At 41.1% G+C, this 120,029-nt stretch overlaps 1 protein-coding gene across 1 annotated transcript; it reads right to left on the bottom strand.

Annotated features, from left to right (window-relative positions):
* Positions 1 to 8,192: 8,192 nt before the first annotated feature.
* Positions 8,193 to 93,526, bottom strand: LOC121871013 (bromodomain-containing protein 4B-like). Its single transcript, XM_042373068.1, has 10 exons — positions 93,216 to 93,526; positions 66,709 to 66,899; positions 65,216 to 65,326; positions 38,076 to 38,208; positions 36,044 to 36,251; positions 26,167 to 26,358; positions 17,438 to 17,634; positions 11,657 to 11,791; positions 10,623 to 10,755; positions 8,193 to 10,093 (listed from the first exon to the last, which is right to left on the bottom strand). Exons 2-10 carry the CDS (start codon positions 66,875 to 66,877, stop codon positions 8,336 to 8,338), a joined length of 3,036 nt encoding a protein of 1,011 aa, XP_042229002.1. The 5' UTR covers positions 66,878 to 66,899; positions 93,216 to 93,526; the 3' UTR covers positions 8,193 to 8,335.
* Between the last annotated feature and the right edge of the window lie 26,503 nt (positions 93,527 to 120,029).

A 120,029-nucleotide genomic window follows, 5' to 3' on the forward strand; every position in this document is an offset into this window, starting at 1 on the left:
AATTTAATTTGATTTTTAAATATGTTGATGACCGATAATCTTATGCTGGTGTTATGGCAATCAAGGAGAAGGAATGAGGTAGTGAGGAGACTAGAACTAAACTGGGGAGTCAGAGAATAATAGTTACAGTTTGCTTGGGTTGGTGTAACTTAGGAGTTTTGTAGAAAGGCATCAGATCGATGAGGGAGTATTGTGGACACCATGGGTAAGGTGTAAATACACGATCTAATTTATCTAAATATGTACCCCTCTTCCTCCTCCTTCCTCTTCCTCCTTCTTGCCCTCATCCTCCTCCTCTTTCTGTACCCCATTTTCTCCATTCCTCCTCCTCTCATCGTTTTCCTCCTCCTCCCCATCTCCTATTCATCATCACCCTGATTCCTACCGATGAGAAAACAAAGCGAAACAAAGACTCAATTATTCTCTCTGCTATATACACCATGTATATTCTCCTTCTAATTCTCCTGTTCACTTGTTCTATCTGTATTCATCATGAGAGAGACAGGACGTGAATTAAGGAACAGTCTACCTATGTTTCTATTAATCGGCCTGTCTCTTATCTCTTATCTCTTATTTCTCTCTCTTTCCAAACTTCTACTTTTCTTTTGTCTCTTAATTTCTCTTTTATTTGTTTCTCCCAATCTCTTTATATTTCTATTTTTTCTTTGCCTTCTATCTCTTGATTTCTCTAAATATATGTTTTTTTCTTTTTTATCTCTAACTTTTTTTTATTTCTGCCTTTCTTATGTCTATCATATTTCCATTTTTTTCTTTTCCTTCTAACTGTATTTTTATTTCTATCATCTCCCCTCTTTCTTCTCTCTCATTTTCTTGACATTTTCTCTTTATTTCTGTCAGGTCTGTTTATCGTTATCCTCTCTCCTCTTGCATCCTTCCTGGTCCTCCACCATTCTCTTATCCTCTACAAGAAATAAATAATTGGGAACCTCTGCCTTTATTCTATTATCCTATTTATTACTGATTTATTCTGTCTCCATTCTTCTTCTTCTTCTTTCTTCTTTTTTCTCTGTGCACAATTTTTCTTTTAATAACTGTTTCCTTCTGGAGTTGACTAGTTAATGGGTTGTTGGGTTAGCTCACATTATTTTTTTTTTAGATATAAGAGGTGAGAGAAGATTAGAGGTTAGGGTTGTGTCATTAGTTACTGTTTATTTGGTTACGCAATTAGACAACCTACCCTGTCCCATATATGGGTGTTTTAAAGGCCTATTTATATTCCGCCGACCCTAGTGGCGGATGCTGGTCTAGGAGGTTTTCTATTGCCTGGCCGTATAGATCGGGGGGTGTAAAATCTTTTTTAGATTTGTTAACTTATTGGGAACCATGTATGGTGGTTGTCTTTGTTTGGTAGTCTTTATGAGTTTCTTGCTCTGATCGTTCTATCTTTTGCCAGACCTGCTAGCCAGTGTGCAGCTGCTGGTTGATGGGTTTTATTCTCAGGTCTTTGTATCTCGGCTGTGGTTCTGGTAAGGGGTATCTTTCACTTGTGACGAATCTCAGGGTTTCATTTTTGGACCACCTGTAATTTTAATACTTGAGTGGTGCCTCATAGTATGAAGAGGTATTGCTGGGTGTTATTATCAGTATGATAAATGATGTAACCAGGTAGGAGTTTATTTCCTCAGGAAGTGTTAAAGCGGTATATGTTTTTTCAGTTTTCTTCTTGCTTTTCCTTCCTGGTGTGGACATGATGGGGAGTAACCTGTCGTGATATATATGCATGCCCAGGAGGTGCCTCTGCTTTTTGTATTCTATCTGGGCATTATTGTTACTAATGGATGGGTTTTCTTCTGCATAAAGGTATTACTGTGAATTTCGGGAGACTGGTCCTCTGAACCTCCCACACCACGACCTCCCACACCACGACCTCCCACACCACGACCTCCCACACTACCTCCTCTCCCCCACCCCATCTCCCCACTTTAGGACAATTCCCAGACCAGCACCATGACGTCAGCCAAGACTAATATAAAACACAAATAACACTTTACACGGATAACGCTATCACGGAGGGGGGGGTAAAGCCATCACGGAGGAGGGGGGGTACCATCACGGGAGGGGGAACTACACGCCCCTCTCCTTCTGTATTGTTGATGTGTTATATGACCATGTTGATGGTTGGCGAATGTCTACACCAAGTTTTATGAGTTAATATTTCGAACATATACGAGGCAGTAATTATTGTTAAGGTGTTATGTAGGGGTGGAGGCGGGCTGAGAGAGAGAGAGAGAGAGGAGAGAGAGAGAATTAGCTCATATCTTAAAATTGTTTATCATTTTTCTTATTCAATCACAACACCGTAATTTCCTATTTTACTCAAACTAAAAATCACTGGAGTGTGGGAAAAAATAACAAAATCACAGCTACTTTCCGCCTGTAGATCGCTCGGGACGTGTTTAATATCCCAGTTTCACCCGACGACCTTGTAAACACAGAAGATAGACCCGGGGACGTATGATGTTTCTGCCACTTGAGTAAGTTTATATATTAAATGTCGAAGCACTTTGGGTATATATTAATTAAAAGATGTGGGTTATAAGTTCTGAAATACCAACATGGTCAGGATATTGCAGCTTTTAACGGGTTTTGTGTCGGAAAAGTAACGCAATAAGTGGAAAATGTGGTTAAGTAGAATTAAGTAAAATAAACTTATAAATGTTTTTCATGTAAAGTGATAGATTATGATTATCAAGTTCTCAAATACTTTAGGTACTTAATAATAAGGATGAGTTGACATAATAAAAAAATTTTTTGCCTAGAATATTTTCCTGGGAAAGTGTCACCTGATGGGTAAGGAAGGACCTAACCATCTAACCTAACCTCTTGGGAGTATAAAACATCCTTGCGGAACATAAAGATTTAAGGCTATTCAACATCATTCAACATCCAGTAAAGGTTTATAATACGTTTGAATTATAATAGTAGACCTTTTGCTATTTAATTTTATCAGGATATACCATTGTGTCAGTGTATAGATTACTCCTCGTATGATAATTACATAGAAAGTGTATTTAATCCTCCGATATAATTAGATAGTGGCAGGGTAATTATTTAGATCAGTTGTAGAGTTGGTCTCGTCTTTCCTAACCTCACGTGTCTGTATATGATGGCTAAGTCGTTTTGCAATAGTTATTCAGGCGTAAATCACTACTTTTTTCTGCTGATATTTGGTGCTGTATGTCGTTATTGCTTTGAAGATCTTTGGCGTTATGTTATTAGTGTTCTTCAATAACTAGGGTCTTGACGCGCGTAACGATTAAATAATTACACTGGTTCATCATTCAGTACCGTTGAGAAATAGATCGCCCTGTACTTACGAATTTATCAGGATATATTAATTGCCTTGTTCATGCTAGTGGTGATTGTAATGGTGATGATAGTGGTGATGGCGGTGATGATGATAAGAGAGAGAGAGTAATGAGGGTTTAGTTAGATCGTTGCCAGATAAACACAACCACCATCCATTTAACTGCCTTAGAGGAATAACATTAATAAGTGATAATTATGACACTATTTATGTAAGCTTTGATGTTAACAGTGTCATGTGTCATTAAATATTGATCTAAATCATCTTCTGTTGAGATGAGACCAATAATGAACTGCAATTAATAGAAATACTTTATAAGGCAATCAAATTCTAAGTGCTGAGTGTATAAGTAAAGCAGTCTCCCTTTAAATGCCTCGCCGCCCTCGTTGTGTGGTAATCAACGTAAAAGGAATTATATAAAGATTCCAGGGAGAAATAGAGGATGAGGGGAGGGAGCGCCCCCTCTCAACTGGCTAATGTAAGCAAACAACAGCTGTTAGGACCCTTCTCCTCCGACACATTCTATCTGGCAGTGTTATATTAATATACAGGGTGACCTTAAAACATGAGGTCAGGTCATAATGATGTCATCCACTAATCCCCACACCAACACACACGTAGAGGAGCTAAAGAGAAGGGGGGTGACGTGACTAGTCAGGTCAGGTCAAAAATAAGGGACCCACTCAAATACTTCCATACATCTAGATCAAAGGTTTTCAAAGCATTTTTAACCTTGGGCCACTGACAAATAAATTTATGTAGCATATTATCAGTTTTGAACTGACCATCACTAAGGTTTATTGATTTTAATTCCTTAATCAAACTAGCATCAACCAGAAGTCTTTCTGTGACACAAGATGATTTAAATACTTCTAAGCTTTTTTCCCAAGCAATAGGATGATTATTATTCCTAACATGAACGAACAAGGCACTGCTTTCAGATGCTCTTCTGATAGAAAAGGATTCTGAGCTGAGTGTATTCCGTAGCAATGTAATTACATTATGTAGGACAGACAGGAAAACACTGCAGCTCAGAATCAAACAACATATATATATATATATATATATATATATATATATATATATATATATAATCAACGACCTCACCAGCGGGGAATCGAACCCTCGACCTGCTGGGTAGGACTAGGGAACGCTTACCAGCTGAGGCCACAAGGACACTAAAAAGCAGTTCTGAACTCTGTTATATTTCACAAAGCCTGTTCATCGAGCTGATGGCGCCGTGAACCTCATTGGGGAAACTGCCCGTGCCTCTTATGTGGTGTCGGTAACTTTACCGAATCCAGCTGGTATGACGCGAGTAGCTATTGCCTCGCGTGTATTATTAACGACTTGAAACCTGAAAACAATGTTAGTGAATCAATTTGTTGTGACAGCCTACGAGGCTCTTTATTGTGTTAATATTTACTTTAATTAAATTCTTAAAGGTTTACTTTATTTATTTTTATTCCCTTTTGATATACTTCACTTTTTTTTGTTTGGTTACTCCTAGAACCTGGATATTAAAGTAAATTAAGAGATGGCGTTCCATGGTTGGTTGTGGATTCGCAAGGTGAACGTCTTTTGTTTGTGACGTCATTTCTGCTCGCTTTGTTTACCTCTCAAGCCGCATGACGGCAGTATTGGGCTGGCAGTGATAAGTTAAGTATCTCCTTCCTTATTGTACAGTATATTTCTAGTGGTATAACGTGTGAACCTTGCTCGACTTTTAGAACACCAAGTATTATTTGTGAAAGATTATTGTTAATCATATTTTAGAGTTCCACGGAAAATAACTTACCTATTTATGAGGTTTCGTGTGGTGGATATACCACGTTGTTCATGGTAGATGTTAAACTAAATAAGTGTTTTGTCTTTACCTTTATGTTCATTATTTTGTCACTCGGTTGAGTTATTTATTTGATCAGATTTAATTTGTATTTGTTTTTTTTGTACATAACTGATATATTTGTTTTATTGTTTGTTTGTTAATATATTTTGTAATTAAAGTTACTGCATGTATTTCAATATACCCCATAGTAATGAGGTGATGATTTTGGTGGGATCTCTTTCTTGGACCTACAATACAAAGAGAAGTTGAATTTGTAATTTTGTTACAACCTAAGAGGCCTAGGGTCATAACAATATACATACATATACACATACACACACATGCACATTCATATGCATACACATACACATACCTACACATATATACATAGATCAGATTCATGTGGGTAATATCACTGTTCACTGCCATGCAGGACAGAGGTTCGTACACTAAGAAATGCATCATATTCATTAGCAGCATATATAGGTCAGAGTCGTGTGGGTGATGTCTCTGTTCGCTGCCATGCAAGACAGTGTTTCATATACATTGGACGTTATATTCTAATTGAAGACTAATCAGTGTGGGCTAGCAAATTTGGGATAAACAGCAAGAATGTTCCCAAGCACCCTCGATTCAATATAGTAATTACAAAGTTTATGATACAATAAGCCAGGTGGCCTGAAGTCTTTGACAGTGTCACATTCAATAATATAGTGTTCAAGTGTATGCTTTAAAGGTTTATCACAAGGTTTACATGCTGAGTGTTCCGGTATGGGTACAGCGTTACTAACTTGCCAGATGTGTCTGTATCCTAGCCTAATTCTGGCCACGACTACATCACATTGTCTGGTCCTGTCCTTATGCGGGCCATACCGGTACTTCTCGTCACAAAATTTGTGATATTTTCTAATGCTACAACTGCCAGGTCTCTGCATTTCTCACTTCTTCTAGATTAGAGTTCATGAATCTGACTTGAATGTTTTTAAGCAGCATTGGACAGGCCAAGGTCACGGTCAACATTTTCTTTCTTACATGCCTCATTGGCCAGTCTATCAGTACGGTCATGATACCTAATTCAACATGGGACGTAATCCACACAATTTCAATACAAGAGTTGTTCTCATTGGCAGTTATCACATTTCTTTTAATATCACATACAACTTTAGACATAGAACCTGACGGACTGTTCATTGATTTCAAAGCGCTTTGAGTCACAGAATATCACCCCACCTCTATTTTCTTTAAGGTAGTCTGTGACTAAGTAGATTCCAGTTAGTTCAGTTTGTTTTGTGCTGGCCCAGTTGTTCAGCCTTTGCTTGTTTGACACTATCATCTCTTTTTCTTTATATATTACAATTGCACAGCCTGTTCTACCTGTGTTTGTCTGCGCAGAACCATTAGTAAAAGCATAACATTCACTTGATTTAATGCTCTCTATGTGTCTGTTCATAGTTTCTAGTGTGACACATCTCATCACATCGGTGTGGTCTGTCAAATTGACATCCACTCTGGTGTTGATCTACTGACTACACCCTTGATATTTGGCGAGCTGGTTTGTTTGTAACAAAGCGAAGCGATCGAACCAATATTTCAGCATAATTATGGGGTTGGTTGGCTGTGATGGGTGCAGTACTCCAACGAAATAGATATCTGTTTTTGAAAGAACAACTAAAGAAAGGGTTACAGTGGAAGTCTGGGTGTAGATTGTAAAAGGCTTATTTGATGAAAATTCCTTATCATGGCAGATTGATAACTTTAGCTATAGTAAAAAAGTAACAGACAGAAATAATAAGAAAATCAAAGAGACTCTGCGTTAACTAGATACTATCATTTAAGTTGGGAGACAAAATTAGGGTTGAGAATCTTCTAGAATCTGAATAATTTAGACAGAAAGTTCAGACGTCTTGTTTTTTCTTTAGTTTAAGCCGCCCAGTAATGTGCATTCACACATCTTCAGTTACGAAGACTTTTATCACTGGAATCCCGTGTTGCAGGGAGAGACTTGGAACGTAATAACGTATGTAATGGGGGTATTTGTCTGGTAAGAGTCTAAAATAATTTGTGTTGTTTTCAAAATAAGAACCGTTTATTCAAGAGTACGGAGATTCGCTTTAAGAATTGAAATGGTGGGTGGAGGGAGTGGGTAGGTGGGCAGTAATGGTAAATTTTGTTTGAGAATAAGCTCAACTGACCGTCGAAGGTCGGCGCCGCAGAGCAATTTCTTAATGTTGAAGTAATACTCAAGGATAACTCATCAACATGTATTGTATTCATTATGCAACTTTTATTAACACACACACACACACACACACACACACACACATATATATATATATATATATATATATATATATATATATATATATATATATATATATATATATATATATATATATATATATATATATATATATACATCTTTCATTTTGTAATTACACGAAAGCGCTTGGGAACCTGATATATACACATATATATATATATATATCATAGCAATAATCGAACCCTCGACCTACTGGGTAGGACTAGGGAACGCTTACCGGCTAGCCCACAAGGACATATAATCAACGACCTCACCAGCAAGGAATCGAACCCTCGACCTACTGACTAGGGAACGCTTACCGGCTAGGCCACAAGGACACTAAAAGCAGTTCTAGACTCTGTTATATTTCACACAAAGCCTGTTCATCGAGCTGATGGCGCCGTGAACCTCATTGGGAAACTGCCCGTGCCTCGTATGTGGTGTCAGTAGCATTTTACCGAATCCAGCTGGTATGAAACGCGAGGTACATATATATACTTCATTTTTAGTCCATATAACACGCGGACTTTGAACATATTTGATTATATGTTCAAAGTGTTGAAGTATATATATATATATATATATATATATATATATATATATATATATATATATATATATATATATATATATATATATATAAATATATATAAACATAAATAAATAAATATATATATATATATATATATATATATATATATATATATATATATATATATATATATATATTTCATGTAAATCCACAATATATCAGTTGTTTAGTTTATATAAGCATTTGATAAGATGAAACCTCTCCTTTAACAAACATATATGTTTGTTCACATCATATATTTGCCAAACAAGAAGGATAAATGCATCGAAATTTGAGTTATTTGGTGCATTAGGTGGATGTGGAAGCATTATGAAGGAGATCAGGATGATACTGGTAGACCATGGTGGTGCTGTTGGTGACGGGGAAAGCTGCTGACGAAGGCATATCGGTGGTGCTCTGTCGCAAAGTCGGTGGCACCACCCGATGTTGAATTTTGCAGAAGGAGGACGAGTCTGCTGTGCCGTATTGTGTGTCAGGAGAATTGGTGGAGGTGTTGATTCCGCTTCCTGTCACTGCTTCGGTGTATTCTCTGTCTGTGAAGTACTGGTAGGACGCTGTCGGCGAGTAAACATGAGCCTGTGACGGGAATTGTTGGCACTGTGGCGGTGATGATAGTAGAGGTTGTGGTGGTGATGGTGGTAGAGGCTGTGGTGACGGCGGTGATAGAGGCTGTGGCGGTGATGGAAGTGGTTGGTGCTGTGAATGCACTAAAGATTCTGATCCAACAAGTTTTTGCTGTAAAGATGAGACAAGATCGGAACCCAGTAACTGCTTGACTTGTCGAAAGTGGTCTGGATTATTCAGTGTTGCGAACTCTTCTAACAAGTCCCTAAAATGAGTAAGACCATTGACGTCAGACAGTGAATTTCTCTTTGGATGCGAACCATCATCTTTTGAGTCGATTTGTTGTTGTTGCTGTCGTGATAATGTTGGGGATGGGGAAGACTGGTGTGGAGGAGAGTGTTGTTGGGACAGGCGACACTGTGGCTCGTCGAACAGCAAAGGATGCTCCGGTCCCTGATGTGCAGTGTATGTAGGTGGTGTCGTTGGCTCCTGTTTAGGAATAATAAAACCCGGTCTTGACATACCCTGTTGCTGATTCATGTGTTGTTGCTCCTGTTGTGATTGCTGTTGAATTTGATGCTGGTGTTGAAAGAATAGCGCTTGCTGGTGAAGATATTGCTGTTGTTGCAGGTAGCATTGATACTGTTGTTGTAGTTGTTGCTGTTGATGTTGCTCTCCAAAGTTGCCACAGCCGCTGATGTTATTCATAAGTTGATTTTCTAATTGCTGGAATGCCTGCTGAGACTGGTGGACGTTCTGAAGGTTGCATGGTTGACTGGAATTAATGTAGTCGAGTTGCGTCATGAGGTCTGAGGCGGGATCTTGAGGAGGTGCTGGCATCTGCTCTGATAGAGCTTGTGGCTGCGGTGAGAGCTTCTGCTGCTGCTGCTGCTGCTGCTGTTGTTGTTGTTGTTGTTGTTGTTGTTGTTGTTGTTGTTGCTGCAGGAAAATTTGTGGTGGTGGTGTCTGAAGATGCGATGTCTGCTGCGTTATCGATGGTGAATTTTGCTGCAAATTATTTGCCATGGGTTGCTGATGTTTCATGGTGCGACCGTCAGGGAAAAGATTACCCAGACCAAAATTAGGAGAGCTGAGAACACTCACGATGGACTTCTGCAACTGTTGCATAATCATCCGCTGGAAGCTCGGATTATTTGCTAACTGCTCGAAATCAAGAGACGCCAAGAGGTCGCCCATTCCCGAGGAGTCGGGAGCGCGTGAGTTCCCCTCGGGTGCCACACCTGATGACGTCCCTATAAGCCCAGCCTGGCGCTCACCACTGGAGGGTGTTTTTGGGGTGACCATCACTTGCATAGGCGCTACCGGTGGTGGAACAATATCTACGGGACGTGAGGAAGGACCTGGGTCTTCCTGAGGCGCCACAGATGGCATGGTGGACAAACTCTGTTGCTGCACGATGCTAGGCCACTCAGTGTAAGGGTTCAGGTTTAGTCGACCTAACTGAGTCTGGATCTCTGCGATCTGTGAAAGTGAGATGAAGCATCCTTAGGTATAGGATGAAAATGTGCCTAACTGGTTGAGTTAAGCGAATGCACTGATCAAAATGGTATTAAATTTTACTGAAACTTAACGTTAAGTACACCCAATACACAACAGCTACAAGGAAAATGAACCGATGAAATCTCTGTGAATCCCAACTTTGTAGTTAAAATTTACTTATGCAATTAGAGGAGACAATGTGAGTATTATATGCAGTATACTGTTATGGTTCATGTTAAATTTGTTCATTTTTAGATGTGTATACTCTTCGATCTGTCCATCTGTACATCTGTCTGTGTATCTGCGAGTGTCTCTGCCATCGTGTGTGTGTAATAATGATAATAATGAACGGTTTATTGAAAGAGCATGAAAACCAAAAAAGGCGGAAAATCCACAGTGTGTGTGTGTGTGTGTGTGTGTGTGTGTGTGTGTGTGTGTGTGTGTGTGTGTGTGTGTGTGTGTGTGTGTGTGTGTGTGTGTGTGTGTGTGTGTGATGATTTTGTTGACTAACCTCTTGCTTGGCCAACTTGAGATTGTACTCAGTGTGCTGGTCATTCAGCTCCCGGAGGTCTGTCAGTTTCATCAAAAGGCGAGGGTAGAGGATAGGGGCGTTGTGAGGGCCATAGCGCCAACCCAGGTACTTTCTGTACCCACCCAGCAACAACGGTTATCAATGGAAAAAAGAAGAGCATTGCCAGAATTATTAATATGTCTGAAAGTATGAACTATTTATTGCACTGAAACCTTACAGATTTTTTATTTTATTTATTTATTATTATTTTTTTACTGGGATTAGCCCACCCGAGCACAGTTCATTGACCACATCAGGGCCTGGGGGGCGAAAATATAATAATAAATAATGATAATAATAATTGTGTTGTGAATGGTAAGAAAAACAATTGAGACCCTGTAATTGTGTGTAAATGAAACAGAAAGTCAGATAAGCGGCCTGGGACTTGGTCACAATTTTTGTGGTGCTGTATGGCAGCAGGGTGTACTATTAGACAACACATTATGCTTCCAATATCATTCCAGGCGGTAGTACCTCCCTGTTTGATAGCTGCCTAGATTATACGTTAATAATATACTGATTACATTGTAACGATTGAAAATATATTAAGGAAAAAGGCCTCACTTTTTTATTATTTAAGGGTGTATATGAAATAGGACTATTTTTTTAGGACCAGCGAGCGAAGTTTTGAAGAACAACTAGTGTTACCTCTCTGCCTCTCTCCCTCCCTGCTCTTCCTCCAACTCACAGGGGTCCAGGGAGAGGGCAGGGAGGGAGGGAGGGAGGGACATTTTTCTGGGACACCCTATATTTATACTGTACATGTTATAACAACAAGTGGGAGGAAGGAAGCGACCTAACATGGAAAAAAGATGCCCAGGGCACACGAGACGCTGACATAGAACAAGATGACCAAGGCCTGACCTGATGAGGAACAGCAAAAGAAGAAGACTCAGGGCACACCACAAAATGAGAATGAGAAGATGAGGGCGTAATGGAGGATCTACTATAAAATAAGAGGAGCCAAGACTTACCTGAGAAGATGGATGTAATGGTCCTGGCGCATCTGGACGGTAGGACCAGCTAGCAGGTGAGGTCGGTCGCTGGTGAAGAGAACGATAAGCAGCAACAACATCATGACAGGCTCGTCCACGTTCAGCTCCTTCAGGCTGCGGAGATCAGATAATTAGTGAAGAACAGGTGAGTGGTGGAGAACAGGTGAATGTTGGAGACCAGGTGAGTAGTAGAGACCAGGTGCGTGGTGGAGAACAGGTGTGTCGTGGAGAACAGGTGAATGGTGGAGAACAGGTGAGTGGTGGAGAACAGGTGAATGTTGGAGACCAGGTGAGTAGTAGAGACCAGGTGAGCGGTGGAGAACAGGTGAGTGATGGAGAACAGGTGAATTTTGGAGACCAGGTGAGTAGTAGAGAAATGGTGAGTGGAGGACACCAGTGATTAGTGGAGAACAGGTGAGTCGTGGAGAAGAGGTGAGTGGTGGAGAAGAGGTGAGTGGTGGAGAAGAGGTGAGTGATGGAGAACAGGTGAATATTGGAGAACAGGTGAGTAGTGGAAAACAGGTGAGTGGTGGAGAGCAGATAAAGGGTGGAGAATGCGTGAGCGGTGGAGCCCAGGTGAGTGGTGGAGAACAGGTGAATAGTGGAGACCAAGTGAGCAGTGGAGACCAGAAGAGTAGTGGAGACCAGGAGAGTAGTGGAGAGCAAGTGAGTAGTGGAGAGCAGGTGAGCGGTGGAGAGCAGGTGAGTGGTGGACACGAGGTGATTAGTGGAGAACAGTGAGTAGTTGAGACCAGGAGAGTAGTAGAGAGTAGGTGGGTGGTGGAGAGTAGGTGAGTGGTGGAGAGTAGGTGAGTGGTGGAGAACAGGTGAGTGGTGGAGAAAAGATGAGTGGTGGAGACCAAGTGAATGGTGGAGACCAAATGAGTGGAGGAGACCGGGTGAGTGGTGGAGAACAGGAGTGGTGGAAAACAGATGAGTGGTGGAGAGGAGGTAAGTGGTGGAGAATCAGGTGAATGGTGGAGATAAGTTAGAGGAGGATAGCAGGCGAGTGATGGAGATCAAGTGAGTGGAGGAGACCAAGTGAGTGGAGGACACCAAGTGAGTGGTGGAGACCAAGTGAGTGGTGGAAATCAGGTGAGTGGTGGAGACCAAGTGAGTGGAGGACACCAGATGAGTGGTGGAGACCAGGTGAGTGGTGGGGAGGAGGTAAGTGGTGGAGAATCAGGTGAATGGTGGAGAAAGTTAGAGGAGGATAGCAGGCGGTGATGTCATGATGGAGGAGACCAAGTGAGTGGAGGACACCAGAGTGAGTGATGGAGACCAAGTGAGTGAGGAGACCAGGTGGTGGTGGAGACCAAGTGAGTGGTGGAAACCAGGTGAGTGGTGGAAACCAGGTGAGTGGTGGAGACCAAGTGAGTGGAGGTCACCAGATGGTGGTGGAGACCCAGGTGAGTGGTGGGAGACCAGGTGAGTGGTGGAGAACAGGTATATGGTGGAGACCAGGTGAGTGGTGGAAGGTGAGTGGTGGAGACCAGGTGTGGTGGAGAACAGGTATGTGGTGGAGACCAGGTGAGTGGTGGGAGACAAGGTGAGTGGTGGAGACCAGGAGACTATTAGATAGCAGGTGAGTGGTGGAAACCAGGTGAGTGGTGGAAACCAGGTGAGTGGTGGAGACCAAGTGAGTGGAGGACACCAGGTGAGTGGTTGAGAACAGGTGAGTGATGGAGACCAGGTGAGTGGTGGAGAACAGGTGAGTGATGGAGACCAGGTGAGTGGTGGAGAATAGGTGTGTGGTGGAGAAAAGATGAGTGGTGGAGATCAAGTAAGAGGAGGACACCCGGTGAATGGTGGAGACCAAGTGAGTGGATGACACTAGGTGAGTGGGGGAGAACAGGTGAGTGGAGGACACCAGGTGAGTGGGGGAGACCAAGTGAGTGGAGGACACCAGGTGAATGGTTGAGAACAGGTGAGTGATGGAGACCAGGTGAGTGGTGGAGAACAAGTGCGTGGTGGAGAAAAGATGAGTGGTGGAGATCAAGTGAGTGGAGGACACCAGGTGAGTGGTTGAGAACAGGTGAGTGATGGAGACCAGGTGAGTAGTGGAGACCAGGTGAGTGGTGGAGACCAGGTGAGTGGTGGAGAACAGGTGAGTGGTGGAGACCAGGTGAGTGGTGGAGACCAGGTGAGTGGTGGAGACCAGGTGAGTGGTGGAGACAAGGTGAGTGGTGGAGACCAGGTGAGTGGTGGAGAACAGGTGAGTGGTGGAGAGCAGGTGAATGGTGGAGACCGGGTGGGTGGTGGAGACCAGGTGAGTGGTGGAGACCAGGAGAGTAGTGGAGAAATGGTGAGTGGAAGGCACCAGGTGAGTGGGAAAGACCAAGTGAGTGGAGGACACCAGGTGAGTGGTTGAGAACAGGTGAGTGATGGAGACCAGGTGAGTGGTGGAGACCAGGTGAGTGGTGGAGAACAAGTGCGTGGTGGAGAAAAGACGAGTGGTGGAGAGCAGGTGAATGGTGGAGACCGGGTGGGTGGTGGAGACAAGGTGAGTGGTGGAGACCAGGTGAGTGGTGGAGAACAGGTGAGTGGTGGAGAGCAGGTGAATGGTGGAGACCGGGTGGGTGGTGGAGACCAGGTGAGTGTTGGAGACCAGGGGAGTAGTGGAGAAATGGTAAGTGGAGGGCACCAGTGATTAGTGGAGAACAGGTGAGTGGTGGAGAACAGGTGAGTCGTGGAGAACAGGTGAGTGGTGGAGAAGAGGCGAGTGATGGAGAACAAGTGAATATTGGAGAACAGGTGAATAGTGGAGACCAGGTGAGTGGAGGAAAATAGGTGAATAGTGGAGACCAAGTAAGTGGTGGAGAGCAGGTGATTGGTGGAGAGCAGGTGAGTAGGGAAGACCAAGTGAGTGGTGGAGAACAGGTGAGTAGGGGAGAACAGGTGAGTGGTGGAAACGAGGTGATTAGTGGAGAACAGGTGAGTAGTGGGGACCAGGTGAGTGGAGGAGAGCAGGTGAGAAATTGTGACCAAGTGAGTGGAGGACACCAGCTGAGTGGTGGAAACCAAGTGAGAGGACACAAGGTTAGTGGTGGAGAACAGGTGAGTGGTGGAGCCCAGGTGGGTGGTGGAGACCAGGTGAGTGGTGGAGAACAGATAAAGGGTGGAGAATGAGTGAGCGGTGGAGACCAGGTGAGTGGTGGAGATCAGGTGAGTGGTAGAAACCAGGTGAGTGGTCGAGAAAAGTGAGAGGAGGACATCAGGTGTTTGGTGGAGACCAAGTGAGAGGAGGACACCAGGTGAGTGGTGGAGACCAGGTATATGATGGAGAATAGGTGAGTAGTGGAGACCAAGTGAGTGGAGGACACGAGATGATTAGTGGAGAACAGGTGAGTAGTGGAGACCAAGTGAGTGGAGGACACGAGATGATTAGTGGAGAACAGGTGAGTAGTGGAGACCAAGTGAGTGGAGGAGACCAGTTGAGGAGTCGAGACCAAGTGAGTGGAGGACACCACGTGAGCAGTGGAGAACAGGTGAGTGGTGAGACCAGGTGAGTGGTGGAGACCAGGTGCGTGATGGAGAACAGGTGAATGTTGGTGACTAGGTGAGTAGTAGAGACCAGGTGAGTAGGGAGAATGGTGAGTGGAGGACACCAGTGATTAGTGGAGAACAGGTGAGTAGTGGAGGTCAGGTGAGTGGTTGAGACTGGGTGAGTGGAGGAGGAGAGTGGTGGAGAACAGGTGAGTGGTGGAGACCAGATGAGTGGCGGAGACCAGGTGAGTTGTAGGAACAGGTGAGTGGTGGAGAGAGGAGAGGCCAAGTGAATGGTGACGAAGGGGGGGGGCAAGAGAGTGCTGGAGAGAGGGGGGAGGGCAAGTGAGTGGTGGAGAGAGGGGGGGGGGACGACAAGTAATTGGTTGAGAGTGCGAGATACCGAGTGAGTGATGGCGAGTGAGTGAGGCCAAGTGAGTGGTAGAGAGAGAAGGAGACCAAGTGAGTGGTGGAGAGGGAAAGGCCAAATGAGCGGTAGTGAGAGGGGGAGGCCAGTGACGGTAGAGAGAGGGAAAGACCAAGTGAGTGTTAGAGAGAGGAGGCGGAATAAGTGGTGAGGAGAGGGAAAGGCCAAGTGAATGGTGGCAAGAGGGGGGAGGGCACTGTGTGGTAGAGAGAGAGAGAGAGAGAGACCAAGTGAGTGATAGAGAGAGAAGGAATCCAAGTGAGTGGTGGAGAGAGGTGAGCCTCCGGGCTAGCTCTCTCTCTCCCAAGCTACTTAGGTTACAGTCACAGTTACTGTAGATCGACTGCGGTTAGTTTTGTCTGGCCAAAGAGTCAGTCCTGCAGCCACACGTCCTGTGCTAGGTTAACAGAGTGCAATAGACTTAGACAGTTATTGTACATCCGGACATAGCGTTTCTTACAATGAACAGTTTGTGAAACTACATGTGTATGTGTGTGTGGGAACATGCATCCCCACAGGACCATATCGAAATCATAAGGGTCCACTCAAAACAAGTTCAAAACAAAATGGGTAATTCATTTTAATATTATCAAATTTTTAAAGTTAAATGGAAAAAGTAAATAACTCAAAATAATAGAGCTTGTGTAGCAACGGCATGAGTGAGTATTTATCGCCAAACGTGAGCCAATTGCAGGGACCTGTGAGGATGAATGCCTTCGGCCTGAACCAATGAGAGAACCTGTGAGATGTGGGGTCATGAAAGAGGTGGCACCCTTTGTGGGCGACACAGTTTGAAAAAGACAGTCTGGTTTTGGAGAGAGTTAAGTGTGGGTGCGTGTAGGTGTCATCTTCTCATACAGTGGGATATAATGTGAGTACCTTTTAAGTTTTATCCGTTTCACGAAATGTATTGTGATTCATGTGATCCATGGTTAGCTAGCTAGGAAGATAGGTTATTATTTTGAAAGTGTGACTGTTCATTTTGATTAACGTCGTCAATAAACGAAGAACTGTTATGATTAGTTCTCAATTCCCTTGTGTATGGAGTACAGTATTGTCCTTTATAAGTGTCTTTAGTGTTATGCAGTAATACAGTGAATCCTAAGCAATACCTATTTCATATTTCCCCTCTATTAATTGTTGTATCTTAGTCCCCAGCTATCCACCTCCTCAGTCTCCCCTTGGTGTGAGGACCTACATTCCTTAACATCCCACAGCCAGTCTCAAACATAAACAAATACCTCCCTCACTATCTCCATTCCTCAATTCTTCCTCCACTTCCACCATCTTACGAGTATAACGAACAGACAAAGAACAGAAAAATATAATAAAGAAGTAAAGGAGTGAAAATAGGGAACAGTAAAGAAATAAGAAATACAATTCAATAAAAATAATAAGAACAGGTAAATATAAAACCTTTTATTATTGATTGTTATACTTGATTGCAAAGAAAATTTGTGTGGGAGTTAGTGTTATGCTAGTTTTATAATAGTGTATATAGTCTGTAAAATTCTTCCAAATCTATTGATAAATTTTATATCTCTTGAGAGAGAGAGAACACATAACTCGAATATGGTCCCGGTCCAAAAATTGCCCTGGAGCCACACTTTTCTCACCACTGCTGGAGACTATAGAAGACACGATAACACACATCGCCGACGTATGTTTGTGTGTGCACACAAACAGACGGTCGGCGACACCTGCTTTAATATTTCTGGTGAACTCCATTAAGAATAGACTGACCCGTTACTTGGATCGAGTTAATTTTTTGTAAGTTTTCAACTACAGTTAAATTTCATTTAGGCAAGACTTAAATTGAAGATGAACTTCACTAAGACAAAAATAACCTGTGAATGAACTTCATGTGCATCTCGTACAGCTCACAAGACACCAACTTCTTCATATCCTCGACCCTGAGGGTGGGGGCATCCTTGTACAACTGGTGGTTGGTGTTGGGCCAGCGGTTGTTCTCTGTGTCAAAGGTCTGCACTCCGCGGATCAGCGACATCTCCAGGATTCCATTGCGAAGGAGGTTCCCCTGGTCCTGTGATGAGTAAGACGATGTGACTCACAGGAGGACATGACTCATGCCAGAACAACAGAGCAATGACACATGCAAGCATATGCGTATATGCAAGTAAATAAAAGAAACACACACACACACACACACACACACTACTACTACTACTACTACTACTACTACTACTTTTTTTATAATATGGCCTCCAGCCTCCCCCAATACTCAAACCTTCGCCACCATTTTATAACCATAAAATTAAATATCCTAATACATAAGTAGCTACCCTAGCTGTGTTGAGTTAGTTGAGCCGCAGATCTATGCGGCATTCAGTGACTGTTGCCTGACAGTCAATATCTTGGACTGTTGTCGGCTTTGGGGCCGATGCTCTCGTTCCCCTGAGGCAGAGCAAAGCCGACCTAAGGAGAAAGAAGGACAGTCGACATCTCATCCAGGCTGTAACATAACTTCTGGGTTGCTGCTTCCGTTCAGATAACATCTCCGCGAGTCTGGCGTAGAAACATCTTGCACTTGGTCCCATCCCACCAGAGGTGAACACCAGAGGAGTGAAGCTGCCCTGTTCAACGTTTTAAATTCTACTACTACTACTACTACTACTAAAACTTTTTTTCAGAAACGTGGTCTCCATCCTCCCCCTATAGCCACACCTTCGACGCCATTTTATTACCGTAAAATTAAATATCCTAATACATAAGTAGCTATCCTAGCTGTGTTGAGTTAGTTGAGCCGCAGATCTATGCGGCATTCAGTGACTGTTGCCTCATAGTCAATATCTGCAACTGTTGTTGGCTTTGGGGCCGATGCTCTCGTTCCCCTGAGGCAAAGCAAAGCAGACCTAAGGAAAGAGAAGGACAGTCGACATCTCATCCAGGCTGTAACATAACTTCTGGGCTGCTGCTTCTGTTCGGATAGCACCTCCGCGAGTCTGGTGTAGAAGCATCTTGCACTTGGTCCCATCCCACCAGAGGTTGTGAACACAGGAGGAGTGAAGCTGCCTTGATCAACGTTTTGAATTCTCTCCCCATATGCCCTTATCTTGTCGTTTTTGTTCCTCCTGTGTGCAGCATTGAGAGCTAAGTTCCGGTGACATGCGGCCATGGGATAAAAAATCCTGATGTTGAAGAAGGCTCGCTGTCCCTGCGTCGAGAATCCTCGAGCACTGACGTCAACACAGGCTTTGTTGGATATGTTTGAAGTCCTGTGTTGGAAATTCTCACCGTCCAATGGAAGGAGGGTCGGTTCTACCCTAACATCACGACAGATTTCCTTCAACATATTTGCTGTAAGATCCCTTACTCCGTCATGCCTCATGCATATGAAGCCCCCTTTCTTGCACACCATGGCATGATCGACGTCATAGGAAGAGCCACACACGCATTGGGAGGGTAAACCTTCTACTGGCCTACCGTACCTTAGAGCAATGGCATCTGTAAATTCTTGTTTATTGAGACTGAAACCATTTGTCTTTATCGGTAACGTAGTTAACCAGTTTGAGGCGCCCACCTCCTGCGCCATAGCTACTTTTTTTTTCAAATTCTCTGGTACTTGCAGCATCAGTTGCTGCAACTTATCACTTTGGCCGTGCTGTCGTTATGTTGTAATGAACCTTCGAATCTTGTTTACTTCACTGGTATTCACCTCACCTGTTGCGTTCTGAGCTATTATGTGATCAATGAGGGCTGCTATGAGCTTAACTGAGTTTTGATGTTCGGTGGCAGCAATCTCCTCTGGATTGGTCAATCCCATTCATCCCAGTCTCGGTGGTAGTGCAAGGAGTGATCTTTCTGCTGGGGTTAAGTGAAGGTGTTTCACTAATTTGGGAAAGAAATTGACGCTGATAGCTTCTTCCAGGAGGAGGGGTCCGATATCAGGGATAGTGCACATCAGGTAGTTCCAGCGATGCTTGACTCCATGGGTGACTGCCGCAAAAGCCGCATGTGGCTCTGTGTTCGCAATATCAGAGTGCTTGGATTTCCCTAACCCACTCATTCACCTTTTCCGTTACGTACTCGGTCTTGAAGTCCGTCGTACCGATTACTGCACCTAGGTGTCTTTGGCCATCCTTTGTTATTTTGATCTCACTTCCACCGAACACCTCCATTGCCCGTTCATAATGTTCTGGCTTCACAATGAGGAAGGGCTTGCTGGCGTTTGGGTGGTACCCTATTTGTGGACCTCGTGATGTTTCCAGGTCCCATCACTTTTTGATGTCCTCCACTTTTCCTGCTCCTGTAAGGTCTGCTTAACCTCGGTTGATTCAAATTTTATTGTGTGTTGGAGCACGGATAGGCCTATTGCGTACATTACCATTGCAACAGGGTCCTCCTACGATGTTGCCTATGATACAATGATATGAGTTAATAAGGATGTCACCTTCGTTGGTGAGCTCTGAGGTGACTCGAGAGGCCGATAAGGGACCGGAAGGGTCAGCCACAGATGTTGCACGTATGGTGGGCTACATCAAGTGCGCGAGGGGTGGCGGCAGCAGCTTTCCGGCGTTAGCGCTTCTCTACTTCGGTGTGCAGTCGAGCTAACTCGAAAGTATTGCCACCTTCTCGTGTGGTGCTCCTCCAAGCGTTTCGGTGTGGAGTGAGTGTCTTCCAGGTGAGGGGGGTCGATTTGGCACTTTTTCAGGTTTGTCTTAAGACTATCCTTATAGCTTTTCAGTTGCCTGCCAGCATTACGTTTACTATTCGTTAGGTGACTGTAAAGTAGCTGCTTTGGCAGTTTATTGTCGTCCATGCGGATAACATGGCCAGTCCAACGTTGTTGTTCATGGGTAATGGTAGCCTCGATGCTCCTACAGATGATGTCAGCAAGAATACTGGTATTTGTTATCGTGTCTTCCCAGCGAACTCGGAGGATAGAACGTAGACTATGTTGGTGAACGTTTTCAAGTGCCTTGAGGTGCCTCCTGTATGTGACTCATGCCTCGCTGCCATATAGCAGGGTGAGGAGGACCACTGCTTGATATATGTTCAACTTTTTTGCTCCCTACAGCTGAAGACACGGTACAGAGTCTGCCAAAGACTTGAGATGCACATGTGATCCGATGTTGATTCTCTTCACCGATGTCCGCGGTGGTGGGCAGGTGGGACCCGAGATACTGAAAATGGGTAACATTAGAGAGTGTAGTACCATTAAGCTGGGTGATTGGTGGAGATGTGGCTGAGCCAGGGGCAGGCTGAAAGAGAATGTGAGTGTTACGTACATTCACCTCAAGGCCAAAGTGTGCACACGCATCTGCGTAGGTGTTCAAGATCTCTTATAGGTCGCCTTCAGTGTGAGTGACGAGGGAGAAGCGTCTACATACTGAAGGAAGGCAGCCAAGAAAATGGAAAAGGGAGTTGGTGCTATTACACATCCTTGTTTTACCCCCGTTTGGATGAGGAAGAACACAGACTGGGTGCCATTGTACAGGACACTGCCGTTAATGCCATCGTGGAGTTGCCTCACAATGGCGATGAATTTTGGTAGGCAGCCAAAACGGTTGAGCGTCTGCCAGAGGGCTTCCATGTTGACTGAGTCGAAGGCCTTGGTTAGGTCGATGAAGGTGATGTACAGGTCACGACGCTGTTCTCTGCACTTTTCCTGTATCTGGCAGGCAGCAAAGATTCATGTCAGTGTTGCCACGTGATGGCCTAAAGACTCATTGAGATTCTGTGAGGAAGTTTTCCGCCTCAGGAAGAAGCCTGTTTAGGAGGACTCGGGCGATAATCTTGCCAGCTACGGACAGAGGAGAGAACCTGCGGTAGTTATCATAGTTTGACCTGTCTCCCTTGTTCTTATAAGTATTGACGATGGAGGAGTCTTTAAGACTCGGGGATATCCTCCTTTTCCCATATATTCTCCAGGAGAGAGTGGAGACTGCTGTTAAGCAGAGGTCCTCCTGCTTTATGCACCTCGGCTGGGATTCCATTAGGTGCCGAGGCTCTGTATGTTTGATGGCAGTAGCTACCTCATCCAGGGATGGAGGAAAACTGAGGTGGGTCAGCTCTGGATACTGAGAGACCTCTGGGTAGTCAGGACATCCACATCGGTGTTTCGGTTGAACAGCGAATGGTAGTGCTCTTTCCAGCGCTGCAGGATACCTTTTTCGTCTTTAATTAGGGAATTACCGTCGGGTGAGCGGATGAGAGCTGCGGCATGGGCGATTGGCCCATAAAATGTTTTAGTGGAATTTAAAAATTCGCGCATTGTGTGTTGATCTGCAAGTTTTTGTATTTCACATGCTTTATTTTTCAACCATTCGTTCTTTTGATTGCACACACATTAGGGTGTGACCGTTGCCCTCCAAAAAAAAAAAAAAAAAAGGTCCTACAATGCTGTTCAAAGTTTTAGTGTTGTGTATTTATCTAGGAAACACCCCTGTAAATTCTCTTGGAGATCGGTGCATGTTTGAGCTAGCACCGTCGGCTTTACAAAATAACAAGGAATATTATTATCTAATGAACAAATTTAGTGGTATTTCTTTTATTAGACTTATAAGATATACTAACACCAAGCAAATGATCGATCATATCAATCTTAATACCCCTAAAACAATATTATAGATTAGTACGAAATACAATAATCCCAATAATTGCATTTCTAGGTTGAAAACCCATTTCTCTCAACTGGCGTACAATGAAAAAAAAAAAAAAATACTACCACCCCGCAATGCCTGGAGTGCTTGAGGAGCGCCAGCAGGAGATGGCTGACTTCTTCCGTGAATCTCTAGCCCAACCATTTACACGTGGCGACTACAAGGAGCTGGTAGAGCTTTGTCTGCTGCTTGTAACTAAAGGATCCGAGCCAGTGAACTTCACGATGGTCTACCCCGGCGCACTTCACAAAGCAAGGTGGATGGCTAAACTGCTCTATACCCTCAAGATTGTTCTTTTGTTAGGCCAGATCAAAGAGCAGTTTCCCAAAGCCGAGGTTGTGACTAAAAAGTCAAATCAGCAAGTTAGAACGGTTTGCTGTGTTCACAGTCGCTGTTTATGTCCCATGGTGGATTGTTTGCCGCGTTCCAGCAAGTGCGCCACTGAATGACTTGAATTTGGTCGAAACCTTGGCTGAATTTGCCCCATATGATGCCACAATAGTTGACAAAGCACGTGTGGCACTCGGTAGACTCACTTGGTACCTAACTGAGGAGTTGGCCCCACTGGCTTTGTTCTCGTCCCAAGTACAAGAAAGGACAAAAGAGGAGATGAGGAAGGCCCTTCTTTGCCATGAAGGCACTGAAGTTACTAAGAGAGTGGGGCTCAATCATGGGGGCTATGGAAAGCCATATCTTCCCCCTGTCCCAGAAAGTGGCACTGCCCTGGTGGACCTAATTGGGCCTGACTCAAGCCGGTCCTTCACTATTTTAGGCATGCCCTATCAGTTTCTCCACAGTCCAGCCAGTGAATGGGCGGATCATGACGACTACCTGAACATGAAACGGGTTGTGGACAAGCTTCAGGTCGTCAATGAGGCTGCAGAGCGTGGTGTAAGACTTTGCCATGACTTTCTTAATGTTGCCAGGGATGAGGAGCGCTTTCAAGAAGTCCTTCAAGTAGTTGAAAATGACAGACTCCGCGTTCCTAATCAGCGCAAACGATCATCTGTTTCCGAACAGAAATCATGGTTTCTTGCTCTAGAGAAATAATACCTTGTGAATATATGATAAAACCCCTTAATGTACCATGAGAGAATAAGAATTATTAACTTTTTTGTGTTAGTGATAACAGCGTTTAATTAAGACAGGCCAATGATTTGTGTTAATATCCCTTATGACGGTTGTGTAATCTCATATATAGTCCCGTATGCGGTATAAGCAAAATCGCTATTTTTCAAATTGCTGGTGCTCATTCAAATATGCATGAATCTTCAAAAAATTGCACGTGGGTATTTTTTATGTCAATATGCAACACCAAAATTTTGAACAGCATTGTAGGACAAAGTTGGGGCAACTGTCACACCCTAACACACATACACAAATGACACAAACTAACTTGGCCATCTACCAGCACAAGGATTGTTGATCAACTCACCGTAATTGATATACCAGTATAGTGACAATTTCAATTTGCAAAGAATGGAAACAAGTGTTGAAAGTGGAACACAAGTGAGGTACCAAATCATAAGAGGGACAAAGGAAGACGTTATCATCCTGACCTGATCAACGCCCAAGTGCGAAACCCTGGACCTTTGTGAGCAGACACTCGTCAAAACCATGTGGAACCAACTATTCCATTGGGCTGAGGCTAGGTTTACCGTGTGGACTGTGGCCGGCTGTACCATGTGGACTGTTGCCATCTGTACCTTGTGGACTATGGCCGGCTGTACCATGTTAAATTGTATGTTCACTTTCATACCCTAGCTAACTCACAGTATATATTCTTCACACATTCCTCCACATTTCTTATTGAAAGTTTATGTTAAGTGACCAACTCCTCAATATTCCTTTGGAATTTAAATGATTATTGTGTTCATTGTGTATTTTCAGCTCTTGGCTGCAATTTTATCTCAATAAACCGAATATTATTATTATTATTATTATTATTACTATTATTATTATTATTATTATTACTATTATTATTATTATTATTATTATTATTATTATTATTATTATTATTATTATTATTATTATTATTATTATTATTATTATTATTATTATTATTATTATTATTATTATTATTATTATTATTATTATTATTATTATTATTATTATTATTATTATTATTATTATTATTATTATTATTATTATTATTATTATTATTATTATTATTATTATTATTATTATTATTATTATGCAAGCAAATATGTATATACTGTATGCGTATGTTTGTGTATGTGAATATGCGTGAATTGGTACATATGGAGACGTTTATATGTTTCTGTCCATGGACCTAAATACTGTATCAGTGTCATAATAATTTTGCACCTGTAAATTTAAACTTGCCGGTCTGAGATTTGACAATGCATAGCTTGCCCTGAAAATTTTATGTCGGGGGATTTGGGACCTGTAAATGTCCCCAGTAAATAACCAGTACATTCTACCTTCCTCCCCTTAAATTTACGCGAATCTCGGTAATTGAACCTGAAAGGCCTAAAAGCCCGAAATATTGACTATCTCGAAAAGGACTCAGCGGTGATAAGTACTGGAGACCAGGTGTGGGTAGAGAAGAGAAAATGATTGAGTGGTAAGATCACCCGGGGAGGGAGGTGGTTTTAGAGATCACCACCTCTGTGGGAGGGAGGGAGGGCGGTTTAGAGGTTGAGGGGTCAACACACCTAGGGGGAGGTCTTTTGGAGGTTGAGATGAACACACCTGGGGAGGGAGGTCGTTTTAGAGGCTCAGAGGTCAACATAAATAGGGGGAGGTCGCTTGGAGGTTGAGGTCAACACACCTGGGGAGGGAGGTCGTTTTAGAGGCTGAGGGGTCAACACATCTTCGGGAGGGTCGTTTTAGAGGTTGAGAGGTCAGCGCACCTGGGGAAAGAGGTCGTTTTAGAGACTCAGAGGTCAACACACCTAGGGGGAGGTCGTTTTGGAGGTTGAGGTGAACACACTTGGGGAGGGAGGTCGTTTTAGAGGCTCAGAGGTCAACACACCTAGGGAGAGGTCGTTTTGGAGGTTGAGGTCGACACACCTAGGGGGAGGTCGTTCTAGATTGAGAGGTCACTACACCTAAGGAGAGGTCGTTTTGCGGTTGAGACGTCAACACACCTAGGGAGTGATGTACTAGCATCTATTTGCATATAGACAGTAGTACTTATAATTGATGTGGGCTATTAACATGTAACATTTGTATAAATTAACTACCCAAATTAACTAGATAAACAGCAACTAGACATTGCTTATCTCATCCTTACGTGCTGTATGACATTCCCACGTCATCCACGCACCTATGATTTACACAAGTCATCACCAAGTGCCCAACCTTTAGTGGCCTTAACTCTGTATTTCACACTCTCACACGTGTTAAAGGAGCTCTGAAAATTACCTCCTATATTCTCTTGTAAAAGGACAGTTGCTTAATATCGGTTGGTTCGTCATTGATAACGATAGAGTGTGCTATAATTTAGTAATAAAATATACAAGCCAATTAGTGTTTGTGTGAACATTAAGTACTGTGAAATAACTACAAACAGATATTACAAAGATAATCCAACTGAAACTACAAAGTAACTAGAAAGAGTTACAAGATACCAGCTGGAGGGAACGCCGACTAGTACACGAGTACTGGGTGACTAGTAGATGGGATTATCTGACATTCCACGACTAGAGATGTTACCAGGTGGAATCCCAAGCATCCATGCCAGGAACTTAAAGGTGTCAACGATAACGATACTTATATAATATAATTTCCTGGAACACAAACTGGAAGCGGTAACTGCCTGGAACAGATAGGTCGTTTTAGAGATCGAGAGATCAATACAACTGGGGAGGGTGGTCCTTTTAAAGCTTGAGAGGTCAACACACTTGGAAAGGGTGGTCGTTTTAGAGGTTGAGGGATCAATACAACTGAGAAGGGAGGTCGTTTTCAGGGTTGAGATGTCAACACACCTGGGGCGGGAGGTCGCAGAACTCCGGGAAGAGCCTTGCGAAATAAGCGAAGCGCCTGACAATGGTGGTGAACATGTTGATAATCTGGACACTGGGCCGCCCCACGGTACACTGCTTAAGGTTGTGTCTGTAAGGTACCTCGTTATAGGCTCGCCTGTAGTTCAGCACCGCCCTCTCTACCTCGTCCCGCTCCTGAAACATAGCATAAGTGGTACAGTGATACTATTGAAAAGTTGTACAATGATACAGTGAAAGAGTGTTATTTCAGTGGAACAATGGTACATAGATACAGTGATATAGTGGATCAGTGGTATAGTGATACGGTGAAACAATGGCATAGTTATATCGTGGGACGAAGGTATAGCGGTACATTGGAACAATGGTACATTCTTATCCCACAAAGTGTACGGTATTTCAATTGAGATGACAAATTAGAAAAGTACGATCATTATGAATTATGAGGTTATGGAAAATGTACTAATGAGTCGCAGTTGCAGTGATTCTTGCAAAAAAGGACTTCTCATCACTACATGGCTCAGTACGGTATCATGATCTTAAGCGCCACCTGCCGCAAGAAAGACAAATACTACATACCGTAGGAGGTCTATGTCCAGTTCCAGAAATGAACCTACACCTGAATACCCATAATAAAACTGTCTTCACTATATTTGCTAAAAAGCTAATTATGGGAGTGAGGAAGTTAAGTTAGTGGTATCCTGTTCGATAGAATCGACTGCACGAGTGAAATTTCATGCTTTGATCAAAACTTAAAAAAAATTACAATTATGATTATTTTCATCTGATTTGTCAAGTTATGCAGCACGAGGGTGAAATTGATGACACTAAACATCTTATAACATACCTAATAAAATCAATGGTGAAGTTGATTTTTACAGTTATAAAGTAATATTGATATCAATATAGCAACAAGACAATGGAATAAGGTATACTGAAGCTGATGTTAAAGTTATCCTATGAATTATCACTAGATTTGATGTTTATTTTAATATCTATGTGCCAATGCTCAGTTACTTGCTACAACGAACTGACAACAGATAACGATCATTTATTCCCTTAGCATTGGTATGTAGTTACATTGTTTACCTTAGATTCTAGCATAAGCAAAGTACAGTACTGGTAACAGAAACATATTTCAGTGCTCCCTGCTACCGAGGGCACTAGTGACAGCTTAGAGCCTATGATGTGACCTGAAAAAAATCATGCGTGAGTCAAAATTGTAATGGCCCCTGTCTCATCAACAGAACATATAATATAAATGGGTAAATACATCTGATATTATATTCAGATTCACCACCCTGTAACTTTCCACTGTCTATGAGTAAGACATGAGTTGAACACATGAACGGTAGCTTTCCCAAGAGGGAGAAGCCTGTAGTGGACGTCTCCCCTACAACTGCGTAGCTGCATCCCACCTGCTACGTCTTCCCTAGCAACCAAACTAGCGGCCCAGGGGGGCGTCACCAGATGCCACCGTATCCTAGCAACAGAGCCAAAAGACCGGCGACTTTCTGGGGTTTCCCACCATGACTCACAGATGACTCACGGCTGCTGGGTATATAAGCTCTGTCTCTCCATTGAGATTCATTCTGGCCTCACTTCTTGAACACGCAACACCTCCTCCTCCTCCGCTGCCTGGCGGCCCTCGCTTCTCCTCCGCCTGCCTGGCAGTCCTCGCTCCCGTCAGCGAGCATGGCGACCCACCAGCTGTCCTTCTCTGAGCTTCCTCACCAACCAGCTCTCATTCTGCTCTCGGTTCCTGAACACGCAACACCTCCTCCCAGCAAGCTCCTGGCTGTCCCGTTCTCATTCAACCTGGAGGCCAGCAACAGGCAACAACTTCTCTAACGAAGCTCCTGCACATCTACCTCCTTCAACACGCTACTCACCGAACGTGCCTACTGAGCAGCTCCTCACCACACGGCACCTCCAGCACCAGACTGTCTATCATATAACTTATATTATACAAGAAAACCACCTTAGAGTTTCCATCCATCCTGAGTGCTAGACAACATTATATCACGAAACCCTACAAGCCCATATGTCAGCATCTATGTAAGAGCGCACCAGAGGTGACGCTCTTACCTCAGTCACTCACATCAACTAATATGGAATGGACGTGATCAACATTTATATTCATAAACACAGTCCTCTTTCTCGTTCACTCATAAATAGTGGAACTTACTGTTGATCTGCACTCAGGAATTATAGACATAATCCTTTTATAATAAAACAAGGAACTCCAATTGGGTTTCGTTACTAAAACCCCAATATCTAATATATGTGAACAACCCGGTTAACTGGGGGATTAACCGATGGATTCATATAGGTGGCAGCCTGGTGGTTAACGGATACGTTAAACTAGTAGACATGCCAAGACGTCTGTGTTTTGTGAAAACAAAGAAACAGAAAACAGTGACGCGTTACATAATCCGAGTGTTTAAAACTATATCCCGTATTGAGACGATACTTAGTGAGTGCTCCTCATCTCTGTCACATACCAAACGTGCAGAATTATTAATATATCATACAGCCAGTTTGGTGAAAATCCTGTTATTACCAGTGAAGAAACCCAGAAGTCAGCATTCTCCAGTACAGTGTTGCAGATGGTTTCATAATCTATACTAACAGTTGACATTGCACAAGTAGCTGTACGGTTGTGTGGTGTCGCGAGCGCGTCGATTACAGAAGATCTGGTGTCATCAGACAGTTCTCCATATATACGAGACTGCAAAGGTTTGGCGCACGGCAGTCACGACAGCGGCTTAGCAGCAAGAAGACAAAAATCCATCATCATCAATATTTGTTCAACCGTGGAGGTACTCCCCTATCCTGTAGTGGACTCGCCCATCATCGAGGTAGCTGTGCGTCATCTTTCGTTGCCAAGGGAACCAGCTGGAGGCGTGCGCACTCATTCAAGGACGAAGCTCCGCCTACTCTACCCCACTCCACCTCAGATATCACCTGGAAGGATCGCGTTTTCTTTACAGACGCCTGTACCCTGTAATAGGTATTTAAAGTTACATAATTATACACACATGAACACGTTCGAGAGATATCTTCACAACGATAGGAACGTCGGATAGGAGTATTTCATTGATAAAGTGTCTTATGTATATAAAGTGTACTAAAGTTCTATAATTTACAGTGGTTATTTCGTGTCTGTTTAATTATTGATAGTTTAATTATTTTAACTACAATTTTTTTTTAATCATTTCTTGTAAATGAGAGGCAAGTAATTTGCTTTTACCGTTAATTATTCTTTGGCTCACACGGAACTTCTTAGATAATTTTCAAAGTTTCCAATGTCTAAAGGTGACGACCTTGTACGCCTAACGCATCTATTTGCTGATACTGTACTCAGAGATGATCCAGCAGAGGCTGATTTTGAACTTGAGTCAGAACACAGTCAGTCGATTCGGTAGGAAGTAGTGAGAAAGTTATTGAGGAATCATATGACGAATTAAACCGTCGTATCTTAAGGTCTGGAAATAAATATAGTACCTCACCTCAGTATACACAGGCAGTTAACCCTGTTTCAGGTGACAGTGTGTCTGCTTCTCAGTCAGTAACACTCCTATTAACCCAGCCTTCGGTTAGGAGTAAGAATACTAACTTGCTAAATACTAAAACTACAATGACTTCCTCTAACCCTCACACCAGTACTACTACCACAGCAACTAAACCTGATAATGTTATTAATATCATGCAGCGTGGCGACTACGTTCGCAATTTTACGGGCCAAGATGATTTTCGGGTTGCGCATTTCATTCGTGCATGTGAAGATACCATGCGCACCGGTAAAATAACAAGTGACGAAGAGAAGAAAGCATTTGTACGCTCCCATATTACGCAGGGATCTTACGCTGGTAATCATTTAAATGCGTACGGGTTACAAGACCCTAGTTATGAAAAATTTAAACGCACACTTATGGGAATTTTTGGGGGTAGGTCACAGTTGGGCAAACTACAATGGATCTTCAGATGGTTGGACCGTTGTACGCCAATGGTTCACGCCCAGACACCAGTCGTCGCAGTGGACATCGCAGGTGAAGTTCGCCAAGATATGAAGGCGACATTCAGAGGTTCAGGTTGGTACGACTAAGATGGTAAAATGTCAGCGACCAAGGTGGAGACGTTAATAGAATTGATTAGATTCCTGCTAGTTATTCGTCGTCCCCTGTACAGCCGGGCACAAGAGGTACAGTTCGAACCGCCTATAGATATGGTTGAGTACGCAAACAGACTCTGCCCCATGGCTACAGGTCCTCTAATGGCGCAGCCTTCCATGATTACGGCGCAGCCTTCCACGTCTACGGCGCAACCCCAGATACTTCAGATGGCACACATGTCTCCACCCCAAACTCCTTATACGACACCAATAGCTCCGATTGCACCTCAACACCGGACATATAAACAAGGTACTCCTTTACGATGTGCTCATTGTAATAAACGTGGCCATGTAATAGAAGACTGTTTTCAGCTCCAGGGTAATAATGCAAAGTTCAAGGACACATCCGGTGCCAAGCAGTTCCCAAGGTCATACACGGAGGCAGCTAAGGTGGCACCTCCACCTACCCAGAAAGCGCGCAAGTGGTGCGCACTACACAAGTCGACATCTCATAATACACAAGAGTGCGGCTTGGTAATGAAGGCTAGGAATTTGGACCTTAGTGAAACACAGGTGTAAGCAGAAGCGTCCCCAAGACAAGTCGTCGGGGGAAGACCAGCGCTCATCATAACATCGAGAGGGATAGGTACAATATATCCTGCCTCTCCTCACAGCACTTCTATAGCGGCCTCGTTAGTAGCGGCGCCAAGCAAAGTGGGAGTGTTGTCAGTGCCGGTGAGGGTTGATAGTACAAGATTGGCTCTTGATATTGACACGGGTGCTTGAGCGAATGTATTGGCCTTGACATCCTATCAAGAGTTACAACGTAAATTCCCTCACCGCGACTTCAAATGGAGGCCCAGTAACGCTGAGCTCGAAGGAGTATCAGGTACTCAGTTGAGCATTAATGGAATGGTGACGTTACCACTCAGATTTTCAAGACGTGGTTCTCCCTTCTACGCGGACTTTTATGTAGTTCAGCAGTTCAATTTGCCAGCTGACGGGTTACTTGATCTCCCATCCCTTAGAACGAACATGATGGATGTTCATCCACGTAATCATACTATTACGTTTAAAGGTGTTTCCTACAACGCTATGATTCATTCTGAACCTATGCTCACCGCTAGATCGAAAGTGTTGTCCACCAATCCTATTAAGAGGAAGGCGGATCATGCGTCAGAGCTACCTCATGACCTCAAACCCACACTTTCCCAGCGTGATTATAGCAGCAATAGTTGGAAGATCGTACCTGCAGTTTTGAAGAGTACTCTCCATTACCAGAATGAGAAAATCACCAAAGCAACTGTCGAATTACCCGACGTGTACACGGGCACAGATGTTGTGTGTCTCCCGGAAACGTGCAAGGTAAAAGGGCTATCGTGTGAGTCTACGTTGAGCACCATACGCCCAGGCGGTTTGACAGGCGTCCTGATACTGAATAGAACAGGCGTTCAACGGATATTAAAGAAAGGCTGTTATTTGTGTGATTTTCTTGTATATCACAACAATGTCGAAGTACAGCCTACAAAATTTCCAATTGGTAGTATTGTTACGCAATACCAACAGAATCGGCAGGACAGGATAGATCAAATAGCGCCACATGTTAAGGCAGATTAGCACGTTGTTATCTGACAATTCAAGAGTTTGACCCCGAGTTTAGATATTTACCTGGGAGGGCGAATGTTGTCGCCGACGCTCTGTCAAGAAATATAGCACCAGTAATGCCTGTACCAACCTTCACTCTTTCGCAACTGGAAGATGAGCAACGACGCGACCCATTATGGTCAGCAGTCATTTTTGCTCTCGAATCGGGAGAGGATGTTAAACTCCCCAAATTAATTCTTCCCTTAAGTCATTTTGAATTACGACATAACATACTCCATAGGTCGAAAAAGACGCCAGAGGGTAATGTGTCTCAGTCGTACCTGACACTTTGTGTAAAGCGGTTATAACATTGTTCCATGATGTCCCACAGGCAGGTCACCAGGGTCGTGACAAATGCCTAGCGGAATTACGAAAGAAGTATTTCTGGAACACTATGAAGAAAGATATAGAATTACACATTGCTAATTGTTTGGCATGTGCTCAACATAAAGGTTTTACAGGATCACCAGCCCCGATTCTACAATATCCTACACCAAACCGTCCGTTTGACACAGTCGCTATTGACTTGTTACAACTCCCGAAGAGTCATCAGGGATCAACGTACGTCTTGGTGCGTGTGGATCATTTTTCCAGGTTCGTGGTCTTGGTCCCACTAAAATATAAAACGGCCGATGCTGTGGCCTATGCATTAGTGATGTATCTTATATGTCCATATACTACGCCTAAAGTTCTGCTCTCTGATAATGGGGCAGAGTTCAAGAATCAGCTAGTAGCGCAAATATGTGCGCAATATGGAATTAAACAAAGTTTTGTGACAGCTTATCATCCACAGGCTAATGGCCTTGTTGAGAGAACTAATCGCAAAATCCTGGAGATACTGCGTCCGATTGTCAGTGATTTGCAATACGCATGGGAAGATTGGTTACCGCAGGTTGCAGCGTCTATAAATAGGTCAATTAATAGCTCTACGGGCAAATCACCCTACTACATTATCTATGGTACAGATAAACGTCTACCTTACGACATCCTTACAGATGCGCCATACTCGGTTTATAATATGGATGATTTCGCGGCCAAACAAATTCGTGTCTTTACGGATATTCATACCCAAGTCCGATCACATTTAGCGGCGTCGCGCGCCGAAATGATCATCAAGCAACATAAACATGCTAAACCTGTCGTATTAAACGTTGGAGACGCTGTTATGGTAAGAGAACCGGAAAGGAACTCCAAGTTTTCGGCTAAATTTTCAAGTCCATTCCGCATTATTGCTAAAGAAACAGGCAACAAATTTAAAATTTGGAAGCCTAATGCACAGATTGCAGATGTTGTGCATGCGGATCGCCTTAAAAAGACCCATGAGAATTTATTAACTCCAGTTGATGATGATGTGATAGACACCTCTTTACAGACTGTACAGAAGCAGAGTGTTCCTAATGACTATTGTATGAAACTTCGTTCTGCAAGTAGATGTTAAGCCGTGTGTAATCTCTTACAGAATGGCTTGGAACATCACTGTGTTGCTTCTACTGTGTTGTTGCACCGTTGTGTTGACAGACATGTCCACATCCGTCCTCAAACCTGGTGCGCTAGTTGCACCTCTCGGACGCATTCTCATAGTTGAGGACGTGGTGAACATCAAGTATGAACTCCATCCACTGCTCCATCTTCCGCGTCAGATGGACAACGTCGACGCCCAACTACAATCAGCATTGGACATCCTTCATGGTCTCAGCGCAGCTTCTAATGAATCGACGATAGTTTCACACACTATTGACGTTCTACACTTTCGTCTCCAGAACCTTCGCAAGCTTCTCGTCGATGTTGGGAAGAATTTACCAGCGTCTCAAGTGGATCTTGTTAAGGAAGTGCATTCTCAGACACGATGAAAAAGGGGTCTCTTTAATTTTGTGGGTCTTATCCAAAGCACTTTGTTTGGCACGGCAACGGCCGATGATGTAGCTAAATTGGGGGACCGAAAGAACATTGTCGTTCAGGCTGCATCTCAGCAGAATCGTGTTGTTTCTCAAACCTTTCATGCGATTACTGCTTTAGAATCAAAGGTTAATGCAATATATCGGAGTCTAACCAAGTTTCGAGGATTGTTAGTAGGTTACAGAACACAGTCCCGACGTTAGAATGGCTCCTTTATTTCACAGAATATTTGCATGCTGCGGAAATTTCAGTTCAAAAGATTGTAACCTCTAAAAATGAACTAATTGACAGCATTGTAGATGCAGGGATAGGACGTGTGGATGCAAAGCTTGTGCCTGTGCAGACGCTTCTTGACGCTTTACAGATGGCCAAGTTGCAGTATCAATTAACTCCTATTTTTAATGACAATGAGGTTGAACATTATTACCCACTGTTGGAGTCGACTCTCACGCACGATGCTATCCTGATCCACATTCCTATGCGAGGGCAACATCAGTTTACTGCATGGCATTTAGAACCCTTCCCCTGGTTTGTTAACGACACACTCTATACTCTGGATAGGCCTAAAGAACTTTTCCTAATAGATGAAGATTATTCCTTATTGTTAATAGAGGATCCTAAGGTACTGTCACGGTGTAAGTCGTCTTATCTACACCTACACGTATGTCCAGCCTACATGTTCGCGTTTATTCCTTGCGCAATGCAGTTATAGGCCAGTTAGTCTCAAAACAATGTTTCACGCTCATCTTCACAATGTGCAATATTTGTTCTTTCCAAATCTTACTACTGTTATTTAAAATGCCATGATGGTGTTAAGCAGCAAGTTGTGAAAGGGCATTACAAGGCTCCGGATTACTGTGAAATCACTTGTGGTACATTACGGACCTTGCCTACTCATCAGCACTTTGCTTTAAATATACAACTCAAGTCTGCTTTAATTCAACTTCCTGTCATGAATTTCACTATAATGTATATTCAAATTGTTTCAGAGAAATAAAAAAATCTAGCATTCTTGAAAGAGACACATTTTGCTGATTTGGGTAATAATTTGCCATTTTTTCTATCACGGGAATTTGCCATACCAAGCCTTACAATTCCCCCAATTATGTTAATTTTGACAATTATGTTTCTGTTCTGTTATTATAAGGCAGTGTCATCGAAAATGAACGCTGTTCATAACATATTAACCCGTAAGACAATAAAGTTTAGGTCCCCTGTAGTAGCTAATACCCCTACAGTAGTAGAATCCCCAGATTAGTGTCTACACATCTGTTTATAACATGGTTAGGTTGTCTAGGATGTACTGTACTCTGTGAGCTTATTTAGGCCTCACGGAGCTCGGCTGGTAGGTGACCGAGCAATGTAATGGCCCCTGTCTCATCAACAGAACATATTATATAAATGGGTCAATACATCTGATATTATATTCAAATTCACCACCCTGTAACTTTCCACTGTCTATGAGTAAGACATGAGTTGAACACGTGAACGGTAGCTTTCCCAAGAGGGAGAAGCCCATATGTCAGCATCTATGTAAGCGCGCACCAGAGGCGACGCTCTTAGCTCAGTCACTCACATCAACTAATATGGAACGGACGTGATCAACGCTTATGTTCATAAACACCGTCCTCTTTCTCGTTCACTCATAAATAGTGGAACTTACAGTTGATCTACACTCAGGAATTATAGACATAATCCTTTTATAATAAAACAAGGAACTCCAATTGGGTTTCGTTACTAAAACCCCAATATCTAATATATGTGAACAACCCAGTTAACTGGGGGATTAAGTTATTTAATTAACTGAGCTGATATCTATTGTTATTAATTTTATTACTGTGACAATTTGTTTTGCAACATCACTCTCAGGCAAGCAAGACCACACATCATTTTGAAACAATGCTGCAAGTTCCTTGTCATCCTCTGAAGCAAAACTATGAGTTCCAAGAGGCGATAACTTCACCAATGATAAAGTATGAGCATAGATGCTTTACCCTTTGGGATAATGCAATCTCCCTTAAGACAATACAATCTTGACTGGAAACAATAGTTACTTTCACCTTTCCTTAAATATTACTATCCCTCTACTTGAGGCATCATTAGATACCCAAGACAGTTTTGCCGCTTCCACATGAGACTTTGCTGCTACTTCCCCACAGAAGGTATCACCATTTCTTCCCCCCAGAGTGAGACAAAGGCGTAACTGACCAGTGTTGTCATGTGTTCTAGCATGGTGCTTGGGCTTGGCTCGAAGGCCACAAGCTCCCTTTTGCCGTCCTTCAGAACTCTCCTGCCAGCGGCGTCCTCTGGCTCCGTCTTGGCCCTCTTCTCTGCTCTGTGCTTCATCATCTGGGCACGGTCCTCCTCCGACATTACCCAGGACCTCTCCATCCCAATAGACGTACACTTCCTGTACCTGTAAGGTTGCCAAATGTGTTAGGCATACACTTCCCGTATCTTGTCTCGTGACAAATGTGATAAACGTTCACCAAATGAGACATGGAAGACTTTTTCTTTATGTACTTCAGGGCGAGGGAGGGTGAAGATAGATGTATTTCCTGTAATTGAGAGAGAGGGAAGGATAAGACAGACGAGCTTTCTGTACTTGAGGAGGAGGGAGACACACGAAAGAAGAAAACCACTTCTTTGACACCCAAGGGTTTAAAGGCTGACATGATTCCCCCCCTCCCCTCAAAAACAGTCAAGCGCGCAATCACACCTTAAAAAATTAGGCGTAAGATATTGTAATTTTTGGCATCACCGCCTTACATCCCCAGATGGAGCGATGTCGGCGATGTGATCTGAGGATATTAATGGCTAACAGATAAGGCCTTGAAAAGTTAACTTGATATATAATTTCATCCACCAGACACTATATAATATACAGTAGATTGTTGTGCTAACATTACCCAAAATAAAAAACAACGATTTACGAAATGGGGACAAATAACAGTAATTACTTATATGTCATTTATATATCAAATTTGTAAAATAAGTCGTAAGGCAACACCACATGCGTGTGGGAAGAACACAGTAGGTGAGCCCGGTTGTTAGTGGTGTTTCGGGTGTGACAGTTCATTACCCCTTTTTGGGCTATTATCTTTGTACTGTATTCTAATTTTTAATTCCCTCACAAAAATATCTTATAAAGTCTTCTAAACAAAATATGAACCAATAACTACAATGACATAATACTGACATGGATCTCACTGGAGAGTGGAGGTGTGGGCTCCCTCCGAAGAGGCGGATATGAAGGATGTTTTAACGTATTTTCTTACCCTGGGGTTATGCTAAAACAATGGTACAAAAACAACACTGAAATAAATCAGCTCTGTAGTTGACCTTTAAGTCACTTCATACAAAGGGAGAAGGTATCGCTGGTCAAAGGTCAGGTTGAGTTAAGTCATCAATTAAATTATGAGAGGTAAGGTTAAGATTAAGTTTATTTTCAGTTAGTTTATGTCAAGTTAAATGGGTTAGGGTAAGTAGTAGGCAGCTATCAAACAGAGAGGTACTAACAGCTAGGAAGAAGTTATTGGAAGCATAATGTGTTGTCTAATAGTAGACCCTCCTGCTATATGGCATCATAAAAATTGGGATCAAGTCCCAGGTTGGTGATCTTACTTTCTGCCTCATTTGCACACAATTGCAGGGTCTCAATTGTTCCTCTTACTTGACGATACAACCCATATATTGTTTATCACTCTAGATCTGTTTTATTTTCCCATTTCTGTATTTATATCGTGATGCAATTTATTTATTAATTTTTTTCGTCCCCCCAGACCTCGATGTGGGTCGCAGACCTGTGCCTGGGTAGGTTAATCCCTATATGATAAGGTTAAGTTAGATGAGCTTAATTTAGGTTAGGTTTGTTTAGGTTAAGTCTTATGATAAATTAAGTTTGACGAATTTAAGTTTGGCACTTGTTTTTTTAGATCACAATTATAATCTCGCTCTGTTGAGCTTAGTTATTAACAGACATAGTAACTTTGGTAAAAACAGTCCGAGAGCGTTTAGAGTTGCGGTAACTGTGGTCGACAATCCTCAGATATTAGGACGATACTCTATTTGTTTTATATGCTAACTACGTCAGCACAAATAGATTTTTTTCAGAATTACTTTTGTGTTAACAGGCAATCGGTTCTCTCTAACTATCTTAATACCCAAAACCAACACTGAACATCCCATCACAAGTACTAGACACCACAGCAGTAAATGAGAGGCAGAGTGTGGGACTGACCTGCAGTACTGGCAACATTTCCGGGAGGCGATGTTGATGACGCAGTGACCATCGTACGGGCACGTGAAATTAACAAACGCGTCGTTGTGAACTGCACGACGGAAGAACGCCTTACATGAGTCACACGAGAGACCTGCAGGTGAAGCACTAAGGTGAGTCAAAGTAGTTTAGGAGAAACTTATGTAACACTACAGTAAGGTGAGTTACAGTAGATTAGAAGAAACTTATGTCACACTAAGGTGAGTTACAATAGTTTAGGAGCAACTTATGTCACACTACAGTACGGTGAGTTACAGTAGTTTAGGAACAACTTAAGTCACACTACAGTAAGGTGAGTTACAATAGTTTAAGAACAACTTATGTCACACTACAGTAAGGCGATGTATAGTAGTTTAGGAGCAACATATTTCACACTACAGTAAGGTGAGTTACAATAGTTTAGGAGCAACTTATGTCACACTACAGTACGGTGAGTTACAGTAGTTTAGAAGCAGCTTAAGTCACACTAAAGTAAGGTGAGTTACAGTAGTTTAGGAAAAACACATCTCACACTAAGGTGAGCTACAGTAGTTTAGAAGCAACATATGTCACACTACAGTAAGGTGAGTTACAGTACCTTTGGAGCAACTTATGTCACACTACAGTAAGGTGAGTTACAGTAGTTTAGGAGCAACTTATGTCACACAGTAAGGTGAGTTACAGTAGTTTAGGAACAACTTATGTCACACTACAGTAAGGTGAGTTACAGTAGTTTAAGAACAACTTATGTCACACTACAGTACGGTGAGTTACAGTAGTTTAGGAAAAACACATCTCACTAAGGTGAGCTACAGTAGTTTAGAAGCAACATATGTCACACTACAGTAAGGTGAGTTACAGTACTTTAGGAGCAACTTATGTCACATTACAGTAAGGTGAGTTACAGTAGTTTAGGAGCAACTTATGTCACACAGTAAGGTGAGTTACAGTAGTTTAGGAACAACTTATGCCACACTACAGTAAGGTGAGTTACAGTACTTTAGGAACAACTTATGTCACACTACAGTAAGGTGAGTTACAGTAGGTCTGGAGCAACTTATGTCGCTCTACAGTAAGGTGAGTTACAGTAATTTAGGAGCAACTTATGTCACACTACAGTAAGGTGAGTTACAGTAGTTTAGGAGAAACTTAAGTCACACTACAGTAAGGTGAGTTACAGTAGTTTAGGAGCAACTTAAGTCACACTACAGAAAGGTGAGTTACAGTAGTTTAGGAGCAACTTATGTCACACTACAGTAAAGTGCGTAACAGTAGTTTAAGAGCAACTTAAGTCACACTACAGTAAGGTGAGTTACAGTAGTTTAGGAGCAACTTACCTCACACTAATGTGAGTTACAGTAGTTTAGGAGCAACTTAGGTCACACTACAGTATGGTGAGTTACAGTAGTTTAGGAGCAACTTATCTCACACTAAGGTGGGTCATAGTAGTTTAGGAGCAACTTATGTCACACAGTAAGGTGAGTTACAGTAGTTTAGGAACAACTTATGTCACACTACAGTAAGGTGAGTTACAGTAGTTCTGGAGCAACTTATGTCACTCTATAGTAAGGTGAGTTACAGTAGTTTAGGAGCAACTTATGTCATACTACAGTGAGGTGAGTTACAGTAGTTTAGGAGAAACTTAAGTCACACTACAGTAAGGTGAGTCACAGTAGTTTAGGAACAACTTATGCCACACTACAGTAAGGTGAGTTACAGTAGTTTAGGAACAACTTATGTCACACTACGATAAGGTGAGTTACAGTAGTTCTGGAGCAACTTATGTCACTCTACAGTAAGGTGAGTTACAGTAGTTTAGGAGAAACTTAAGTCACACTACAGTAAGGTGAGTTAAAGTAGTTTAGGAGCAACTTAGGTCACACTACAGTATGGTGAGTTACAGTAGTTTAGGAGCAACTTATCTCACACTAAGGTGAGTCATAGTAGTTTAGGAGAAACTTATGTCACACAGTAAGGTGAGTTACAGTAGTTTAGGAACAACTTATGTCACACTACAGTAAGGTGAGTTAAAGTAGTTCTGGAGCAACTTATGTCACTCTACAGTAAGGTGAGTTACAGTAGTTTAGGAGCAACTTATGTCGTACTACAGTGAGGTGAGTTACAGTAGTTTAGGAGAAACTTAAGTCACACTACAGTAAGGTGAGTTACAGTAGTTTAGGAACAACTTATGTCACACTACAGTAAGGTGAGTTACAGTAGTTTAGGAGCAACTTATCTCACACTAAGGTGAGTCATAGTAGTTTTGGAGCAACTTATGTCACACTACAGTAAGGTGAGTTACAGTAGTTTAGGAACAACTTATGTCACACTACAGTAAGGTGAGTTACAATAGTTTAGGAGCAACTTATGTCACACTACAGTAAGGTGAGTTACAGTAGTTTAGGAACAACTTATGTCACACTACAGTAAGGTGAGTTACAATAGTTTAGGAGCAACTTATGTCACAGTACAGTACGGTGAGTTACAGTAGTTTAAGAAGCAGCTTAAGTCACACTACAGTAAGGTGAGTTACAGTAGTTTAGGAAAAACACATCTCACACTAAGGTGAGTTACAGTAGTTTAGAAGCAACATATTTCACTCTACAGTAAGGTGAGTTACAGTATTTTAGGAGCAACTTATATCACACTACAGTAAGGTGAGTTACAGTAGTTTAAGAGCAATTTATGTCACACAGTAAGGTGAGTTACAGTAGTTTAGGAACAACTTATGTCACACTACAGTAAGGTGAGTTAAAGTAGTTATGGAGCAACTTATGTCACTCTACATTAAGGTGAGATACAGTAGTTTAGGAGAAACTTATGTCACACTACAGTAAGGTGAGTTACAGTAGTTTAGGAGAAATTTAAGTCACACTACAGTAAGGTGAGTTACAGTAGTGTAGGAGCAACTTAAGTCACACTACAGTAAGGTGAGTTACAGTAGTTTAGTAGCAACTTATGTCACACTACAGTAAAGTGAGTAACAGTAGTTTAAGAGCAACTTAAGTCACACTACAGTAAGGTGAGTTACAGTAGTTTAGGAGCAACTTAGGTCACACCACAGTATGGTGAGTTACAGTAGTTTTGGAGCAACTTATCTCACACTAAGGTGAGTCACAGTAGTTTAGGAGCAACTTATGTCACACAGTAAGGTGAGTTACAGTAATTTAGGAACAACTTATGTCACACTACAGTAAGGTGAGTTACAGTAGTTTAGGAGCAACTTATGTCACACTACAGTAAGGTGAGTTACAGTAGGTTAGGAACAACTTATGTCACACTACATTAATTTGAATTACAGTAGTTTAGGAACAACTTATGCCACTCTACAGGAGGTTGAGTTACAGTAGTTTAGAAGCAACTTAAGTCACACTACAGTAAGGTGAGTTATAGTAGTTTAGTAGCAACTTATGTCACACTACCGTAAGGTGAATTACAGTAGTTTAGGAGCAACCTAAGTCACACTACAGTAAGGTGAGTTAGAGTAGTTTAGGAACATCTTATGTCACACTACAGTAAGGTGAATTACAGTAGTTTAGGAGCAACATATGTCACACAGTAAGGTGAGTTACAGTAATTTAGGAACAACTTATGTCACACTACAGAGAGGTGAGTTACAGTAGCTTAGGAACAACTTATGTCACACTACAGTCAGGTGAGTTACAGTAGTTTAGGAACAACTTATGTCACACTACAGTAAGGTGAGTTACAGTAGTTCTGGAGCAACTTATGTCATACTACAGTGAGGTGAGTTACAGTAGTTTAGGAGAAACTTAAGTCACACTACAGTAAGGTGAGTTACAGTAGTTTAAGAAGCAGCTTAAGTCACACTACAGTAAGGTGAGTTACAGTAGTTTAGGAAAAACACATCTCACACTAAGGTGAGTTACAGTAGTTTAGAAGCAACATATTTCACTCTACAGTAAGGTGAGTTACAGTATTTTAGGAACAACTTATATCACACTACAGTAAGGTGAGTTACAGTAGTTTAAGAGCAATTTATGTCACACAGTAAGGTGAGTTACAGTAGTTTAGGAACAACTTATGTCACACTACAGTAAGGTGAGTTAAAGTAGTTATGGAGCAACTTATGTCACTCTACATTAAGGTGAGATACAGTAGTTTAGGAGAAACTTAAGTCACACTACAGTAAGGTGAGTCACAGTAGTTTAGGAACAACTTATGTCACACTACAGTAAGGTGAGTTACAGTAGTTTAGGAACAACTTATGTCACACTACGATAAGGTGAGTTACAGTAGTTCTGGAGCAACTTATGTCACTCTACAGTAAGGTGAGTTACAGTAGTTTAGGAGAAACTTAAGTCACACTACAGTAAGGTGAGTTAAAGTAGTTTAGGAGCAACTTAGGTCACACTACAGTATGGTGAGTTACAGTAGTTTAGGAGCAACTTATCTCACACTAAGGTGAGTCATAGTAGTTTAGGAGAAACTTATGTCACACAGTAAGGTGAGTTACAGTAGTTTAGGAACAACTTATGTCACACTACAGTAAGGTGAGTTAAAGTAGTTCTGGAGCAACTTATGTCACTCTACAGTAAGGTGAGTTACAGTAGTTTAGGAGCAACTTATGTCGTACTACAGTGAGGTGAGTTACAGTAGTTTAGGAGAAACTTAAGTCACACTACAGAAAGGTGAGTTACAGTAGTTTAGGAACAACTTATGTCACACTACAGTAAGGTGAGTTACAGTAGTTTAGGAGCAACTTATCTCACACTAAGGTGAGTCATAGTAGTTTTGGAGCAACTTATGTCACACTACAGTAAGGTGAGTTACAGTAGTTTAGGAACAACTTATGTCACACTACAGTAAGGTGAGTTACAATAGTTTAGGAGCAACTTATGTCACACTACAGTAAGGTGAGTTACAGTAGTTTAGGAACAACTTATGTCACACTACAGTAAGGTGAGTTACAATAGTTTAGGAGCAACTTATGTCACAGTACAGTACGGTGAGTTACAGTAGTTTAAGAAGCAGCTTAAGTCACACTACAGTAAGGTGAGTTACAGTAGTTTAGGAAAAACACATCTCACACTAAGGTGAGTTACAGTAGTTTAGAAGCAACATATTTCACTCTACAGTAAGGTGAGTTACAGTATTTTAGGAGCAACTTATATCACACTACAGTAAGGTGAGTTACAGTAGTTTAAGAGCAATTTATGTCACACAGTAAGGTGAGTTACAGTAGTTTAGGAACAACTTATGTCACACTACAGTAAGGTGAGTTAAAGTAGTTATGGAGCAACTTATGTCACTCTACATTAAGGTGAGATACAGTAGTTTAGGAGAAACTTATGTCACACTACAGTAAGGTGAGTTACAGTAGTTTAGGAGAAACTTAAGTCACACTACAGTAAGGTGAGTTACAGTAGTGTAGGAGCAACTTAAGTCCCACTACAGTAAGGTGAGTTACAGTAGTTTAGTAGCAACTTATGTCACACTACAGTAAAGTGAGTAACAGTAGTTTAAGAGCAACTTAAATCACACTACAGTAAGGTGAGTTACAGTAGTTTAGGAGCAACTTAGGTCACACCACAGTATGGTGAGTTACAGTAGTTTAGGAGCAACTTATCTCACACTAAGGTGAGTCACAGTAGTTTAGGAGCAACTTATGTCACACAGTAAGGTGAGTTACAGTAATTTAGGAACAACTTATGTCACACTACAGTAAGGTGAGTTACAGTAGTTTAGGAGCAACTTATGTCACACTACAGTAAGGTGAGTTACAGTAGGTTAGGAACAGGAATTACAGTAGTTGAGTTACAGGAGGTTGAGTTACAGTTTTAGAAGCAACTTAAGTCACACTACAGTAAGGTGAGTTATAGTAGTTTAGTAGCAACTTATGTCACACTACCGTAAGGTGAATTACAGTAGTTTAGGAGCAACCTAAGTCACACTACAGTAAGGTGAGTTAGAGTAGTTTAGGAACATCTTATGTCACACTACAGTAAGGTGAATTACAGTAGTTTAGGAGCAACATATGTCACACAGTAAGGTGAGTTACAGTAATTTAGGAACAACTTATGTCACACTACAGAGAGGTGAGTTACAGTAGCTTAGGAACAACTTATGTCACACTACAGTCAGGTGAGTTACAGTAGTTTAGGAACAACTTATGTCACACTACAGTAAGGTGAGTTACAGTAGTTCTGGAGCAACTTATGTCATACTACAGTGAGGTGAGTTACAGTAGTTTAGGAGAAACTTAAGTCACACTACAGTAAGGTGAGTTACAGTAGTTTAAGAAGCAGCTTAAGTCACACTACAGTAAGGTGAGTTACAGTAGTTTAGGAAAAACACATCTCACACTAAGGTGAGTTACAGTAGTTTAGAAGCAACATATTTCACTCTACAGTAAGGTGAGTTACAGTATTTTAGGAGCAACTTATATCACACTACAGTAAGGTGAGTTACAGTAGTTTAAGAGCAATTTATGTCACACAGTAAGGTGAGTTACAGTAGTTTAGGAACAACTTATGTCACACTACAGTAAGGTGAGTTAAAGTAGTTATGGAGCAACTTATGTCACTCTACATTAAGGTGAGATACAGTAGTTTAGGAGAAACTTATGTCACACTACAGTAAGGTGAGTTACAGTAGTTTAGGAGAAACTTAAGTCACACTACAGTAAGGTGAGTTACAGTAGTGTAGGAGCAACTTAAGTCCCACTACAGTAAGGTGAGTTACAGTAGTTTAGTAGCAACTTATGTCACACTACAGTAAAGTGAGTAACAGTAGTTTAAGAGCAACTTAAGTCACACTACAGTAAGGTGAGTTACAGTAGTTTAGGAGCAACTTAGGTCACACCACAGTATGGTGAGTTACAGTAGTTTAGGAGCAACTTATCTCACACTAAGGTGAGTCACAGTAGTTTAGGAGCAACTTATGTCACACAGTAAGGTGAGTTACAGTAATTTAGGAACAACTTATGTCACACTACAGTAAGGTGAGTTACAGTAGTTTAGGAGCAACTTATGTCACACTACAGTAAGGTGAGTTACAGTAGGTTAGGAACAACTTATGTCACACTACATTAATTTGAATTACAGTAGTTTAGGAACAACTTATGCCACTCTACAGGAGGTTGAGTTACAGTAGTTTAGAAGCAACTTAAGTCACACTACAGTAAGGTGAGTTATAGTAGTTTAGTAGCAACTTATGTCACACTACCGTAAGGTGAATTACAGTAGTTTAGGAGCAACCTAAGTCACACTACAGTAAGGTGAGTTACAGTAGTTTAGGAACATCTTATGTCACACTACAGTAAGGTGAATTACAGTAGTTTAGGAGCAACATATGTCACACAGTAAGGTGAGTTACAGTAATTTAGGAACAACTTATGTCACACTACAGAAAGGTGAGTTACAGTAGCTTAGGAACAACTTATGTCACACTACAGTGAGGTGAGTTACAGTAGTTTAGGAACAACTTATGTCACACTACAGTAAGGTGAGTTACAGTAGTTCTGGAGCAACTTATGTCACTTTATAGTAAGGTGAGTTACAGTAGTTTTGGAGCAACTTATGTCATACTACAGTGAGGTGAGTTACAGTAGTTTAGGAGAAACTTAAGTCACACTACAGTAAGGTGAGTTACAGTAGTTTAGGAACAACTTATGTCACACTACAGTAAGGTGAGTTACAGTAGTTTAGGAACAACTTATGTCACACTACAATAAGGTGAGTTACAGTAGTTCTGGAGCAACTTATGTCACTCTACAGTAAGGTGAGTTACAGTAGTTTAGGAGAAACTTAAGTCACATTACAGTAAGGTGAGTTAAAGTAGTTTAGGAGCAACTTAGGTCACACTACAGTATGGTGAGTTACAGTAGTTTAGGAGCAACTTATCTCACACTAAGGTGAGTCATAGTAGTTTAGGAGCAACTTATGTCACACAGTATGGTGAGTTACAGTAGTTTAGGAACAACTTATGTCACACTACAGTAAGGTGAGTTACAGTAGTTCTGGAGCAACTTATGTCACTCTACAGTAAGGTGAGTTACAGTAGTTTAGGAGCAACTTATGATATACTACAGTGAGGTGACTTACAGTAGTTTAGGAGAAACTTAAGTCACACTACAGTAAGGTGAGTTACAGTAGTTTAGGAACAACTTATGTCACACTACAGTAAGGTGAGTTACAGTAGTTTAGGAACAACTTAAGTCACACTACAGTAAGGTGAGTTACAGTAGTTTAGGAGCAACTTAGGTCACACCACAGTATGGTGAGTTACAGTAGTTTAGGAGCAACTTATCTCACACTAAGGTGAGTCACAGTAGTTTAGGAGCAACTTATGTCACACAGTAAGGTGAGTTACAGTAATTTAGAAACAACTTATGTCACACTACAGCAAGGTGAGTTACAGTAGTTTAGGAGCAACTTATGTCACACAACAGTAAGGTGAGTTACAGTAGGTTAGGAACAACTTATGTCACACTACATTAATTTGAATTACAGTAGTTTAGGATCAACTTATGCCACTCTACAGTAAGTTGAGTTACAGTAGTTTAGAAGCAACTTAAGTCACACTACAGTAAGGTGAGTTATAGTAGTTTAGTAGCAACTTATGTCACACTACCGTAAGGTGAATTACAGTAGTTTAGGAGCAACCTAAGTCACACTACAGTAAGGTGAGTTACAGTAGTTTAGGAACATCTTATGTCACACTACAGTAAGGTGAATTACAGTAGTTTAGGAGCAACTTATGTCACACAGTAAGGTGAGTTACAGTAATTTAGGAACAACTTATGTCACACTACAGTAAGGTGAGTTACATTAGTTTAGGAACAACTTATGTCACACTACAGTCAGGTGAGTTACAGTAGTTTAGGAACAACTTATGTCACACTAATGTGAGTTACAGTAGTTGAGGAGAAACTTAAGTCACACTACAGTAAAGTGAGTTACAGTAGTTCTGGAGCAACTTATGTCACTCTACAGTAAGGTGAGTTACAGTAGTTTAGGAGCAACTTATGTCATACTACAGTAAGGAGAGTTACAGGAGTTTAGGAGCAACTTATGTCACACAGTAAGGTTAGTTACAGTAGTTCTGGAGCAACTTATGTCACTACAGTAAGGTGAGTTACAGTAGTTTAGGAGCAACTTATGTCATACTACAGTAAGGTGAGTTTCAGTAGTTTAGGAGAAAGTTAAGTCACACTACAGTAAGGAGAGTTACAGTAGTTTAGGAGCAACTTATGTCACACAGTAAGGTTAGCTACAGTAGTTTAGGAACAACTTATGTCACACTACAGTAAGGTGAGTTACAGTAGTTTAGGAACAACTTATGTCACACTACAATAAGGTGAGTTACAGTAGTTCTGGAGCAACATATGTCACTCTACAGTAAGGTGAGTTACAGTAGTTTAGGAGGAACGTATGTCACACTACAGTCAGGTGAGTTACAGTAGTTTAGGAACAACTTATGTCACACTAATGTGAGTTACAGTAGTTAAGAAGAAACTTAAGTCACACTACAGTAAAGTGAGTTACAGTAGTTTAGGAGCAACTTAACTCACAGTACAGTAAGGTCAGTTACAGTACCTTTGAGCACTACAGTAAGGTGAGTTACAGTAGTTTAGGAGCAACTTAAGTCACACTACAGTAAGGTGAGTTACAGTAGTTTAGAAGCAACTTATGTCACACTACAGTAAGGTGAGTCATAGTAGTTTAGGAGCAACTTATGTCACACTACAGTAAGGTGAGTTACAGTAGTTTTGAAGCAACTTAAGTCACACTGCAGTAAGGTGAGTTATAGTAATTTAGGAGCAACATATGTCACACTAATTTGAGTTACAGTAGTTAAGGAGAAACTTAAGTCACACTACAGTAAGGCGAGTTACAGTAGTTTAGGAGCAACTTGTCTCACACTAAGGTGAGTTACAGTAGTTTAGGAGCAACTTAGGTCGCACTACAGCATGGTGAGTTACAGTAGTTTAGGAGCAACTTATGTAACACTACAGTTAGGTGAGTTACTGTAGTTTAGGAACATCTTATGTCACACTACAGTAAGGTGAATTACAGTAGTTTAGGACCAACTTATGTCACACTACAGTAAGGTTAGTTACAGTAGTTTAGGAACAACTTATGTCACACTACAATAAGGTGAGTTACAGTAGTTCTGGAGCAACTTATGTCACTCTACAGTAAGGTGAGTTACAGGTGTTTAGGAGCAACTTATGTCACACTACAGTAAGGTGAGTTACAGTAGTTTAGGAACAACTTATGTCACAGTACAGTAAGGTGAGTTACAGTAGTTTAGGAACAACGTATGTCACACTACAGTAAGGTGAGTTACAGTAGTTTAGGAGAAACTTATGTCACACTACAGGAAGGTGAGTTACCGTAGTTGAGGAGCAACTTAATTCACACTACAGTAAGGTGAGTTACAGTAATTTAGGAGCAACTTATGTCACACTACAGTAATTTGAATTGCAGTAGTTTAGGAACAACTTCTGTCACACTACAGTTAGGTAAGTTACATTAGTTCTGGAGCAACTTATGTCACTCTACAGTAAGGTGAGTTACAGTAGTTTAGGAGCAACTTAGGTCACACTATAGTATGGGGAGTTACAGTAGCTTAGGAGCAACTTATCTCACAGAATGGTGAGTCAAAGTAGTTTAGGAGCAACTTATGTCACACTACAGTAAGGTGAGTTACAGTAGATTAGAAGCAATTTATGTCACACTACAGTAATGTGAGTTACAGTAGTTCAGGAGCAAATGATGTCACACTAATGTGAGTTACATTAGTTTAGGAGGAACTTATGTCACACTACAGTAAGGTGAGTTACAGTAGTATAGAAGCAACTTAAGTCACACTGGAGTAAGGTGGGTTATAGTAATTTAGGAGCAACATATGTCACACTACAGTAAGGTGAGTTATAGTAATTTAGGAGCAACATATGTCACACTTCAGTAAGGTGAGTGATAGTAATTTAGGAGCAACATATGTCACACTACAGCAAGGTGAGTTATAGTAATTTAGGAGCAACTTATGTCACACTAATGTGAGTTACATTAGTTTAGGAGGAACTTATGTCACACTACAATAAGGAGAGTTACAGTAGTTTAGAAGCAACTTATGTCACAATACAGTAATATGAGTTACAGTAGTTCAGGAGCAACTTATGTCACACTAATGTGAGTTACATTAGTTTAGGAGGAACTTATGTCACACTACAGTAAGGTGAGTTACAGTAGTTTAGAAGCAACTTAAGTCACACTGCAGTAAGGTGAGTTAAAGTAATTTAGAAGCAACATATGTCACACTACAGTAAGGTGAGTTATAGTAATTTAGGAGCAACTTATGTCACACTAATGTGTGTTACAGTAGTTAAAGAGAAACTTAAGTCACACTACAGTAAGGTGAGTTACAGTAGCTTAGGAGCAACTTATGCCACACTACAGTAAGGCGAGTTACAGTAGTTTAGGAGCAACTTAAGTCACACTACAGTAAGTTGAGTTACAGTAGTTTAGGAGCAACTTGTCTCACACTAAGGTGAGTTACAGTATTTTAGGAGCAACTTCAGTCGCACTAAGGTATGGTGAGTTACAGTAGTTTAGGAGCAACTTATGTAACACTACAGTAAGGTGAGTTACAATAGTTTAGGAGCAACTTATGTCACACTACAGTAAAGTGAGTTACAGTAGTTTAGGAGCAACTTATGTCACACTACAGTATGGTGAGATATAGGAGTTTAGGAGCAACTTATGTCACACTACAGTAAGGTGAGTTACAGTAGTTTAGGAGAAACTTATGTCACACTACAGTAAGGTGAGTTACAGTAGTTTTGGAGCAACTTATCTCACAATACAGTAAGGTGAGTTACAGTAGTTTAGGAGAAACTTATGTCACACTACATTAAGGTGAGTTACAGCAGGCTAGGAACAACTTATGTCACAATACAGTAAGGTGAGTTACAATAGTTTAGGAGAAACTTATGTCACACTACAGTAAGGTGAGTTACAGCAGGTAAGGAAGAAACTTATGTCACACTACAGTAATTTGAATTACATTAGTTTAGGAACAACTTATGTCACACTACAGTAAGGTGAGTTACAGTAGTTTAAGAGCAACTTATGTCACACTACAGTAGGGTGATTTACAGTAGTTCAGGAGCTATTTATGTCACACTAATGTGAGTTACATTAGTTTAGGAGGGACTTATGTCACACTATAGTAAGGTGAGTTACAGTAGTTTAGAAGCAAATTAAGTCCCACTGCAGAAAGGTGAGTTATAGTAATTTAGGAGCAACATATGTCACACTACAGTAAGGTGAGTTATAGTAATTTAGGAGCAACTTATGTCACACTAATGTGAGTTACAGTAGTTAAGAAGAAAGTTAAGTCACTCTACAGTAAAGTGAGTTACAGTAGATTAGGAGCAACTAAAGCCACACTACAGTAAGGTGAGTTACAGTAGTTAAGGAGCAACTTATGTCACACTACAGTAAAGCGAGTTACAGTAGCTTAGGAGCAACTTAAGTCACACTACAGTAAGGTGAGTTACAGTAGCTTAGGAGCAACTTATCTCACACTAAGGTGAGTTACAGAAGTTTAGGAGCAACTTATGTAACACTACAGTAAGGTGAATTACAGTAGTTTAGGAGCAACTTATGTCATACTACAGTAAGGTGAGTTACAGTAGTTTAGGAGCAACTTAAGTCACACTACAGTAAGGTGAGTTACAGTAGTTTAGGAGCAACTTAGGTCGCACTACAGTATGGTGAGTTACAGTAGTTTAGGAGAAACTTATGTCATACTACAGTAAGGTGAGTTACATTAGGGTAGGAACAACTTATGTCACACTACAGTAAGGTGAGTTACAGTAGTTTAGAAGTAATTTAAGTCACACTACAGTAAGGTGAGTTATAGTAGTTTAGGAGCAACTTATGTCACACTACAGTAAGGTGAGTTACAGTAGTTTAGGAACAACTTATGTCACACTACAGCAAGGTGAGTTAAAGTAGTTTAGAAGTAACTTAAGTCACACTACAGTAAGGTGAGTTATAGTAGTTTAGGAACAACTTATGTCACACTACAGTAAGGTGAGTTGTAGTAGGTTAGGAACAACTTATGTCACAGTACAGTAAGGTGCGTTGCAGTATGTTAGGAACAACTTATGTCACACTACAGTAAGGTGAGTTACAGTAGTTTAGGAACAACTTATGTCACACTACAGTAAGGTGATATATAGTAGTTTAGGAACAACTTATGTCACACTACAGTAAGGTGAGTTACAGTAGATTATGAGCAACTTATGTCACACTACAGTAAGGTGAGCTACAGTAGTTTAGGAGCAATGTATGTCACACTACAGTAAGGTGAGTTACAGTAGTTTAGGAGCAACTTATCTCACACTTCAGTACGGTGAGTTACAGTAGTTTAGGAGCAACTTATGTCACACAGTAAGGTGAGTTACAGTAGTTTAGGAACAACTTATATCACACTACAGTAAGGTGAGTTACAGCAGTTCAGGAACAACTTATGTCACACTACAGTCAGATGAGTTACAGTAGTTTAGGAACAACTTATGTCACACTACAGTAAGGTGAGTTACAGTAGTTTAGGAACAACTTATGTCACACTACAGTCAGGTGAGTTACAGTAGTTTAGGAACAACTTATGTCACACTACAGTAAGGTGAGTTACAGTAGTTTAGGAACAACTTATGTCACATTACAGTAAGGTGAGTTACAGTAGTTTAGGAGCAACGTATGTCACACTACAGTAAGGTGAGTTACAGTAGTTTAGGAGCAACGTATGTCACACTACAGTCAGGTGAGTTTCAGTAGTTTAGGAACAACTTATGTCACACTAATGTGAGTTACAGTAGTTAAGCTGAAACTTTAGTCACACTACAGTAAAGTGAGTTACAGTAGTTTAGGAGCAACTTAAGTCACACTACAGTATGGTGAGATATAGGAGTTTAGGAGCAACTTATGTCACACTACAGTAAGGTGAGTTACAGTAGTTTAGGAGAAACTTATGTCACACTACAGTAAGGTGAGTTACAGTAGTTTTGGAGCAACTTATCTCACAATACAGTAAGGTGAGTTACAGTAGCTTAGGAGCAACTTATGTCACACTACAGTAAGGTGAGTTTCAGTAGTTTAGGAACAACTTATGTCACACTAATGTGAGTTACAGTAGTTAAGGAGAAACTTAAGTCACACTACAGTAAAGTGAGTTACAGTAGTTTAGGAGCAACTTAAGTCACACTACAGTAAGGTGAGTTACAGTAGCTTAGGAGCAACTTATGTCACACTACAGTAAGGTGAGTTACAGTAGTTTAGGAGCAACTTATGTCACACTACAGTAAGGTGAGTTACAGTAGTTTCGGAGCAACTTAGGTCGCACTACAGTATAGTGAGTTACAGTAGTTTAAGAGCAACTTATGTAACACTACAGTAAGGTGAGTTACAGTAGTTTAGGAACATCTTATGTCACACTACAGTAAGGTGAATTACAGTAGTTTAGGAGCAACTTTTTTCACACAGTAAGGTGAGTTACAGTAATTTAGGAACAACTTATGTCACACTACAGTAAGGTGAGTTACATTAGTTTAGGAACAACTTATGTCACACTACAATAAGGTGAGTTACAGTAGTTCTGGAGCAACTTATGTCACTCTACGGTAAGGTGAGTTACAGTAGTTTAGGAACAACTTATAACACACCACAGTAAGGTGAGTTACAGTAGTTTTGGAGCAACTTATCTCACACTGAGGTGAGTCATAGTAGTTTAGGAGCAACTTATGTCACACTACAGTAAGGTGAGTTACAGTAGTTTAGAAGCAACTTATGTCACACTACAGTAAGGTGAGTTACAGTAGTTCAGGAGCAAATTGTGTCACACTAATGTGAGTTACATGAGTTTAGGAGGAACTTATGTCACACTACAGTAAGGTGAGTTACAGTAGTTTAGAAGCAACTTAAGTCACACTGCAGTAAGGTGAGTTATAGTAATTTAGGAGCAACATATGTCACACTACAGTAAGGTGAGTTATAGTAATTTAGGAGCAACTTATGTCACACTAATGTGAGTTACAGTAGTTAAGGAGAAACTTAAGTCACACTACAGTAAAGTGAGTTACAGTAGTTTAGGAAGAACCTAAGTCACACTACAGAAAGGTGAGTTACAGTAGCTTAGGAGCAACTTATGTCACACTACAGTACGGTGAGTTACAGTAGTTTAGGAGCAACTTGTCTCACACTACAGTAAGGTGAGTTACAGTAGTTTAGAAGCAACTTATGTCACACGACAGTAAGGTGAGTCATAGTAGTTTTGGAGCAACTTATGTCACACTGCAGTAAGGTGAGTTACAGAAGTTTAGAAGCAACTTAAGTCACACTGCAGTAAGGTGAGTTATGGTAATTTAGGAGCAACATATGTCACACTACAGTAAGGTGAGTTATAGTAGTTTAGGAGCAACTTGTATCACACTACAGTAAGGTGAGTTACAGTAGATTAGGAGCAACTTGTCTCACACTACAGTAAGGTGAGTTACAGTAGTTTAGGAGCAACTTGTCTCACACTACAGTAAGGTGAGTTACAGTAGTTTAGAAGCAACTTATGTCACACTACAGTAAGGTGAGTCATAGTAGTTTAGGAGCAACTTATGTCACACTGCAGTAAGGTGAGTTACAGTAGTTTAGAAGCAACTTAAGTCACACTGCAGTAAGGTGAGTTATGGTAATTTAGGAGCAACATATGTCACACTACAGTAAGGTGAGTTATAGTAATTTAGGAGCAACTTGTCTCACACTAAGGTGAGTTACAGTGGTTTAGGAGCAGCTTAGGTCGCACTACAGTATAGTGAGTTACAGTAGTTTAGGAGCAACTTATGTAACACTACAGTAAGGTGAGTTCCAGTAGTTTAGGAACATCTTATGTCACACTACAGTAAGGTGAATTACAAGTAGTTTAGGAGCAACTTATGTCACACAGTAAGGTGAGTTACAGTAATTTAGGAACAACTTATGTCACACTACAGTAAGGTGAGTTACAGTAGTTTAGGAAAAACTTATGTCACACTACAATAAGGTGAGTTACAGTAGTTCTGGAGCAATTATGTCACTCTACGGTAAGGTGAGTTACAGTAATTTAGGAGCAACTTATGTCACACTACAGTAAGATGAGGTACAGTAGTTTAGGAAAAACTTATGTCACACTACAGTAAGGTGAGTTACAGTAGTTTAGGAACAACTTATGTCACACTACAGTAAGGTGAGTTACAGTAGTTTAGGAGCAACGTATGTCACACTCCAGTCAGGTGAGTTACAGTAGTTTAGGAACAACTTATGTCACACTACAGTAATTTGAATTACAGTAGTTTAGGAACAACTTATGTCACACTACAGTAAGGTAAGTTACAGTAGTTTTGGAGCAACTCATGTCACTCTACAGTAAGGTGAGTTACAGTAGTCTAGGTGCAACTTATATCACACTACAGTAAGGTGAGTTACAGCAGTTTAGGAACAACTTATAACACACTACAGTAAGGTGAGTTACACTAGTTTAGGAGCAACTTATCTCACACTAAGTTGAGTCATAGTAGTTTAGGAGCAATTTATGTCACACTTATGTGAGTTACATTAGTTTAGGAGGAACTTATGTCACACTACAGTAAGGTGAGTTACAGTAGTTTAGAAGCAACTTAAGTCACACTGCAGTAAGGTGAGTTATAGTAATTTAGGAGCAACATATGTCACACTACAGTAAGGTGAGTTATAGTAATTTAGGAGCAACTTATGTCACACTAATGTGAGTTACAGTAGTTAAGGAGAAACTTAAGTCACACTACAGTAAAGTGAGTTACAGTAGTTTAGGAAGAACTTAAGTCACACTACAGAAAGGTGAGTTACAGTAGCTTAGGAGCAACTTATGTCACACTACAGTAAGGTGAGTTACAGTAGTTTAGGAGCAACTTAAGTCACACTACAGTAAGGTGAGTTACAGTAGTTTAGGAGCAACTTGTCTCACACTAAGGTGAGTTACAGTAGTTTAGGAGCAACCTCGGTCGCACTACAGTATGGTGAGTTACAGTAGTTTAGGAGCAACTTATGTAACACTACAGTAAGGTGAGTTACAGTAGTTTAGGAGCAACTTATGTCACACTACAGTAAGGAGAGTTACAGTAGTTTAGGAGAAACTTAAGTCACACTACAGTAAGGTGAGTTACAGTAGTTTAGGAGAAACTTATTTCACGCTACAGTAAGGTGAGTTACAGCAGGTTAGGAACAACTTATGTCACACTACAGTAATTTGAATTACAGTAGTTTAGGAACAACTTATGTCACACTACAGTAAGGTGAGTTACAGTAGTTTAGAAGCAACTTATGTTACACTACAGTAAGGTGAGTTACAGTAGTTTAGGAACAACTTATATCACACTACAGTAATTTGAATTACAGTAGTTTTGGAACAACTTATGTCACACTACAGTAAGGTAAGTTACAGTAGTTCTGGAGCAACTCATGTCACTCTACAGTAAGGTGAGTTACAGTAGTTTAGGAGCAACTTATATCACACTACAGTAAGGTGAGTTACAGCAGTTTAGGAACAGCTTATAACACACTACAGTAAGGTGAGTTACAGTAGTTTAGGAGCAACTTATCTCACACTATGGTGAGTTACAGTAGTTTAGGAGCAACTTAAGTCACACTATAGTATAGTGAGTTACAGCAGCTTAGGAGCAACTTATCTCACACGAAGGTGAGTCATAGTAGTTTAGGCGCAACTTATGTCACACTACAGTAAGGTGAGTTACAGTAGTTTAGGAGCAACTTAAGTCACACTACAGTAAGGTGAGTTACAGTAGTTTAGGAGCAACTTGTCTCACACTAAGGTGAGTTACAGTAGTTTAGGAGCAACCTCGGTCGCACTACAGTATGGTGAGTTACAGTAGTTTAGGAGCAACTTATGTAACACTACAGTAAGGTGAGTTACAGTAGTTTAGGAGCAACTTATGTCACACTACAGTAAGGAGAGTTACAGTAGTTTAGGAGAAACTTAAGTCACACTACAGTAAGGTGAGTTACAGTAGTTTAGGAGAAACTTATTTCACGCTACAGTAAGGTGAGTTACAGCAGGTTAGGAACAACTTATGTCACACTACAGTAATTTGAATTACAGTAGTTTAGGAACAACTTATGTCACACTACAGTAAGGTGAGTTACAGTAGTTTAGAAGCAACTTATGTTACACTACAGTAAGGTGAGTTACAGTAGTTTAGGAACAACTTATATCACACTACAGTAATTTGAATTACAGTAGTTTTGGAACAACTTATGTCACACTACAGTAAGGTAAGTTACAGTAGTTCTGGAGCAACTCATGTCACTCTACAGTAAGGTGAGTTACAGTAGTTTAGGAGCAACTTATATCACACTACAGTAAGGTGAGTTACAGCAGTTTAGGAACAGCGTATATCACACTACAGTAAGGTGAGTTACAGTAGTTTAGGAGCAACTTATCTCACACTATGGTGAGTTACAGTAGTTTAGGAGCAACTTAAGTCACACTATAGTATAGTGAGTTACAGCAGCTTAGGAGCAACTTATCTCACACGAAGGTGAGTCATAGTAGTTTAGGCGCAACTTATGTCACACTACAGTAAGGTGAGTTACAGTAGCTTAGGAGCAACTTATGTAACACTACAGAAATTTGAATTACAGTAGTTTAGAAACAACTTATGTCACACTACAGTAAGGTAAGTTACAGTAGTTCTGGAGCAACTCATGTCACTCTACAGTAAGGTGAGTTACAGTAGTTTAGGAGCAACTTATATCACACTACAGTAAGGTGAGTTACAGCAGTTTAGGAGCAACCTATGTCACACTACAGTAAGGTGAGTTACAGTAGTTTAGATCCAACTTATGTCACACTACAGTAAGGTGAGTTACAGCAGTTCAGGAGCAACTTATGTCACATTAATGTGAGTTACATTAGTTTAGGAGGAACTTATGTCACACTACAGTAAGGTGAGTTACAGTAGTTTAGAAGCAACTTAAGTCACACTGAGGTAAGGTGAGTTATAGCAGTTTAGGAGCAACATATGAAACACTACAGTAAGGTGAGTTACAGTAGTTTAGGAGCAACTTAAGTCACACTATAGTATAGTGAGTTACAGCAGCTTAGGAGCAACTTAAGTCACACTGCAGTAAGGTGAGTTACAGTAGTTTAGAAGCAACTTAAGTCACACTGCAGTAAGGTGAGTTATAGTAATTTAGGAGCAACATATGTCACACTACAGTAAGGTGAGTTATAGTAATTTAGTAGCAACTTATGTCACACTAATATGAGTTACAGTAGTTAAGGAGAAACTTAAGTCACACTACAGTAAAGTGAGTTACAGTACTTTAGGTAGAACTTAAGTCACACTACAGAAAGGTGAGTTACAGTAGCTTAGGAGCAACTTATGTCACACTACAGTAAGGTGAGTTACAGTAGTTTAGGAGCACCTTAAGTCACACTACAGTAAGGTGAGTTACAGTAGTTTAGGAGCAACTTATCTCACACTAAGGTGAGTTACAGTAGTTTAGGAGCAACTTAAGTCACACTATTGTATAGTGAGTTACAGCAGCTTAGGAGCAACTTATCTCACACGAAGGTGAGTCATAGTAGTTTAGGCGCAACTTATGTCACACTACAGTAAGGTGAGTTACAGTAGTTTAGGAACAACTTATGTCACACTACAGTAATTTGAATTACAGTAGTTTAGAAACAACTTATGTCACACTACAGTAAGGTGAGTTACAGTAGTTCAGGAGCAACTTGTGTCACACTAATGTGAGTTACATGAGTTTAGGAGGAACTTATGTCACACTACAGTAAGGTGAGTTACAGTAGTTTAGAAGCAACTTAAGTCACACTGCAGTAAGGTGAGTTATAGTAATTTAGGAGCAACATATGTCACACTACAGTAAGGTGAGTTATAGTAATTTAGGAGCAACTTATGTCACACTAATGTGAGTTACAGTAGTTAAGGAGAAACTTAAGTCACACTACAGTAAAGTGAGTTACAGTAGTTTAGGAAGAACCTAAGTCACACTACAGAAAGGTGAGTTACAGTAGCTTAGGAGCAACTTATGTCACACTACAGTACGGTGAGTTACAGTAGTTTAGGAGCAACTTGTCTCACACTACAGTAAGGTGAGTTACAGTAGTTTAGAAGCAACTTATGTCACACGACAGTAAGGTGAGTCATAGTAGTTTTGGAGCAACTTATGTCACACTGCAGTAAGGTGAGTTACAGAAGTTTAGAAGCAACTTAAGTCACACTGCAGTAAGGTGAGTTATGGTAATTTAGGAGCAACATATGTCACACTACAGTAAGGTGAGTTATAGTAGTTTAGGAGCAACTTGTATCACACTACAGTAAGGTGAGTTACAGTAGATTAGGAGCAACTTGTCTCACACTACAGTAAGGTGAGTTACAGTAGTTTAGGAGCAACTTGTCTCACACTACAGTAAGGTGAGTTACAGTAGTTTAGAAGCAACTTATGTCACACTACAGTAAGGTGAGTCATAGTAGTTTAGGAGCAACTTATGTCACACTGCAGTAAGGTGAGTTACAGTAGTTTAGAAGCAACTTAAGTCACACTGCAGTAAGGTGAGTTATGGTAATTTAGGAGCAACATATGTCACACTACAGTAAGGTGAGTTATAGTAATTTAGGAGCAACTTGTCTCACACTAAGGTGAGTTACAGTGGTTTAGGAGCAGCTTAGGTCGCACTACAGTATAGTGAGTTACAGTAGTTTAGGAGCAACTTATGTAACACTACAGTAAGGTGAGTTCCAGTAGTTTAGGAACATCTTATGTCACACTACAGTAAGGTGAATTACAAGTAGTTTAGGAGCAACTTATGTCACACAGTAAGGTGAGTTACAGTAATTTAGGAACAACTTATGTCACACTACAGTAAGGTGAGTTACAGTAGTTTAGGAAAAACTTATGTCACACTACAATAAGGTGAGTTACAGTAGTTCTGGAGCAATTATGTCACTCTACGGTAAGGTGAGTTACAGTAATTTAGGAGCAACTTATGTCACACTACAGTAAGATGAGGTACAGTAGTTTAGGAAAAACTTATGTCACACTACAGTAAGGTGAGTTACAGTAGTTTAGGAACAACTTATGTCACACTACAGTAAGGTGAGTTACAGTAGTTTAGGAGCAACGTATGTCACACTCCAGTCAGGTGAGTTACAGTAGTTTAGGAACAACTTATGTCACACTACAGTAATTTGAATTACAGTAGTTTAGGAACAACTTATGTCACACTACAGTAAGGTAAGTTACAGTAGTTTTGGAGCAACTCATGTCACTCTACAGTAAGGTGAGTTACAGTAGTCTAGGTGCAACTTATATCACACTACAGTAAGGTGAGTTACAGCAGTTTAGGAACAACTTATAACACACTACAGTAAGGTGAGTTACACTAGTTTAGGAGCAACTTATCTCACACTAAGTTGAGTCATAGTAGTTTAGGAGCAATTTATGTCACACTTATGTGAGTTACATTAGTTTAGGAGGAACTTATGTCACACTACAGTAAGGTGAGTTACAGTAGTTTAGAAGCAACTTAAGTCACACTGCAGTAAGGTGAGTTATAGTAATTTAGGAGCAACATATGTCACACTACAGTAAGGTGAGTTATAGTAATTTAGGAGCAACTTATGTCACACTAATGTGAGTTACAGTAGTTAAGGAGAAACTTAAGTCACACTACAGTAAAGTGAGTTACAGTAGTTTAGGAAGAACTTAAGTCACACTACAGAAAGGTGAGTTACAGTAGCTTAGGAGCAACTTATGTCACACTACAGTAAGGTGAGTTACAGTAGTTTAGGAGCAACTTAAGTCACACTACAGTAAGGTGAGTTACAGTAGTTTAGGAGCAACTTGTCTCACACTAAGGTGAGTTACAGTAGTTTAGGAGCAACCTCGGTCGCACTACAGTATGGTGAGTTACAGTAGTTTAGGAGCAACTTATGTAACACTACAGTAAGGTGAGTTACAGTAGTTTAGGAGCAACTTATGTCACACTACAGTAAGGAGAGTTACAGTAGTTTAGGAGAAACTTAAGTCACACTACAGTAAGGTGAGTTACAGTAGTTTAGGAGAAACTTATTTCACGCTACAGTAAGGTGAGTTACAGCAGGTTAGGAACAACTTATGTCACACTACAGTAATTTGAATTACAGTAGTTTAGGAACAACTTATGTCACACTACAGTAAGGTGAGTTACAGTAGTTTAGAAGCAACTTATGTTACACTACAGTAAGGTGAGTTACAGTAGTTTAGGAACAACTTATATCACACTACAGTAATTTGAATTACAGTAGTTTTGGAACAACTTATGTCACACTACAGTAAGGTAAGTTACAGTAGTTCTGGAGCAACTCATGTCACTCTACAGTAAGGTGAGTTACAGTAGTTTAGGAGCAACTTATATCACACTACAGTAAGGTGAGTTACAGCAGTTTAGGAACAGCGTATAACACACTACAGTAAGGTGAGTTACAGTAGTTTAGGAGCAACTTATCTCACACTATGGTGAGTTACAGTAGTTTAGGAGCAACTTAAGTCACACTATAGTATAGTGAGTTACAGCAGCTTAGGAGCAACTTATCTCACACGAAGGTGAGTCATAGTAGTTTAGGCGCAACTTATGTCACACTACAGTAAGGTGAGTTACAGTAGTTTAAGAAGAACTTATGTAACACTACAGAAATTTGAATTACAGTAGTTTAGAAACAACTTATGTCACACTACAGTAAGGTAAGTTACAGTAGTTCTGGAGCAACTCATGTCACTCTACAGTAAGGTGAGTTACAGTAGTTTAGGAGCAACTTATATCACACTACAGTAAGGTGAGTTACAGCAGTTTAGGAGCAACCTATGTCACACTACAGTAAGGTGAGTTACAGTAGTTTAGATCCAACTTATGTCACACTACAGTAAGGTGAGTTACAGCAGTTCAGGAGCAACTTATGTCACATTAATGTGAGTTACATTAGTTTAGGAGGAACTTATGTCACACTACAGTTAGGTGAGTTACAGTAGTTTAGAAGCAACTTAAGTCACACTGAGGTAAGGTGAGTTATAGCAGTTTAGGAGCAACATATGAAACACTACAGTAAGGTGAGTTACAGTAGTTTAGGAACAACTTAAGTCACACTATAGTATAGTGAGTTACAGCAGCTTAGGAGCAACTTAAGTCACACTGCAGTAAGGTGAGTTACAGTAGTTTAGAAGCAACTTAAGTCACACTGCAGTAAGGTGAGTTATAGTAATTTAGGAGCAACATATGTCACACTACAGTAAGGTGAGTTATAGTAATTTAGTAGCAACTTATGTCACACTAATATGAGTTACAGTAGTTAAGGAGAAACTTAAGGCACACTACAGTAAAGTGAGTTACAGTACTTTAGGTAGAACTTAAGTCACACTACAGAAAGGTGAGTTACAGTAGCTTAGGAGCAACTTATGTCACACTACACAAAGGTGAGTTACAGTAGTTTAGAGCACAAGTCAACTACAGTAAGGTGAGTTACAGTAGTTTAGGAGCACTTTATCTCACACTAAGGTGAGTTACAGTAGTTTAGAGCAACTTAAGTCACACTATTGTATAGTGAGTTACAGCAGCTTTAAGTCTTATTAGTGAAGTCAGTAGTAGTTATAGGTGAGTCGTAGGGAGCAACTATGTCACACTACAGTAAGGGGAGTTACAGTAGTTTAGAAGCAACTTATGTCACACTACAGTAAGGTGAGTTACAGTAGTTCAGGAGCAACTTATTTCACACTAATGTGAGTTACATTAGTTTAGGAGGAACTTATGTCACACTACAGTAAGGTGAGTTACAGTAGTTTAGAAGCAACTTAAGTCACACTGCAGTAAGGTGAGTTATAGTAATTTAGGAGCAACATATGTCACACTACAGTAAGGTGAGTTATAGTAATTTAGTAGCAACTTATGTCACACTAATGTGAGTTACAGTAGTTAAGGAGAAACTTAATCACACTACAGTAAAGTGAGTTACAGTACTTTAGGTAGAACTTAAGTCACACTACAGAAAGGTGAGTTACAGTAGCTTAGGAGCAACTTATGTCACACTACAGTAAGGTGAGTTACAGTAGTTTAGGAGCAACTTAAGTCACACTACAGTAAGGCGAGTTACAGTAGTTTAGGAGCAACTTGTCTCACACTAAGGTGAGTTACAGTAGTTTAGGAGCAACTTCGGTCGCACTACAGTATGGTGAGTTACAGTAGTTTAGGAGCAACTTATGTCACACTACAGTAAAGAGAGTTACAGTAGTTTAGGAGAAACTTATGTCAGACTACAGTAAGGTGAGTTACCGTAGTTTTGGAGCAATTTATCTCACACTAAGGTGAATTACAGTAGTTTAGGAGCAACTTAGGTCACACTATAGTATGGTGAGTTACAGTAGCTTAGGAGCAACTTATCTCACATGAAGGTGAGTCATAGTAGTTTAGGCGCAACTTATGTCACTCTACAGTAAGGTGAGTTACAGTAGTTTAGAAGCAACTTATGTCACACTACAGTAAGGTGAGTTACAGTAGATTAGGATTAACTTATGTCACACTACAGTAAGGTGAGTTACAGTAGTTTAGGAGCAACTTATATCACACTACAGTAAGGTGAGTTACAGCAGCTTAGGAACAACTTATAACACACTACAGTAACGTGAGTTACAGTTGCTTAGGAGCAACTTTTCTCACACTAAAGTGAGTTACAGTAGTTTAGGAGCAACTTAGGTCGCACTCTATTATGGTGAGTTACAGAAGTTTAGGAGCAACATATGTAACATTACAGTAAGGTGAGTTACAGTAGTTTAGGAGCAACTTATGTCACACTACAGTATGGTGAGTTATAGTAGTTTAGGAGCAACTTATGTCACACTACAGTAAGGTGAGTTACAGTTGTTTAGGAGAAACTTATGTCACACTACACTAAGGTGAGTTACAGTAGTTTTGGAGCACCTTATCTCACACTACAGTAAGGTGAGTTACAGTAGTTCAGGAGCAACTTATGTCACAATACAGTAAGGTGAGTTACAGTAGTTTAGGAGAAACTTATGTCACAGTACAGTAAGGTGAGTTACAATAGGTTAGGAACAACTTATGTCACACTACAGTAATTTGAATTACAGTAGTTTAGGAACAACTTATGTGACACTACAGTAAGGTGAGTTACAATAGTTTAGAAGCAACTTAAGTCACACTACAGTAAGGTGAGTTATAGTAGTTCAGGAGCAACTTATGTCACAATCAGTATGATGAGCTACAGTAGTTTAGGAGAAACTTATGTCACACTACAGTAAGGTGAGTTACATTAGGTTAGGAACAACTTGTGTCACACTACAGTAGTTTACATTACAGTAGTTTAGGAACAACTTATGTCACACTACAGTAAGGTGAGTTACAGTAGTTTAGAAGCAACTTAAGTCACACTACAGTAAGGTGAGTTATAGTAGTTTAGGAGCAACTTATGTCACACTACAGTAAGGTGAGTTGCAGTAGGTTAGGAACAACTTATGTCACACTACAGTAAGGTGAGTTACAGTAGTTTAGGAACAACTTATATCACACTACAGTAAGGTGCGTTGCAGTAGGTTAGGAACAACTTATGTCACACTACAGTAAGGTGAGTTACAGTAGTTTAGGAACAGCTTATGTCACACAGTAAGGTGAGTTGCAGTAGGTTAGGAACAACTTATGTCACACTACAGTAAGGTGAATTACAGTAGTTTAGGAACAACTTATGTCACAGTACAGTAAGGTGAGTTACAGTAGTTTAGGAGCAATTTATGTCACACTACAGTAAGGTGAGCTACAGTAGTTTAGGAACAACGTATGTCACACTACAGTAAGGTGAGTTACAGTAGTTTAGGAGCAAATTATCTCACACTACAGTACGGTGAGTTACAGTAGTTTAGGAGCAATTTATGTCACACTACAGTAAGGTGAGTTACAGTGGTTTAGGAACAACTTATGTCACACTACAGTAAGGTGAGTTACAGTAGTTTAGGAACAACTTAAGTCACACTACAGTAAGGTGAGTTACAGTAGTTTAGGAACAACTTATGTCACACTACAGTAAGGTGAGTTACAATAGTTTAAGAACAACTTATGTCACACTACAGTAAGGTGAGTTACAGTAGTTTAGGAACAACTTAAGTCACACTACAGTAAGGTGAGTTACAGTAGTTTAGGAACAACTTATGTCACACTACAGTAAGGTGAGTTACAATAGTTTAAGAACAACTTATGTCACACTACAGTACGGTGAGTTACAGTAGTTTAGAAGCAGTTTAAGTCACACTACAGTAAGGTGAGTTACAGTAGTTTAGGAAAAACACATCTCACACTAAGGTGAGTTAAAGTAGTTTAGAAGCAACATATGTCACACTACAGTAATGTGAGTTACAGTAGTTTATGAGCAACTTATGTCACACTACAGTAAGGTGAGTTACAGTAGTTTTGGAGCAACGTATGTCACGCTACAGTCAGGTGAGTTACAGTAGTTCAGGAGAAGTTATCTCACACTACAGTAAGGTGAGTTACATTTGTTTAGGAACAACTTATCTCACACTACGGAGAGTTACAGTAGTTTGGGAACAACTTATGTCACATTAGAGTGAGTATTTCAAGACATTTAAACACAGCACAAAGAAAGAATCATTTGAATGGTGGAGAGACAGCATTGTAAATTCAGTAGAGAACATACAAACACTAACTCACTCTCATGATTTTGTTTATGACGCCGCCAGTAATGAAATATGAGGAAATATGAAGATCAGGTAAACAGATAACAAATATCGGAATGTGTAGGAAACTTTCGTAGATGATAAATACTTTTGTCAAAACATGTAACATGTTGTCGTTGAATAATTTAAATGCTCGTGAATACAGAATGGATGGGAAGATGATAAATAAAAAAAAATGTAAGAGAACAAATAAAAGGATGGGAAAAATAAATAAGGACGATGGAGAAGACATGAGAAGTATATTAATAAATAAATAAGGAAGCTGGAAAATACCTATGAAGAATGGTACACCTTAAGAATACTGACCTCCGAAATGCATACTCTTGGCTCTGTCTCCACACACTCTACACGTTCGTAGGCTCTTGCTGGTTGTTGAATCAGCGTCGGGACTCACGAGGGTGGCAGCGGGCTGCGTGGCTGGGGGAGAATAAGCTAGTCAGAAGCGACCATAGGCCATAGACTCTATAGATTAGGAGCCTTTCCTTTACATCTACACTATATAATAAAGGCTCGTAGTCTGCATGCAAATATTATCAAACTACCGTCGTAGAGGCAGAAAGACTACTGTACAAGCGGTATAATTTTCGCTCCTTAGAATACTTGGATCTAGATCTTTCAGATTCGTAAGATGCATATTCCACATAACTGAAGATGTAAGAATTCAATTGACTGACAGACTTAATACATAAAAAAAGCACGCAATGATAACATAACTTTTTTACTGAACTTTGCTTTAACTTGATAAGCTTGCCTATCATCGGTCAACATTAACGTAGACTGTCTCGTAGACTCCCTGAAACATTCATATCATCAATTGCCCCCGTCCCCCTAAATGTGTGCCAAGTGAACTTATTTGCTTAGTACACATCACATGTTATTTTCTGACCTTATTTCTGTGCCTTAGCTAAAGTCTTCTAGATCGAAGAATTCTTCAGTAACGAGGAATATTCACCTTGCAGCACCACGTCTAAGCTTTCAGTGCGATAGGCATTGTAACACTACCGTGATAATACCTTCAAATTTACTCTCATAATTCGTTTATGCTCTACGTTGTTGTGGTATAATTCCCTACCATTACATCAACAAATCGAGGATATCTTTTCTGATTATGAATTATTAGTCATAAGTATGTTCAGGAAAAAGTTAGTATTGTATATATATACTTAGTGAGCTAATTTAATCTACTGATTATTCTTACCCACTAGAAAAATTACGGAACGAGCGAGACTAAGTGATGGTCTTAATGAACTGGAGGTTGACCTCTGAATTTCTCTCACCAACAAAAATCTTCGGTCGATCACATTTGGGACTTTTGTACCAACAAGGCCAAGCTGTATTTCCAATAAAAGACTAACCAACCCTGAGATCCACACTGCGATAGTTTATTGTTCCAAACTAATAAAATCGACTGCAAGGTTCAGCAGCGTTATTTAAATGAACGCTTTAATTACGCTTTTGATGAATATGTAAAAAGATAGATTTTCTTTTCCACGCTGAGGGCCACACGTCATTTCTGTAACGGTGGTCACGGTAAGTATCCGTCGACCAGATTTTGCATCGTAGCCTGAAAGAGTCAAGAACCACTGCTCAAGATGATGGGTAGTGTTGAGGTTGACGCATGAACTAGTACAAAGTACATCAACTTTATGCTAGCTGACGATTCTACTGGTTTGTGGCACAACAAACGAATATCTCAAAATGTAAACAAACATGAAGGCATTCATAACTTGACTAATCTTAGCATGCATAAGCTAATCAATTATTATAATATTACAAGCATAAAATTTGGCTTCACCAACCCTGTGAATCCACATCAGAGGTAGAGCCATCATCGGAAAGTAGGTCCTCAGTACCGACGGAGACCCTGACACTGTTGGTTGTAGTTTGTGTCTTTTGTTGCTGCTCATGCTCCTTAGCCACACTCTGAGGCAGGTCCTTCTTCCTCTGGCGATTCTCTTCACTGCTCATCTTGTGTCTGATTTTCAACTATCTGAAGAAACAAAAAAACTTAGAAATCAGTAAATCCGTGGAATACTTCATTCGTCCCGACAGCAGATATATTCAGGGAAGTGTGACGGGGCATGTCTAAGATCTGTGTCTTGTCAGACGAAGTGATCACGCGAACACGAAAAGGAAACCTCGATTATTGGACGAAGTCTGAGCTAGTATGCTCTTTTTGCGCTGTAGATGGTTGAGAAAATACATAATACAGGGCGCCTAAAATAAATGCATACACAATGCCTAACAGATTTTTGTGGTGATCGCGTGAAAATTTGCATTGCAACAACAAGAACACTGTCCTCATTTGTTGACGTGCGAGGTCTCCCGCAACGTTCTAATAGACGTCGTAAATAAAAAAGCGAAGACAATGTTGCTATTGTAATACATATATTTACACAATAGCCAAGAAAATCTTAAGGCAGTGTATATACAGTATACTGTATCTTTTGAGACACCCGATATACCTGTCGGTTGTCTGTCATTATAACTTAACTTTTATCAACCACCCAAGTGTATTTTAACTTACGCCGTGAATTACAACAGTCAGTATGTAAAGGTAGTGTAATGAAAGACAAAATATACATCACGGAGCACTGTGCAGTACTTCTTAGGTTATATAAAATGGTGGTCATGTGTCTGGCAGCGCATGACTCCTGGGCCTCCTAGCTAAGTTGCTAACCATTAAAATTACTCGTCTGTCCGGCAGCTGTCGAGAGGACTAATTCAGATTAATAAATTTGCTTAATTACTTTGTTGACTCTTAGAAAATATCATGAACATCACCGGGTATAACGGATGAAGTCCGTCTTGTGAATTGAAGAACAGTGTGGTGGTGTTCCATCCATGCTGTACAGAACCTCGTCAGGCGGCGTGGGCGACGCTAAGTACCTAGAGATGACCAGTTCAATTTCAATTTCAATATTTTATTCCTTGATAGAGGAACCGGGATCCAAGTGCTGTCACTAGGTACCCCTGCACAATAACACCAGAAGCATCTGGCAAGTGTCACAAGTATATATAAATATTATAAAGGGGCTTACTAAAGCCTAAGGAAGGAAGGATATTCCTTGAACACATCATCAATATTATTGACAGAATATCTGGACAGTATGGGGAGGATCATCGTGTCTCCGTCAGAGGGTCGTGGAGTGGTGGTCCAGCAGGCGTCACGGAAGCGTTGTGTGTGGGGACATCTTAGGAGGTAGTGGACACGGGTGCGGCTGTCGGGGTCTTCTGCATAATGCACAAGCGCGTTGCTCAGGGGAGGCAGGGATACCAGTCTCCCAAGCAAAGTCATACCCGATGATGATACGCGCAGCAATCACGTCCCTTTTCCGGGACCCTTTCCCATATACGTACGAGAGGTCAGGGAGTTTACTTAGGATATCGTACCAGATGGGCGGGGAGTCCAGGGGGATGGCTTCTTCCCGAGCTTCTCTCTGTTTATGGCGAATTTGGGTCCTAAGCTGTAAAAGTGTTCGAGGAACAACGTAGTCAGGTGTGGCCATGTTACAGCCAGTCTTGGCAAGGCCGTCTGCTGCCTCATTCCCCAAGATACCGACATGACTGGGTATCCACAGGAATGTCACAGGACGGCCTGCATTCTGAAGTGTTGATGTTAACCCTTGTATTTAGAGGATGAGGTCCTTATTTTCCCCTGATCCAAATGCGATCCTGTCGAGAGCAGACCTGGAATCGCAACAGACAAGCAAGGGGCAGAAACTACCGGCTTCTTCCTCAGCGAGAAAGGCAGCAAGGAGGGCTATCAGTTCAGCCTGAGTGGAGGATACCCCGTCAGAAACTCTGAGAGAGTTTGATAGGCTCAGGGGCATCAGGACAGGAGATGTAAACACCAGCACCAGCCCTACCTGTAGCGGGGTCAACAGAGCCATCAGTGTAGAGGACGATCCTACCTGGGGACCAGTGGGCGTTCCTGGAGAGGTGGTATTTTCTGAGAATAACAGGGTTCACGTGGGATTTCGGGAGCGGTCCGCCGAGGGCAATCACTTCAGGTTGAAAATCCAGCCAGGGAGAAGGAGAGGGCTCGGATGAGTGACCTTATCCACTGTCATCTAGATGGAGGTCGGCCTCGGACAGCAGGAGACAAGTTGGCTTGGACATAGTTGTCTCGAGGATCCCGTAGAATGGAAACGGTAGTTTTCAGGTAAAACTCCTGGACACGATCCTATAAGGGGGAAAGACCAAGTTCGGTAAATAGAGAAGTAGAGCGTGTCCACTGAGGGGCCCCAAGGATGATACGAGCAGCTTTCCTCTGGATAACTTCGAAACGGTTGACATCAGTCCGACTAATGTTAACGAGGGCAGGGGTGGCGTTGTCGACACAGGAACGGACAAAGGACTTGTACATGGTGAGAAGTACAGGGATGGTGACACCAAGGGAGGATCGGTCATTGAGGCACATGTAAGCTCACTTGGGGACTCCGACGACAGAAGGAGGTCACCCTCTACAGCCCTAGACGGGGTGCAAGGGGGAGCCGTAGCCCCTGCTGGAGACCCTGACTTCTGAGGTTTCTGGTTCTCAGACTTGTCTTCAAGATGTAAGTCATCAGCATCACTGTCATCCGTTTCCGCAGTCTCCAACGAACAGGAGCGTTTAACAGCGGGCACAGGGCACGTTGGGACCACTGCAGTCAGGTAGATAGTTTGGTTTGTTTGAGGTGGAGTGGTAAAGACGTCACTGCTACGTCACACTTCACATTGCGCATGCTCAAACTTGAAAATATTCGACCAGAGAGACCGGGTTGTATGACCAGATGTTTTTATCAAACAAAAATGACTAAGTCCATAACTTAAAAAAAAAAAAAATAGATGCCACTGTGCTGATAACTGGGTCTTACTATAGTTCTCTGCACAGAGTGGGATTAGTAGACTCGCTGAATTCGTCAGAAATACGACTTTTAAGGAGCAGTCTTTTACAGCCTTTGTTGACACCCACGGCACGAATGTGCGTTTTCTATGACCAATTTATTGTGAATTGTATTGACGTCCTTTGCAAGGTCAGAGGACAACGGTGTTACGCTCTCATCATTGTTTGTTTTCATTTATATATATATATATATATATATATATATATATATATATATATATATATATATATATATATATATATAAACACTGGCCAACCTATACCAGTGAATGCCCTACTTCATCTCAGTGGGCCGCAAAATAACCATGACCCCATGAATAACCCATAAATACATTTAACACAGGCCGAATGTTTCATGATGAGTTATAATTGTCAACAACTTTAAATAATACGAGAAAAAATCAAACACACTAGTAATGGTACAGTACGTTCAATATATAGTAATAGGACTCCTGACGACCAAAATTGGGAAGGTGGGGGCGGTGTACAACATCTGTTTACAAATACTTTACAATACAACATAGATAAGCACAATCTCCCAACAACCAAAGGCCGTGGAACACCGAGTTGATCATAAAGTGTTACCATATATAAAAAAAAAATATATAGGCCTACTTTATTCGAGAATCTAAATATATTAAGGAATGAAATTAAACTAATTAAAATTATCAGTGATTTATAGAAGCATTGGTAAACAATTATGTTAGTATAAATCCACCCCCCTAAAAAATATGGTCAAATGAAAGCCGCTTCTTGTATGTTTCTTTCATGTGTGTGTGTGTGTGGAATGGTTGGCCTTGCTTCTTCTCAATTATTTGTTTTATTCGAGGCTGCGTCACTGCCAAGGCGCACCCCATGCCCAGGTCGACATCCCATTGGTTATGACTCTTATTCTTTATTTATATGAGGGTGGAGAAACCAAACTCGTGTGAATAGTTTGAGCTAAATGGCAAGAGGACTCAAAGTGGAATGTGACTGACTTTTGGATACATTGAAGATGTTATCACGGTGCTGCCAGATGCAGGGAATATGTTAAATGTTCATATAATTTTTTCTTTAGGAAGGCAAAGAGCATTGCAAGAATAACCACTGCTTTACCACGGGAACAGTTATGTAGACATCCCCTAACCTGCTAAGTCAGAATGAACGATAAAATTTTATTTAATGTCAGACTTCCCATATTTTCTTGAAAATCCCAAACTTCACATCTCACCGTAGACCCCTGAAAATCTTGCCGTGGATCCCCTGTTGGGAAACAGCGGGCCAGACCAAAAGCGACGCCGATATACTATTTCTCAAGTGTGTTAACAGAGTTGATTTTGCTGGAATACAAAACACTCACGTAAATTTATAACTTTAAAAGATAATATAATTAGAAGGTTTATTAGAATGTAGTTACTGGATCCGTTTTTCAAGCTGTACTGATGGGGGTTATCTGAAACTATAAGCAGAATAAGCAGAACTTGTCTAATAATTAATCTCAAATGGAAGAACAGAGAGAGAGAGGGAGGGAGAGAGAGAGAGAGAGAGAGAGTAGAAGAAATCAAACTTTGCTTGCTACATTTTCAGCTTCCACTAATTTCTATTTTCTTAATAGATAAATTTTTCATCACCTTTTGATAGGCACCCAAACTATTTAATTATCCACATTCTGCTTTCAGTTCTCAGACTTCTCAATATCGTTTCCATCACTGTTGTTTTTTAATATTTCACTCATTCTAATTACCTACGGTATACTTTCCTATTTTCTTATTTCTTTCCTTCTACTTTTTCCACGTGGAGTTACTTGCCGAGACAGCACCAGTTCTTTCTGTGTATTCTTATTTAGTAGTTTAAGAGAGCCTTTTTTAATAGCATCTTCACCAAAGAGAATACAACACAAACGTTCTCCATGGTGTTTACAAAATCCTTTGTTTGTGCTTACAGCCACATGAAGTTATACCTTCAGAACATTGGTATGTATAACATCAGTTTGTGGTCATAACTTTATTCTGCGCACGTTCGCTGTGACATTTACCAAGACTTGCTGAGGAAATTGTAAAGGACACACCCCAGTTGTCTGAGGGACTTTATAAACACTTTGTACATACGTCATCCCGTTCTTCCTCTGAGTTAAGGTGTATGGGTGATGTAGATAGCCATGTGAAACGAACACAAATACCATTGTGGATATATATTGTTACGTTTTGTGAAAAACGGACTAAGTCGTGTGAAAATATACACTCATTCTTCAGAGTTGCTCGACACGTCACCGTGTAATTCAAAGACAATTTTTGAAAATTTTTAATGCTATGAACGTCGCCAACACTCCTTACAACGTGCTGTGCTTACCTAGAGAGGTGCTGGATATCATCATCACCACACACACGATCCACACGACCTTGTAGCCTCTAGCACTCACCCCTCTCATGCCCCCCCCCCCTCAGCACACCTTCCTGGACAAGGAGCATCGCCTTTATGGCATTGGTCCAAATGTAGACTGAATTGTTTAAATTTTTAAAGTTGTATTTGTTTGAAATAAAAACATGTTTACGGTGATTAATATCTTTGTCAGTTAAATACACACACAAAGACAACAACAACAACTGCGTGTGTGTGTGTGTGTGTGTGTGTGTGTGTGTTAGATGATGATCATTAGAGAACTGACAAATGCCTCTGTAGGCTTCATGTATATTTGAGTGGAAAAGGTGTGTAATCATGCTTGATGTACTTCAGCAGCTGAACTTGATGTGCTCGTAGGTATTACTAGGGCTGTTATTCTCTCTGACATACATACTCGTACAATAACCTTACTTCTTATGTTAGCAGCTCAATACACCAGTGACTGACTCACTCACGAACTGACAGATAAAAATTAACATTATGGTTGCCTGGTGGCAGCATAGCATGAAATTATTTTTTCTGATTACTAAGTTTGAACTAATGTAACAAATCCCTTGCACCTTGATCAACTTCGTTTCAAATAAAAAGTACTCTTAACAATATTCACTATTATAATAAACATAATTAATTGCCAACTAGCATTCGTCTGCGACGGGAAGATAGTGAAGAGGTGACAAGACGATAGTGACGAGGTAGCGGAAGGATAGTGACGAGGTGACGGGACGATAGTGACGAGGTAACGGGAGGATAGTGAAGAGGTGACGAGACGATAGTGACGAGGTAACGGGAGGATAGTGACGAGGTGACGGGACGATAGTGACGAGGTAACGGGAGGATAGTGACGAGGTAACGGGAGGATAATGACGAAGTAACGGGAGGATAGTGACGAGGTAACGGGAGGATAGTGACGAGGTGACGGAAGGATAGTGATGTGGTGACGGGACGATAGTGACGAGGTTTGACGGGACGATAGTGACGAGGTGAAGGAAGGATAGTGACGAGGTGACGGGAGGATAATGATGAAGTGATAGAAGGCTGTTGACGAGGCGATGGAAGGGTAGTGACGAGGTGACGGATGCTGGTGACAAGGTGACGGTTGTTGGTGACTAAGTGACGGAAGGCTGGTGACTAGGTCACAGATTCTGGTGACAAGGTGACGGTTGCTGGTGACTAAGTGACTGAAGGTTGGTGATGAGGTAACGGATGCTGGTGACAAGGTGACAGGAAAATAATGACGAGGTGACGGAAGGGTGGTGACGAGGTTACGGAAAGCTGGTAACGAGATGACGGGAGGATAGTGACGTGGTGACGGGAGGCTAGTAACCTGATGATGGAAGGCTGGTGACGAGATAACGTAAGGCTGTTGACGAGGTGACAGAAGGGTGGTGACGAGGTGACGGAAGGCTGTTGACCAGGTGACAGAAGGCTGGTGACGAGGTGATGGGAGGATTGTGACGTGGTGACAGAAGGCTGTTGACGAGGTGATGGAAGGCTGGTGGCGAGGCGACGGTTGCTGGTGAATAAGTGACGGAAGGCTGTTGACGAGGTGACAGAAGGCTGGTGACGAGGTGACGGAAGGCTGGTGACTAGGTGACGGGAGGATAGTGACGTGGTGACGGAAGGCTGGTGGCAAGGTGATGGAAGGTTGAAGACGAGGTGAAAGGAGGATAGTGACGTGATATCAAACTGTCTCTCTTGTTAACACTTGCCTGAATGAGTGTAGGTTAGTCGCTGGTACCTTTGATGCAAGTAATCTCATGGGATGTCACCTTTGATACAGTCGTAGATTGGTTGATAGTTGAAATCGTCACAGCTGTCCTGGGTTGTACTTGTAATTATCTTAGCTTGTAAGTTAAACAAGACACACAGGTAATGTTCTCTTTACTTGTTGTTCCTTGGTTTAATGTAAACACAGGTGGTGATTTTCTAGTTATATTGGGTTGTAATGTCTGTAAAATTTTTTGGTATTGACAGACTAATGAGCATTAGCTATTAGCTTGTAATTAGCTGATATATTTAGATAGAGGCACAGCCTGGGGATCTGATCTCTCGACACGACTTTAAGGCATCGTGCTGGGCTGTGTACTGGTGAGAACTGGGCTGTACTCTCCTGAGTCTGGTGCCTGGTAGTTGGAGATAAATCACACTTTAACACGGTCATTATCTAAACAGCCTACCCACACACTGAGGGTTGAGTCTGTAGTTTTATGGGCTGTACACACGAGAATGTGTGAAAGAACAAATGTTTATGGGCTGTCCACCCTCGGAGGTGTGACAGAATAAATGCTTATGTAGCTGTATGCTCAATAGTCTGGGTGATAGAATGTATAAAATGAATATATGTCCTTAGCCCATATTTATATAATATTAATGTGACAGAGGCTAATACAGACGTGGTGACGGAAAGCTGTTGACTTGGTGACGGAAGGCTGTTGATGAAGTGACAGGAGGATAGTGACGAGGTGATGGATGCTGGTGACGAGGTGACAGAAGGCTGATGACGAGGCGACAGAAGAATAGTGATGAGGTGATGGTAGGATAGTGAAGAGGTGACGGATGCTGGTGACGAGGTGATGGAAGGCTGGTGACGAGGCGATGGAAAAATAGTGATGAGGTGATGGGAGGATAATGACGAGGTGACGGATGATGGTGACGTGGTGACGGAAAGCTGGTAATGAGGTGACGGATGCTGGTGACGAGGTGACGGAAGGCTCGTGACGAGGTGACGAAAGGGTGTTGAGGAGGTGACGGAACGCTGAAGACGAGGTTACAGAAGGTTTGTGATGAAGTGATGGAAGGCTGTTGACGAGGTGACGGATGGTTGGTGATGGGGTGACAGGGGGATAGTGACGAGGTGATAGGAGGATAGTAACGAAGTGACGGAAGGCTGAAGATGAGGTGACAGGAGGATAGTGACGAGGTGACGGACGGCTGGTGGCAAGGTGACAGGAGGATAGTGACGAGGTGACGGAAGGCTGGTGATAAGGTGATGGAAGGATAGTAACGAGGTGACGGAAAGCTGGTGACGAGGTGACGGAGGCTGGTGATGAGGTGATGGAAGACTGTTGACGAGGTGACGGAAGGTTGGTGTAGAGGTGACGGAAGGATGGTGAAGAGGTGACGGGGCTGGTGATGAAGTGACGGAAGGCTGGTGATAAGGTGACGGAAGGATAGTGACGAGGTGATGGGAGGATAGTGACGAGGTGACGGAAAGCTGGTGACGAGGTGACGGAGGCTGGTGATGAAGTGACGGAAAGCTGGTGACGAGGTGACGGAGGCTGGTGATGAGGTGTCAGAAGGCTGGTGACGAGGTGACGGAGGCTGGTGATGGGGTGACCGAAGGCTGGTGACGAGGTGACAGGGGGATAATAACACTAATAATAATGGTTGCCCCTTGTGTAACGATGATGGCCGGCCCAAGGGCCACCTGGGAGTGAATATAAGGTGTAGAAGCTGTTGCCAACAAAACAACAGCCCCTAGTTAACGAGCTGCATGACCCAGTACCAAGGAATTGTCCGAGAAGACCGGACAGCTCGGAAACTACACTGGCCAACCATTACCCCCGAAAGTGATCCTCAAATAGATTAACCTCCAGGTCCCCAACTACTGTTTCAGCCTACCCTGGGAGGATAGTGACAAGGTGACGGAAGGCTGGTGACAAGGTGGCAGGAGGATAGTGACGAGGTGACTGAGGCTTGTGATGAGGTGACAGGGGGATAGTGACGAGGTGACTGGAGGATAGTGTCGAGGTGACGGAAGGTTGTTGATGAGGAGAAGGAAGGCTGTTGACAAGGTGACGCGATTATAGTGACGAGGTGACGGAAGGCTGGTAACGAGGTGACGGAAGGCTGGTGACAAGGAGACGGCAAAATAGTGACGAGGTGACGGAAGGTTGGCGACAAGGTGACGCGAGAATAGTGACGAGGTGCCGGAAGGCTGTTGACGAGGTGACGGAACAATAGTGACGAGGTGACGGAAGGCTGGTGACGAGGTGACTGCAGAATAGTGACGAGGTGACGGAAGGCTGGTGACAGCGTAACGGAAGGTTGGTGACGAGGTGACGGAAGAATAGTGACGGAAGGATAATGACGTGGTGACGGAAGGCTGTTGATGAGATGACAGAAGGCTGGTAACTAGGTGACGGGAAAATAGTAACGAGGTGACGGAAGGCTGAAGAGGAGGTGACGGGAGGTTGGTGACGAGGTGAGGGGAGTATAGTGACGAGGTGACGGAAGGCTGCTGATGAGGTGACGGAAGGCTGTTCAAGGTGATGGGTGGATAGTGACGTGGTGACGTAGTGCGGGGTGGCTGGTGACGCTGTGACGGGAAGCTGGTGACGTATCACCACTGACAAGTCGAGTAGCAGATTCCTTGATCAGAATTTTCTCCTGAGATTTTCCAGCTTCGTACCTACACATAAAAATTGGCAAAGTGAAATATCCAAAACTAATCGAATTTGCCAAACCTTACCTCATTAATTAAGAAATATTCTAACTTTTACTTGCTTACTTTTATCCTCTCCACCACTAATCGGATCGTTAGCCGCTTGGGCGATCGGTCACGTCTCTGTTACGCACTGTTGGCAAGTACTGGGCATGCAACGGCTCCTGAATGTACCTGAACCTGCTCCAGTGTTGGTCAAGTCTGGTCTTGAAAGAGCTCACACTCGGTGCCGTCTCAGCACTTTCTGGAAGATTGTTTTTAGAATTCACTACTCTCACTCCGAAAAAAGTTTTCCCTCACAGTTTTCTGGACCAGTGGCTTCTTCAATCTTGAGCTGTGACCCCTTGTAGGGCGAGCGTCCGCCAGCTCCAAGTAAGGACACTCGACTGAATAGTGCCCCTTGAGATGCTTATACACCTCAATTAGGTTGCCCCTTGTCAGTCTGTAATATAAGCTAGACAAGTTCAGGCGCTCCAATCTCTCTGGGTAGTTGAGGTGCCGAAGTGCAGGCACCAGTCTGGTGCCTGCACTTCAACCATCTGACAGTCCCTAGCATATCTCGGGGACCAAACGGGGTGACAGTACTCCAGATGGGAAGTACTTCACTCTTGAAGATCGTTACGAGGGACGGACCGTCTAGATATCTGAACGACCTTCTTATAAGACCTAATAATTTATTTGCCTGATTTACCTTCTTCTCCCAATGGCCCGAGAACTTCAGCTCATTGTCAACATACACACCTAGGTCCTTCTCACATTCAGTCTCAACTAGTGCAGTTTCTTCATCCCGTTGGGACATATGATACGCCTCCTTACCGTTGGTACGCCCCAGGTGCATCCTCTTACACTTCGTGACATTGAACCTCAGCAGCCATTCTTGGAGCTCACAGAGATCCTTCTGCAGCTCTTCATAGTCCGCATGGTTCTTGATTTCCCGAAATAGCATGGCGTCATTGGCAAACATTTGTATGGAGGAATGTACAACGTCAGCCATGTCATTTATAAAACAAACAAACAACAGCGGGCCCAATACACTGCCCTGTGGTACCCCGCTTGTGACAGGTACAGATGATGATTTCGTGCCATTAATCATTCATAAAATGTTTAATTGCAGTAAATTTACGTTTTCTACTTGTTAATACATGGTAACATTTAGAGGTTATAATTAACCGAGAGCCTTGTTGTGAATCTGGACCCTCGGCCTCACCTACTCAAACATCCTGAGTGTATTTTTTGTGAAAATTACTGTTACAATACCGTAACTTCCTTCAAGTGGTATTCTTGCAAGTTTGTACAATATCTCTTCGCTAAAAATAGAAATGCTTGATTACATCTAAAACATTTTACGACACTCGAGGAACGAAGAAAGAGATATTATAGAAACGTGAAAGGAATAGCAAAAGTAGATAAAACCCAACTCCTTCAGGAAACCATGAATATTATAATAGGAAATGACTCCAAGATCTTTAAAAAACTTTGTTGAATCAAAATTAGGAGGCATATTTTCTCACAAAAAGTAGCCGATCCTTGGAATAAGCAATAAACAAATATACAAACTCGAACACAACTAATCATTTTAATAAAAATACAATTTAAAATTTTAAAAGTGAACGAGACAAGTTTTGAGGCGAGCAACAAAGCCCCACTAGGCGCACACTTGTTTCGCTTTTTTATAGTAGTAAGTTACACTGGTAGCTTATGATGAATTACATTAACTACGGCACGAAAGGGCATCGAAACTATACTGAGCTTCTACCTCAACTAGATGTGTCCTCTAACCTTGACTTGTGAATATCTGAAAGTATCTTCACCATGACTACAGGTCGACAGAAAGTAACAAGAAAAAGATTACATAAACGTTTACATTTCCTATCACACTGTTTGGTCCTCCACGAACCAAACGTATTACTCAAAAACTTTTTTTTTTTTTACGTGAAATAGCCCACCCGGGCGCAGGTCATCGACCCACAACGGGGTCTAGAGGGCGAAAAATATGAGGAAAAATAAATTAAAAATAGAAAAGAAAAAGATTATATTAATCTACACCAGGAAGATGTCGGAAAACCAGCTATTTGAAGTGAGACATTGTATGAGTAAGGAAACACAGAAGAAGTCAGAGCATTGCACAGTTTGGCTGTGTGAGGGAAGAAGGATGTACTATAATGGGTTATTCTCGTGTGACCGACATCCACAGAGAAATGGTGGGCACTGCGTGCAAGACGAGTGTTACGAGCCCACGGCCTTGTCGGCGGTACACAGGATGCCTAATCCATCGAGCATTGCCCGTTAAAGTACCTGTAAAAGAGAGAGAGAGTGAAGAGACATTGCGGGGAAAAGGAAGTGAAGAGAGATTATCAACTAAAGGAGGACAGTAAATAAGACGAAATTCCTTTGATTCCACCCTATCTAACAGTTGGACAGAAGAAGAACCACCACAGATATGAAAGCAGTACTCCAAGTTAGGACGAATGAATCCCTTATAAACCTGAAGCAACTGCTCAGGAGTGAAGTAGCTACAGCATCTGTACATCATTACCAGCTTTCAGGAGGCAGCCTTAGCAATGTTGTGGATGTTGTTGCTTCTATGACATATTAGAGGAAATGGTGAGGCCAAACATATCTATTTTAGAATTTGGCAGAATGATTGCGTCCTGAAATGTGATTGGTGGGAGATCATCTAATTTGGAAAGTGTATTTGGTAAATACTGTGTTTTATTACTGTTGAATTTAACCAAGTTTCTACCTACCCATTCGGAAATGCTGCACAGATCCACCTTGATAGATGTAATGATATCAGCTCTAGAAACAGATCTAATTTGAGAATTAGGGGGAAGGGAAAATTATGAAGAATAGAATCATCAGCGTAAGAATGGATAGAATTAGTCGTAGTGTGAAGTAAGTCATTGATAAAAAGAAGGAAGAGAGTAGGTGAAAGAACAGTACCCTGTGGGACACCACTATTTGTAGAGAAAGAGCGAGAGATTGATCCCTCGACAACAACTTCCATGGATCGTTTCTCAAGGAAGCAAGAAATTAGAGAAGAAAGTGGGGTAGACAAACTATAAGAGGGAAGTTTAGAAATCAAAGACTTATGCCATACCCTGTCAAATGCTTTAGAGATGTCGAGGGTCACGACTAAAGTTTCCCCATAATCCCTAAGAGGGGATGACCAAGATGGGTGCAGTAGGAGAGCAGATCACCAATAGATCTCGCCTGGCGAAAGCCATACTGGTGATCCGACAAAAGAGAAAGGCGTTCAAGGTGACGGAAAAAATGAGACTTTAATATGGTTTCGAAAATATTAGAGAGGGATGAAGTTAGGGCAATGGGGCGATAGTTAGAGGGATTGGAATGGTCACCCTTCTTCGGGATGAGCTGAACCGAGGCATGCTTCCAAGAAGAAGGAAAAGTTTGCGTTTTGAGTCAATGGCGAAAGAGGAGAGCAAGCACAGGGGCCAGGGCTTCAGCACACTCCCTCAGAACACGAGGGGGTATTTCGACTGGTACATGCGCCTTATTCACATCCAACCTGGATAACACACCAGCAACCCTTCGAGTGGAGATTATAGGAAAGTGCATAGGTTCAGTAGGAGGAGCAGGAGTAGGAGGGATAGAGTTGGAATCATCTAAGGTGGAGTTAGAGGAGAATAAGGTGCCAAAAAGATTGGCTTTATCAGGGGGAGAGTTGGCTTTAGAGTTATCAGGTCGGAAGAGAGGAGAAAAAGAGACGAGTGCAAAAGTTATTACAGATGTTTTGGTTAAGGACCAGAAGGATTTACTAGAAGAGGAGTTAGTCAGGTCAGCGGTCTTTGTTTTTAAAAATTCCGCTTGGCCCTACGAAGAATAACCTTACAACGATTCCTAGAAGTAATGAAAGAGGAGTGGGTAGTAGGAGAAGGAGATAGTTTCATAACTTGATACGCGCTATCTCTCCCCCTACATGCAAGAGAACAGGAGCGATCAAACCGTGATTATAAAGTGATAGTTTTGGTAGAAGATGTGATAAATGCACTCATACCACCCTGATATAACCCAGCAATGCTGTCAGCACATACCGAGGCGTCCCGAGTGGAAAAACAACATTCATCACAAGGAAAGTCGGAGAAGAATTCTCGCAAGGATTGCCAGCTTGCCCTCCGATAGTGCCATAGTTGACGTTTAGAGGGGGGGGTGGGGGAGGTGGTCGTACCCAGCTTGATTAATACAAATAAGATTGTGATCAGAAGACCCTAAGGGGCAGAAATTGAGTATGAATAGTGTGAGGGGATAGAGTTAAAATAAAGATCAAGAATGTTAGTAAATTGATTGTGTTTATCTGGAACACGTGTAGGGTGTTTAATTATTTGTTGGAGATTATTAAGTAGGGAAAAAGAGTCCCTCAGCTCCACCTGAGTCATCCCTTGCAGAGCCGAGCCACTCTCTGTGTTGTACTGTACAATGAAATCCCCTAGGTAGAGGGTCTCGGTGTTGGGGTGTGTAGATAGCAATGACTCATGGCAAGAAGTGAGATAGTCACAGAGTTCCAAATAGTTGGTAGAGTTGGGAGAACAGTATAGGAAACAAGGAAAAATAGTCAGAGTTGGTCGAGATATTATGAGCCAGATGACATCGTAAAGAGAAGATTCAAGATCCGTGAGTCGAGCTATAGGTGTACGTGTGTTGCAGTAGTCCCATACACCTCCCTTAGAACGGAAAGGACATGAACACATGCTCCAAAAATGCATTTTACATCCTGTCACAGTTTATTTAAATACTGTATTCATAAAAAAAGATCACTCAGACACCTAAGTGACAGTATATATGTTTGACCCAAAGAACGAATTCGCTCACTAAACGAAAAAAAAATCCACAAGGTGTTGTGGAAGTTTTCAAAAGAAGCTGAAAGTGAAATTTAGCTATAGGTTAGGTTAGTTTAGGTTAGGTTAGAGGAATTTCGAGACCGTCCAAACGCGTAGTGCCTGTGGGGAAATCTCACTACTCAAAATTTTGCTTTCTGGTTATTTTGAAAACGTCCACAACGCGTTGTGGTAGGGTTTTCCGTTCAGTGAGTGATTTCGATGTTTGAGCCTAACGTATATGCTGCAGAAATTTCCTGTCTTAGTTGTTGACATAGTCATTATGTCTCCTCTGTCCAGCAAACGGTTCACTCAAACACTGACGTGAGAGAACAAGTAAAATGTTTGAAATCTTTTCTCGTTGATGAGAAACTGAAAAAAAAAGCAGTAAAAAAAATATATCTTTAAGGATATTACAAAAGTAATCTAATGCTCGCAATAAAATTTACCTCATAGGCAAGAAAAGAGGAACCAATAGGCATGACTGCTTGTTGGGGGACTCGACCACTTTCAGTTCCCCCAACTTGTATAGTCAGATACCCATTTACAGCTGGGCGAACGGAGAATGCTCCGGAATCGAAAAGGGCGAGCACTGTATCCATTTTGCCACTGCACTCTATACCCCTAAACATATAGGATGTCCCAGAAAAATGTCCCTTCCTCCCTCCCTGCCTGCTCCATGCCCCCCTCCCTGCCAGCTCCCTACCTCCCGCCCTGCCTACTCCCTGCCTGCTGCCTGCCTCCCTTCCTCCCTTCAACTCACAGTGTCTCAGGGAGCAAACAGGGAGGAAGGGAGGCAGGGACATTTTTCTGGGACACCCTATATATGTGTGGCGCGCAACATGACGCAGAGGCACGGCGCGGCGGCCTGGTAGACACGTCCAGACTTCGACGTGCAGCAGGTGGTGGAGGCCAGACGAGTAGACATCCTACACCAACCAGAGCACCTGACAAAGTAGCCCCCATGACACGGCGAAGCCTCGAGGAAGGACGAACTACACCTGACGAAGGTGTGTACCTATTTCGGTGAGCACCTACTGCAGAAACTCACCAGCCACTACAGTGACTACATGGATGCTTGGCAGTAGTTACACTTTTTCATGAACAATAAATTAATAAATCTATAACTTCTAAATAATTGTTGATGCTTTAAACCATCTACTGTACATTACCTATGATAATTGCTACCCATACGTAATATACAGGGAATTCATAAATGATTACCCTAAAAACAGTATGCTCTCATGTTTTAATCAGGGTAATCCTTTATGGACACCCTGTACAGTAGATGTGAGTCATTTAATTCGTGGTGGAATAAATTTCAGAAATAACATTAAAATTACACTGTGCTCCACCTGGCACGATATTCTTACGTAAAATCAGCCAGGAGATAAATTTGAAGAAAAACCCACAATAATTTTTTTGCAAATTTTATCGGGAGTTAAATGAGCATACTTATTTAAGGTACAGCCTCATTTTAATATTTCTGCTATTTATGGAAATTATTTTTGTGTTTTAGTATAAAACAATCAGCCTGATAGATTTTTTTATTTTTGATAGCGAATCTTTGTAAACCTAAACTCAGAATCGTTGATATATTTTGAATTCGGTGTCATGGTGTCGAGTAGTCTGTAGGTGAATAATAGGAATCACCTCAGACTAGACATGACAGGTGACGACGCATCATGTCTGTAATTGCACTTGTTTCAGGGGCGACATTTTAATGGATGTACGTAGGTGCGTCATAAACTATAATATGTTCACTCAAACCTTGCAAGTGAGGTCTAGGTGTAACGACCACGGTCGTACACGTCAGTTAACGCCAAAATCAAATGATTCATATTACGCTCAATAGCCCACAAAACATGTACCTCTGCTTTATTTTGAGTCCTCCATCTGAGGAGTCCGTTTTCTCATCACTTCAAGACGCCTCAGTCCTCCGTTATCCCATTTTCTCTGACTTACTGAAACCAACCTCTCTATAAAATGAATTTGAATGTGAGAGAGAACACCTTTGTTTTGAGTCAACTTAGATATGTCTTGTAATGGTCATGATAAGAGCTAACCTGAAAACCTTAAGGATTCATATTACGCTCAAACGTCCACAAAACCTTCTGAGTCTCCCAGTGGAAACGTTCCCCGTTTTCTCTGTTTCCCCCGCCTTTGTCTATGGGAGCAGACGCTGTATGCTGGGACCTGTTGCCATCCATTCCTTTGTAATCAATTTAATTTTGCTTTCGATAGCTGAGTCAGAGCATTGTTAGTGAAGATAATAGTCGAGAATGAAAATGAGTCCATAGTCTCAGTTTCAACGTCAGAGTGTACCGTAAATTAATTCATCGGAATAGGAGTAGGTGGACTCCCTGGCCTAGTTTGAGTGAGCGCGCTGCGGGCATTTTAACCGTTAGTAAGTGCCCGTCCCTTCATCCATACAGGTATGCCATTCCACGCTGTGTTGTAATTTGCCCTTCTTTAAGTGATTTGACTCAATTAATAGTTGATTGTGCAAGTGTTACAGTAACGTAGTTGATATGCTCTGAGTAAAGTCATATTTACGTCTTTAACGTCCCCTGAAACGTGATGTTGTTGTCACCGGTTAGTAAGTGCCCGTCCCTTCATCCATACAGGTCCCTAACGCAGCCTAGGCCGTGTCTGTAGGGTGGATGTTGTATCCACAATGTCTGGGGAGATGTCCGAGGTCAAGTAGGATCTGTTACCTTCGTGAGACCCGGCCGTCAGACACTTCAGACTACCTATAGCCCCCATAGCTGGCTCGTCTAGCCCTAACGCTCGGTCCACGAGGTGACGCCAGATCACCAAGCCCCCACCACTACCAGCCCCCATCATTGGTGGATGAGTGTCTAACTCAGTAGGGCTATTTGTGTGGTGGAATTAATCCACGGGGATCTCCAGAGTTCGTCGGATAGTACTCCATGGTGGCTGGACCCCATGGCTGTTGCTTGAGTAACACACCTGACGACTGAGTGTTGTAGTGGCAGTTGCCCTAATATTTATGGTGCTAAGTGACTATTATAGTTGTGTTATTGAGTATGTCCACCCAGTAGGGTTGGAAGTGTTATTGAATATGTCCACCTAGTAATGGTGTGAGTATGTTGAGCCTGAGGGCCTAGTACTAGATTTCGTCTGTTAGTACAAACCAATTCTTTCTTCTAATTTCATATTCATGTTTAAATAAACTTTGTATTTGTATAATTGTGTCTATTATTTACCTACAGTATTTACCGTTATTTCTTCCCTATTGCTTGATACTATCATTACACCTACCCACGAGCCTCCTATCGTCACGCTACCAATGGTGATAAATATAAGAGTAAAAGGAATTGTTACTGGCACACAGAAGCCCTCATAAATGGGGGCAGTAGGAGCCCTCATAAATGGTGGCAGCGGTGGGATGTAATGAACATAGTATCGAGTTGGGAGGAATGACTGTGATACTGTAGTTTTAACTGAGTGATAACCATTTCTCTGTACGGGTATTTAATAACCATTCCACTGTAACTAATGAGTATTTCAGATTGCTAATGATTTTGTTCCATATTTTTCCGAGGTACAGCTTTTTGTGGTGGTTTGCAGAGAAAGTGAAATAAGTTCAAAGAAATACCTTGGAGTTAGGTTAGAAAAGTCTTGTTTAAAGTAAAAGGAAACCTGCAACAATAACTTGTAGAGTGTGAATAAGGTTCATTAATATTGGAAGAATTTTGATATGTAACAATCTGCCCCAAAATTTTTTTTCCGTTGTTAACTCAGTATTACTTACAGACAGTGAATACATGTTTGGGCCGTGGCACTAGTTGTGAAATGTTCCATCGTGGGAGTGCCCAGTGTTTTAATTCTGAGTGCTAACAGAAGCATTGCACTATATGCAAAGGTTAAGTGGATGCTAATTCTGTACTTGTCATATTCTTTAGTTATGTGTTAGGTAGGATATATATTCCATTTACTATCTCAGGGCATTTTACAGTTCCTACTATTAATATTTCTATGTATATGCTATAATCTTAAAGTTATTTTAACCAGGTGCTAACGGGTCATTATTTTGTGTAACGTATGTTATGTGAACTCTAATGCCAGTATACTTTCAGAATACAGTATTATATATGTGAGGACCTTATGGTGATACGGTATATGGAAAGTGTTATACAAGTGTATGGACCCAGAATTGTGAGTACAGAAATTCGTGAAGTGTTCACGCAGTGTTGCACCATACTGAGTTTGTGAATGGCAAAGTGTCTCAGTGAAGTTTTCATGCAATAATATTATCTTTTGGGAGATTAATAATCTGAACAGTATTTTGAATAGTTGATGCATGGAGTGTTAGTCGTATTGCAGAAAATCAGTACCAGTCCTTGGGTCTTAAGTGAGGACTGTGCATGTATCGTATTTAAAGTGGGTTATTGTAGTGATTTGTTGTAACACAATGGCAGATGCTAACGCAAATAAGGGGACCATGACGGCCAAAGCCGCTGTTGATTCAGCAACAGAAATGCAAGCTCTTCGGGCTAAACTCGCTGAGTCTATGGATACGATAAGGAGACAACAAGCTTTGCTTGATGAACGGAGGGAAGAACCGGCTGCACCTACTCGTCCTGCCGTGGTTCCCCTTTTGCCCCCTACTAACGATATACCCAGCCGACCTCCTGGCCCCCATTACCACCAATACATTCCGAGGCTGTCCTATGACGACCTCGTTGGTCTTAACGCAGACACCATCTTAACTAAATTCTGTAAGAGAGTAGAGTATTGCGCAGTTAGCTCAAGGGATAGATGGTACGTAGCTACCGACCGCATGGACCCGCAGATTGAAGACATGGTCCAAGTAGAACTCGGTACCGATGAGGAAGATTGGGATAAACTTAAAGCAACCCTGCGGAAATTGTTTGTGAAACCAATCCCTCTGGAAGTTGCCTGGCAGGAATTTGCGCGGTTAGAGTACAATTTGGAAGATGATCCCCGGCGCTTCTTGAGCCAAATTAAATCCGCTCTCACCACCATTTTCCGCCGGTATTGGCCCAGGGAAGGTGAAGAACAAACGTTGAAAGATAAATTGTAACAGAAACTGCCAGAACAGTTGAAAGACGAGTTGATATCTTACTATTCCCCTTGTTGTCCAGTAGACATGATGGCCGAACAATTGGAGAAACTCCGACATAGCTATCTGAGAAGTAACAGAACTGGGTATCCTGGTATCCGGCCAGTTCACAAGCAGGCGAACCAAGAACTCCCAATAAAGAATGAAAGAGCCAGTCGGGCAGAAGGTAACGTAACAGGAGGAGCTTGGGATACCAGTAGTAAGCGAGATTAACACGCTGTAGCCTTATTTGAAAGTCCTCGTAAAAAGTTAGTTGGAAAGCGACAGGGACCTTACTGTCCATATTGCCGAACACCGAATCATGATACTTCTACTTGCCCCTTAAATCCACCCCCACGTTCATGTTGGGATTGCTTAGAAGTAGGATGTCGGAGAAACAGTCAACGCTGCCCCGGACGCTCCAATCGTCGGCAATATCCAAAATATTGACATAAGCGGGTCCCTTCCAATGTGTCTCCTTGCATTTGGTTTACTGTAAATGAACGGGTCTGTCTTGCTTTAATAGATACAGGTAGTGAAGTCACCTTAATTCAGGAGTCTAGTAAAAACTTTGAATTTGCAACCCATCAAACCTTGTAAAGATAGATACCAGGGTGTTACGGGAGATGAGTTAAAAATGAAAGGTAAAGTAGTCATAACAGTACAAGTAACACCCCAGTTGCAAGTCAGACACCATGCTATTGTGGTGGATGATAAATACTTTAATGCAGAATTGCTATTCGGAGCAGATCTCCTTGGTAGATTTAGAGTAACCTGGGAACGTAAAAGGAAACTTTTCATTTGGGCAGGCCAGTCACATGAATATGGGAAAGTAGTAATGAGAGATCACATGCAAGGAATCAAATGCGTCAATAGATTGTCATTAAAGCCCGATGTACCTTGTCCACCACAGTTGAAGAGGCTCCATATTGATAGGAAGACTATTGTACGAGGCCACCATGCAACGATCTTATCCATCAAGGTGAAAGTAGAGATAGGTCAAATTCTGAGCATACGATTCACGCATAAAAGTTTCAACCAACAACCAGAGATATGTGTTAGAGTACAGCCAGATTCACGTATATATTTGCCAGTAAGTAATTGTACCGATAAATCAGTGTATTTGAGAGTTGGCACTGTCATGGGCGAATATGAGTTAATCCCAGAGGAGATAATCTCGTATGTTGACACTAAGGGAAATCACTTGGGACATATTCAACAGGTCTATGACAAATTGTGTAAAGTAAAGTCTTCAACTGAATTCTCCCTTTGTGCACCTCATCACCTAGCCATTCAAACAGAAGGGGAGAGGAGATCGTCAAACCAAGTAAAAGTAAATGTAGGTGCTGATCAGAGAGTACCATCCTTTGACTGTGTAATTTGTGCCGGAATTCCCAACGGTACAGTAAAGAAGGTAAGACATGTCCAAGAGATTTCCAACAGTATGATACCGGAATGTGACGAAGTAAAAGGCGGAACCACTAGACAAGAGAAGTTAAATGAGTTAATTAGAAACCAACCGTGGAACCATCTAGACCGAGAAATGCGTAAACATTTGCGGAAAGTAATTCTAGCTCATGATTCCTTGTTTGTTCTAGGACCACATGAAATAGGGTCAATTGCTGGTATACCCGCGAACATTCAGCTCGCCAACCACAATCCTGTCCGAGGACCACAGTATAGACACCCAGAGAAAGCAAAAGAGATAATTAAAGAAATGATAACAGATATGAGGGATCGTAATATCATTGAACCATCGACTGCCGCCTGGTTATCCCCCATTGTTCTGGTAACAAAACCCAACGGTTCGAAGCGTATGTGCTTAGATTTTCGTGCGGTCAATAAGCATTTGAAGGTCGACATACAACCCTTGCCACGAATTGACGAATTAGTAGAGAAAGCTGCAGGAAATAAATATTATGCCACATTAGATTTGAAGGATGCATATTATCAGGTCATCCTTAACGACAGCAGCCGAGATCTAACAACTTTTAGCGATGGGTACAATCTATGGAGGTTCACACGCCTTCCGTTTGGACTCTCAGCTAGTCCTGCCGTTTTCACTCGAGAAGTAAACCGAGTATTAGCTCCATTAGCAGTTGAAGACTGGGTACGAAACTATCTTGATGATGTAATAGTATGGGCTCCTGACTTCCCCACCTTGTTGCAGAGACTCACCAGAGTATTTGAGAGATTTGAAGAGATGGGTATTAAACTAAATTTGTCTAAATGTCAATTTGGCCATAAGCAAGTTAAATTCTTAGGACATGTAGTTTCAGAGAGAGGCATTGAGCCTGACCCAGAAAATGTCCAGGCTTTGACTGATTGTAAACCCCCAACTAATGTTAAACAAGTCCGCCAATTTTTGGGTATGTGTGGATTTTACCGTAAGCACGTTCCCGAGTTTGCCAAAGTAGCTTACCCCCTCACTGAGTTAACGAAACAGACTGTTGATTTTGCATGGTCCAGTGAGTGTCAAGAAGCATTTCAGAAGTTAAAGCAAGCACTAGCTTCATACCCAGTTCTTGTCAAGGCCGATATTTATAAACCCTTCGAACTGCATAGTGATGCCAGCAATTTCTGCGTAGGCGCTTCCCTTAATCAGATACAAGAAGATGGCTCTTTGCGACCAGTGGGTTATTTTTCTAGAAAGTTAAAGCCGGCGGAAACTCGTTATTCCACCACAGATAAAGAAGCGTTAGGCATTGTATTAGCGTGCAGGTTCTTCCATCATTTTCTTTGGGGTACGCAGTTTACAATTAAGACAGATCACCAACCTCTAACCTCCGTCTTTAGAAAGAAAACCAAAAGTCAGCGAATGAACCGTTGGATCTTAGAAATGAGAGATTACGCTTATAACATTGAATATAAACCCGGTAGAGCTAATGTAGTGGCTGATGCATTAAGTCGACCAGTCAGAACCTTGAGAAAAGTCATGCACGACCATGTTGCCGCTCAATTTCCCACACTAGAAGGTTTCACACAGGCAGACTTTGGTAAAGAACAACAAAAAGAACCCAGGTGGCAAGAATTAAAACAGTATTTAGCAGGAGGAAAAATTCCACAACATAAGTACCCAAAGGCCACCGTTGATAGCTTTGAAGTAATAAATGGAGTATTGTACCTAGTAAAAGAACAACTCGATAAAGCATTGAAGTATTGTCTCGTAATCCCGCAACATTTACGTAAAGCCGCCTTAGAGTTGGCGCATGACAATGCCACCTCAGGTCATTTAGGACGGTGGAAGACCATCACCCGAGTAGCTAATTTGTTTTATTGGCCTAACTACCGTAAAGATTGTGTTGATTATGTAGCATCATGCGAGACGTGTCAAAGGTTCAAGGGAACTAAGGGACTTACGCAACGTTGGCAAGAATTACCAGTCGTAAGCCAACCACTAGAACGAATTTCGGTGGATTTGACGGACATGCATTCCGGGATCAATGATTACCGATATGTGTTAACGATCATAGATCATTACTCAAGGTTCGTTAACTTCTATCCATTGCGCACGAAGACAACGCAAGAAGTTACCCGTGAATTTGAAAAGTTTGTTAATGTCTTCGGTAGTCCTAAAGTAGTGATTGCGGATAATGGAGGAGAATTTACTGCCGCACAATTCAGGGAGCTCTGTCGATAAACTAACATTCAAGTGTATTTTACCTTGCCTTACCACCCCCGAGGTAACAGTATCACGGAGAGAATGCACCGAACATTTAAGAACATTTTATCAATAATGTGTGAAGATAACCGGCGTCGCTGGCCACGATTCTTGGGTCCGACCCAATATGCGTTGAACACTTCTGTTCACACAACGACTGGAGTGCAGCCACACTTCGCATTCTTCTCCCGGCATGCACAGAGACAAGTGGGAATTGAGTTACCAATAATAGAAAACGAGAGTACTGAAGGGTTGAGAGAAGCTCACAAAGTAATTAAAGAAACTTCTGAACGAATGTCTAGAGAATTCCGGAACGTAGCAAACCGAGATAGAGTCAATCAGACAGTACAGTTAGGGGAAACTGTTTGGGTGAGAGATGAAGTTACTATCCCAGGTACCAGTAGAAAATTAAATGCTAAGTGGAAGGGCCCATATACAGTAACTGAAGTAATACGTAATGGTGCAGCGTATGAGTTAACCCACCTTTCAGATGAGACAGAAGTCATTCGACGAGCAGCAGAAAAGGTGAAAAGATGTATCAACCGAGATATGTTTGTCCATGTAAATGACATCCAGGTTCCCCCTAATGATTCTTCCTCAGAATCAGAGCCTGATGAGAGAGATGCTATACGGGATGAGGAGAGAACAGTAGTTGCTCCTGCTCCCCGATTTCCCGTAAGGATGAGAAAACCAGCGGTTTGTGGTAAAGGGAGAGGTAAAGAATTGATGATTTTTTTTTTATTAAAAGTATTTTGCCGAGGAAGGGTCAATTTGCAGTAAAGACAGAGATTGGAAGAGGTATTGGCAGTTATGCAATCATCTGAAGGGTATCTGTTACTAGTATGAGTAGAGATACCAGTGGTGAATTCTCAAGTTCCGGTTGATAAGTCCTATGTAGGCTGGGTGTTGTTGGTATATAGGTGTAGAGTTCGTGACTTTCAGGGAGTATTCGGGCATATAAATATGGTGCTATTACTTCTACATGGCAAATGCCATAAGTACAGACAGTTTTTGGTTTGGTGGTGTTCTCATGAGGACCGTTTCGTTAGCATTGAATTCTTGGGAATACCCGCTCGTTCGGAGTCCCTGGAATGGTGCTGCCTCTCGCGAGTGCGACACAACTCTTTAGATTAAGGGCAACAAATCATTCCTTTGACTTGATGGGGTCCGTGCGTCTATGTCCTAGCTTGAGAAATCTATGTTAAATCTCAGTGTGTCTAGTAAGCATTTGACCAATCCCGTAAAAGAAACTTTCATAATCTATGAACATTGAAATTTGAGTTCTGTAAGGAATTTTGAGTGTGCACTTTATCTACCGATGTGAGGGTGTATTTTGTAACATGTAACACCATTTATTATTATTATTATATGATATGAGGTATCTAACTCAAATCATTATTATTCTATGATGATGTACTTGACCCCATTTATTATTATATGATATGATGTATGGTATGTTACTAATTGTGGAATTGCCCAGTGTGTTATGTATTCATCTGTAGTACCCATGAAAGAATAACCTGAGAGTATCATGCTCTAATCAAGAAGTGGAGAGGTAATTTGTTACTTGTTAAAGTAAGACCTGAGGGTCCAGTGATGGCTTGTGAATAATAGTACGGAATCTCATGTATCAAGGTAATGATGTCCCAATTGTCTAATAAAGTAATGAGTATTTGGAGGTGTTGAATGAGGTAATAAGCTCTTGAAGTGTTTGATGATTTAATAAGTTAATTGCGGTTCTGTTTAGCCTGAGTGAATCTAAGATGCATCTTCTCCACTCACTTGTTAATAAATATTGAACTAGTAAACTACGAGTATCACCACTCTACTCCTTCTACACATTGGTTCCCAGAAAATAATACTTACTCACGTGCCTAGACATCTACCACACTACCCAACAACTTTCCATGAGTTATGTTATATAATGAAAAGTCTGGGTGGTGGCAGCTACCCTTTGTAAGTAATAAAAAGTGTTGTACACAGAATAACATGGTTCCCCAGACTAACCCATGTATAAGAATAGACATAAAACAAAGTAAACTTCAGAAAGGTAAGAACATTGAAACTGAGAATACAATATATATGAAAGGAAATGAAAAGAAAGAACATTGACTTGGAAAACATAAGCAGAGAAGCATAAGAGTTACTTATATAAGAATATAAGGTATATAGAGATAAAGAACATATAAGTATATAAGCAAGAATATATAAGAATAAGTATATATATATATATATATATATGTAAAGAATTGAAGAAGGATAAGTATATAAAACAGGGTACTCATTGGAAAGAGTGCTACACCTAACATATAAGTATATGAATAAATAGAATACTAACAGAAAAGAATAGCTGGATGGTAAATTATTGAAAAGAGAAAACTCGGCCCGTTACATAGGGTCAGATTTTAGCAAGACATTGGCTGGTGAACGGACACCCTAAGAGTCACTACAGTTCTTCAGTATTTAATCTATCCTATTTATATTCTGATATCGTAAGGGATAATAACTACAGCACTCTGCTTTGATCAATCATAATTTCCGCAATTGGGAAAGCAGAGATTAGCGTGTGAAACGCACTGGTAATACAAATATCAAGAAAACAAATTCGGGGACTTAAACTCCTCCCCCTGAGACGTCACGTAGCGCTGTGAAGGGTGTTGCTGAAATTTTCTCTCTATAGATCTAGTGCTATAACTCCTACCGTTAACACCAAGATGATATTATTCTCAAGGGCCTAATGCTACAACCCCTACTGTTAACACCAAGATGATATTATTCTCGTAGGCCTAGTGCTATAACTCCTACCATTAACACCAGGATGATATTATCTCTTAATCAGAGATATAGGTCCACTTACTTGGTGGAGAGAGTAACGGTGTGGTACACGTCTGCGGTGAGGGGTTCTCAATGGTATCCTTATAACAAAGGAGGTCTGGGACCGTTGCTAACGTGATGATTTAATTTAAACTACAAAAACAATTCCCCAAATAGTATTAAGAGACTATACCTTAACTAGGGATGCCCTCTTCACTCCAGCCACGAGAAAATAACGTAGAGAATCTGCGTAGCTCCTGACCCTGGGTGTGGTGCTGTTGGTCACCCTGGATGGCAGATCTCGCTGTTCATGTGTATCAGTCAGCTTCCGGGCTGCGACTGTCCTCCGTCCAACCTTCGTGCACCTTGATGCTTCTCCCTCTGTCCGCAGGGAAAATATACCACACTCTTCTAGACTTCCTGTGTGGGTAGGTTCTTCGTCCCTCGATGTGGAGGGTCGTGTGACTGTGGTGGAACCCTCTGTCTGCCCCAGGGAGGTGTAGGTACCGTCTGCCCTGCAAGTCACTACTTGGCAACTCTGCCACATCTGGTTGTTTCAGGGATCACGTCTCCATTAGTATGTACTTAAGCAAGCGCTTCTACACCTGCGTCACTGACTGCACCAATCTCACCAGTCATCGGTATGCACACTAGCAAGTACTTCTCTGAAAATCAGCTTAAGTGATCATTAAATCAACACTGTGTTGTCTAATGTCATCAGATTTAATTTTTAATTCAAGTGGAGTGAGGCTAAAAGGAATTGGATCTTGCAGTTTCATGAACTTAGATTTACCGCAGTGAATGTCAGCTCCTGATGTAGTGCGAGGTCATGGTGTAACAAACATGTATCATGTGAGCGAGCTGTAACTAAAATAGTTAGAATTATTACACGTTGAGTCTTACTGTAGTATTATGATGTACCAGACACTATAAGTTAAGTGATAAGGTTTCGAGTTATGATTCATTTAAAATCGGTATAGAATTTAGTTTAGATAATTCTCGTCATAAGTTATAGTTTGTGCAAAGTATCAACAACGATATTGGCGGGAATTTATATATATTTTTGCAAAGTTTGTGGTTGTAGTATCTACCCCCAATATTTGGCCAAATCATTTTGTGTTCGTAACATCACACCACTTATTATTAGTTATATATAAATATATTTCATTCTCACATTATTTCGTTGTTGCGTTTAAAAATATTTTTTTAATTATTAAATTCAAATTGAACGACAGAGAGAGTACTAACACACACTGTGAACATTCACACACACACAGACAGCCTAACAGAGTTTATTAGGAAAATTCAGTTTAACTAAGTTAGAGTTATTAAAGAGACACTTTTCTTGCTTCTATGGCAACAAAGCCATCAATCACATTGTCTAGTTCAGAGAGTTTGCTATTTTCTCTTTTATAGATGACATAGCCATGTTAGATAGTTCTTGGTTATTGATGAACACAAGTGGTTTTAAGTTAGTTTCAGTTTGTTAAAACTGTGCTCACAGGAAGCAACCGTAATTGGAAGCATGAAGAATATCCTCATAGCTACATCAGCATTGGGTTAGGCATTTTTCAAGAGAATAAGTATGAATGATGTTCAAAATATCCATTGGAGAAACAGCTGATAAATCTCCAGGAAAGGTGAGCGAATGGACTTCCTCAAATTTTCACACCAGGATATAAGTAATTGAAAATCTAAGCACCCTTCAGGATAACATCTGTTAATGGTATAAACCAATATTGTCCCTATTATACAGGTACATTTTTAATCAATTCGCTGACAAGTAAACTCATAAATAATTAAACTAAGAAGTATAAAATTTGAAATGCAATTTTGGCGCCTCCCTCACTTTGGATCACTGGACAGCTGCCCCTTATAGCTACGTCCCTGTTAACCAGATTGATGACCAATTACTAATTACACTTACATGTACTTAACTCTAACAAAATTCCTTATGTATCACGCGCACATTGTTATTACAATTTATTTTCACTGTAATCTTATATAGTAGACTTTGGTTCTGATGGGCGCACATATGACCTGTTTGTTCTAGCAACCAAAGATGCCATCGGCGAACAGTACATTATTCATATTTTTTCTCACTGTACAACCTAACTTATGTTTCAGCTAGGCTTCACCAGCAGACCACCGTACATGTTACCCCAGGGCACCGGCTACATGGGCTTGGTTTCGCATATCATAAGTAGTGAAATTCATCGAGGATATATTCTCCAATACTTTATTTAAGAGGAGGTTATAACTAAGGATATTACAAAAGTTATGACAATATAAACAAATTTGATAAAAATACTGGCTAAAGACGCAACTTACAGAACCTTACTTTTGATCAGTGTTGCCAACCGTAGGGTAATTATCCTACGCGTATGGTAATTAAGCCTCATTTGCTGGTCTTTAAGGCGGTAGGGTATTTTTTGCAAAATCAGAGCAAAACGTAGGGTAATTATGAATTTTTCATACAGACTAAGGAGAAGTACAAAACAATGGGTAATCCACTCTCACCTGTATTAAGCAACCTATATATGGAATTCTTTGAAAAACAATTATTAAGTAATATTTTACCACCTTCAACAGTCTGGTTTAGATATGTTGATGATGTATTATGTCTCTGACCATGTAATGAGGACCTAAAAGCTTTCCTGCCACTACTTAACAACTTAGCCCCCTTGATCAAATTCACTGTGGAATTAGAGCATGACTGTAAATTGCCTTTCCTAGACTGTCTGATCCACAGAATAGGTAACACCTTTAAGTTCAGTATTTATAGGAAACCTACTAATATGTGTTCATACATTCATTATTATTCTGCCCACCATAATAGAGTCAAACAGTCAGTATTTTCATCAATGTTTTTACGTGCTTTGAGAATTTGCAGCCCGGAATTCATTGATGAGGAATATAAATATATATATATAATATTGGCTTGAACCTTAAGTACCCTAGATCTTTTATAGACAAATGCCTTAACATTACTAAGAAATCTTTCTAAAGAACCGATCTCAAGCCAACCCATGGCCATAAGAATTTCTTAGTATTCACAAAAATTTCTCTCAAATTCCTTTACAACTAAACACCTGGAACGTCAATGTGGCATTTAAAAACTCATGCACTGTTAAAAAAAATGTTAATCATGAACTCCCCCAACAATACAAGTGGCTGCATTTATAATGTTCCTTGCAAGGAATGTAATATGTTTTACTTAGGCCAGACAGGTAAAGATCTTGTAACTAGACTTAAACAACATAAATATAGTGTTAGGACAGGCCAGGAATCCAATGCTCTGTTTGTTCATTTGAGGGATAATAAGCATTGCATTGACTGGGATAATGCCTCCTCAATATTACCTTGTAACTCAATTGACAGTAGGAACATCATAGAATCTAGTCTCATTAAACATATCGAATCAGTCAACACGAATTTGAGTAATGGTATGTACAAACTTGATAATTTCGTAATTAAGAAGATTTGTAACCAGGTGAGAAGGTTGGGTCAGCTTGCCCTCTGACCTGACTACCGACTGCTGCGGTGCTTTTTTGAAGATTAACTTGCATTCCCTAGAAAGACGAAGAGTGCGGGGAGATATGATAGAAGTATTTAAGTGGGTGAAAGGAATCAATAAAGGGGATATAGATAAAGTTCTTATAATATCCGAGCAGGATAGGACTCGGAGCAACGGATTCAAGTTGGATAAGTTTAGGTTTAGGAGGGAGATAGGAAGAAACTGGTTCACAAATAGGGTGGTGGACGAGTGGAACAAGCTTAGCAACTTTGTAGTAAGTGCGGGAACTCTGGAAAGTTTCAAAAGGAGGCTAGATAGATTCATGGATGATAGAGAGTGGTAGTAACTCTCGACAGGAGCTGCCATGCACAGGCCAACCGGCCTATTGCAGACTCCTTATTTTCTTATGTTCTTATGTTCTTATATATATATATATATATATATATATATATATATATATATATATATATATATATATATATATATATATATATATATATATATTCGGAAAGGGACTTGTCCAAAAAGGGTTGATTTTTTCTCTATTATCCTCTTCTCTGTCAAAAGACGAACTTTGCCTCAACGATAAGTAATTATAGTCACCCGTCATTACAGAAAATGTTTCTCATGAATCTGGCAGCTGACAGTGCATCAGCTGCAGGCACTGCCTTTGTAAACATAAACAGGAGTCGGACAGGACTAGATGTGAGCACGCTGTCATCTTCTTTGGTAATTGGACTGTATTAACAGTATTATGCCTGTGTAACCCCTTTATTTAGTACTGTGTTAACGGGGCAACATAGTGGCAGCATGAGTGATTCCCCTTCTACACCCATAAAGAAAAGACGTTACAGTGGGGAGCTAGATAAAGAAGAAAAGGAAACTCCCAGGAAACAAAGGTTTAGAGATGTATGGCTACAGGTACGAACCGCAAGCTATTTTAAACATATTTAAGTGAATTATTTTGTTTGTTTAATTTTGTATTTTTCTGATGATTCATTTCGGGTCCATTATGCTTCACCAGTCTTTGGGTATCAGTAACTGTTTTGAAGATAAGAAAGTGGATATATTATCATAGAAGGAAATGTAACATAGGCTAATGTATTTCAGAATGCCGAATTCAAACCAAGCTTTTACAAATGATCCCTTTCGAGCGAGTTGCAGAGCTTGTGATGTCAAGCTCACTGCTGGCCATAGTGAAATAAAGAGGCATAGTGAAAGCTCAGTGCACAAGAAAAGAATGTTGAGTTTTAGAAAGCAGCAGTTTCTTAGTAGCTGGATCCGTCCTAGTACAAGTATCTCGATGACAGATGGACAAGAATGTTAAATTTGCTGAGATCAATTTAGCTTCACTTTTCTGTGAGCATAACATTTCCATGAAATAAATTGACCACTTATCACAGATGTTAAAAGAGATATTTCCAGATTCGGAAATTGCTAAGAATGTCAACCTGCACAGAACCAAATGTACTAGTATTGTAAAAAATGTACTAGGGAAGACAGAAACAAATAGCCTCAGTTCTGAGTTAAAGAACAACAAGTTTTCAATTCTCATAGACGAAGGAACAGATATTGCTCAGACAAAACTAATTGCACGTGTTGTCAAATATTTTTCTGATGTCCAAAATGATGTTGTTACTCAGTTGCTGGAAGTTATTTCACGTGATGCACGACATTGTTCCTCAGAGTCAGTTGCAAATGCAGTCAGAAAATGCTTTGAGGAGAAAGACATTCCCCTTCACGATATGATAGGAATGGCTGCTGATAATGCTTGCGTCATGGTAAGAGAACATAATTCTGTAATGACAAAATTAAGACAGGAATCTGATAGAAGTTTCACAATGTTGAGGTGTATTTGTCATTGTATGCACATTGCTGCAAGTAAAGCAGCTCTCAAGCTACCTACCAGTGTAGAAGCTTTCATTAGGAATATTTTCAGCTAATTTGGGCATAACTCAAAACGGCAGGCACACCTTTTAGAATTACAGACATTCATGAATGCTGAAAAGCAACACATTCTGAGACCAACTGAAACACGGTGACTTACCAAGCAGCATTGCATATCGCGCATTCTTGATCAGTGGGAAGTATTAAAATTGCTGTTCTCTCAGGCACAAATTGAGGACAGAAATCTTTCAGCTGAACATATAATGCATTAATTTAACAACCCCTTCACAAAGGCATACTTAGAATTCATGAGGCTTGTTCTGGGATATTTCAATTCTCTCAATGCTCTCTTTCAGAGCAAAAAGAATCTGGTTGGTGTACTAGAGAAAGAGAGCCAAGGAACTGCTAGACTTCGTAGTCAGAACTTCACAAAGCCACAATATTTGTGTGATATATCCAGGATTAAGCCCTTAAATTTGGATCACCTTCTACCTGTATCTGAAATCCACCGAAGGGAAAAGTGTGAAGATCTACTTAAACAAAAAAACCTTAAAGCTTGTGATATCACTGAGTTCAAAACTAGATGTTTGTGTTTTTATCAGACAGCTTTTCAGGAGATAAAGAAAAGGTTGCCATTAGATGGTCCTTTCTTTCAAGAAGTAGAGTTTATTCAACCATCAGTTGCACTTGATTTGCAAAGTAGAAGCAGAATTCCTTCTCTTAGTCTCCTTAAATACAATTATCATCATTTGTTAAATCAAGATGGTGATGTTGATGAGGAATGGAAAAAATTGCCCCTTTACTTTAATGAGGAGGAAAGTAGAGAGCTAAAGAAGAAAACAAACACTGAGTTTTGGGTTTTCTTATCTTATGTGAAGAATGTTGATGAGGAACCAGTGTTAAAAAACTTGGTATGTTTGGCTAAATTGGTACTTACCCTACCCCACTCCAATGCTGAAACTGAAATAATTTTTTCTATGCTAACAGATACTAAAACAAAGAAAAAAAATGGGTCCAGAACTACTGAATGCTATTCTTGTAACAAAGTCTAGCATGATAGCAAGGGAAGAAGATTGTAGAAGTAAGAAAATTAAGCCTGATCACTATAATCTACATAATGTATATACTGTATGTATTCATTCAAGAAGGTAAAAAATCAATAGAGTAATTTGTTCAGATTGAGTTGATCCAAGATTTCCTGTTTTTTTGCTGAAAATTATATAATTACTTTTTTACAGAAACTCTATTTTAATTTAAGAATGATTGTTTCTTTTTGAAAAGAAGCTTGATTTTAATTTAGGGAGGCCCAATAACTGCAATATATAATTATTATTTTTTGAAGGAAAATAATATGTAGGTCTAGTCATGCACAAAATAAGAGTAATTTTTTTGAGGTTATTGCTATGTTATTCATATATATATATATATATATATATATATATATATATATATATATATATATATATATATATATATATATATAATCAACAACCTCACCAGCCAGGACTCGAACCCTCGCCCTTATGCGGTGTGACCAGGGAATGGTACCAACCATGTCACAAGGACACTAATAGCAAACATAGACTTTGTTATATTTCAAACAAAGTCTGTTCATCGAGCTGATGGCGCTGTGAGCCTCCCGTGTCCTTGTGGCATGGATGGTAGCGTTCCCTGGTCACAAGCATAATGGCGAGGGTTCGAGTCCTGGCTGGTGAGGTCGTTGATTACATGTTCAAGTGATGGTGGCGCTGCTCGCACAGTAGTGAGAGTTCTGGGAACTGCACCCATATAATATTAAGTATACTCTAGCGACTTAATTTGGACATGATTATGAAATTAAATGACAGTTATTAAATTGAAAATTATTATAGATCGTTTCCCAGTCTGAAAATGTGGCGTAAGTCCTAATTAAGCTATTAGTCGTGCGGTAAATAAGTCACTCGGCAAAAGAAAGCCTTGAAGGAAGAGCGTTTGTCTGGCAGTCGCGAGACAGTGGTCGAGCCAGCAGGACGTTGCTTTGTGCCCAGGGAGACGACCTCGTGAACTGGTTTCCTTCGTTCATTTAACACCAGTATTAACAAGTGAGTTGTATTCAATCTCAGACAGAGCTAGATAGAGCGGTAGGAACAAACAATGAGTGAGTGACGGTATATTGGATTCTGTAGAGCCCATGCGGTATGAACGTCCACACGATCTGAACGCGTCCACTCATCTGAGTTGAGCCCACGCGGTTGAGTGAGCAGTGAGGGTTGGATTAAAACCAGCTGTCTGGGTGTTTGGGGTTACCAGATCTCCTCCACCTCGGCTCACAAAACTACAAATCTAAAGGAAGATTAGTGAAAACCTTTTACTAATGTGAAGCTGGAGCTCCCCTCAACTGTACAAGGTTTTGATTTGCTCACTCCCTTCCGTTTCATGGATGTACTGAGTGTAAAATGAGGCTAGCTGAGTGAATGAATGGTCACACACTGAGACCAGGAGTCTAGTGAGTACTTAGAGGAACATTCTCCAAGGTTGTGAAGGGCTTGTTTGTGCCTAAAGAAAGTACGGGTGCATGTTGGTTTTTGCCTTAAGAAAATATGGGTGCATACGGAACCTATGTGTGAGGTTAAGGAGCATGTTTTCACGGGTATTGGTGGAGTCAATAACTTCTTCATATAGTGATAATATTTTATCAGTGACTGATATTGTCTTGCTGTGTGTAGTTAATACTATTTTTTCAGCCACTAATTGATGTCAGATAACGAGGGAACTGTTTTCAGATGAGGTTCCTCCTTTCTGTTGTAAGTGATACTGTGATTTAGTTTTCCTTTAATGCATTTAATATTTCTTTATAATTTCAATATCATGTAGTGTCTTAAACCAGGTTAAGAGGTGTGCATCTGTTGGTGTAACATTATTTTGTTGAGTGCCCTTAAGGCCTATTCATGGTGGAGTTAATACTTTCTTATTTTCTATACCATTTTCTCAGTGATTGATATCATTTTGTTGAAAGCCCTTAAGGCCTGTTCATGTGCGCAAACAACATTTCTTAATACTTTGAATTTATTGTTGTCTAATGAGGCATTTTCTAAGTTTCTAATAATTTCAATATCATGTATAACTTTTGTTCTCCAGTGTAGTGTTTTAAGCAGGCTAAGAGGGGCGCATATGTTGGTGTACCATTTTTAATTGTGTATGTAGTGTTGGAGGGAATAAAAGTGTATAAATTTTACAGTGCGTCTCATTCACCCCAATCACAGGTGCTATCTTTCCACGGGTCACTGAGAATTAATTTTTTTTAGTAATTTTAAGTGTGTTTGTGCTGGGTCGGTTTTTTCTCCAAGGGGCGCTTACACTGCATTACTATCCATCTAATAAACCCCAAGTCAAGTGAGAAATAATTCCTTTTTACCGGTTACAATCTTTGGTAGCAGAGCGTAGTTTTTTATTTCGTGACTGATAGTTCTGTGGTTGGGATAATAGACGTAATCATGGATTGGATGGAAACGGTAGAGTGTGTGACCTCAGTTCTACTCATGTTCGCCGTGGGAATGGGTTTGTTGTTGTTGTCGCTGCGGGTTTACTCGGAGAAAGGGAGAGACAGCCGGGGTTTGGTATAGTTGAGGGAAGAGTTTGTGGAATGCATTGAAATGCTAGAGGGGAAAGTCCGGGGAGAATATGAGGAACGTATTGAACAATTAGAGGAAGAATATCAGGAATGTATGGAAACGTTAGAGGGGAAGATCAATGGGGAATGTCAGGCATGGGCGAACCAAATTAAGGGGGATTATGAAGTATATGCACAACAGTTTAGGGGGGAGTATCACACACAATTGCAACAGTTAAGGGAGGAGAACAGATCCAAGTGGAAAAGTTAGGGAAGGAACATCGACAACACCTAGCTTAGTTGGGGGATGCACTAGATAGGGTAGAAGCACGGTATCAAATACAGCATGATGAGACAATGTGTGAGATTAGGAGACACAATACTAGAGTGGGAATTAGTCTCGGGGTCCGGGTTGACCATGTCTAAGTTCGACGGTAGGACAGGAGTAGAGGTAGGGAAGTGGCTAAGAGAGGTTGACCGACCCCTCAAGCTGCTAGACGGAGACGAAGCCGGTCGAATCCAATTCATAAAAAAGCATCTTGTGGGGCCTGCGGCAGATCGTGTATACAATGCACGCAGAGACTGGGAAACAGTAGACAAGTTAACTAACTATTTGAAGCAGCAATACGGCGGGCAGTCGGCCACATACGACGCCATTCAGAAGGTTATAAATCGGAAACAAAGGAGCAACGAAACGCTCCTTGAATATTATGATGCTATGCTCGATTTACACGACGAATTGAACCGCCATGGACATAAATATGATAAGGTTCTGTTGGGAGATGCAATCACTCAGGGACTAAAGGAGGAAAAAAACCATATGTGGTTATCGGAGGAGATCTAAAAGAATCCTCACCGCAGTCTAGATGAGTGGATCACGGGGCTGAGAGAGGTGAAACACAAACGAGTCCTTGAGGGAGGTACTGCTGACCAAGGGAAGAGAAAACGGTCCTCAGGCTGGGGGGTCGATCCCCCCGAAGTGCTATGCGTGTGGACAGGAAGGCCACCGCAGTTTCAATTGCACGAACAGGTCATGACCAGGAGAGAGTGCCCCAAGGGGATATGTGGCCAATGGCCAGTATCGAGTTGGAAATAATAATCAGAACTGGCGGTCGGGAAACGGCCAGGGCCAGGCAGTCCCCGCCAACCGCTCCTGGCCCAACCAATAGATTCTGCCGGCGATGTTATGAACCAGGAGAGAGCGGATCCGTGGCCAAGCGTGGTCCACATGACAAATTTAATCACGACAGAAGGTACCTTGAGGCTGACAGCAGAGTGTCCTAAGGTTTCGGTGCTGGTAGCGGGTCGTGAAATGTGGGGTTTAGTAGATACTGGGGCAGAAGTGTCGTTAATTGACGAAAACTTCTACCGTCGGGAGCTGGAGCCTGCAGGCGTGGTGTTGCAGCCCACTCGGGTATGGGTAAAAGGGGCGTCGGGGTCTTCAGTGCCATGTGTGGGGTGTATTCGAGTCACTATGGTAGTATGTGGGGTGGAAGTTACGGATGTGGGGCTGTTGGTTTGTCCTGGGATTGAGACCCAGGGTAAGGGGCAATCGCATGTTGGGTTGTTGGGTATGAATGTGCTGGGGGAGGTTGCGGAAATCTGGCCGCACATGTATCACTTGTGCAGGGAAGCCAGAAGCACAGCTCAGTGGGAAAATTGCTTGAATGAGGTTCGGCAGTTATGTGCGGTAGAGGCCACCAGTCTAGGGTATTGTACGACAGAGAGAAGGAAAAACCCAACTATCCCTCCCCGGAGTAGTCGGTTGCTGTCAGTATGTGTTCCCTCATTAAGCCAGGTAGCTAGCAAAGAAGTAGTGATTGAGCCTCTAACAATGGAGGATGAAGGTTGGATGCCTGAAGGGGTGATAGTGTTGCCGACAGCCGTAAGAGTGGTGAGAGGCATGACCCAGGTGTTGGTGGAAAATCTGTGTGAGCGTCGTAGGAAATTGAGGGGCAATTGGCGGATTGGGAAGGTGGCTTCTGGGACGGAAGTCGAGGCAGCCACCACTGGGGAGGTATATGTGAGGATAGTTCAACCGGATACCTGTACGGAGGTCAAAGTGCATACGGAGAAAATGAATGAGGAACAAGAGCGTGCAGTTAGGAGTTTAATAGAAGAGTTTAGCTTTATTTTTGAAGGGGAGGGCCAGCCCATAGGAAAGGCTATTGGGGTTCAGCATGAGATCCCAGTGACAACAGACAGGCCAGTTAGGGTGCCATACCGGAGGATCCCTCCAAACCAAGTACCAGAGGTGAAGCAGCACATTAGCCAGCTGTTAGATCAGGGAGTAATCCAGCATAGTGAGAGTCCGTACTCTGCCGCCATTGTAATAGTGAGGGAAAAGGACGGAACGCTGAGGTTGTGCATTGATTACCGAAACTTAAATAAAGTCACGGTACGCGATGCATTTCCTCTGCCTAGGATAAATGAAACTCTAGAATCTCTGACGGGGGCCCAGTTTTTCTCAACTTTTGATCTGGAGGCGGGATATCACCAGGTAGAAGTAAAACCTTCAGACCGTCCGAAGACTGCCTTCAGCACAAGCTTCGGACACTTTGAGTACAGACGACTGCCTATGGGATTGTTAAATAGTCCGGGAACCTTTCAGAGATATATGGAGCGGATTTTAGGGGATAAGATCTTCTAGTTACTTGTATACCTTGATGATGTGGTGGTGTTTTCAAGTACAATAGATCAGCATATAGTCAGATTGAGGGAACTGTTTTGCAGGATGAGGGAGAATAACCAAAGATTTAAACCTAAAAAGTGTGAATAATGGCCTCCAAAGTAAGCTATTTAGGCTATCAGGTGTCAGCTGAAGGCATCACAGCTGATCCTGAGAAAATTAGGGTACTAAGAGATTGGCCAGTCCCTCAGACGGTGAGAGAGGTGCGGTCTTTTGTAGGGTTCGCATCGTTTTAACGGAAATTTGTTAAAGGTTTTGCCCAAATAGCTGCTCCACTGCATGCGTTGATGCACGGGAAATCTAAGGATCGGGTAGATAGTGAGTGGGGGGAGGAACAACAACAGGCTTTTGAGAAACTGAAAGACAGGGTGACGCAGACACCGGTGTTGGCTTGCCCAGATTTCACTCAGGAGTTTATATTAGAGACAGACGCAAGTTTTAGTGGGCTAGGTGCGGTGAGGTCCCAGCGGAAGGACGGCAAGTTAGAGATGTTAGCACTCAAATGGGCAGTAGTAAATAAATTCAGGGATTATTTGGCGGGGAAAGGTTTCACGGTCTATACAGATAACAACCCACTCAGTCATCGAGAGAAGGCTAAGCTAGGTGCCGTGGAAAGTAGGTGGAATGCGGATCTCGAGCAGTTTAACTTTGCTATAGAGTACCAGCCGGGGAAAAACAACACAGTGGCGGATACTCTATCTAGAATCCCGACGGAACAGGAGGAAGATAGTGAGGAAGAGTGTACAGCTCTGCAGGTCGTAGAGGAGAATGGGGCAGGAAGGAAGGAACTGTGGACAATAGATGGGCTGCGTAGGGAGCAAGAAGGCATGAACTGTGTTACAAAAATGTGAAGATGGGTGGCGGGAGAGCTGCCGGAGGACGAGGTACAGGTAGAGCTCCAAAATGATGACTTCCGCAAGATGTACCGAACGAGGAAATCCCTGATAGTAAGAGAAGAGGTTGTGTGGCATAGAAGACCCGAAGGAAAGTATCTATGGAGGGAGGTGCCAGTGTTACCTCCAAACTTGCAGGAGGCGTTGATTAGAGCCTGCCACGGCGAGTTTGGGCATCAGGGGCGAGATCGTACTCTGTCGCTGGTGCAGGAGCGAGGTCTTTGGCCAGGCATGGGAGAAACAGTGCGGGACTACATAGCCAGCTGCGAAAGGTGTGGAGTGGCAAAAGAGAAGCAGTTTAGAGAGGTCGATTGAGCCCTCCAGCTGAGAGACGAAGACGAAGCCGACCGATTACAGTTCAGGTGTGCATGGTAATGAGAAAAAGTAGGTTGTCGAGGGTGAGTTGGAGAAGGCGTGAATAGGGCAGAGGGGATTGGAGAGATGGCTAGGTCAGAAATGTGCGTTGAGTTGTGGTTGCTGTCATGAGCGGGATTGAGTTGCTGTCATGAGCGGGATTGAGTGTACGGTTGCAATGGCCAGGGCCTCACTAATATATACTGGTACATTGTTAGAGGGTTGGTCTGCCGGCATGGGTTCGGAGGCTTGGATTGAGTCGATCGTTGAAGACGTGAGAGCGTTCGTTTTGGACTGAGTATTATTATTTTTGACACTGGTTCCTCTGAGTTCAAGGGCCAGGCCAAAGGAGAGTATGCAGGATTTGGATTGGGTATTATTTTGACACTGGTTCTCTAAGCTCAAGGGCCAGGCAAAAGGAGAGTACAGTATGCAGGATTTGGATTTGGTATTATTTATGACAGTGGTTCTCTAGTTCAAGGGCCAGGCTGGCTGCGAGTTGGAATCGTGCAGATTTGGAGGTGGCTCTAAGTTGTTCTCTCAGCACACGAGGACAGTGCTGTTTTTCTTTTAGGGGGGGGTCGATTGTAATTTTCAGAAATTTCAGTGAAATATTTAGAGACTCAATTACCAATAATGGCGATACTAAGTCTTTCAAGGTCGTCTGAGTGATGGTGGCGCTGCTCGCACAGTAGTGAGAGCTCCGGGAACTGCGCTCATATAATATTAAGTATACTCTGGCGACTTAATTTGGACATGATTATGAAATTAAATGACAGTTATTAAATTGAAAATGATTATAGATCGTTTCCCAGTCTGAAAATGTGGCGTAAGTCCTAATTAAGCTATTAGTCGTGCCGTAAATAAGTCACTCGGCAAAAGAAAGCTTTGAAGGAAGAGCGTCTGTCTGGCAGTCGCGAAACAGTGGTCGAGCCAGCAGGACGTTGCTTTGTGCCCAGGGAGACGACCACGTGAACTGGTTTCCTTCGTTCATTTAACATCAGTATTAACAAGTGAGTTTTATTCAATCTCAGACAGAGCTAGATAAGGCTGTAGGAACAAACAATGGGTGAGTGAAGGTAGTTAACAACAGCTAACAGAGGGTATATTACAGGGATTCTGTAGAGCCCACAAGGTATGAACGTCTGCACGATCTGAACGCGTCTACTCATCTGAGTTGAGCCCACGTGGTTGAGTGAGCAGTGAGGGTTGGACTGAAACCAGCTGTCTGGGTGTACAACTAACGACGGGACCATCGTCTGTCCCCGTTTGACGATCGTTTGGTGTCACCAGATCTCCTGCACCTCGGCTCACAATACTACAAATCTAAAGGCAGTTTAGAGAAAACCTTTTACTAAAGGGAAGCTAGAGCTCCCCTCAACTGTACAAGGTCTGTATTTGCTCACTCCCTTCCGTTTCATGGATGTACTGAGTGTAAAATGAGGCTAGCTGAGTGAATGAATGGTCACACACTGAGACCAGGAGTCTAGTGGGTACTTAGAAGAACATTCTCCAAGGTTGTGAAGGGCTTGTTTGTGCCTTAAGAAAATACTGGTGCATGCCGAACCTATGTGTGAGATTAAGGAGCCTGTTTTCACGGGTATATATATATATATATATATATATATATATATATATATATATATATATATATATATATATATATATATATATATATATATATATATATTTTACTGTAATTATTTTGCAATGGCCAAATGTCATCAAATATTACATAATATCATAATATTATAATGTAAGAAATAAGAATTTCAACACAATGTGACACATCATTACTTTTAATCAAATTAGTTCTATATCATGTACATCTTATATATGGGAATAATGAAAGAAATACAATTAACTTGAAGCATAATCAATTTTGCAAACACATGAAGTACAGCAAACTGTGTGAATTTCAAAATAAATTCTTCCTACTTTTTTCATGGAAAATTTGTCAATGATACTGTTTGTGTCAAGGGATTGTGGGAGGCCAGATTCAATGCATAATAATGAAAGTAAGTTTAATCTGGTTTGTCCCATGGTAGACCTCAGGTGATTTTTCACCCTAGATAGAGTAGAGAAAGACCTCTCTCCTTCACAATTTGTAATGGGGATGGTAAGGAAAATTCTTACCAAGGTACTAATTTTGGGAAAGGCAGTTGTCAAAATACCATCTTTGGACCTCAGCAAAGTGGAGATGTTTGTCACTGACCTGTCAGATTCAGAAGACAAAATGTCTTTAAATTGCAAAAACTCATCTAAAACAGATGCTTCCAGGTCACTGGAATAGGTACTGACAACCAATTCCAGTTGGGCTTTGAGATCATCATATTTCATACTGTCATACTCCGTTAAGAAGCTAAACAGCTTCTTTATTTCTGAGTAGGCATTCACTCTGTGCTCTAATTCATTCCTAAGGCAATCTAATATGGTGTAGAAATTGTCCACCTTGAACTTCTCACGTGGATCAAGTTGAGTTTCAGTGCCAACTGACTCATCAAAGAAAAGTTTTTCTTTTTTGTTCTTTGTGTTGTCTCAGTGTAGACAGGCTCAGCAAAAGCCCTAGCCTGATCTTCTATTTCATCAAACTGACCCTGTCTCATTTCTGAGACGAAGGAGATCAAACTCTCATACAGTTTCACAACTGACAGAAGGTCGGTCTCAACTTTTTGTAGTGATAAGCTGGTTGTATTAAACCTTGTTAAGATCTTATACCATATTACAGTAAGAAGTGCTGTTTCAAATGCTTCCATTTGTCTTATGAGGCCTTCACCTTCAAGCTTTGTAGCCACAGTTTGTCTACTGTCAGAACATATGTTCTCCAGTGCTGACTTTCTCTCAAGGTAATGTAAAAACACTGCTTTAACAGCATCAGCCCTCGCACCCCAGCGAGTTTCTGAAAGGGATTTCACTACAATCTCTTCAGCAGGTAGTGCAGCTTTCAAGTGATCCCATCTATATGTGGAGGCTGAGAAGAAGTTGTATAAGGCTTGCAAAAATATGGAATATGAAACAGACCCAAGGCAACTGCTGGCAGCTGATGTTCCTACAAGGTTCAAGGAGTGACCTGCACAAGGGACATAATATGCCAGGGGATTCATAGCCTTTATTCTGGCTTGGAGACCAGTGTAAATGCCTGACATATTGGCAGCATTGTCATGACTCTGCCCTCTCATGTCACTCAAATCAAGACCAACATCTTTAATTAACTGTACAACAGTTGAGGCTATGCTCTCTGCACCATGGTCATGTATGTCTATGAACTTTAGAAATCGCTCAACAGGTTTGCCATCAGGTTTGACATAACGAACTATGAATGTAAGTTGGTCAGTATGACTAACATCCCCTGTGGAATCTACACTAACTGAAAAATATTTGGCTTGTTTCACTTCACTTATGATAATTGAGTGAATTTCTTCAGCCATCAGATTGACCATTTCCTCACAAATCGTTTTTGAGAGATATGAAGTCTTTCCACTACCTACAGCACCATACTTCTCCAGATGCTGTGCAAGAAAAGGGTCCAATTTTGCCAGGAGTTCCAGTACTCCAAGGTAATTCCCATTGTTGCTAGTGTAGTGATGGGGTGTCAGACCACAGCTTACATCTCAGAAACAGTCCAGACTTGACCCGACATTAGGGGGGGTCAAGTGTATGGGTAACACTCGCAGCTGCCCAAGGGTTATAAATCAACCAGGCTCCCCCCCACATGTCGCACAGCCCCAACAAAATATGTAAGACACACAGTGAACAAAGGAGCCACCTGCGGTCCTTCCCCAATTTACACAAGAGACCCACAGTACATCCCAGACAAGGTCCAGACCTATCCTCACATTAATCAGGTAAAATGTAACCCTCGAGCCCAAGTCAAGGGGCCACAAATCAACCAGGGCCTCTCATGTCACACGGCCCCACCAACGATGTTAACAGAAAAGCATTCATCTGAAGATTTCTCCAGGATACAACAACTTATAGTCTCTGAAAAAGTCCAGACCTGACCCTACATTAGCGAGGGCAAATGTAAGGAGACCCTTCGCCGCCCCCCCGATCAGCTCAACCTGACGGCTGGTCTTCCAATATATAGGACGTCCTAGCCCTCCCTCACGAGAGTGTGTTCTTGTAACCAGGAAGGGCCAGCGACCAAGTCCCCAGTCCCGCTCGAGAGAAGCCCGCCACTAAGTGTAACGAAGTCTCAGCCGGGTCCATCGACAGAGTGCTGTCAACTCAACGTGTAACAGTGCTGGCTGTGTAGACGGTAGAAGTGCGGTGATCCGAACCTCCCAACGATCGACTTAGTGAAGTGCCCATTCTAATTGTGGAGGTTAGGTTATACGAGAATACCATAGTCTATCATAAATTGTGTACGAACCCCCCATTAATCCCCTATTGAACTAGTAAAATAAAGCTGTAACACGCATTGGTGTTTTATATACTACACTTGTACTGTGCCTGTGCTAATATGTTTAACATCTCACCCTCGAGACACGCTACCATTTCCTCTCGCTATAATACTCTACGACTATCAACTCCTAGCTTACCTCTTCATGTGAGATTTTGTCTTATTACACTAGAGCCTATTCTTTCATCACTACCTCTGAGAGGAAGACCTCTTGATGTTAAAAATTTTGGCGTTTCAACGAGCGCAATAGAACTTTTTTCCAGTATTTTCCTCTCAATTTTACTTGCAAAGCCAAAGTGGAATCAATTCGCCTTGCTGTAATTGCCCTCACACCCCAAGTAGTAACTGAGATTTTATGCTCTTTGCTACTTTCATGTTCAGCAACTCTACGCTGGCAGTTTTTCCAGTCGCTAAACCTACTAATAAACAATGAGACTTGCTTACTGAATAACTTGCATGGAACACACATATCCAGTTTTTGAGAATACACAAGCCATTCCTATTTAACTTTCATCATTTGCCATTTGACGTGTAAACAAGGATTTGGGCACATATTGAACTCTTTCCTTTTCACCCACATTTTCAATTCTTGCAGATCTTGAGAAGTCACCTTGTTCACAATTTAGATCAAGAGGATGGTTTAGTAAATACTCAATTAGTTTATCATCAACTGTCAACCAGTTAGCTGGATCACTTGATACACACAAATCAACACTGACACCTTGTTCCACAGAATGTTTCATATAAGTCATCTAAGATGAATCGGATGAAGCTTCAGTCACAGGTGGTACTTCCATTGCTGTAGGTGCTGATTTACTTAATCTCTGTGACTGTGACTCAGCTGACCTCGCTTCGTCATCTGAATCATGAAAGTGAACATCTACTGTGTCATCCCTGGGAGTTTACTGTCACTGGTACTTGGCACTAAATCTCCTTTTGGTTTAAAAATGTTGTCAGCTTTGGAACTGACTGCAGTTGTGCAGCTTTGGCTGCTTTTAACTTTCTTTTGTGAGCCACTCAGATATATTTTCTGGGACGACATATTTATCTCATGAGAATCCCCAAGAATAATCTGTAAGCAAAAAAATAGTGTAAGTCTATAAGAGATACCAATATCACAAAAAATAGACACAAAAACACACATAATATAACACTGAAGTCCATTTAATGCGACATGTAAAATATTATTAGTAAATAATGAGTGCCGCGTACACAATATAAAATATCACTGAGCTGAGGCTGAGAAGATACTGACTGGCTGAGCGTGCTGTCAGCAAACCAACGGTAACCCTGACACGTACTGAACGTGTAACGATCCTGTCCTTCACACGTCAAGGCACTGAAGGTTTCTTGAACTTTATTCTCTCTCTCTCTCTCTCTCTCTCTCTCCACTATATATGTATGTATAGATAGATAGATAGATAGATCGATGGTGGGACACGGACATTTTATCTTATTTTATCTTATTTTCTTCATTTTACTATAGGGCCTAGTCCGTGGCCCACCCGAGAACCACCCCATGGCCCACCAGTTGGAGACCACTGCGGGTCTATACTTATTGTACAGGGGCCCCATACTCCGGGCCCTATACTTATTGTACAGGGGCCCTTATGGTTTATATAAAGAAATACTCGGTGTACACTTGAAACAAGGCTATACACTGGCACGCTGCGCGACAAATTGGTTTCAGTGGGCCCCCAGATACTGGTGGGCCCAAGGCCAATGGCCATCTTGGCCTATTGGTAAATCCGGCCCTGAGTATTGCATTGACTGGGATAATGACTCCTCAATATTACCTTGTAATTCAATTTTCAGTAGGAACATTATAGAATCCAGTCTCATTAAACATACTGAATTCCTCAACATGAATTTGAGTAACGGTATGTTTGTACATACCTTTACTGGATAACTTTGTAATTAAGAAGATTTGTAACCAGGTGAGAAGGTTGGGTCATCTTACCCTATGACCTGACTATGGACAGCTGCTGTGCTTATGAAGATTAGTAGGGTCACTGCCTAATGACCGGACCATTGTGGACACCTATGGTCCCCTAGGGACTTGATCTCTCTCTCCTCTACTGTATATATTAGCCTTGTCAAGTATTTCTCCTTAGTCTGAACTCACCCCTGAAGATGTGAATTACACGAAAGCGCTTAGGGAACATCGTGTTTTCTTGTTTCCTTGTGGTTATCAGCATATATATATATATATATATATATATATATATATATATATATATATATATATATATATATATATATATATATATATATATATATATATATATATATATATATAATAAAAACAGGAAAAGGAAACAACGGAGTACCTCCGTTGTTTCCATTTTCCGTGATTTATCAAATTTATCTATCCACGTTTTCATTGTGATTTACATGAATATATATATATATATATATATATATATATATATATATATATATATATATATATATATATATATATATATATATATATATATATATATATATATATATATATATATATATACCACATATAAATAAAAGCAGTACCAACTAGTATAGTAGTACTGTATTTATTACTGAGCCGTAGGGTAATGAAGGGGAATGTAGGGTAATTTAAGTGTCTGTGTAGGGCGCAGAGGTCTTGTGGGGTTGGCAACTCTGCTTTTGATACTAATATTTCTCTTTCATGGCACCACCGATGATTCTTATTTCTCAGGAGTAAGCTGGTACAGCAATGTATTTTGGGAGAAATAATATAACTTGTGTGCACGTGGGTAAGCTTATTGGTAACTCTTCCATAACGTGAACAACTACTTTCAATTGAATGATTAATCCTTATCTCATCACATCATCAAATTTCATTATATATCGATGGGTTAGCTAATGTTTATTACAATATTACATGCTACTGCCAACATGGGTAAGTTTTGTAGTGCCGCACAACAAACTCACAAGAATAATAAAAAAACTTAATGTTTACATCTCAGCTAATTGAGTTTCCGCCGCATTTCCGGACAGACTTACATATTTCAGTAAGTACTTGTAGGAATTCTTAAAGATATTCTCTGGTTCGAAATTTTGTCATTAATTAATGAAATTTTTCCTTTCATCCTACATAGTGTACAGTATTACCGCTCTTCTTCCACTAAAGTAACCGTCTTCATTTATTATTAAAGCTGCATGATTCGCCATTTCACCAACTTGTAATTCCCTCCTTATCTGTGTGTGAGGTTATAAACATACAGTTGTAAGTTCCATCAAGCTATTTTTCATATTTATTTCTTATAAACAAGCTCTATCAGGTTTATGGCACTGGGTGTCCGGACAATTACTGATCTTCTTCATACTAAGACGTTCATCCACCTCAGCATATTTCCACTATCGGTAAGTGCACCCTACCTGCAACAAGAAGTGCAAAATAAATAAACACACTTCTCCACTCCCGTCAGGAGTTAAACCCTTGGGTGTGGACCCTTTGCTTGCCAGGTGAATGGCCTACTACTGAAGTACTAAGCAATTTTTCCATAAATATTGTATAATTAATTATGCTAGGCAGTCTGGTTGGAAAAGATTGTATTAATATATAAGATTACCTTGTTTGGGCCCATATCTTGTAGTAGAACACCCAACTGACTGCCTTTTCCACTCGTGCAATAATCTCTCTCACTTCACAACCGAAATGTTCATGGGATAAATTATGAAGCCATGAAATAATTTAGATGCATGAAACTAGTTCCTAGCCGGGTATATGAATGACAACTTGCCGTTTCTAGCACCGGCCAAAAGGATGTTATTACGTCTACAGTACGTAAACATATAAGGCGTTCATAATCTATAGTTCAATATATCAATCAAATGTTCATGATAAACTAAGTAACTAACGTGTAAAGTTTTATGTCCTTCCACTTAAACACAGTTGTGCGTCCCATAAGAATTTTCCTTTGCATCTTAGCTGTTCTGTTGAGATGGGAAAAAAACCTGCATATGTGATTCTTGATCACTAAAGTCGGCGAATCTCTTTGAAACGGCGATGCTTAATATGACGCGAGTTACTCAGTCAAACCTTCTCACGGTGGTCGGTCAGCATGGGAACGTAACAGATGTTGCCTTTTCTTATCTGACTCTCCCACAAACGAAATTTTACTTGAAGAGATTTTAAATGATTCTTGTAGATCCACTATGGTAACGTGGAATAGATAAATTTTGATAAAAACTCACCAGAAAAAAAACACTGAGTACCTTAGCTTTCCTCTTTATTCTAGACATCTTTAGACGTACTCTAGTGTTTTCCTTTTTTCTGTGAGTGTTTATCAAGATTTGCATGATTGTACAGGTGGTTTGCAAGTTGGTCTTTGCAACTTGCAACTTGTAAGAATGCATCTAGTTTGTTCAAGTGACTTGTCCATAAAGAATGCAAGATCGCAGTCACGATTTTTTTTTTACGAGGAATAGCTCACCCGGGCACAGGTTGTCGATCCACAACGGGGCCTAGGGGCGAAAATAAGAGTAAAAAGAAATTAAAAATAGAAAAGAAAAAGATTACATTAATCTATACCACGAAGATGTCGGAAAACCAGCTTTTTAAAATGAGACATTGTATGAGTAAGGAAACACAGAAGAAGGCAGAGCAATTCACAGTTTGGCTGTGTGAGGAAATAAGGATATACTATAACGGGTTATTCTAGTTTGACCGACAGCCACAGACGAGTTTTACGAGCCCACGGCCTTGCCGGCGGTACGCAGGATGCCAAATCCACCAGACATTGCCCGTTAAAGTACCTGTAAAAGAGAGAGTGATGCAACATTGTGGCGAAGAGAAAGGGAAGAAATATTATCAACGAAAGGAAGAGAGACAATAAGACGAAATGCCTTTGATTCCACCCTCTCTAACAGTTGAACAGAAGAAGAGCACCCTAGATTGTAAGCAGTACTCCAAGTTAGGACGAATGAATCCTTTATAAACTTGAAGCAACTGCTCAGGAGTGAAGTAGCTACGGCATCTGTACAGCATTCCCAGCTTTCGGGAGGCAGCTTTAGCACTGTTGTGGATGTGTGGCTTCCATGACATATTAGAGGAAATAGTGAGTCCTAGCATATCTATTTAAGAACTTGGCAGAATGTTTGCGTTCTGAAATGTGATTAGCGGGAGAACATCTAATTTGGAATGTGTAATTGGTAAATACTGAGTTTTATTACTATTGAATTTAACCAAGCTTCTACCTCCTCATTCGGAGACGCTGCACAAATCTGCGTTGATAGAGGAAATGATATCAGCTCTAGAAACATATCTAGTTTGAAAATTAGAGGGGAGGGAAAATGTAAAGAAGAGTGAAGAGTAGAATCATCAGCATAAAAATGGATAGAATTAATCGTAGTATAGATAAATCATTGATAAAAAGAAGGAAGAGAGAGTGAAAGAACAGAACCCTGTGGGGCACCACTATTGGTACAAAAAAAGCGAGAGGTGGATCCCTCAACAACAGTTCTGGGCCTTATCTTTTGCTAATTTCTAAGCTTTTATTTTATAAATATAAGCTTAGCGGTGAAGTCTACAGACTGCACCCCTCATTATTTTAAGATTTTGACAAATCTTTTTAAAGAGCCTTCATTCATGACTCTTTATCACCATATATTTCAAAATAGATGACTAGTGGAAATTACAATACAACATATCGATTAATTTATGCCTTTTTAATGCCAATAGCAGTTTAGACTAAATTAATACAAAAATATCGTTTGGGGCTTCCTTTTCTTTCGTGGGGTTGAGGCTTCCATTTCCGTGATGTTCATCTTGTCTGCTCCTCAATAACATTAAAAAAACAGCAAAGGCAAGGCCAAGCCATCGATCACTATCCTTGGTTAATATATCCTCTTTCAAACTACATAAATTAGATTTTTATTTTATTTTAATTATTAGAATGTAAATGAATGTAAATATTTAAAATTAACTAATTTTATTGAAGTTATTCATCCGTATGACCACTTTGTACTGATTAATTATAGGTACTTAACAAATAACTTTTTTGCAGTAAAAGTTTGCTAGTTAAGCTTTGTGTATACACTTTTAAATTTTACTGCTAGTTAGCAGAACTATTTTGTCATTAGCAGAAAAGTTTTGGATATACCGGCCCTCATCTCTAACTGTTTCCAGGTCTCTGTCTGTTCCAGCCATAGGCTGGAACAGACCTACATACAGACAAATAGACACGTCCTATTATTATTACAGATTACTGCGCATCATTATCCTAGCGAGTACTGTAGATTAGTGAATACATAGTCATCAGCATTTAAAAATTAAGAGATATACATTTCTCTGGTTGTTATATGTCAGTAGTCTAATGACAGCAATAATGATAAGATACTGAGGGTTGCGGAGCTCGTCCTCTTGGTAACAGCGATTCTTTCCTTGATCCAATGAATATGGTTACACTGTATGTAACTTCAGAGGACAAAGGAAGTAATAAAATATCTCGGGATATACGCTTCTTTGTGGATTTTCATACCCTAAGCTAGGTAAAATACCCAACAATATATCTCCTGGAGGCAGGATAAAAATATGTCGTGCCTAGTCTAAATACTGTAATAAAGCTTCTGTAACAATAAAGTTACTGCTCCTCAGGGAATAAGGAGGAAGAGGGGATATTAAAAAAAAAATGGATGAATTAAACAAAAACACCTGAAAAAATACGATTGATCAGTCCTCTGTTTTGAATCATATTTATTCTACAGATGTTGTTAGGTGATGATATAAACCCGACAAATGCTGGAGGGGGAACATGGAACAAACTAACAGGGGTGGAGGGTATTGCAAAGATTGAGACTGCCCATTGAGATTCAACCATCGAAATTTTTGGAAGGGAAACAAAAAGAGTGTAAAGGGAGATGCTGGGATCGGGGGAAGAAGCTGTCTGGGGAAGTGTAAACATTAATTACAATAAGACCCATGAAAAACAATAGGAGGGAGCACTGAACATAGCAGTCCATTTAAAAAACACTGTAGGGCAGGGGTGTAAAACTGTGGCCTCAGGACCATTTTTGGCCTGCCTAGGAACTCCAAACAGTGGGTAAACACAACATTTGTATTATATAAACATTTACCCAAATGTTACACTACCCAACATTCACCAAGTCATTCATGAGCATGAATCAATTAGAGTTGACCATTTCCTCTAGAGGAAAAGGCAGGAACCAAGCTTGGTGAAAAAGTTCAGCAACAAACAACCCAACGCGTTTCATGAAGACAGCCCACACAACTCTCCCCTCCCTGTGTAGGACAGAAACTACCACAATACCCCAGTGAACACCTCACTTAGTGTCTCTATACAAGGCATAAGACATTTCCCTGAGAGAAGGTACAATATACTCTCAACTGAAGTCAGACTACCTGTAAACCTATATTTTTCTACAAAAACCAAAAACAAAGTGTTTACTTCAGCCTGCCATCTCAAATCAACAACTATGCTCCACTACCTGCAGGGTGGATCTTTGTTTAAGGACGGCGATGTTTCGTTAGACTCCCTTATATACACCTATATACCTGAAATTTATTTTCACCTCCACCCAAAACAGTTTTTTTTCCAACCCGATAACCACAGACCATCAAATATCATATTTAATACCAACAAAGCTCATCAATACTTGGGATTTACAACCATGTCACTGAATCTGACTCTTTCAAGACTACAAAGCATTATGTGGCCGAGTGGATACAACATCACATCTTCTCCCAAGCAACTCCAGTCCACTCATCTGTAAAACGGTACATAAAAATATTGTTGGAGAATTGAAGGTTGCTGAGTAGAGTGCAACCACTATCCTCCTCCATGGACCAAATGAAAACAATGCTATATCTCTTTGTCCCCAAACAACATAACATCATACACAGAAAAATACATATTTTACTCACTATACCTCCTTAAAAAGTACAAATGAAAACAATACTCTGTATTTACTTCACACTAATGGTATATCATGCCTGAAAAATGCAATCTTTACTATAATAATTATTAAAGAGACAGTTGTCACCAGAATACGTTTATATTATATTTATATTTTATACCTATAACATATCTCTGGACCATTATTTCACCTACTAATGATGGAGATTTCCAGGATTACATTAGCTTCAGAACTAATAATACCCGCCCCAATTTAGAAGCTCAATCAGAATTTCATTTTACATCATGGTCTTGACCTTACAAAGGTGTGGTCATGACTCATATTATACCATTGTGTTCCCATAAATATTTCTATCATTAAAACCCCTCCTCAAAGCCTTGTAGTAGCTAACGTAGAGCTTGTGAATTGAATGAATTAATACGTTCATCACTCATGCAGGTGGGTGGAGCTACCGAGAATCTTTGAGTCAGCCACCCCTGCTGACCCAGAACTCTGTCTTACCTAAACTTACTTCAGGACAATCGTCCTGCCTCTGCACTTCTCCCTTGTCTTACATCCTTAGCAGGTGAGGCAGATATATCTGCCTTTCTCTCTCTCCTCCCCGCCAGCCCTGGCCTGGATTCAATGAATCCTTTCCTAGGGATTGTTAGGTGGGGAGTCAGTAGCTTTGCTGACTTGATTAAATAAGGGAGTGCATTTGTATTATTGTACCTCTTATTTTACTTAAATATACATAATTGAGGTAGATTACCTAGAGGTGTTCTGTTGGTCCTTTTCCTCAGAGTTTTATTCTTCAGTCTCATGGCTGAGTATTTGTGAATACTAAAGAACTGATAAGAGTCTACCCTACTTAAAATCTAATAGCGGGTATATTATTTTGTCCAACACCTTATCTTTTTGGAGTAATTTGGCTGAGATGCAGGGTTGTGATACAATGCTCGTGTGATGTATCTACCACACGTTTTTATGGCTGTTTTTGAAATCTCTCCTAAAGTGTAGTTGCAAGTACAAGCTATTAATAACTTGTTAATTGTACTTATTATATTATTACATTGTTTCTTGAATTCTTAGGTTAATTGTATATTTATGTATGTTATCAATATGCATCATTTGTGTTACTCTGTTAAGTCAGCAATTCAAGAGTAGTATTAATTAATTATATAAACTATCTAGCAAATGTCCTGGATCACGTGATATGAGACGTGCTCCTTGCAGCGTGGGGACGCTCCGGAGAGTAGCGAAAAACCGTGGCATAGGACGAACCTGTCCATTCACTTTCTCTAGCCTCGACCTTTGTCTAGTGCTTTTGTCCAGTCTTCTGCAATGCCTGAGTAATTATCAGGTATTAGTGACACGTTCAGTTAGGCCTAGGAAGGGATCCTGGTGTTAGGGAATCTCCTGTTGGTAGGGAAATAACCATTTTGTAGTGATTGTTGTATATATATTGTATGTTTTATGTAATATAGTTATGTTAAGTAGTATTCGTTTGGTCTAACTCCTTACGGTATATTTTTCACCTTCCGCATCACTCTTATTTTAATATACAATCACTTATTCCCTTAAATTCTTGTTTGCTAGTCAGTACTCCCTTTAGAACATAAATTGAATTAATTAATTATCTTCCTTTTGTGACTCACTTACTTCAACTTGTTCTTACTTATTCAGGTACATTTAGTTGGGTAGGTTTTGTGTGGGGATAATTATTGCCGTGTTCCCTATTTGTTCCTTTATTTGATAATAATTTGGGGTGGGTTTCACTCCCCCAGGTATAAAGGATATTGGGATCGCGACA

This window comes from Homarus americanus, unplaced genomic scaffold (genome assembly GCF_018991925.1).
Source record: "Homarus americanus isolate GMGI-L3 unplaced genomic scaffold, GMGI_Hamer_2.0 scaffold52512, whole genome shotgun sequence".
In the NCBI taxonomy this organism is placed as follows: domain Eukaryota; kingdom Metazoa; phylum Arthropoda; class Malacostraca; order Decapoda; family Nephropidae; genus Homarus; species Homarus americanus.

Bases quoted from the DNA above. Each gene is read 5' to 3' on its own strand.
- LOC121871013 (XM_042373068.1), bottom strand. From the start codon at position 66,877: ATGAGCAGTGAAGAGAATCGCCAGAGGAAGAAGGACCTGCCTCAGAGT. The intron at 11,792-17,437 runs GTTATTTTTGTC...TGATCTCCGCAG, and splicing joins CACATGAAGTTCATTCACAG to CCTGAAGGAGCTGAACGTGG. The intron at 10,094-10,622 runs GTTAGTCAACAA...TCACTTTCACAG, and splicing joins TCAAGTTGGCCAAGCAAGAG to ATCGCAGAGATCCAGACTCA.